Consider the following 117,250-nt stretch of genomic DNA (forward strand, 5'->3'; position numbering starts at 1 on the left):
ATTTCATTTGGAAACCAAGGTCCTAGAGTCTGGAGGAAGGGTGGAGAAGCTCATAGCCCAAGCTGCTTGAAGTCCAGTGTTAAGTTTCCACAGTCTGATGATTTGGGGTGCAATGTCATCTGCTGGTGTTGGTCCATTGTGTTTTTTGAAAACCAAAGTCACTGCACCCGTTTACCAAGAAATTTTGGAGCACTTCATGCTTCCTTCTGCTGACCAGCTTTTTAAAGATGCTGATTTCATTTTCCAGCAGGATTTAGCACCTGCCCACACTGCCAAAAGTTGGTTAAATGACCATGGTGTTGGTGTGCTTGACTGGCCAGCAAACTCACCAGACCTGAACCCCATAGAGAATCTATGGGGTATTGTCAAGAGGAAAATGAGAAACAAGAGACCAAAAAATGCAGATGAGCTGAAGGCCACTGTCAAAGAAACCTGGGCTTCCATGCCACCTCAGCAGTGCCACAAACTGATCACCTCCATGCCACGCCGAATTGAGGCAGTAATTAAAGCAAAAGGAGCCCCTACCAAGTATTGAGTACATATACAGTAAATGAACATACTTTCCAGAAGGCCAACAATTCACTAAAAATGTTTTTTTTATTGGTCTTATGTATTCTAATTTGAGATAGTGAATTGGTGGGTTTTTGTTAAATGTGAGCCAAAATCATCACAATTAAAAGAACCAAAGACTTAAACTACCTCAGTCTGTGTGCATTGAATTTATTTAATACACGAGTTTCACAATTTGAGTTGAATTACTGAAATAAATGAACTTTTCCACGACATTCTAATTTATTGAGATGCACCTGTACATACCTTTAAGTCTTGACTACAAAAAAGTGATTTAACATTTACAGTTTTTGCTAAGGAAAAAGGACACAGTTCAAACACGTGTTGACCTTGTGTGACAACATGCCCCAATAGCAGTTTATAGCATTGGTTTCATGTGAATATTTAATGCAAAACATTAGTTACGGAGACATGGCCATTGTGACGATTTCCCTGTGCGGTCACCCTCAATAAATACAGCTATATAAAATGATCACATAGCCTAAACAAAATGGACATATTATGTACCTTTCAAAATAAAGTGAAAAAAGAATATCCATTTCTTTTTTTAATATAATATTTACATATATTATCATTTTTATTAAGTGAAGCAAACAAAAGGAAGCATTTTGATGGCATAGAATTTATTTCTGTAGAAAACTGTCACACTTTCAAAAAACACTTCCACACGCACAAAATTACATTAAAAACAAACCAGAACCAAGATAATTAAAAGCTGTGTTTTTCCATTGGCCCCAGGAAAAAAATAAAAATACTCTTTGGTACTGCTGTAACCACATAACCCGTCACTGTGGTGTTTGGTTCTCGGGGATCTGTCTGAAGTAACATTTTTGGTCTTAAGAGGTCAGTCTTAAGGCCATCTTGAAACAAGTTCTGCATGTTTTCCGTAACAATGACATTAACTGTCGGTCTCAAACTGTCTGGTTTCTGGAGTGTTCAGTGGTTAATTTAAGGATTTGACCAACCTTTCTAAAAAAACATCTGTTTGTTGGAGTTTAAAGAGAAGAAAGTGCAAAAGCAAAATATGGAGTTAAAAATCAACCTTAAATAACCTAAAAACATTTTTGATAGGTTCTGCATGTTCATGGTGCCTATTGTAGGGATAAAAGGACTTCACAACATTTCTGGGTTCATTAAAAGGTTCAAAATAAAAAAAAGATATGAAGATGGTTGATCATTAACTCCCTATTACTGACACGCATCCCAAACTGAGCAAAATTAAAACCATGAGGCTAAACCGGAGGAAGAGGAGAGAAAGAGGGATCATTCAATCTCAGTCAGACCACAGGGCCGCCTGAATTCTTGACCTCGTTCATGTATCCATTTGTTTGATACTGGGGGAAAGATAAGAGGGAAAGGAGGAATAATTATCAGAGCTGGTGTTTTTAATAGTACATTTTTTTATAACAATACATAATATAATGTATTTTTTGTATATTGTAATTGTTATTAGATAATAGCAGGCACGAGAGGAATGTAAACTGTCCTCTCAATGATCAGTAAAAAACTAATAAGTAGAATAATAAATAAATGCAAAATTTACTATGGTGTTTTATCTTAAAATGCAAAATATTTTCAGAGGATTATAAAGAACACCCTTTGTTTATGAAGTGCCTGAGGTTTGCCCCTGATGAAGGGGTTTGGGGACATAGAATACTCACCCCACTTATTGCCTACTAATACTGGACAGGCAGCATGCCTTGTGCTGTAGTCTCCTTCTCCACTGGCAAAAAGGTTATACCAGAATACTGCTGTACCCTGGCAGGATAAACACCAGATAGACTGAAAATTATTGACTGAACCCATTTATTGATGAGGAATAAAATAGAATAGTTGTTGCATGTGGTGTTTCACCTTTTTGGGCCACACTGCTGCTCCTACACCAGGGAAGACAGTAGCGCCCCCTGCTGACACGTCACTCATCTGCAGCACAGAGAGACCAGGATAAGTCAAGACCACACTGAAACTAAAGAGTCATGCTTATACAACAACACATCTATAACGAAGTTACTGTACATTTTACTTCAAGCGTTTAATTCAAGTTAAAACATAGCATAAAATGGACCCACAACTGAATGAAGGCGAAAGTAAAGATTGACAAATTGTGTGGGAGGTGCTTCTAGCCAAGGAACTTACATAAAAGAGCCAAGTGGCAATTCTGTTTCCTGTACCCAGTTCTTTAAAGGCATCTGGTTCATCTTTCTGTATGTCCAAAAACAAAACACATACAAAGTATATAAAGTGCACCTCAATAAGCAAACTATGCAGCTATTTTTGATTTAATACACTGATATCGAGAGAACATGCATTTTCCTTTTATCTGTGCAAAAAGGGAAGACAAACTCACCCTTCCAAAGTCAAAGTGAGGTTCATATTGACCTCCAACTCCATAATTTGCAACCTGAGAAAAAAAAAAAAAAAAAAAAAAAAAAAAATGGATTTATCTATTCTGTAAAGTGAGTAGACATTTGTAATGGATCATTTTCACACTTCTGGGTTTTGGAACGTGGAAGTAAACGATTTCAGGGTAAACTTTGATAGAGATGAATGGGAGAACACTGCAAATATATTTTTTGCTCACACATTTGCTTCAACATCAAAAGAATAAATGCCACAATTACATTTCCACAACTTTCAAAATGAAGAAAAACAGAGAACGATGGAGTGAAGATGGCAAATATACTTTCACTCTCTTAGCAGCTGAATTGGAAACCTCACATTTGTGGTAACTATTTTTTCAAAACAAATTCCAGGGTAATACAATACAAAGTATAATGTTATAAATTTACACTTAATTTAAAAACTGCAAATACAAAAACGTTAGCCAGACTTTCGCTGCTAAATAAGGCAGAAATGCGTCACAGTATATTAGGAGTCTTCAGCCTAAAAGCACCTAATTGTCCAGCTGAGTGTAAAAGCCCCAACCTCTTACCTGCAGCTCCTCTGCTGTGTCCACTTCTAGGCCTGTGATGTCCTCGATACGCTGGTTAATCTTTTCAATCGTAGAATGCTCATATGCAGACAGCCAAGCACTAAAATGGAAACGAGTAGATGTATATTATTTATTTATTTATTTCACAGAAATACACAATACATAATAAACAGACCATATGTCACCAAATGCAAACAAAGTCTGAAAATCATCATTCACATAATGTTTACTGTAAAAATGGAACAAATCTGTTCTATTTGGTCCATTTCTCGAATATAAAATATATTTTTTTAATTAACTGATTATGAAAAAAAATCTGATTATGATAGAACATTCAGACATGCAGGTGAAGCAATGACTGATGGACAGAGGAAGCAAAAATAGAGGAGAAAGAGAAGGCAGTGAGCAAACAGAGGTTCACTACCTCATTTCCTGCTTTTTCTGCAAATGTTCTGATACAGAGTATCAGAGAGTTTAGGAATTCACCAATACTGATCTCATTCAGATTCAGTAGTATAAGAGAGTGCATGTGAGTGTGTGTGGAAGAGATGGGCCCATCAAAGCCACTCCAAATAAGCTATAGCATAAATCTAGTGATTCAGAACACTGACTTTTTTTTTAACTGTCACGTTTTCCTCAAGATATAGCTGCTATAAAAACACCACTATCTACAATGAACGAAATTCTTATAACCATTGCTAACTGACCCCTACAATATCAGAAATCAATATGACTGATATCTTTCATAAACCTTAATGTGACCAAATGGACAGTAAATGTGGAGTCATCCTAACTGCAGAGAAGATTAAAGTCCTCTGCGTCCATGTTCTCTCTTATTTTCCCTCTTGCAACTTTCTCCATCTCTAAAGTTTAAAAATGATGAATTGCTATTAACATGCTGCTTTGAATATGCCGTTTAAGGAACATTAGTGGCCATACACTCACAAACTGACAAATTCACAGCTTTTGGTGTGACATGAAACCCTCAGAATGAAGCTGACGCATTCCCAGTCTGGCCATACTGAGACGTGCACTCTCAAACACACACACACTCGTAATAACTAAGAGAAGTTAAACCACTCTGGTGTGGGTGGAAATATGACTGAGACAACTGAACCATGTATAGTTCTATTAAAGGTTATTTTAGTGCACAGACTCAAACAGCTGGTAATGCTGAGATTAAGGCAACAAACACACACAAATCATTGATTTGCACACACAGTGCGTTTGTGTGTATGTGTGCAATTTATCTATTTTCAAACATTTCAAAATATCAAGAGAACTGTAGGAGGAGAGACACTTTAACATCTGCTGCCTGTGTAAATATGTCAAACCTTTTATGGCCAATTTATGGTTGAAGCTGTCTGCACTCAAATATTTCCTGCTTTAAAACTGCTAGAATTAAAATGAAAGGGCTTAAGAAATTAGAAATAGAAGCACACAGTATTAATCTACATTTGCTCTCTGGAGATGATGTTTTTGGACAGATTGTTTGGACCTTTTGACCTCTTACCTCTTCGAGACTCTGTACTGGGCAGTGGTGAGTTTTCCCGTAGTGGGATCGTGCACTGTGGCTCGCTTTAGCTATTCCCCATTATTCATAACAAGGAGGACAGAGAAAGGAGACAAAGAGAGAGGAATGACACACAAAAACATGAACAGAGAAAGTGTAGAGAAATGAACGAAGGAAGGAGAAAAGGGGAAGAGAGAGAGAGAAAAAAGACAGAAAGAGACAGGTCACTTCAGTGTTATTTTCTGAACTGAAACCAAAAGAACAGGGACAGATCTGTACACCAGTAGTGATGCGAGATATTAACTAAACTTCAAATACTCCAGTTCAAAGTTGTTGTTTTTTTTCCACCATGAACCTTAAAGTCACAAAATTGCAAATGGGCACAACTAATCACCACATTATATACAACTGATATATGATGCTCCACTTTCAGAGAGCACTACAAGTGAAAATACAGCACTTCAACAAGGGCAACTCCTCAGCATGAAAGCAAAATTTAAACAGTCAGCTTCCACAACTAGTCACAACAAATGACCATCAACATACTTGCATTTGCAATATGATATCACAATACAGTATATCAGAAACATTTATTTTATTACATTAAAATAAAATTTATGTCAGGGTAACAGGATCAACAACTTGCATTTCAACTGCTTGCTGCATTTTACATTGTTTCTGCCAAGGAGTTTCAGATTCTAAACAAGGACGCATTCTACACTAGTATGCCTTACCTCCTATTAATCATGTAGGGGGCAGTCTCAAGCACGCCCGTGATTGGATTGGATATAGTTGCCCAGGGCCAAGGAACCAGACAAGGGTTCCACGCTGCTCTATTTGTCCCTCACAGGCTCCTGTACAACCCTCGTTAATATTTACATAATTTATGTAGGAACACCACCTTCATGTGCAATCAGAATTATCCAACTTCCCACTTCTGAAGTCGTCGTTACGAGCACGTCACCTTCAAGTGCTTTGTTGTCGGAAACATGGTGGATGCCAGGTTCATTCATGCATACATTTGAGGAACTCATATTTTAACACTGTAATACATGCTAGCCAACTAGATTACGATAATCAAGCGTAACGTCAGTTCAGGCAGGTCATGTTAGTCAGCTTGCAATCAGCTGGCGCTCAGCTGATTATGACGTCTACCAATACAATTCAAGACTTCAATCAAAGTGGTCCTTTATAAGTCCTCCCTTCATCATTTGGATGCAAGCTGCACTTAACACCCTCCTCCATCCCCAGCTTCACCTCTCAAGACAGCTTTGCCTTTTAGTTCTCTAAAGCTGTCTTGTTGTTCTGTGCTCTCAGACTACAATCGATTGCCAGTTTGGAAATCCTATTTTCCATGTGTATTGCACCTTGTTCTTGATTTACCAACTGATTTACAGTATTTGCAGTTCTATTAAGTGTTCATTTAATCTATTATACAAATGAACAATTGTACCATGTTGTACTGTCAGAAACGTTGTGTATAATGTTGTAATAATTCTGCTGGATCTGTTCTGTTCTGTTACCCCTGGGGAGGTTTTATTTGCTGCTCTCCCTGCTCCATCATGCATGGCTGCATGGATGGGCAGGGAGTTTGCCCAGAACAGAACCATACCGCCAACACCAACAGATTGCTTAAATTCTATAAAATCAATAAAGCATTCAAGTTAGTATTAATTTGATGGAAGTCCTGACTGAAATTGAATTTGTCAAATGCATGCTATTTTCACTGTGTAAAAATGTACAATAATCAAACAGTTACTTATATCTAAATGTACATGACTGAAACGGCAAGCAATAACATTGCAGCTATATTTAGAAAAATTACTTAAACCATCACTCACTTTTGAAACTGTTCTCTCCTCCACCATGTTGAATGTTTACATCTGCTCCAACTCGAAAACTCAGGTATCAAAATAATCTGAGTTTCCCAGTTGTAATTATGACTTGAGTGGGTGTTCATGTGCAACACCCAAGAAGGAAACTCATATTTACGATATTTCCGATAGCACATGAAGGCAGAATTAAGAGCTGTTCAGCTGTTTTGTCAATTTGTAGGTGTACCCAGAAGTCTAATTCCCCATGGGTTCCCTCTGGATTTTTATAATGACAGTTTTGGATTTATGAATAAATACAATTCTGTGGTACACATTACTTGAAGATACTTGGACGGTTTGTTCTACAACAGAAATTGCACACAGTCATACCTCAATTGTGAATTTTGAAGCCACTGTGTTTTCAAAAAATGTATGTTGCTAACAAGTTGCTAAATAAGGAATACAACTACCACAAGCATATGAGTGAATATGCCTGATGAAACAGAAAACCGTTGTAGTCCTTATTTAGCAACTTGTTAGCAACAACCTTTTAAAACACAATGGCTTCAAAATTTGAAGCGGCTTCACGTTTGGGGTATGACTGTGTGTAATTTATGTTGTAGGGCAAAACATCAAATTATCTTCAAGAAATATTTACCACAGACCTTATTTTACTCATATTCAAAACTGCCATTATAAAAACCTATAGGAAAATCCAGAGGGAACCCATGGCTGGAAAATGTTAATTCTCTTCCAGGTTTTTGGACTATAACCTGAACAGCTCCATTTGAGGAACTTTTAATTACAGAATGGAACTAAAAGACTTCTAAATTCCCTTTAGCAGTAGAACACAGAATACAACTAATGTGTATCATTCTACTAGCCTACCATTGATAAAACTTGATGCCAACAGACAAGCCTAATTATTCACTAATAATAAGTTCTGAGTGAAGAAGAATCTATCGTTTAGATTTGTATTATTCGTAATTGAAATCCGGTAATATCAGCAAATATCAGGTGCAATATTCTGTAAACTCTGTATAGTACACCATACTGATGCAAAACATTATTGTACACTGTGGTGGTAAGCAAGTAACAGGATGCTACCATGCGTGTTACTAAATTAAACTATAATGTATAAATCATCATTAACTTGACTTCACACATAGCCAATTACAGCACATTTTCAGAAAGCATAACTCACTCTGGGTTTTGCCATCTCCTTCACGGTCATGATTTCACTGTCAGAGATGATGTCATGATAACGAACAATGTGTGGGCGGTCCCACTCGTCTTCCTGTTTCACTGGAGCTATTAGCAAGCGTGGATTACGGCCGTTGTCAAAATAACGGCAGAACAGACGGCTCTCTCTGCGGGGTGTCTGCAGGACAAAAGAGGATGAGACAGTGAGAGAATTTCAAAGGAAACAATAAAAAGGTACAGATAAAGTGAATCTTTCTGCCCACCAGTTTCACCCCCTCTCCTCTGCACAGCATTTCATACTTCTTCCTCTCTGGCAGAGGGTCTTTGGAGCGTTTATTCTGAGCATCCCGTTTGTCTAACACTTTCTTTTCTGTTTTTTTACCCTCCTTCTCGGCCTCTGTCTTTCTCTGCTTCTCCAACTGGAACTCAAAGTACTTTAGGTTCCCATTGGCCCTGTGGTGATTCGGGTCTGTGATTCACACACACAAAAGACATTTATCACTTTAATCAAGGTATTATAATAATTAATCTTAGTGTCATCATTTAATTCATTTCTCTGTCTTGTAAGTTAATTGGTTCCACCTTTGTCCATTCTGGGCCCTTGTCAATTCATTCATTATTATAATCCAACATTCTCTGTCTGTATGTCTTTCATTCAGTCTACTATGTTGACAATGGTTCACAATGCAGAGCTTCCCCAAGTCCACCCACTTCACAAATCTAGATGTGTACATTGCTGTAAATGGGTATGACAACTACTTTCAAACTCAACCATAAAAATAACTTATTGCTTTCTTCAATCTTACCCAGCTTCAGCATCCGCTTGGTCAGCTCGAGAGCCTGCTCTAGCTCTCCCTGCTGGTAGATGGCGTAACTGAGGTAGTCCATGACTGTGACCTTGTCGATGGTGGATTCCTCGCCCTCATCTAGCTGTGTGAGAGCCTGAGCCATCCAGAGTTCTGTGTGATAATAATCTGCCTCAGAGTACGCGATCTTCCCCAGCTCGTAGCAGTCTTCCACAGTCATTCGGCTCTTGTGAACAACACCTGAGGTCAGGCCAGTGAGAAGACACAAATGCCACAAATCACACACACACACACACACACACACACACACTTTATAATTAAATGTAGCTAATCTATTCAGCTGAGAATTATTTTTTTATTTTGTAGGGTTAATACAGGTAAAGTGGGACATTTTCTTATCATTTGATCCTAATGGCTCTGTTTTTGTCATTCCATACTAGTTTTGGCAGACACTTATCTAAAGCAACTTACAGTGTATTCAAGGTTTACATTTTATCAGTTCGAATCAAACCCATGACCATGGCATTGCTAGTGCCACGGTATACCAGCTGAGCTACAGCAACACAGTCAGACATTATCACTCTCTCAGCCATGGGAATATTTGAAAGAATCTCCAACAATTTCCAAAGAACTACAGATAGTTTTAAGGAATAGCTCAGGAGACGCAGCATGATGCTTTTCAAAGAGTTCCTTCAGAGTGTGGTAACACATTGTACTTGATTAAGAACTGCAAGCAGGACTGGAATGTATGAACACACACATACTGTACAAAGTCACTCACCAGGCAGGTCTCCATTAGAGATTGTGTTGGCTGACAGCTGGTATGTGTCCTGTAATCTAAGCAAAGCTTTGGCTGCTCCTGTCTGGTCCTCGTCTGTTGGGAAAAACTGTCTCTGAACAGTCAGATTAGAGATAAACCCTAAAAAATGAGAGCAAATAGGGAAGAGAAAAAGAGAGGTGATCTAGACCTTATGTATTACACCACATACAAAAAGCTGCACAAATCACATAAATTACATATTTTGGACTAAAAACAGCTAATTTTGCCATAAAGCTACAAGTTTGCAGCACTGACACCAGAATCTATTTAATGCTCAGAGCAATGCTGAAGACTATAAGCTGATATTTATAGATTTTCTGATATAGAGGAATATTCCAGGTTCTAAACATGTTAAGCTCATGGAAAATAATTGTACTTGTCCCTCAGTTTGTAAAATAAATAATAAAAATGACGTGTTTACAGTAATGCACTTGGAATGGAAGTTTACGAGAGTTTAAAAGCAAAAGTGCGCTGCTTGATTTTTTTGTTAAAGGAATATTCCGGGTTTAGTACAAGTTAAGTTCAATCAACAGCATTTGTGGCATAATATTGATTACCACAAAAATGTATTTAGACTCTAAAAAAAAAAAAAAAAAAGCTAAAATCGAGGTTACAGTGAGGCACTAACAATGGAAGTGAATGTGGCCAATTTTTAAATGTTAAAATACTCACTGTTTCAAAAGTATAGCCACAAAACAAAGGATATGCTTGTAAACATTATTTTAGTGTGAATATTTAAATTGCTTACTAACCTTTTCTGTATAAAGTTATGACCAATTTTACAACTTCATTACCATGAAGATGTAATGTCAAAAACCCTAAAAGTACTGTAAAAATGGCAATTTAAATAACTTTACAGCTCAAATAATACCAAAGTTTTAACAGAAGAATCCATGTAAGTGCTTTTATAAAATTATATGCTTCACATTTCTGTCTTTAAACCCTCCAAAATTTGGCCACATTCACTTCCATTGTAAATGCCTCACTGTAATCTCGATTTTATACTTTTTTTTTTTTTTTTTTTTATAAAGAAAAGGAGGGACAAGTCTAAATAAATTTTTGTGGTAATCAACATTATGCCACAAATACTTCCGATTGAGCTTAACTTGTATTGAACCTGGAACATTCCTTTAAGCCAATGTATTAATTCTTCTGTACAAAAATGTGTGTTATTTGAACTGCAAAGTTGTCTAAATCATCCTTTTTGCTTTGGAACTACTGTTCTAGGCAGATGAACTACTGGTTACTGAGGTAATTCCTGTGAGTTGATGTTTCTCTATGTAAACGGTCTCTTTGGTATCCTTGAAACACTCCAGTATTTGCAAATATATATTGAGAAATACTCAAATGTGATTCTTTGACAATTAGTTACCATGTATAGGAAACTTCATGTTAATAGTACAATTAAATCACTTACAATTGGTAGTGTCTTTCAACACAAGGCTCTCCAGGTCAGCCCATTCACTGTTGAGTCTCTTCATCAGCTTGAAGGCATTGACAGGGTGTCCCAGGAATCCCTCAGGGTCCTGGGTGGCTGTGTTCGTCAGCGAATCCAGCTTGTCTGCCCACCTAATGCAGACAAAGATCACAAAACAGCAGAGTTAAACTACCAGAATTTTCACCTGCCAATTATGAGCCAGCAAAAGACGACAAATTATTTCGCTTCCTGGGCGCAGGTTTACACAGTGGAGCATATCTAGGCCAGGCAGAAGAAAATATTGCAAGGATGTATATGTTCTTAAACTTGTGTGTATGTGCATTTACTCACTCTTTGACCTGCTCTATTCTGTTCTCCTCTTGTTTGATGTATTCTTTCAGTGATGTCACCAGGTCCTTTTCTGTGTACAGTAGGTCTGTCATCTGACCTAAAAATTAAGTCAAACATCAAATCTGGAATCAAAAATGGAACATCTCACACTCTTAGTAAATAAAGGTGGGAGAAAGATTAAACATTACACAAAGTGAATCTATAAAACAAATTTGATCAGTCCTTCATTTAATAATTTTCTCTGGACTTTGGGCAAACATATATCCCATCTGAATCATATGCATCACATTCCATTGCAATGCACTGTTTTATAGGCCATGCACTCTTCAGTAATATTTAAAAGTACACTGGTCATGTTCCTGATTATTCAGGAGGGATTTGGATAGTCACACATGCATCCTGCATGTTTTGAATGTCAGGAAAGGTGAATCACCAAATAAGGAATGGCTACAGCACAGAAAAATAAGAAAACAATAGAAGATCATCTGTATCTCATACCAATCGAGGTGAAGAAGTCATTGTGGGCATTCAGGATGTTGAAGAGGAAACTCAACAGGAACCAACACAGCACCATCCTGAGAGAAAGACAGAGTGTCATATGTGAGACCTACAAACCCATTTAAGCTGTATAACCCTTAAACACATACCTCGGGGCTCAGGTCTTTAGTGACCCGGGACCTCATTTCACCTCCTGGGGGGCGGGGGGGGGGGGGGGGTTTGCAATGTGTGTCTTCTGCAGATCATATCCCCTTCGGCATAACGTTTTTGATATACTGTTTTGCTGCCCCCTTCCTCTTATCGTGGACCATTCAACATATCGTGGTCTACTTTGGCATATCGTGGCCACGTGGAAAAAGTCCCGGTTTTCCCGATGGCCAGTGCAACCTCTGATTATCAGAGCATCTGATAAGCATGTACAGATACATATTATACATGTAATTTGTTACACAAGGTGGCATTGTGGTTGCAGTGATTGAGTTGATTTACATCTGACATTGCTATTTGATGAATAAACATGAAAGTAAACTATAGCAAGTATAACAAATGTGTATCTATTTTGACTCAATTAGTGTCTGAGAAAATACTTATGTAGCTTATTGCATGAAAGTAATGAATCCTGTTCCAGATTTGTTGCATTTTCTCTTTTATATATCAAAAATAAAACAAATATTTTATTCTACTTGTCTATTCTAATTGTCTTGAAAATATTTTCCTTTTTTACACTATCTGGACATTTTGTAGATCCATTTGTGATAGATATACGTGCTGGGTCTCTCAAGACCTGGATATGTAAGAGTGTTTGGTGAAATTCCCATGCATTTAAGGCTTAAAAATATTAAAATACAGTGAAAATTAGGTTTTGGTTAGTCCCTCTGCACACCCATGTGGGTAAGCGTCGCTGTTTGGATGCAGAGTGTTCACTGCCGGCTCTGAATTTCGGAACAAATGTGACACAGAATGGACAGAACCCCAAAGAGCATCATGCCAGCCCTGTGGGAAAATCTCTTCTGTGAGTTTGTGCATAAGTATCAGCATGTTTAAACAAGAGGTCATGCTTGCTTGGTGAAAAGGGCAACTCTGGCCACCCACAGGAATTCTTGGGGCAAAGGCAAAGACTCACTAGGCAAAAACAAGCCCAACAAACAGAGAGATCCACAATCTCTTTGTGAATCTTTTGGTGCGTCTCTAGTTGATGTTACTGACTTGCCAGATCTGTGCAGACAATGCAGCCTTAACCTTTAGGAAGCAGATTCAAATGTCCACAGAATCTCTACAAACCAATTCCTTGGATTTTGGAGTGTGTGTGTGTGTACAAATTATACAATATGAATTACTCTATTGAGATTTCTTGCTCTTAAATACAAGAGTAAAAAAAAAAAAAAAAAAAAGAGCAAAAACACGTGAGCACATGCCTACAGACAGGTGTGTGAATGGCACTCTGGAAAAAATGCCTAATGATTTGAGAGATGAGGCCAGTGTTGTTACACACACACAAACATTAGTGCTTCACATCAATGGTTTACACAGTTTTGTCTAAATGCAGTTGTGCTGCACAAACATCATCATAAGGTGTTGCCATGTGAAGGTGCATCTGACGCCCAAGATAAGCAAAACAGCAATGCTCTACTTTGCTTCTATGTATGATCTGCAGACAGAATCGACCTGTGCCAGCATGCAAGCTATACAAATGCTTCTTTCGTGATTAGATGTCAATGCCATCAGTATATCCCAGAATAAGATAATTGGTATGTCAGTCACTCACATACATGTATAATAAATATTAAAAAGAAAAACCTCACAGAAACACTGCAGACAAAAATACAAGGTCATAACAGATGCAAGCAAATATGTGAATTGCATGTCTCAAATTGGAGCATTGGCCTAATAGAGATATACAATTACTTTGTGTATATTGCCTTTTGATATTTATCTTAATTTATGTATGTTGTTCCACACTATTTTTGTTTTGCATTATTCTCTTTGTGTGCAGCTCAGCTCGCATTGCTTTGGCAATATGAATGAACTAACCTAACTTGTCAAACCAATAAAGCTCCTTAAACTGAAAAACAGAAATACAGAAAAGTCTGGACCCTTACACAATTTTGGTAACTTTTCGCCAAAACATCAAGGTTACTACAGTTAGTAATGATAGAAACAGTTAAAACTAATAATGACAAAATAATAATAATAATAATAATAATAATAATAATAATAAAATATAGGAGTAAAAATAAATAAACAAAATAGCTTCTTTAAGTGTCTTATTATATCATAATGTTTATGGTTTTTAAAAGTATAAATAATAACTGTAGTGGCTATGGAGGAAAATATGGTTATTTCTAGAGTTTAGGCGTAAACTATTTTGAAAGTGGCGTTCGTGAGCTCGTGAGTGTCCAGTATGGAAGCCGCGCGCATAGATTTCATTGGGTCCAGCGCAGCGGAACTGCCACGTCCTCCTCTCTCCTCCTCTCTGGCCACGCGAGTTGCAGATTAGTTACCTGAGCAGTCCATACTGTCCACTTAGTTAGCAGATAACAGATGCCAAAGGAAGAAGAGAGAGAGAGAGAGAGAGAAAGCCGGAAAGTAGGACAAGTGGGACATTTTAAGAATTTTAAGATACAGGAGTGTACCAGCCTAAGAGGCGCGCGCTGCGTTGTGGTGTTTGTTTACCACATAAAAACACTATCACTGCAAAATTATTACAGCACTGCAAATAATTTAACACTCAAAATGCCCTTGTGCAGATCGGTTTTAGAGAGCACACATTTATCATTGTAAAAAATAAATAAATAAACGAAATCAATATCAACTTTGAGAGACAGCTCTGCACAGGTCATGCTTCTACCCACGTTGTTTCAATCATAGGAAATTCCTGCCAGCAACTTAAACTCTGCAAACTTATGGATCCAGGGTTTTTAAAGCCAATTGTGTTCACTTGTATAGCTGGTATAGTGCGCACAATAACCCTATTGCAACGCCAAAGACTTGAACACAACTAAACACGTGATTAAACAAATCAAACTTAACATGTTACAGTATGGAAAGCAAATACCATTTCTCTGTAAAGCTCTTACCTGTATACTCTCAAGCTGTCACCATGCACAAAGAAACAGCAAGTCAATCCAGATGTTCCTCTCCTTGTGTTGATGAGCAACTGTTTGTGGATGGGAGACTTTATGCTTGTGGTCTGCAGCTGGGCTTTATCTGAGGGCTTGCACCGGCTGCCTTCCCTTCGCCATCTGGCGGCGAGAATTCCGCTGTGCTACGTGCAGAGTCTCACACACCCTGTGGCTCAAATAGCTCCCTAGCTCCTTATGTCGTGAATCAGTATATTGGGAACACGAACTCGGGCACTGGTAAGTGTACTGATCCACTGAACATTGGAACACTTGTGATTCAATCACCTGAGACACTTTAATGAGCTCGCGGCCTCGCGCATTGAAGCGCAACTGTTATTAATCAGCACCATCCCTGACACATCATTTATTTTCGTTGAAGATATTCAAACGTACAGTGTTATTATAACAGATAAATGGCATAAAGAAATAAAAATATATTGGAGTGTATTTTAAAACTTTTAACAACTCAAATATTTAAAGGATTGTTTCATTTTCATGGTAATTATGAATGAAAGACATTACAAACAGTATCTCTTTAAAGAGAAAATAAGGTTTGAACTTCATAGTTTTACATTTGTGCTCATCATCTAACGATTTGAGAGACTTCAGAAGACATGACGACGTTTCCGGTAAGGGAACATATGGGCATTGCACTTCGGGAAGGGGACGCCACTCAAAGAGTCGTTCCAAACAAAAGTAAGAAAGTTTATTTTTTCACAAAGAACCCTTTTACAAGACTTTTAGCAAGGGGTACATTCAAACTGTAATGCCATGCTCTCTTTAGAGAGCCCACATCAAGAGCTTTTTCCTTTGTAGTGAGTAGGGCATAGGAATGATCACTATCGATTGGAATTCTCCCATAGTGAGCAACGATGCTCCCTGGTTTTAATGGTGCATTCAACGATTTTGCAAATGAGACATCCCTAAAAATGGCCGTCAGACTGATAAATGCCCCCCCCTGACTACTGAACTAGGGAACTGATTGAGACGCCCATGAAAAAACCCATGAAGTCAGGCAATTTGAGGTGGAATTGTGAACTGTGCATGTGCCCGCTATATTGCAATTCCTACATCTCATTGCAAAGGGACCATACTTTTGATATATTGCTTGATCCAGCTGTGGTTCTGGAGGTTATTCTATAGAGTTTTGGATACGTCTTTGGAGCAGTTCACTCAACCTTGATATCTAATGAAAACACATTTTCACAAAGTATAGGTCTTGTTGTGTCTTTGGTCAGTTTGATCAGTGGCGGATTTAGGCATGGGCGATATGGGCAGTTGCGGGGGGGCGGCACGAGGCACCCACACAGACACCCCACCCCCGTCAACAACTTTGAGGGCATGTTGAAGTGGGTTTTGCCCAAGGCGCCATACAATACCACCCAATTAAAAACATTTCCTCTCTGAATCAACACTGAGCTGTAAAAGAGACACATTCGATATAATATTTCACTTTTATGGTTCTGGGCCTCCTTTCCCAAAAGCATCGTAAGCCCATGTAGATTGTAGAATCCATTTTAGGATTCATCTTAGTTTTGCGGCCCATAATTTAACAAGAAGGCCTACTTGAAAATGTTCGTAGATTAACGAGTGCTCTGGAGTTAAGAAGTTAAGAACACCTGCAGGTCAAACGTGAAATTACACCGGATACAATTTAAACACCTAGGCTACAGTTACACTTTATGCTCATTTAATATCAGTATAAATAGGCTACGTTTTATTTTATTTACTTTTAACCGAAAAGGCTAATAATAATAATAATAATGAATGCATAAAATGGTTAGTCAATATTGGATGAAGAGATAAATTAATAAATAGGCTAAACAAATAAGTTATTTGTGAAGTTGGTAACAACAAAGTGGTGGCATGACTGTTGCAGAGAACTGTAAAAATTACAATCAGAGAGAGAAGATAAAAAGTCAATAACATGCTGCCATACATGAAAATTGTCTGTACAGTATATTGGCTCCTCATCCTCGTCTCCTCTTCCTCTCTGACGCCTAAGGGCGCTCTGGCCCGCACTAGTCATTGTGAAGTACTGCACATATTGTGTAGCATTGCTGTTAACTTTATCACTGTTGGGAATAAAGAGCAGATCTCCCTTTGATTGGTGAATGTCCCATAAGCTCAGCTTCCATGCGTCTCCTCAATTTGCGTTCTGCAAAAACATGGTGAACCTCGTTATATTCAATTAATGCTTGTTGTCATTAGCAGGACCATACACAGAGTTGTCTCCGCTGTCTTCACTGATCCTGGAAGCTTTAATCTCGACCCACAGAGCAATTTTTAAAACTAAATATTATTATTTGATGAACGAAGCAGTGATTGTGTAAAAGAAATATATGGTTCTGCACAAAATGATTGCAAAACAAAATGCAATTATGTGGTGAATTAAGTTGTGCATAATATTGGTAAATATTTCTAGTAAGGTAAATTACAAACTTTTTTAAAGTTACGCAACAAATATAATGAAGTTGCAATGACGAGCAGCACGTGTATGGACAGCGTTTCTCTTAAGTAGCACTTAAAGCGCATCCTCGCAGTTCATGTTAAGTGCAGTTTTGGGAAACGCACGCAAAAAATAACGAATGTTAGTAAAAATCGCTGGTAGAAAACGCTCTTAATCGCTAAGATCAATCGTTATTGGGAAACAAGGCCCTGGTCAGTACTGAATGTTGTACACCATATTGGAAATTTCCTGAATTCATGGTTATTTGCTCTTCCAAATGGACATATTTCATGGGAGAAAATAGTGGACAAGTACATAAGTCTTTCTTTCTTCACTTCCACCATCTCTCCCTTTCATTGTCTCATATGTCTTATTTTGATTTATAATAACTTCATAAGGCTTTCTGGGCTAAATTAAAGTGATTGTTGCTCAACTATCTTCAGAATTTTCTATGGAAGAAAATTGTGGATGAGTACATAATTTTATTTTTCTTTCTTTTTTTTTATTCCTTGAATTTGTATAGAATGAAACTTTTTTTCTTCAGTTGTTTCTCAATTATCTTCACAGCTATTCTTGTTGGTTTTGATTCTGAGTTAAACGTTTGCTCTCCAAATCAACACTGAGCTGTAAAAGAGGCACATGATGGTGAAGCGTAAAATGCAGATGTTTGTATCACATAGCCTAAAGGAATCTGTGTGTGTTCTTCTGCTTGTTTGTGAATCCATATAAGAGGCACAATGGCTGGAACTTGTGTTGTTATAAATTAACAATTTATTGCAATCTGTGTACTGTATAATGGATGTACAGTAAGATGGTTATTATACATTGAGCAATGCGAGGGAATCGAATGAAGATGTTGTTCCATATTGACCTTTTTATTTAAATGCTCAATTATAAAATAAAAAGGAAATAAATCCTTTCTGGAGCATGATCCTTTGTTGATTATCTTTAATGTTTTGTCCCCAATGTTTAGTCTTTAATGTTTTTGGCCTGTGTGCCGAAACACGTTGGCAAATAAAGTTATCTTTCTGACTTTTTTTCCATTTTACAAGTGTTTCTGGTTTTGTTTTTCACCAGTGTTTTGTCCCCAAGAAATGATCATTGAAATAACCATGCTTTCTTCTCTGTGAGTAAATTCCTGCCTGTATGTGCCAAACATCTGACACATACTACTGTAACTTTGGAGCACTGCCAAAAGACTATTCTCTTCATCCCAGTTCTCAGTGTAAATCATTAAGGGCAGCAAAAGATCAAACACTGTGTATGTTCTGTGCACTTTGTATTTATTCAGCTGATTCAAACTTGTTTTCGGCATGATGTGTTTTAGCGACTTCACTACCTCTATTGGCCAATAGATCCCTCTCTTATTGGAAGAAAACAAAACATTTATTTCTTAACAGATAAAACCTAAGTTAGACACAAATTCATTTTGACACCTTTATTCCCCCTGCCCACAACATCTTAACAGAAAACTAGAAAGCAACAATAAAATAAGTAATCCATGAAAAATATTGGCAGAATCATGGCCGGGACTAGCGTTGGGGTAGGGGGGTGCTAGGAGGGGCACTGCCCCCTTGATTTTCCTTGTGTCCCTCCAGAAGCTTCTGACACCTCTTTCCCGGTCCAATGAAAAGATAACCACATTTCCAACCAAAGATCGCATCTTAGTACAGGTCCTGGGCAGAATATCAAACTATATTCTTAGAAACTTGTCCCAACCTTCAACATCTCTCAGAGACAGATGTCATCCAGTGAGGTGAGACGTTGACCAAACAGCTGTTCCTCATGGTCAGATAGTTGCCGTAGAAATCCAGCATTTGGGGTGGCACAACCTCGTCTTTCCTTTAGCCAACGAAAAGCGTGTAACAGAGACCAACGACGATGCTCCATCAGGAAGCCTAACGTCAGCACCGAGCTACGACTCCGGCCGAGACTGCAGTGCACCAACACCCGGCCACCCGGTGACCCCGCTGCCCCCCGCAAGGCCTCAGCTATGAATCGAGAGGCTTCTGGAAGGGCCTGCCGAAGATCCTGCTGTGCGTCGTCACTTAGCCGTAGTCGAAGGTAATGTAAAACACTCGGGAAGGCATCAGAGATTTCGGCCGTCGCGTTGACAACATGGGTGATGTGGAGGTTTTTGATGATGCGGTAGTCATGTGCTTGCAAAGCAGAGCCCTGGTACAGCGCCTCCTCCAGGATTTCAGAGGGATAGATGGTGAGGGATTGACGCTCTGACTCTAGGAGGACCATGCGAGGAGTGCACAGGAAGGGATACAGAGAGTGAAAAGCAGAATATCCCCCCTGGAGGATTACAGGGTCCATTCCCAGGGCACTTAGCTGGAAGAAACACTGCTGGAGAGTGGGAGAGTCAGCGCGTGCTTCCTGACTGCCAACTAAACCACAAAGCCACATATACATACATAATACGTTATAACCTCTGCTAGAGAAAACACTCATTTGCACAATTTGACTCCAAATCTTAAAGTAACTGAGATTTAGCTTTTGTGACAACTACCCTGATCTCCCCTAATTAGTGGTCAACCGATATTTGGCATTTTGGAATTATCAGCATTAGCTGATAACTGTGCTTGGTTTGTCATTAGTGTTACCTCACTCTTGTGTCAGTTCCAAAATCTACCAACAGTCTGTAATCTTCACAATAAATAACATGGAGGAGTACAGATTTTCTGTCCAGACTTTTTCCGCTTTAAAATATTTTTGAGCAGATTTTGATTAAACTTTGTGTAAAATTAATTTTAATTTAGTTTCAGAGTACAGTTTTCAGCACATATCGTTTGCTGTCATTAAATTGTGTTATGTATATACAGTATTATATTGGTAATCTGCCATCTTTCTCGTTAAAACCATTATCGGTTGACCACTTATTATAATAGACTTATCTTTGCCAAGAACAGTATTTGGTTGCATTATTATGATATTAATTACAATATTATTAGTTATATGAAACTATGAGAATGTTGTACCAGGACTTTGTCCTTCTTCAGCATAAAGCAGTATTATGGAGAACTCTTGAAGCTGAACACAGCTTATCAAGCAGCCAAGTTCTGGATGCATCACTGTCACACTGGCACGGGCAGTCACCAGGTGACTCTGCTTATATCTGCACACATGCATACACACAAAGTAGTTAGAATCTGAAATACTACTTTTAAATACTGTGAAAGTGACACGTGTATTTGTGGGACACATAACATGATCAATTTAGATATGTTTACATTTTAAATTCTGTCATCATTTATTCATCCTCAGGTTGTTCAAAACCTGTATGACTTTCTTTGTTTGATGGAATATAAGAGAACGTGTAAGGCTGAATGTTAGCCTCAGTCACCATTCACTTTCATTGCACCTTTTTTTCCCACACAATGAAATCGAATTTTTGTTTGATGGGGGGTTCATTAATAAGTCATTTACAAATGTATTATAAATATTTTATATGCAGTTATAGCGGCATCCATAAAAGGGGCAACTTTCATCCAATACTTGCCATATAGTAAACATTTTAACTTGCATATTCAAAAAGTTTAAATAAAACACATATTCAAACTTATAATAATTAAAAACATAAACTGCTCTAATTCATGATTTATGTCACAATGTAGGAAAATAGATTTTTATAGTGAGAATAAAGAAGGGATTGTGTTATTTTGCTAGACTTTGTGTTTATATTAATGACTTTGTCTTGACTTGTGTTGTCACTTGTCACGCTGATGTAAAAAAGTCCTGTATCATATAATAAATCCTGATGACCATACTGAACATTTATGTACAGGTTTCTATTGTTGGCAAATCCTTAACAAAGGCTTCACTTGTGTACACTTTACATTAAGGTACATTTGCATAGGTTAAGAATGTTGTATAAGTGTTATTAAGCATTTATAACATGTGAGGGAAACTACTATTTGGCAGGTATTGCATGAAAGTCGTTATAACCGCCTTTCAATGATTTATTATGCATTTGTAAATTAATGAAAATTCATTAATGAATCCTTTCATAATCCTTCAACAAAGGGAAAGGGAACACAAAGGTGTTACCTTTAATTTTTAGGTGAACTATCCCTTTAAATATGCACTCAGTAAAAAAAATTCTCATTTAAAAAATGTTTTAACATATGTATAAAATCATGACCACAGATGAAGACACCAGTCATATCAGTAACCTTATAAAAGCAGTTTTAATCTACATGAGAGGGTCCCCTCATGGGGGCTGCCATGTCAGGATCACATGACCAGCTGAATACTACTTGTTTAATCTCAGTAACTGCTCGGTTATTGGACACTTTCACTCACTGATTAAATTAATAATGGCCGACTGTGAATAATTAATTATTACAACTCAGGGAATTTCCAGGGAACTCAAAACAGATACAAAAATGTATACCTTGAATGCACTGTAAGTCACTTTGGATAAAAGCGTCTGCCAAATGCATACATGTAAATGTACAATGGTTGTATGTATCAATGTTACCTCTCTGCAGAGCGGCAATCCAGAATAAGTATGTAGTATGGATCATGCAGTGAAGGTTGGCCTGCTTCAGCATTTAGAAGGTTGTATACCTGCTGTGGGGTCACATAACCTCTCTCTATATTTGCCTTTTCTGGAAGAGCAGGAATCAGAAGCGCTTTCACACAGAGACACACATACACATAGAAAAACACAAAAACATAGAAATTATTTCCACATTGACTATTCATACAATCAACAGTTCCCAGATACAAACAGGGAAAAGCATTTCAAATACGGACTAAACAGACTGATCTCACAGTGAAATCAGAAAAACTAGGTTGACTTTTCTTTAGCTGAAATTGGTCTGTGCTTACCAAAATGCAAAACACTGCCCCCAGTGTGGACTCAAGGCATTTTTAAAATGAATAAGTCGCTAATCCACAATAATTTCTCAAAAATTTCACAACTCCTGAAAAACAATGGAACAATCTTCAGCATACCTTCAGTGTTTGTCTGAGATGATTCAGTGACTTCATTTTGGGAAAGTTTGACTGTGCCATTAATTTCTTTGCAAGAAGCGCTACTCTGGACATTCAGTGAACCCCGTAAGCCAGTGGAGCAAACCAAACGACATTTATCAACTCTGTGGGGAGGGGGGAGAATTGCAGTAATTGTTGTGAATACTTTGTATATTGTAGCTAATGTAATTAGCAGTTTCAAACAGACCCTTTCAGCCACAACAGTTGATTTATTTTCACATATTTTCACAATTATTTTTAAAAAGAGCACATCTTGAATATATTTCTTGATTATTTGCTATGTTCACAATAGTGAAGAATTTTAATATATATATAATTTTAAACTTGTCAGAGGTACTCACCTAGACACCACAATGCCCATGGTTTTGGATGGGAGTCATTCGGGACTTGTAGTCGTAGCACTCTCTCTCTCTCTCTCTCCTATGGGCCAAAAGGCAAGAGAGAGAATACAACCATCCTGACACGCACACACACACTCAGTCCGACACAATGAAAAACACAAACTCCCTATAGCATTTCTCTGCTCAGATACATCCAAATCTACCAAAAATAATCAGAATAAAAATACAAGTTAACATCCTTGTGGTTGTTAAATCCTTCTTCTCATGTCACTGTGTAAAAAACAACTGCTTTTTTTTTTTTTTTTTTTGCAATCGACTCTCTCCCACCCTACTTGTCAGGTCCTTATTTTAGAGGGTTGCCGGGGTAATGCGGTACAGTGAAGTGTTCTACATAAGCAGGGGCGAGCTGGCCATGACAGCTCAGAATGTCACACGCAGACACAGGCACACACTTTTGAATGAGAATGAAAACATAATGCATCTGCAAAGTAATATAAACATTAAAGTGCCAACTTTAATACCAAATACTGTTCTTGGCAAAGATAAGGCAAGATAATAACAAGTGGTCAACCGATAACGGTTTTAAGACTAATGTCAATGAAAATGGGAAAGATGGCAGATTACAAATATAATACTGACTTTTAATCTTGAATGTACTATACTTTTATACAAAATAAAAAATCAAGAGCATTTTTACAAATATGCTTAAAATTATGTTCACTAACATGACATGAAGACTGGTTTCTGCCACAGATAAATATAAATTTAAAAAATGATTCTTTAAGTCATAATAATGACATATTAAGTCATTATTATAAGATACTAATTCATTATTATGAGATGCCAAGTCATTATGAGAAAATGTCTCATTATTATGAATAACTAAGTCATTATTATGAAAATTTTATTCTCAGTATTTTGACTCATAATTACAAGAAAGTGAGATACTGCGCACTATTTTAAGAGCGTTAAGAGCAGTGCCATGCAATACGTCATTTGCTTAAAGTCATTTGGCATGACCATGAAGTTTTGGTATTTTTGTGCAAGTATGTGCTAAGTCTAGGCGAAAATGGGTCTGGCAAAATTGCGTGCGCAAAGTGATAATGGGCTGGGTCAAGTGCAATTTAATTCTGAGGTTCTTCTCCGATTATTGCACCGCCAGCATCCTTTTAGATAGTCCATTCCCTATCAGTCTCCAGCGATATAAACAAAGACAACACATTCATACAAATTTGGCCAAGTGTAAATGGGCTGAATGCAATTATTTAGAAGAGCAGAAATTATAACCACCTCCCCAAATCCAAATATTTTACCCTCTCCAACTTCTTCCACCGGCCTCTTTAAAACAACAGGTGGAAAAATATCAATTTAAATTATATTATAAATACAATTGTAAAAATAGCCTAAACATAATAACAATAACAGCTATAAAAATAAAACATAACCTCTAGAAAGTTTAACACAAATCTCTTACATTTTTATTTCATAAAATGGCTATAACAATGATTGTCAGGGGTATAATTTGATACTATATTTTCAGAATTTGAACATTAACATTAGAAATGCTCCTGAAATTAACCCACAGTTTGCGTGCATACACCCACAGATAGCGCAAACACTACCACCCATGCTCACTTGCGCTTTCGCTGGCATAAAGATTGCTCATAAAAATGTTATAAGACGGTGTGCACAGTCACTGTGCGTAGCGTTGTTCTCAGTGCGGTCACGGAAATACAGCCCATTAAGTCATAAGTATGATAATTTTTTTCATTATTATGAGATACTAAGCACATTATTATGAGACTGTTTCTCATTGACTTAAAAATTTCATTCTGTTAGTCATAATAATGAGATATTATTTAACTCTGGAAGAAACCAGCTTCCATATAATAAATCTATGGCACTATCAATAAAAACGCTATAAGAACAATCTTTTCTAATTCAAAGAAGAATTAGAAAAGTGTTGTTTATAGCATTTCTAAAAATGATGTAATGCTTTGGATTAGGAAATGTGAAGTAATTCAACCATTCTGTATCAGGGCTGTGTCAATAAATTAAACACAACCTTAAATGTGTTCTTTAAGGATATGTTTAATTTAAGCTGGCACTCATTGTATTGCTGAGTTCACATAGATATTTGATACCTGATTTATTAATGTTGAGTTGTCATGGTACTGCATTGACTCTCTGTTCTAGCATTTACACCAACCTGTCACAGATAATGTGCTTGTTTGCCTACAGTACATTTCACCATTTATTTTGTGGATCTGGCTGCTAGCCACATAAATACAGGCCATCTGTTTTGCATGTACACACAGATCCAGACAGAAATGTTTTTCTCATTACGAATGATAATTCTTCTATGTTTTAATAGAGAAATTAAAATAATGGCACACATGTGTGGGGTAATGTTGTTGTCTTCTCTACAACATCTACACATTTTTACCATACATTTTATTTTAGGTAGAACTGGAAGACACATTATGAAATACTGAAACTTCACATGACATCCCTACTTACCCAAAATACACAGCAGTTGTGCCATCTGATTTTTGAGTTGAGTCACCATCATTTAGGCAAACTTTGTGTAATTCTGTCATTTCTATCCTGCCCTGAGAGAAACAGACAGACACAGACATGTCTGTATAACATAAATGGACAAGCTGTGGACAAATGGACAATGGTACTTCAGTATCTTGCATCACATTGTCATGATATTTGGTTACTCTTCTTATTTTGTAGAGTGTAGAGAATTACGCTTCTTCACCTCATGCCCTAACAACGTACAAATTGATTAGTGACACTTTTTTTTTTTTTTTTTTTTCATTTTGCAAACCACAAAAAAAAAATCCTGCATAAATCTGTTCAAACTTCTACACCTATGAGGTAAAAACTCCAAGAATTGCAAAAAGCTACGTGTAAATCTAATGTTTCTGCCACCAAAACATCACAATGGTTTTCATTTAATAACACTGCAACTAGTTTTATATATAGAGTGTATTTCTCCTTCTTGAAATATTGCATTTGGTTTTTGACTGCACCTCATATTTAGTTAGTTTGAATACCTTTTTCTTTTTGTGTGCACCTTATACTATTAGAAAAGGGAAACCATTTAAACAGTAAGCTGAAAGTGGCCTGGAAACTTTGCTCATAAGGAAAATTAAATGAATAGCAATAACCTGATATTCAAAATAGTAGCCTAAATCTTTATTGTCTATATAGCCTATGAGTGTGTCAAATCAATAAACCAATAAAGCTTCTTTTAATCATGAACCATGGCTTCTTTCAATCATTATTCTGTCTGTTTTATATGCAACTAAGTATAACAACATAGGAAAAAAGACCATCTTATAAAGGGATGAGTTGAAACTATAAAACTCATAAAACTCTATGAGTTTATATATATATATATATATATATATATATATATATATAATGCTATAGCCTATATTCATTATAATAATAAATATATAATATATACAGTAGCCAACTGTAGCCTATATGAAATGCTATAAAAGACAGACAGACAGACAGATAGATAGATTGTGAGTCACCTGTTGGATTAATTATCTGTAGCCAGATGAAGCACCATGAGCACGGTGTGGGTGTCAAGGGGACTGTTTACGTAGAGACCCAATGCGCGAACACGTGTTTCATTTGCCTTTAACTGCTGTGAGGTGACGTATTCAATCATTAACTCCGCGTGTCCCCTGGTACGCAAACACCAGCCATTCATGTTCTATAGATTCAAAATAAAGAGGAGAAACAGAAAGGCAAAGATTAAATCCAGGATATGAGAGATTTTCAACGGCAACAAATCAGTCAAACGGGGGCGGACAAGAAAACGTCTCGTCAGCAACAGCAGAAGTCCAGCAAACTTTTTATTTTTCTCACTCCCAAGGTGAGAACAGACCAAAGTCCAGTCGTGATCGGTTCCACATTACAGACACCGACAAAGCTGAATTTTTTTTTTATTTTTTTTTATTTTATTTTTTTTTGTCAGTCCGTGGTTGAAATACATTCATCTCACGCTGCTCTATTGTTTCGGACGCATTGCGGCGGTGGAGAGAATTAACACTGAATTTGAGAATTACACGGTGGGTTATGAATATTCACTGTATTTGATCGAGACAGCGCTAGAGGAACTGCATAACGGAATAGCAAGATCTCAGATGACAACCAAGTAATGTGAGTTGCCACTCTGCTGACAATTTTTTTTCCTCTTAAAGCGTTTATTTTATTTTATTTTTATTTTATTCACTCAAAATTATGTTCTATTTTTTGCATATTGTCTTTTGTTTTCTTTTATTTATTTTAATTACTTTCTTTTCTCAACATATTTTTATATTATTTATGTTATGGTTATTATCACTGATTTATATATCAGGTGTTATTATATTTTCTTGCTTATTTAATTTAGTTGTCTTTTCTTAACATTTTATAATATTTTAATATGATATATTTTATGAACTTTTCATTACATATATATTTTATATATTTTTTTCTTAAATTATTATATTTTCTTACATTATTCATTATATTATTTTATTTATTATGCTGTATGACGTTTGTGTTTTAAGCCTGGTACTTGTGACTGAGCTGTATTGATTATTACATGGCAATAAATAAATAAATAAATACAAAATACATGGGGTAAAAGTCCATTATTTATAACGAATTTAAAAAAAAAAAAAATCGGTCTGAAATCTGTATAAGTGGTTATCCTCTGTTACTGTTAATGATGATGATGATAAATTACCTTTCCTTTAGATTTTAATTTTTTTATATATTTCTTAAATATTTTTCTCAACTTAAAAGATGTTTGGTAACTCACAGTGTCTCTGTTTGCAGGTAATTTTAAAACTATTCTCCAACCCCTGATCCTATAAAGGGGTAAGAAATCAAAACCGAATTCCATCCTGCCTGTCCTGAGGTGGCTGGACCACCAGTATGGACCCCTGGCAAACACTGGTGTCCAGATGGTGAGAACAAATTTACATCTGACTGATAGCTTTAATGAGCTCTTTGCAATTCTAGTTTGTGATTGCAATATTTTAAAATAAAGAAGTAGATATAGAACTTACAAGTTGTAAATTAAAGAAGAGAAATGAACTGTATGTATAAATGGATATATGGGTTATAATGTATATATAAGCATTTATTGTCTATTCGATGCTTTTTGGTTTATGCAAATCATGGACATCTACCACAAATGAATGCTTTTGAGACAATGCCATATTATTACATTATCAGTACTGCTGATGTGATTTTCACAGCTAAATGTTGCAAAATTAATTGCACTCTTTAGGTAGAATAATTGTAATTGCCTGTCTGTTCATGTCTATTTCAGTTCTGCATGGTGGCAGATGCATACTCCACACACACTGAGAGCTTGTATATATGATGTGTGTAAACCCCTGGTGCCACTTCTGCTCTGCATCACCACCCTAGTGGCTCTGATTCTGTACGCTTTGGCAGATAATCTACAGAGCTTTGTATGCAGGATCTTCATTCCCCAGTATCATTACCCTTATGCAGTGCCACTTGCATTCATACAGGTACTTTTACCACATAGCTACATCTTTATCAAACCATTAGTTATATGAACTTGAATACACCAAACTTTAAAGTTGCTTTTTGTAAACTAGTAAGTCAATGTCAGAAAGTTTCAAAAGAGGCATTCGGGGTCAGTGTGCAAGTCAGTGTAAGTGTCAGGTTTGTAGACCTTTTGAGGCTAATCTTAAAGGAATAGTTTACTTAAAAGTAAATATTCTGTTATGATTAACTCACAATCATGTTATTCCAAACCCACATTTTTTTCTTTCCACTGTACAAAACAAACGAATATATTACATTTGAAAAATATCTTAGCAAATCGACTATAGGGCTTTCAAGCACCAAAATTGACAAAAAAGGACCATAAAAGTACCATAAGAGTAGTCATGACTCTTCAAGTCTTCTTAAGCCATACAATGGCTTTGAGTGGGGAACAGATAGAAATTTATGTAGTGAAAATCCCCCCCCCCCACCCCCCACTACCTCTCAAATCTCATTTGCGCTAGCATACATTCAAACATGACATGATGCCAGGGCAGTGGCGTAACTACAGGCAGTGCAGGGTGTGCAGCCGCACTGGGGCCTGGATAGAGAGGGGGCCTGCGCCAGCCGCCCGCCCGCCCGAAAGTGTGTGGAAGGCGAAATGTCCGAGAGGGACTACTTTCATTAGGGCCCTTCAAATCCAAGTTACGCAACTGTGTCAGGGACTATACATAATTTCCATCGTCATCAGTGTCAACTGTCAAGTTGTATCTAAATGTGTACATATTGTTGTGATTTTAAGGGTGTAAAATAGCAAGACTGGGCAGCTCTCAGATTAGTCATTAGGTGTGTTCCATGTGATCATTGGATTAGTGCTCTAAACTGGTGGAGTCCTTAAGTGTGTTTGCATATTATGGCTGGCTATATAAGACTCAGACAATAAGTACATGACAAATAACATGGACACAAACTAATTTTTACTCAACATCAAGATTTTAGGTTGATATAGACAGTGAATCCAAAAAGTATTTTGACACTTAAGTCACATATAAAATGTCTGAATGTCACATTTATTAAAAAAAAAAAAAAAAAAAAAAAAAAAGATAGCACATGCACTTTTCAAGGACAACATTTTAAAAAATGAAGTTTGTTAGGTTTGAAATAATAAAGCAATTGCTATTTTGTTCAAAGTGAAGACAAAAAGTATTTTGACAATTTCTGCTTTTGGTCATTGTATATGTGCACATGTACATTGTACATTTTAGGTGTTGTGACTGGTCAAGTCAAGTCATTTTTATTTGTATAGCACTTTTCACAACACACATCGTTTCAAAGAAGCTTTACAGGAAATCGTGCATTAACAAAAAATGAAACCGTAATATCTTTAAAGTCTTAGAGTTATCATTGTGTAGTTTGATTAAATATGATTGTAACATGTGTATAGAAATTAAATAATTAAATAATAATTGTATTTAGAACCCCTGTGAGCAAGCTTAACCAAGATGTTGGTTAATGGAGAAAAATAACCTTGGGAGAAACCAGGCTCACTGTGAGGGCCAGTTCCCCTCTGGTTAAACAACATGAATATAATGCCAATATTAGTTATCGATGTGCAGTGCAAGTCATGGTTTAAAATTAGTAAATTAAGTAACCGTTAAGGTCCATTGTTTTGTTTTTTTAAATAAAAGTTTTTTGTTTTTTTTTACTTTAAGATTAATGACTAATGTCTTTGAAGTCCATCCTGGATTAACTGCAGAAGTTCACATAGATGCATTGTCCTTTGTTAGTCGGTTGATGAAGGCTTTTGTTGGCAATTAAATGATAGTCTATGCATTCCATTTCAAGAATACATAGACTATCATTAGACAAAGGTGATGCAGGCAGAGATTAATGAGATGCATCACAGTTCAACCTGCAGGTCATTTCGGTGAGGTTCAGTGGGGTCCATCCTAAGTCCAAGGTTCAGGCAGTGGCATATGAAGTATCCCATATCTTACAGTTGGAGTTGGCATCAGTTCATCCTCTGAAGCCAAAAGACTGAATGTCTGGCTGGCACCGGCTGTAGTTTGTCATCATCTCAGTGGAGTCCGACACCAAGCAGGAACGGAGCTTGATCTGGCTGGCTCTGGTAACCTCAAGATATGAATCCCAAGGTTGAGACATGGAAACAAACAAATTAATATTAGCGTAGATGCCATTCAATGTTATGCAGATTTATAGATCATGATGGATGTTTCTGGTTCCGGCAGACCTAACTATAGCAGCCTAATTGTGAGTTGAAGGATAAATTAGATGCATGCCTGGCTAAATAGATGAGTCTTTAGTCTGGACTTAAACTGAGTGAGTGTGTCTGCATCCCGAACAGTGTTAGGGAGATTATTCCATAGTTTATGAGCCAAGTATGAAAAGGATCTACCTCCTTTTGTGGATTTTGATATTCTTGGAATTATTAACAAGCCAGAATTTTGTGATCATAATGAACGTGATGGAATATAGCATGTCAGAAGGACATTTAATTACTGTGGAGCTAGACCATTCAAAGCTTTGTATGTAGTTAACAGAATTTTAAAATTAATATGAAATTTAACAGGTAGCCAATATAACGACGATAGAATTGGGCTAATATGATCATATTTCTTGGTTCTAGTCAGCACTATGGCAGCTGCATTTTGAACCAATTGAAGTTTGTTTATTGAACTTGCCAGACATCCTCCCAGTAATGCATTACAATAATCTAGTCTTGAGATCATGAACACATGAATTAGTTTTTCAGCATAGGCAATAGACAGCATGTGTTGTAATTTAGCAGTATTTCTCAGGTGGAAGAATATTGAAAATTTGATTTTCAAAGGACATATTTGTATCAAATATAACACCTAAGTTCATTGCTGTAGAAGACAACGTAACAGTACATCCATAGAGAGTTAAATTATATTTTAGCTGCTTATTTTTAGAGGTTTTTGGTCCAATCATTAGTACCTCTGTTTTTTCGGAATTGAGTAGAAGGAAATTTCTGGCCATCCAATCTTTGATTTCATTGATACACTCTGCTAATTTGGAGAATTGTGAATTTTCGTTGGGTTTAGAAGAAATATAAAGTTGGGTATTGTCGGCATTACAGTGGAAACTTATTCCATGATTCCTGATAATATCTCCCAGGGAAGCATGTATAAGAGAAAAGCAGAGGTCCTAAAACTGATCCCTGTGGCACTCCATACTTAACTTTTGTTTAATTTGACAATTCCTCTTTTACACATACAAAGTGGTAGCAGTTTGATAAATAGGACCTAAAACATGCTAATGCAAGTCTACCAGTGCCAACATAATTCTCCAGTCTATGCCATGATCTATAGTGTCGAAAGCAGCACTAAGATCTAAAAGCATTAGAAGAGAAATGTAGCCGTGATCAGATGATAAGAGCAAGTCATTTGTAACTCTAATATGTGCAGTCTCTGTAATGTGATGGGGCCTAAATCCTGACTGAAATTCTTCATATATCCATTTCTCTGTAGAAATGAACATAGTTGGGAGGACACTACCTTTTCTAGTGATCATGTCTAGTGCCGACATGAATAACAATTTTAGAAAATCTACATTTAGCATTAGCCAGCACTTGTAAATTTGATCTGATGTCAGACGCTCTGGCACCCAAAAAGCATTTAACAATAGTGGCTGGAGACTCTATTTCCACATTCCTTACAATAGATTAACCAGTTATTAGGGCTCTTTCAACATGATTCTCAGTGGGTGCATCACTGAATGGGGAGAATTGATTGGAAACCCTAACAGGAACGGGAGAGTGGTGTCGCTTTGCTGAGCGAGTATGCCGCAGAGACATTACCCAATCGTCCTGCTGCAGGGGCTCTTCAGCTGGAACCAAAGTGTTGCTTGCTGTACTACCAGCACCCGAAACAGAAACCGGGTTCTCTTTCTCACTGACCTACACTAGTGTTCAGATGCGTATCTCTAACTCATTAATCTTCTCCGTCAGCTTGACTAATTCCTTACATTTATCACATGAAAACCCCTCACTGCTGATGGAAGAAGCTATAGTAAACATGTGGCATGTAATGCAGGAAGCAATAACATGAGTGGATGCCATGACTTACCGCAATTTTTTGTTGTTGCTGTTGTTGTTGTTGTTGATCTTGAGTGGCGAGGGTTTGAGATCAATGAGGTTCCTAATCAGCAGATGTTTGAAATTGATGCAATAATCCATGTAAAACACAGTGGAGAAAACGAATGCACGCAGTCGAGACGCGAGATGTAGGGACAAGCGAAAAAGAACGAAAAAAAACGTGAGAAACGGGTGCGCGCGGTAAAATACACACAGATGAAACAGTAGAAAAGCGGAAAAACCCGAAGCACACGAAAAAATGGCAAAGGATAAAACGATGAACATATAAGAATAAGAATAAGCAATGCTAAGCAGGCTAGCAAGCTACAAACACTCGTGCAGCGTACCATCAGCCAATAATCAATTTTTACAAGCCAATTTTTAGTTACTTGTTATCTGGTTTGCACTTAACTTTTGCAGTTCAAATAGTATTGTGGTGTTAATTGACTTTTCAGTGCAAATATTCCACGTAGTCTCTCAATTAAAGGAATATTCCGAGTTAAATACAAGTTAAGCTTATACAAGTTATGCATAACTGCATGCATTGCAAAAAAATGTTTAGTTTTAAATTAAGTATGCAGTTCACTGCTGTCACTTGCCTTTTTATGTCAATTACTTGTGTTTAGTTTATTTATAAATTTCCCTTGAAAGTGGGTTTGGTTTTCCTTAAGTGCATAAGGAAAAGTCAACTGTATGGACCATATGACTCTCCAGGCTTTTACGGCACTGCATGTCATGTGTTTATCTCCAGTGTTATTTAGGGGAATTTAACTTTTTGAATTTTTAACTTGTTTCCACAGTGTATTCATACAGTATTTGATTTTCCAGGTGTTTCTAAATCTCCTGGCATTGCTGGCCTTGCATGGTATAGGTCTGATTCATCTGAAGCCTGTTTCACTGAAGCTGGCCGAGCGTTTGTTGGTGCCTGCAGTCTGTGGGAGCATCCAGTGTGTTCTGGCCCTTTGGGCTGAGGCCAGTGCCCACTCTGGTCTGTACCCACTCATCGCCCGCTTCCTCCCACTGGTCAGTCTGAGCTTGGGTCATTTGTTTGCGCTGAGTATGCCTGGATCCATCCATGTTTCCTGTCTGCTAACAGCTGTCACTGTCGCCTCTGTCAGCGTAACAGGTATGAAAACTTCCATGGTGAGGAATGGAATGCCCAAAAAAGAAAATCTACAATTATCTACTAACCCTGTATATTTGTTTTCATACACAAAAGACGATATTTAGCAGAATGTCCAAATTGCTCTTTTCTATAAAATGAATGTCGACAATGGTCAGTGGCTTTCAAGCTACAAAAATCTAATTTAATTAAATTACATTTTATTTGTAGCATTAATTTTTTTTTTTTTTTTTAACAATATATGGGTGATTCTTCAACATCTAACACTTTCAGCCCTGTAATTTCTACTAAATTACCTTTTAAAGCACTATTTCATGCTCTCACTAGTTTATTTAATTTGTCTACAGACGATGTCCAACAGTGTATGTACTGTACTGTGATGAGGAGGAGGGCAGGGCGGGGCCGGGCTGTGACTACACACGCCCGGCCCCCAATCGGGCTAATCAGCCGAGGAGAGGGATAAGTGCAGCGTAATGCGGCAGTATAGTTTAATATTGAATGTCTGGGACAACATTTAACAATAAGGAAAACGTTAAAATATGTTAGTTATCTGTTAGTTAATCTGTTGTTAAAAAAAATTAAAAATTTATAAAAAATCAACCCAATGGACATTAAATCACTTGAGTTATAGAAACGACAAGATATTGTTACAAGTCAGCTTTTCAGAAAATAGAAACCAAAATTGGCTTGTAATCTGAAGTCTTTTCCAAATCATAGTCTTTAAAGCAATACGGCTCTTTTGTATGAGGAAGAGATGGAAAATTAAAGTTGCTATGCCTTTAAATGTTACAAGGGTGAGAGAAGATGATGACATAATTTTCATTTTTGGATGAACTATCCCTTTAATTAGTTTTCAATACCTCTCTTTTCAGCTTGTCAAGGACTGCATACGATGGAGCCTTTGGAATACATTTACTCTCCTCTCAGCCTGGTCCTCCACAGCCTGTCTCTAGTTTGGCTAGCTAAAGTTGCCCAAACAGAGCGAGGCCATACCTCAGTCTTCGATCTTTACTACACTCTCACAGTTACACGTTGTCTGTTATTAGGGTTCCTGTGTGTTTTGCACCCTGATGGCCCAGAGGCACTGGTTCAGGGCAGCTGGCACAGTCTGCTGTTTTTTGGATACATGCTTGGGTTGTTGCTGCTGGGTGCTGTGCAGCTTCTCTTTGTGGACATAACAGCACTGTATTTCTCTGCTCTCCCAGCAGCTGTGCTGCATGCTACCAGAGGGCTGATGCTCCCCCTGTTCAGTCTGTTATAGGACATACTGACTGAACAATCAGAGTGTAGACCATTCTGAGAAGCAACCAATCAGTAAACAAATAATAGCCACTCATAAGCAATACAGTGTAGCAACCTTTAAAGGAAGATTCCGGGTTCAGTACAAGTTGAGTACCATCGACAGCATTTACGGCATAATATTAATCACCAAAAAATAATTTCGACTTATCATCGTTCCTTTAAAAAAAAAAAAAAAAAATTTGGGTTATAGTGAGGCACTTACAGTGGAAGTGAATTGAGCCAATCTGTAAATGTTCAAATACTCATTATTTCAAAAATACAGCCACAACAATATGTGTACATGATTTTATTGTGATAAAATCGCTTACTAACCTTTTCTTTGTAAATTTATATCCATTAAACAACTTTAAAGCTCAAATTATACACACATTTTAACAGCAGAATTAATGTAAGTGCTTTTATAAAATTATAAGCTTCACATCTGCCTTTAAACCCTCCAAAAAATGGACCCCATTCACTTTCATTGTAAGTGCCTTATTGTAACCTCGATTTTTGCTTTTTAAAGAAAAGGTAGGATGAGTCAAAGTTATTTTTTGTGATAATCAACACTATGCCACAAATGCTGTTTATTGAGCTTAACTTGTATTAAACCCGGAACATTCCCCTGAGAATAACTAATCAAAGACCACATTAGGAGGTCAATACAACTCTAGAAAATTGTCATTGATGACGATAACAGTATTAAAACTGAATTCAGAGGTACGACAACTTCGGAGCCAAGGTGATTATAATGCATTCATGTATATGGTCATGCCACCTGCAAGCATTTAATGTGTGACACCGCCTGTGTGTGGCAGCTCTCTTGGCTTGCAAAGAAACTATGAAGCCTATTTTTGAAACCATTTAGATTTTTTTTTTTTTATTGTGTATTTTTTATGACAGTTAAGCATATGTCCCCCAATTCTCATAAAAGTAATTAGTATTTTTTTATTTAAATTGTATTTTTAAAAGTATTTATACATTATGGTAGTACTTGTTGTACTGCCTTTAATGCTGTAAAGTAAAATGCTTGGTAAGATTACAGTGTTCTTAATTGTCATGAAAATCATCTCATGGTGCAAGAAAATAAAAAACATGCATATTTTTCTTTTGCAAAATATAATGTACTTTCTTTTTTCCTTGGAATTGTAGGTGAAATATGAACTCGATATGTTCTTGACAGGCTCTGTGAGATTCACCCAAGTAGGCTATGCCATTACACAGTGAGATATATATATATATACACACTGTATATAATTATTTAAAATGCAGAAAACCTATGACTCATGTACAAGTTTAGCTCCTGTCATACAGTACAAAAATTACAGTATTTTTGTTCAAATGTGGAGCAAATAAAACATATTGATGAGGTTTTCTAATTACCTCAACATTCTTAACAGTTTCCAGTGTCTTTGTTGACATTTTTGTTTTCTGTTAAGTAATAATTCCATTTTCATTGCATTTTTCTCTACAATATACTGTATCAATTCTGGTGCTCATTTGAATTGGAGTGTACCAGTCACAAGTGCATACAAAAGTCTTTCTGAGCAAAAATCAAGAGGTTAAAAAAGGTTATCACCATGAGAGCTGCAGTGAGGCTTCTAATCAAGCAGAATGGATTTATCAGTATCAACTTGGTTAATGTTACACCAGCAAGCAATGTGTTTAGTTTATCAGTAATGCAAGTATAGATAAGCACAGGAAAACATTTCTCCTCCTCTTCACTTTGAGGGATATGTGTAGCTGGAACTGATATTTCCTGTTGTAGTGGAATAAAAATAAACAGACAATAATGGCAATTAATGAAACATCTCAGAAAATATTACCTTTATTTGAAAAGATAGGAAAATACAAATTCAATTGAGAACAACCTGATATAATGTTTTCTAAACAGCTACTCAGACTTTCCTCTGGCAGAAATTCCCAAAGAACAAGTCGGAATTTAATGGAAGTGCTTTGTGTTATAGGAATGTTAAATTAATATTAATATTCCATTCAAATTCAGTACTGGGTTTGGTAAGGCGTTGTCATGAAGTACCATAAAATCAAATGTGGCATTTTATGATTGGGAACAGCTGATTTGTGGTAGGTGGGGGAACACTGAGTGTGTCGTAAGTGTGTGATAAGTCTCAGGACTGACTCAGGATTGATCTGTATTAGGGGGAATGTGAATGCCTAGACTCTGTAGCAGGTATAGAGGCAGGCCCAGCAAGGCCAGCCTGAGAAGCCAGGGACTCAAGTAGATTTGTGACTAGATTGATGTCCACATCAAGTGGTTGGATCTCTTCCTCTACAGGCTCAGAACCTGAAGTAACTGATGAACTTGTAGAAGCATCTGATTTATTACTGACCTATAAGGAAACAGCAGGATAAAAAAATCAAATGAAGGTTTTCAGCACATTAGGTTAGATAGATCAGAATATTACACATACTGTATACCTATGCATACTCACTTTATTAGGCTGTGTGAAGCTTTTCCAATATTTGTGCTTTGCAGCTCCTGGTCCATTTCATCCATGTATTTCCTCAGATCGCCCAATGCCTCTGCACCTGACTGCTTTTGGGAGCCGGCATTCAGCAATTCCTCATCATCCTCATTTTCCTCCTCCTCTTCATCATCCTCTTCATCAAAGTCATCAGAGTCTAACTCATCATCCTTACTTCCTATAAAACAGAAATACTAATTATCAGTGCTTTAACTTTTTGGAGGCTTTTACTTTGTATTGAATAGTATAGAGGAAAATAACGTGATGATTAAATAACGTGAATCGTCATCGCACTACATGTCATGGCCAGTGATGGGTAGTAATGGACTACATGTAATTTATGGATTATGCATTCAGATTACAAAAATCAAGTACTTGTAATAAAATCACATTACCGGTTTAAATGTGTATAATCTGATTAGTTACTTTTCATGGATTACATAATTACATATTGATTACATTACCTATCAGCCTTAAAAAACATTGTGATGGTGGGGGTGGGGTCGGGAATTGTTGTTTGATAGCAAACAACAATTTACTATCAAACAACAACAATAGAAAATTGTTTCTTGATTAAATGTTTACATATTTTTGTAAAGGAGTGTAAATTGGCACTTACTGTATTACACTTAAAATTAGTAATACAATAAGTAATCAGATTATATTCACTAAAATGGCTAATCTACAAGATTACATTACAATTTTAATTGTGTAATTTGTGATCAGTACCAGATTACATTTCGGTAGTATCCACCCACTGCATGCCATTGCAAATGCGCTACAATGCAAGTTCTACTGCCTGTTTAAAGTCTTAAAAACATGTTTGCTAAATTAACACAATTTTACAAACTTAACAGATAGTCAACAAATTTAACAGATCTATTAATACACTTAAACCTATTTATAAATTTAGCAGACAGTTTACAAACTTAACAGACCTATTAATACACTCAACCAACCTATTTATAAACATAGCAGATAGTTTACAAACTTAACAGACCTATTAATACACTCAACAAACCTATTTATAAATTTAGCAGATAGTTTACAAAACTTAATAGACCAATTAATACACTTAGCAGACAGTTTACAAACTTAACAGACCTATTAATATATTTAACAAACCTATTTATAAACTTAACAGACAGTTTACAAATTTAACAGATCAATTAATACACTTAAACCTATTTATAAACTTAACAGACAGTTTACAAACTTAACAGATCAATTAATACACTTAAACCTATTTCTAAACTTAACAGTTTACAAACTTAACAGACCTATTAATACACTTAACAAACCTATTTCTAAACTTAACAGACAGTTTACAAACTTAACAGATCAATTAATACACTTAAACCTATTTATAAACTTAACAGTTTACAAACTTAACAGACCTATTAATACACTTAAACCTATTTATAAACTTACCAGATAGTTTACAAACTTAAAGGTGCACTCAGTATTGTTTTCCTCATTAATAAAGTTGTACTTTGAATTGTAATGTTGAAACACACACACACACACACACACACACACACACACACACATATATATATATATAAGCACTCACATGAGATAAAGACTCAAATCATATCAGTAACCTTATAAAAGCTGTTTTATTTTAGTGGGTTCCCTCATGGGGGCTGCCATGTTACAATAACATGACCAGTAGAATACTGCTCACTTAATGTCAGTAACCACACTGTTATCGGACACTTTCACTCACACTTTCACTTGAATTAAATTAATAATGAATGACTGTGAATAGTGGATTTCTACAATGGCATCTGTAACTGAAAACTATTGATTTTGAATGATGCTGCATCCAAGCCGCTAGGTGTCACTGTAAGTTCAAGATGACACATATTGTACAAAAACATTACTGAGTGCACCTTTAACAGACCTATTAATACACTTAAACATATTAACAAACTTAACACACCTGCTTACAAGCTGAACAGACATTTGACACATAAGACAGTCTAATATCATTGAAATTCAAACTCAATAGCACTGGTTAATGCATCAGGATCAAAACTGAAGGGCTCAGCCAAGCAAGACCTTAAACACAATTTGGGAAATGGTAGGGCATATATATAGTGGTGAAACTGAAAATAATAATAAGTAATGTATTGACAAGTATTTACATTACCTTGGAATTTCAGCTCCTTCATGAGAGGACACGGCATTGATAAAGTTCTTCATGCCTTGTGTGACAGCTACCAGAATGTAGCCAGCTTCTTCCTCCGGCTCCTCTTCCTCAGGTCTTATTGTCTTGCTGGTGCCATCACTCACCTCGCAGCCCCCTCTCTCCTCAAGCAGCCTCTCCAGCTCCTTAGGTGAGATGTCTAATCATACATCACCTACAGGGAGCGAGAAAGAGGGGAACCCTATGATTCCTACTGACAAATTTGGCTCATAATGTCATCTGATCTGAATATGGATATGAGATTTGTGTTGAATCACTGGATAGGTTCACTTTGTTACTAGACCCAACTTTTGAAGTCAGTATATGTAGAATAAAACAATGTTGTATTCTTTTAGACAAGAAATAAAATGGTACATACTGTCCTCTGGTGGTAGATGTGCCTCTTGTTTTCTTAGGTCTTCCAAACTGTAGGAGGTGCCCTGCAAGACATGCAACACTTCATCACCAGGATCATGAATATCAGGGCTTGAGAAAGAGAGTAAAATTAGATTATAGACATGATTATAGATAATGGTACATTTCTGCACTGTTTAAGTCAGATGAACTGGACTTTGAACTAGAAATAAAAAGTCCCTCACTGGTGTTTGCTGGTTACTGACTGTTTGAAGAAGTTCTCTGCTGATATCATTAGGTCTTTGTATAAGACAGACCCTTCTAGTTCCCCCTAGGTACACAAAAAAAACGTGATAACATAAGCAGGAACCCAATAATAAAGAGAAAAAAATGAAAGAGAAGTTTAAGTTTATTAAACCTTTATGGCAAAGAACTATTTTTGAACCAAAACTCGCACTTCACCTTAAAATATCCATTCTTTTTAAGGCTATCTACAAAGCCTCTCCATAATGGGTTACTGCTGACTGGAGGCTCCTTCTCTAAAGAAGACTGCCCACTGTTGGAGCACAGGATTTCAAACCCATGGGCCTTAGGCATAAACAGAAAGCATAATATATTAATTAGAAACACACCACTTTTAGTAATATTTGATATTCGAATAAAGATATATGACAAAATATATATATTTTTTTAATGCATGTTCAATTTACTTAAGCAACACAATTCTAGAACATTTTGTCACAACTTGATTTCATTGTGTTCTATCTATTTAAATTTGTTAAATGGAAGTTTACTTAATACATTTGAGTTTGGACTACATAAATACTTTTTGTGGCAGTGATGAAACTGGGCATGGTGATTTCCATTTCCCAGCATGCTTTGCATGGGCTCGATAGGAAGAAAAAGTGTTGAAATTAAAGGTGCTGTAAGCGATATTAGCGTTCTGAAGCTTTCACATGACTGTGCTGTTGAATTAGCCACGTCCCCAATTCCAAAACCCCACCCTCCAAAGATAATTTTGAGACCAAAACCAAGCAGCATTATTTGTTCCTGTGGCTGTCAAATTCAACAGTGGCACAATAGCGCCCTCAACTGATAAACATTATGAATCATAGCTTCGATGATCCACTCCAAATGAAAACGAGCAAAATGATTGACAGGTGAAAAGCGTCAATGTCTGTGGTCCGTGGACACATTTTTGTTTTCCGTTTACAAAGTCTACAGCTGTCGCAGAGACCGGAGAGATATCTCAGGTCACTTATTTTATTAATATCTTTAAGGGAGTAGAATTTTTTTTTGCATACTTTTCCATAAAAATATAAAAAAATCACCTTTAAGTGTTATTTTATGCATTTTGTATTTTTTTTTTGCAAAATGAAAATAAGGGGATATTTGTTAATGTTTAATGTTCTGTTATATTGGTATTCAAAAAGAGTGTCTGTTATGCTGGAGTTTTGGGGGTTACCACTGTGGTAAAGAATGGCACTTATGCTTAGGTTGAGGATGGACTTTTACTTTCAGGTGATACTTGGTTCAACTGCTGCTTAGCTTAGTTGAAAGTTTCACTGTCCTTACACTTGCTCATCTGGCATATACTAAAGATTAAAAAAATTATTAAGTTTGTCCAACTTAAGAAAATGTATTAAATAAACCTTAGTAAATCAAGTTTGACGAACCAAATGAAGACAAGTTAAAACTACTATGGTATATTAATTTGACCTAAATTAACTTAATTATGTTGGTTAATGAAACTGACTTCAGTAAGGGTAATGAATTCATTTTTTCAGTGTACTTGTCTTCCGTGCTTGATCAAATCGCTCAGTGATTCAACACAGATGTCAATTTCTATGTTTAAGATGCCTGAAAATCTGCTTTTACTGCATGTATCTGCGTTTTAATAGCCACCATTATCAGTAGGCAAGAGTCAAATCAGGTACCTCAATGCACTTACCAGTTTCATGCCCAGCTCATGAGCTCTGTAGTGGGGATGAGAGCGAGGGGGAAGGGTAAAACCACTCCTCCGATCTGGAACAAAACTATGTTGCTGTAGCTTTGCGTACAAGCAGCGGGTAAACTTGACCTTAAGCAGAGGGGCAAAAGGGCCAGCAGGACTTACAGTTGCTGAAGGAGTATTTTTAAAAAAGCATCATTTTATATGCATGTACAATATGTGACAGAATTCATAAAATTGTACAGTAGGGTAAAATGCTGTGCTTTAGTGTCATTATCTCCTCATCCTACTAAATGACTAAATGAACAAACAGTTTCCTCCACAAAGGTCATTTTAGAATGAAATGTCGACTTCTTACTGATGCCATAACTCTGGTGTCAGGAGGAAAGGTGTGGAAAGTTCGGCAGTCCTGGAGGTCAATGGGGTCACGCAGGTAAAATGCAGACACAGCAGGGGCTATGAGGTCAGGCCTCCTAGACAACACAACAGCAATGCCTGCAGGAAGGTAAGAGTAGGCGTGGTGGAAATTCTGCTGGATATTATCTGGGTATCTAGGCAACCCATAAAAACAAAAGATCAATTGAGACTTTAAAATAAGGAATTAGATTATTTGCTTTTCAGATAAAAACTGAATAAAATATTGAACGTCAAAGATTATGACTGTGAGAACCTCAACACTAACAATATTTCCCACCCTTTTAATACCAATCCATTGATCTCTAATAACGTCACTCTTACCCATCCAGCCTCCTGGCCAGAGTTGAGCGCATGGGCTGTTTGGCTGGACAGCTCTGTGTGTGTGTGTATGCAGCACTTCCAGAGCCTAACCCACAGTGGGCATGGAGTCTCTGGGCCACCCAACCTCTCCAGCATGTATACGGTTGGGTAATATGTGCAGTTCTTCTTGATCCAGAAACACCTGACCGAAAGATAGACAAAAAAAGTATAGTTATTTTTCCCTCTGGCTGAACAGCATGAATATTATGTCAATATTAGTTATCTATGTGTAATACAAGTCATGTATTATTATGAGATATTGGCTGGCAATGTTTAAAACTAAAGGATATTGACTGAATTGTTAGATTAAAGAATAAGTGTCTTTGAAGTTCATCACAAATTAATTGCAGAAATGCATGTAGATGAAGTGTCCTTTTTTATTTGGCTGAAGAAGGCTTTACTTGGCATTAATTTATTGTCTATATATTCAATTTTAAGAGAGAGTAGTCCACCCTTAAAAATAACTGAATTATATTATTGAGAGTATTCAGTAGTAGAATTGTAATATATTTTTAAACTATAATTATAAAAGAGTCTAATTACTGAGTCTATCCCTAAAGAACTGAATTTTGAATGATTCATGTACCACGGTTTTTATATAGTACTCCAACGTACTTCAGAGAATACCATGGGTTTACTATGATAGCATGTCCAAAACCCATAGTAATACTTTAATGTTTATTTTAGAGTTACCATTTCAATTTCAAATACTAACCCTGTTTTCACCGCTGTCAGTGTCCAGCCACTTTGGCAGGTGTTCAGCTGCTTCAATAAGGAGAAACTGTCCATCATTATCACGGACGACAGCAGCTATTCCGTTAAAGATGCGTGTGATGTGTTTGAGCAGATAAACAATGAACCATTCATCCTCCACATTATCACCAAACTCAGAAACACCCCCCAAGTGTGCTGGCACATCCCCTAAAAAAAAGGAGCAAAAACGAGAATTTTGGCTTCTTAGAAAATGTATGATTTCTTGACAGTGTACATGTGAACTCCCATAATATTCAGGAAAAGCATCCAAATGTAGGACTGTCCAGTTAGGTCATATATGTAGTGAAGCTTATTTAGGATCAGACAGTATGATGCCTAAGATGCTGTCTAGGTAGGTAGCTCATCAGGTTATGAGACACAGCTAATATTCATCATAATAACATTAGCCACCCACACCAAAACTTTCTGTAGAGCCTTCATGCTCGTACCTTTCTCAGGATGATATCTTAGATTGAAGGGCTGGTGTTGCTAGATGTACTACACCAGAAGAGTGGCAACCTCTGCCAGGATGTTCTCTAGGAGCTGCTGTAGAGATCTCTCATTCACTTCTGTGTCTGACTGAACCAGAAACAGCCGTGTCCTCAGGAATAGTAGGTCTTCTTAAAGCATCCAGGTTCATGGTGTCTTATAAATATAATCCTGAAAGCTGTTAGGAAGCAAAAGAAATATCAGTGGATTTGGATGGAGATTCCAGAAACTTGCCAGGCTAGCGCTAAAAATCATTCGGACTAACTATTTCTGCATGTAGATGCCAGTTTGATAATTACCTGTGAAATTGTACTTGTAGTTATGTGATAAATTGTTCAATAAACGCATTCACTCATATGGACAGGTTGACATGTTTTCATATCACTTGAGCTCCATGGATTTTCCTTTCACGTCCGGAAGTGATATCTTTCAAAATAAAGGACCTCGCTTCAAGATAAAGGTCCTCTCAAATCGGTCCATGTGAACATTGTAAAACCCTCACAAATAAATGAATACATTTTAAATTATTTGGGAAAATAGAATTACAAAATATATGAAATAGAACAATATTACAAGCTGAGCATTAAAGGACGGCTCAGACGAATGTGTTCATACCCTCCAAAAGCTAAGACTAGCACAATGACTAGAGATGTACAGCCATAACAACAATTTGTTGGCAAACCCCGAAAGTTAATTCACCACGGGTTCCCTTGGGAATTTCCTATTCGTTTTTATAATGGTGTTTTTCAATTTCTTAGTAAAATAAGGTCTGTGGAAAACATTACTTACACACAGTCAAACCTAAAATTTTAAAGTTGCCTTCTGTTGCTAACAGGTTACTGGATATAAGGACTACAAATACCATAAGAATGTGAATGAATATCCCTGATGAAATGGAAAACCATAGTAGTTTTTATTTAACATTTTGTTAGCAACATAGGCCTACTTTTAATATATATATGGCAGCTTCAGAATTCACATTTGGGGTATTACTGTGTGTAATTTATGTTGTCAAACAAACGTCCAAGTACCATAGTGTAATATTTACCACAACTTTATTTTATTCATAAACCCAAACCAGTCTTAACAAAACCCCATAGATAATCAAGAAGTAACCCAGGACTTGAAAATACTTATCTCTTCTGTGTTTTTGGACTACAACCTGAAGAGCTCAATAAAACAGAACTTGAGTATCTCAAGACACGTTTTTAACAGCTGACGTTCTGATGGCAGCAACTAAAAAATGCAGCACTCCTCAATGTGTGAGATGCTGAAAAAACAATTAAATAGTCAAAGACTTCCTTCTAAGGGGGCCTGGGTAGCTTAGCGAGTATTGACGCTGACTACCACCCCTGGAGTCGCGAGTTCGAATCCAGGGTGTGCTGAGTGACTCCAGGGAGGGTAAAGTCACATGGGGTAACCTCCTCGTGGTCACGATTAGTGGTTCTCGCTCTCAATGGGGCACGTGGTAGGTTGTGCATGGATCACAAAGAGTAGCATGAGCCTCCACATGCTGGGAGTCTCCACGGTGTCATGCACAACAAGCCACGTGATAAGATGCGTGGACTGACTGTCTCAGAAGCAGAGGCAACTGAGACTTGTCCTCCGCCACCCGGATTGAGGTGAGTAACCGCGCCACCATGAGTACCTACTAATTAGTGGGAATTTGGCATTCCAAATTGGGAGAAAGGGGGATTAAAAAAAAAGACTTCTGTCTAGCTTATGTTTACCAAGAAAACGTGTTAAAACAGTGCAAAATGGGTTATTTTAAAATAATAAATTACTTAAAAAAGAGCTTAATGTACTTATAAGATATACTTTTATTTAGTATAAAATAAGATATACAAAAAAATAATAAAAAATAAATTGTTGCTTAGTATATTGAATCTGTCCCTGAGATTACTTTACACTATGACGGTCATGAAGTATACTTAGGGACGGATTCATACGCAACAATTGTATTTTTATTATTTAAAGTATAGTATTTATAGTTTAATCAATAGTGATTTAATAATAAATACAAGTTGTTGAGTTTAATATGCAGAGCTATCTATCTCTGTCTATCCATCTATTTATTTAGTTATTTGATTTTATTTAATTTTCATTTAACAGAATAAGCCTATATAATATGAAGTTGAAGTTGAACGATTCAGTCTTTTGTTTTGGCCTAAAATGGCTGATCTGTTCCCAAGTGTGTTGATTTAACCATTAGAGAACCTGCTTTGACCATTTAAATGCATCATTATTGAACATATCTCAGGATTTAAACCATGTCCATTAGCCAGGTCCCCTTGACTATTCTTTATTATTATTTTTTTTAAACAGCCCCAGGTGTGCATTAGAGCCTGCATTTTAGAGTGAAGTCTGCACCTGCTCTAGGGTCACAAGTCTCCTGATGACGGAATGGCATTACAAATAATTTTTGAGGACTGTATAAAAGACACCATGCACATCTCACTCCATCTTTTCCAAAGACCACAGGTAAGACATTCAAGACACTCATAATTTTATTGTAGGCTTTATTTTGACAGCTTGTGACATAAATCTACCAATTCACCTTCAAAATGTGTTAGGTGGTGTTGAATTTCATTTTATTTTTTGGTGGCTTTGTCTCATATAAGTACAAACTATAATCAGTTAGTGTAAGCTGCATTTAATGGACTTCTATAATGAACAACATAAGCCCTGAACTAGCTTGTACTGTATAGAATTTGATCTGATAATATTCTCTTTTTTTCTTATGAACTAGATCAGCTGAAAACATTAGGTTAAATAAAAGTCATTCTTTAAACTAAAGTCCTCATGAGAGTACAATGATATATCAAATGTCTCTCAGATCTAGAATGGAGTGGAAAGGAAGGATCCTGGTTCAGTTCTTAATGCTAGTGTGTGTGTTGGAGGTTAGTCTTTGTCAGCACTGGTCATACGGTTGGCTTCCTGGAGGAAAGAGAAGTGTTGGTGAAGTGGAGGCAACAATCAGGGTGAGATTATACTCATGTCTTCCACTGTCTGCTATTTACTTTTAAAAACCTTTGTCCACTGAACAGCATGTCTACTTTGATATATATAGGGCTATATTTTTTTATTAGCAGTAGTAGCCTAAAAAAAAGTTACTGAGCAAACAATACTCAGATAAAACAACACAGAAAAAACAGAATGATAGCTAAAACAGTAAAACATATTTTTAAAATTTTTTTTTTTTAATTAGACTGAGATTGAGATGTGGAGTACCAAATAAAAAGCTGTCTTTGTTATTGTCTCAGATGATGGATGCTGGTAACACAGTTCTGACTATTCCTGCAAACTCTCCTATGGATCAGCTTTCACCAATACACATAGTGAGAACACGGCTGTTTCACTTTCTTATTGGAAAAACCTCAGCAACTGAATTTCACAGTGTCCTCAAAATTGTTTTTATTGATCAGTGACATCTCTCTATAATTATTCAATCTGTCTGCATTCAGGTGAATGAGGTGGAGACTGAAGGTTTGCCTCTGAGAGGACAGAGATTTCCCAACAGACGAGGAAGAGTATGAATGATGAAGATGAATCCTTGGAACCAATGAGAATACAATTCTGTCCATGGGAATACAAAGTCTTATTGAGTCCTAATAAAATATCCTCATCTGATTTTAATAAATATATTGTGTTGGAAGTACATTCTGTAAATACAGTGTAGGTCCAGTATGTTCAAAATCAACCCACACTCATTTATTATTATTAGATATGTAGATATATAAACCAAGAGTTGCATGCTCATAAACTAACTGAAAGCCATTTTCCTGAATACAAATGAAACGTACACTAATATCTGTAACTTCTCTTCCACATGGTGGCACTCTTGTATCTGGAAATATCTCAATATGTCTCCATTGATTTCATTGAAACTGGAAGCACTTCCAGCAAAAACATGTTTATTTTTGTGTATTCTGGAGATTAGGCTGTAATGTACGTTAATGTTTAAGACTATAGCTGTTTAAACGTGTCTACTGTGGCCAATAAATATATCATGATCAGTGTTTACAAATTAATGCATTTGTGAGGATTAGATTTCAGTGTTTTAAAGAACAAATAAGACCTGATTGATATTAAAACAGCAATTTCTTCACATTCAATTGAATTAATAGACTATACTCTGAATAAAAGGGAATTCAAACCAGAGAAATACCTATGTAGGTGTGCCATTTGACTGATTCTGAGTTTAGCGTTGAGTTAACTTTCAATAGACTGATTAAACACTCTACTGTTCAGTGCAAGTGTGGCTCCAAGGAATTGTCAATACACTTTGTCAGGGCTGAGCAAGATTTCAAATAGCTGAGCTGGCTGACCCAACACTTACACATGTACCTTCAACAGGTAGTTCTATTGGATTTTGATTGAGAAGAGTTTGCTCAACACATCTGATACTGATGACTTCGCTCATTAGTGAAGTAAACTGGACTCAATATAAAGTATCGATTGTGAAGAGATATATTAATCATATTTAAGTCTGAACCATATCTTTTAAGTAACCCATACATGTGCATGAATGATTTGTTCTGACATCCTTTGAAAATTAAGACACAACGTGGGGCTAATGCAGAGGAGGGATCACATTCTAAATCACCATCGTTTTGTCAATCAAACACTCTAAAAAATGCCCAAATTGGGTTATATAAAAAATAATTAAATAAAAAAATATATTTAAAAAAAACTTAAATATTGATGTTTCTGTTGCCAACTACTTTCAATGGTAGCTAAAGCCTGCTCGAAAAGTCGCTAAATGACGTCATGCGCTAATTACCATATTCATGACGTCATTGCGTCCTATTTGCATTCTGCCTTGTGTCAGCCAGTGTCAGCCATTTACAACTGTTTACTTCTCTCCTACTCTCTGTACTCACATACTGTATTTTCATACAGCCGAATTCCCAATAAAGCTGTTCTCATTTACATATTCTGTTTCTGTTGTCAGAAAAAGGAACGAGTATGAAATAGTGACTGAAACGCATCCCATTAAGACTACATGTTAACAAGCAGTCAATTCCAAGCTGCTGCTCTGCACTGCTAAAATCCTCATTTTATAACTGCAACGTCGTCTGACAAAATCACTATACACATGAGTTAAAGAGGCCCTATTATACTTTTTGGGATTTTACCTTTAGTGTGTAACATAGCTCTTTGTGCATGTGAAAGGTCTGCAAAGTTAAAAAGCACAAAGTCTACGCAAAAGGGTGTTATTCTCTCCCACAGACAACACTGCTCAAGAACTACACAAAACGGCTGGATTGTAGTCCAGCCATTTCTGCTGTAAAGTATCTACATCACTATGTAAGACTTTTGTATGATGCCCGACTAAGGGCTACTTTGGCCCGCCCTCAAACAAACGTAGTTATAGCCAAGGCCAGGCTGAGTTGGGTTAGTGTTGTCGCCATGTCGAGAGGATGCTGGTTTCTTCACTGCAAATCAAAACCTCTTTGTTTGGACTTCCAAAGGCAGACGAATTGAAGTATCAGTGGTTAAAATTTATTTTTACCACCATTCTTCAGCAGTACAACCACAACCAATGCCGGATTTTCAAGTCGGTTACCCCTGAAAGATGGTGCAGTTCCCACTTTGTTGGGACAATCTGACAATTATAGTGACCACAAGGAGGTTACCCCATGTAACTCTACCCTCCCTAGCAACCGGGCCAATTTGGTTGCTTAGGAGACCTGGCTGGAGTCACTCAGCACACCCTGGATTTGAACTCGCGACTCCAGTGGTGGTAGTCGGCGTCAATACTCACTGAGCTACCCAGGCCCCCCTAGCTATGAGCTATTTGATGTAATTACAGTTACTTAATTACTGTAAGAAATTTAGTTGTTAGTTACATAGATGTATGTGCCTATGTGGAGAATCTGTAATATTTTACAACAGGAGAAATACTTTTACGTAATGGGGGGATGTGGTGTCCTGTTTTTATGTGCTATTCCTACTGAGACCGCTAGAGGGGAGTATGACTTAACTGCATAGAGTAAGAAAGAGAGTAGAGTAGAATAAAAAGAATGAGACCTCATGTACCTGTGTTGTATGTTAAGTCGTTTTATTAAAAGTATCACATTCATTTTACCTGGCCTAACAGCGTCTTTCTAGCAAGATGCAACTTTTGAGCAGCTTCAGGAGTTGATCTTGCTAGAAGCCTTTAAAAGTTGCATTGCGGAGAATGCCGTCATCCACCTAAATGAGCAAAAAGGAGCTTTGCTTACCGATGCAGCGGTTTTGGTTGATGAATTTGTGCTAACGCACCGAAATGTTTTTCCCTCCATAGATCAGAACAGTGTTTTGTCAGCAGTTGCTGACGATTCGGTTAGAGAGGCAGCTCGTGTTTTCTCGCGATTCCCCAAAAGTGAGACTCAGTGAATTTCGGATCGTAAATCCGCCTCTAGACAAACGGGTGACCGACGAGTTTGATTTGTACTGCTTCGATCCTGGTTACCTGATTTCAGACTGTAAGCTGAAAAATTTGGCTTCAGAGTTTAAAAGTGTTGCTCTCGTTCAGTCAGTGCCTAATTTGAATGTTGCTGAGATTCTGACTTTCCAGCCTTTTCTCATGACTTGTTCAGTGTCTCTCTCTACTGAATCCGAATCTAGACCCGTCCTGATTTTGAGAGACCAGCTGGATCAGCTCAGTCGTTCATTTTGGAGAATGTTTTACCTTTCTCTGCTGATTCTTACACTGGTGTTGACACATTGATACGTGGTATTGAAATGGGCTCTGTCAATGTTCCCCTTCACACTGTTCATCTGAAGCCTGACCTTGTCATAGGATCTGTTAAGCTGGGTGTACTCTCACAGTTACCTGTTAACAATATCAGCCTTATACTCGGGCATGACCATGTAGGTGGTAAAGATTTTCCCCAGCCAGTCGTTGTACCTAACCTTAGTGCTAGTGAGCAGTCTGACCATCCTAGACAGTTTCCCTCTGCATTCCCGGCCTGCGTTGTGATGCATGCTCAGTCGCAGAAGTTCAGAGATGATGTTGATTTCTTTGACTCAGTCCCAATTTCCCTGTCACATCCTGTAGAATGTAAACTGTCTGTTGACCCCAAAATCCCTAAACCTGTACCCATTGTTTCTGTTGCTGTTACACTGACCATTTATAGTCATGAAGTGGATTGGCTGGTCAAAAATGCTCAGATCTCCTGTATGTGTTTGCAGAAGACAGCTAATCACTTCTCTGCCGGCATTGGTTGGTGGGGAGAAGGAAATAGGATTTAATGCTGGCAGAACCTCAGTGCAACGATTATTTCCCCTTTCCTATTTCAGACCTGTTGCGGCTGCTTGTTGCGGCTGCTTGTTGCAGCTGCTTGTTGCGGGTAAGTGTTGTTAATGTTGGACTGAGGTTGACCTAGCCCTTCATTGTTCTTGTTAATTACTTTTTTATATATATTGAAACTGTTGTAAATAGTGAATTTAATATACAGAAATAGTAGTGAGGTGGGTGCTATTTTTGTTTAATCTGTTTTTCTCTTGTTTTTGATAGGTTTTCCCTGACTCCCTCTCTGTTGTTTATCTTTTGTTTTAGGTAAGTTTGACTCCCCTTTACGAAGCTGAACAATTTGTTTGTTGTTTTGGCCTTGTCCCCTCAAGTCTTTTGATACTTCCATTTTCTGTTTATGATTAAATACTTCTGAGTTAACTTTTTAAAATGGACTTTTTGAGAGCTGGGATGGGAGAAGGTAAAAACCCAACCTTATTTTCTTTTCTTTTTTGTTACTCCTCCCCAACCCTGGACTGGGGAAGGTTATAACAATTGAAACCATTAACAACAGCTAGAGGCTGTAACAAAAAGCATACAAACCTATAGATTAACACATCTCCCATTTATACGCATAGCCAAGGTGCGATTTATTGGGGCTCTCTTAGGGGTCTCAGACCTCCTAAATGCATCAGGAATCCTCCTGGAGGGCTAAGTTGGAAGTTTTTGGGGGGTCTCCTTTGAAATCATGTGATTAGTTAAATACGACAATTAACTAACCACAGTTTTTTAACACTTGTAATGCATAGGCTATTTTCAGTATGTTTAGTGAATTTAATAATCATCAAAGCTCAACAAGAGAAGCATCACCCACGAGTGCTACAATGGCATGAAATGCAAACACCAGAAGTGGTAGGTCTGCTTTAGTCAATTGCATCTAAACAAAATTTGTGTGAAAATTTGCAAAGAGTGTAGAGATGTAAGCATGAAAGAGAAAACCAATTAGTTTTAATGTTATCATTGGAGTCTTTACATTATTTTTTTTTTTTTTTTTTTTGCACGAAAACTGCATATGTTTTCCTGGCTTTGTTTCTCCTTCACTCACAAATACAAATTGCGCCTAATGGGAATACCTGAACAAATACATATATATATATATATATATATTATTTATTTATTTTTTATTAATATAGGCAGTTATAATGTTGCCTACGTTTCCGAAATCAGTTACTGTAGGTAAGGGTCAACTCACCACTTCCCCTCTTCCCATCCACCCGAGGAAAAATATGGAGACCTCACTCGGAAGTCAATGTGTTATTTGCACCCTGCACATAGCTGTATAACACTAACAGCCCACACAGGTATGATGCCTATGCAGACACAGGTATGACAGCTACTCCCTTACTTATTTGAATGGCTCAAATTACAGGGAGGGTTACACTCACTGAGTACGATCCAACAGTTTTACTCTGGCAGGCACAAATTGTAAGGTGAAATGAAGCCACATGTGAAGGCTTAGTGAAGCTGCTTGAGAGATCAGCACAGCCTGAGGCAGTGGGAGCAACGCATGTCACATATGATCAAACACAATATAAGGCAGTATTGCACGACTGACTGTGGAGATCTCCCCAGGGACACCCGTCTTTCATCCAGCCATTAGGGAGATTATGACTGTGTGTGTGTATGTGTCTGAGATCCAGAATAACTATCATATATACATATACTATCAGAATATACATCATGATGGCGCCGCGGGTGGCCGCCCCGGTGTGGAGCGCTTCTATTGTTTTGTTATTTTTGTTTGTTTGTCCTGTGTTTAGTAGTCTTTTTTCAGTCAGTTTTACCAGAGACGAACTGCTGAACATTCGACAGCATACACCAGTCAATCTTTTCCAGGATTTTGAATATTCAGACGTTTTGTTTGACATTTTAGTCGGAGGCACGGCTGTGTTGTTTAAACGTGCTATGAGACCCAGGCGAGGGAGACGAGCTGGCGCGCTGGTCAAACTCCGTCGGCGGGGCTTTCGAACAACACTCTCCCTAATAAAATGGACGAACTACATCTCCTCATTCAGGTTCCTGGGCACTACCATCTCACAGGATCTGAAGTGGAAGACCCACATTGACTCCATTGTGAAAAAGGCCCAGCAGAGGTTGTACTTCCTTCGCCAGCTGAGGAAATTCAACCTGCCACAGGAGCTGCTGATACAGTTTTACTCCGCAGTCATTGAGTCTGTCCTCTGCACTTCAGTAACTGTCTGGTTTGGTTCAGCTACGAAATCAGACATCAGAAGACTATAAAGGACAGTTCGGACTGCTGAGAGGATTATTGGTTGCCCCCTGCCCCCCTTCAAGAACTATATACTTCCAGAGTGAGGAAAAAGACTGGAAAAATCACTCTGGACCCCACTCACCCTGCCCACTATCTTTTTGAACTGTTGCCTTCTGGCCGATGCTTCAGACCTCTGAGCACCAGAACCGTCAGGCACAGGAACAGTTTTTTCCCTCAGGCTATCCATCTCATGAACCAATAAATTGCCCCATTGAGCAATAACTATGTGCAATACACAGCTTAGTCTTTCTTATATTTATCCAACACATCCAACTTCTTCTGCCATTTCATTCCTCTGGAAAAAAACAAAAACATTTGCACTGTACATAACAGATTTGTATTTACACTGTACATAACATATTGTATTAGATTTACACTACCCGTATGTATGTATGTATTTTTGTAGTTATTTTTTATTTTTTATTATTATCTATGTCTTGCTGCTGTTTTTGTATTGTACGCTGGAATCTCCTGTCACCAAGACAAATTCCTTGTATGTGTAAGCATACTTGGCAATAAAGCTCATTATGATTCTGATAACTGGGAATTTTAAGTAGGCCTACAAGTGTTCAAGTGGCAGCTGAATGGTGTAAATTGGACTAAAGATGATCTGTCAGACTATTTGACACTTGGCCTGCTCGGCAATCACCAATATATAAACATTTGTGAAGCTATTTATTGGATAAAAATACCTGGAATAAATGCGTTGTTTTTTATTAAACCTCTACACATTCAAAATGACAGACGAGTGATTCCCAACAGTGATTTATTTTTAGCTGGTCCATGGTTACATGTCTCTTCAAGTCTATTAAACTCTTATTATTTTGAGACTTGTTCATGTGTTAAGGCAGCTCTGATCGTTCCCTTTAAGTATTTATTTAAATTCCAAAGTTTCATGAACTGTCAAGTTTATGAGTAAAAAAAAAAACGTTTGTCTCACATAAATCTGAATGCATAAATCATCCCTCTTTATGAGAGGCTGCACACTGACTGAACAGCACTGTGATCATACAATTGTGTTATTACCATTTTATCATGATACCATATTAATTTAAATGCTAAAATAAATTCTGTGCTGGCTTCAATTAAACATACACAAAAAGAGTGATTTAGATGTTTCAATGACTGTTTGTTAATGGAAGAGAATAATATAAACAGGACAAAACAAAAACAAAAATTGTTAATGTAATTTCTACCTCTTGTGGTACAGAGTAAAAGAACCAACTATCGTTTTATAGCATATTTTTTTGTTGTTTGCATTAATGTAGGGACTTAGCAACTATGTTATACACATTAAGAACATCACAATAAGGTCACAATAAAAGCATAGTAATTTCATTTCTGCTGTAAATTATTGGAATCTACTTTTACAAAACTTTGACAAGTCATGTGCTGGTCAAAATCAATAAGGCGGACCGAAAGTGGTACTGTCCAATCACAGCGATCAGCGCAAATGTGCTCTCCTTTGATTGGTCATTTGTCCTGTCATCTGTTAGCATGATTTGAAGGCAGGAAGTGAACTTCCAACACGTTTAATCATTTCCCAAAGAATTTAGAAATGTTGCAGATCTTGCTACCGTGTCTGGTAATTTTTTAACTTTTACTGCTTTTTAATGCTCTGAAAAAGTAACATTGTTTTGAGTTGTCGTGTTTGTGTATGTATTTGTGCATGTGTGTAATTATATCCGACAGCTGTGTGTGCAGATATGTATGGTCATTGATGTGTTTGTGCACATGTGGATTTGTATAATGTGTGACAGCTGCATATTTACAGATTGTTGTCTTTGTGGAAATTTGACTTTTGTGCATAAGTTTGTTCATCAGATTGCATGCAAGTGTTCCTATGGCAAGCCGAATTTACTTTTATTAATTCACATGATATTAATTGTTTATATCAACAATTAAATTTTTACTAGTTAAAATTCTAATTCTTGATATCAAGAATGTAATTTTCACTAGTGGAAATGCCAATTTTTATATATATATAAATAATTACATTTCCACTAGTAAAAACATGAATTCTTGATATCAAAAATGACATTATCACTCGCAGTAATCACATTCTTGATTTCAAAAATGGAATTTCAACTAGTAAATTTTTTATATCTATAACTGAATTTTTACTAGTAACGTTTCACACCGATATGTCATTCACTCCTATTCAAAATGCAACTATTGATATCAAAAATTAGTTTCTTACTAGTCCAATTTCACATCAACAATTCTTTTCTTACTAGTAAAAAAATATAATTTTTGATATCAAGAATGTAATTTCTACTAGTGGAAATGCCAATTTTTGATATCAACAATTTAATTCCAACTAGTAAAAATGCTAATTTCTGATATCAGGTATTCATTTTTCACTAGTGACAATTTTAATTTCAGATATTTGTGATGTAATTGTTACTAGTAAGAAAGTCTTTTTAGATATAATTAATTACATCAAATTATTGATATCTGAAATCCATTTCCAGATATCAGAAATACCAATTGTAACATGTTGAAATAAATTTACAGATATCAAGAATTACCATTTTCACTAGTGTAATTGATATTTTTACTAACAATGTAATTGTTGATATCAAAAATGATATTTTTACTAGTAAGAAGTACATTCTTGATATCAAGAATTAGAATTTTAACTAGTGAAAATTGAATTGTTGATATCTGTAATTACCTTTGCATAGTTTTGGTGCCCTTTTAACTTTTAATCACATGTAGGATATGAATTGTTGATATCAATAATTCAATTTTCACAAGTTAATATGCTACTTCTTGATATCAGGAATGTAATTTCTACTAGTGGAAATGCCCGTTTTTTATATCAGTAATTACATTTCCACAAGTAAAAATGTGAATCCTTGATATTATCAATGAAGTCATCACTCGCGGAAATACATTCTTGATATCAAAAATGGTAATTCTTGATATCTGTAACTGAATTCTTACATGTAAAAAAGGAATGTAATTTTTACTAGTTAAAATGGTCATTTCAGATATCATAAATTCCTTTTTGGAAATGTGCATAATAATGAGTGCTTCCGAGTTCCTTACGTACCTTATGAATTTTAAAAAAAGAAAGGTATGGAACCTCACAGGGGATACGCAAGGAGAAAAGAGAACCGCTAATTCATCCCCACGATCCGTTTTCTCTGTCATTTATAAACCACACTTTTATTTTTCATATCAACACCACAAGGTGTATATTATTTTTATATTTAATAACTGTGGAGGTGGGGGCGTGGTTGAGCACCAGCTTGTGAATGGAGAGCGAGGTCAGGAGATGAGAACGGTGAGGATCATCACCTGTCATTGCTTATCTCTAACAGCTGTTTTTCATTGCAGTGAGAGTTGGAGATGGATTTAAGAGCGAGCCAGACTCCAGAGAGGGAGAGATGGACACTGAGAGTTAATAATTCTGCTGAAAAGCAAGTTTTTTTTCTGTTGTAGTAATAAAGTACCTTCTGTGTTGGATCTCGCTGTCTCCTGTTTCCTCCTTACGTCATAACGATGAACCTGTTACAATAACATTGTATGATTTTGTAATGTGAATCGAGATATGTCCATCTGCAGAGTCACAGCAGTTTCAGGACCACAGCGCCAGGCCCGCAGTCTCAGGCTGGATGCGGTGTTAGTAGATTAGCACCATCTACTGTTTGGAGCATAATTTCTTTTTTTGCTTTTTTAGATTTAAAATGTGCTGTTTTTACATTGATTTTGATTTGATTACTATCTAAAACATTTAATGGTAGCCTTTTCAGGTTATCAAAGATACACTGACATTGTTCAAATGTTATTAATTAATTAGTATTGTAGGTGCTTGTGTATAACCAGAGACTATTTAGCAGAGACGGGTCACTTCTATTAAAGTGAATGGGAGTATTTGGAATGCCCAACGGTCAACGGATGTTGAAAGGAAATCCCACCTTACAGGTAAAAGAGCCAATCACCTTTTAGATACAGACATCACCTGTCAATCATCTCGAGAACATGCAAGTGCATTAGCTATACAAGCTGGGAAAATTGTGTTTTTAATGTAACTGTGGTCAAGAAGCACAGTTTATGATACCAGCATTGTCAGATTTTACTGCTGTTTTGAAATATGTTCTTTGATCGTAATCTTGACCAACCATATTTGAGATGTCATTTTGTTCCCCCATTAAAGTAGATAGGAGCTGCTGTTTGTTTGAGTAATCCCCTATGGATTTTGGAAAATTATGCAAATTGTATATTCTTGTATAGACATTGTAGTGATTTGAATTAAACTGCACAGGTGAATTTAATATAACTATCAGTTTATTCGTATCTTGTAACTTACATCTCTTTTACATGCTATACCCATCATGTGAACTTGTATTCCCCTCCTCCTTTTTTTTAATTCTCTCCCACCCAGCTTCCCTATACTTATGCACGCCTGCCCCCTAGTGCCCAAAGTGAACATTACAAAGAACATTACAGACATTTATTTTTTTCCTTTGAAAATGTTGGGCCTCATGTACTTTGTTATGAGACAAAGACAGGCCTACATACAGTCATAAAGCCTGACTGAAGCTTACATAGAGCCTGATAACAACCGCGCCAAAATCAAACAAAGGGAGTCAAAACAGACTACAGATCCCATGAAGCCTTGTTCACTTTACACCTATGTGTGAAATTCTGAAGGATCGAACTCTCAACTCCTTTTGGATGAGGTGCAGACAAATTTGCATTCCCTCTACCATGATGTCATTGGGATAAAAAAACCTCAGAGATCTTTCTGGACGTTGCTTCCAGTGACAGTATGTGCCACATCTAGATGCAGCTCTGCTGCTCCCAGGTGTAGCCTCGTTGCCCAAGGAAGTAACGTACGTACCTGAAACTTTGGCCATACTATCTCCATCTTGCTGGACGAGTTGAGATTTCTTAAGTGTTCCACTGAGCACGCTAACGGATCCGAAAGGGACCGCCGAGCAATCCACGTCTTCACCCTTTTGCCTGCAGAAGTGAAGAAGATCTTCCTTCTTCAACCGAGTCGACTTTGCTGTTTTCTCTGCCGACCCACCAAGAATCAGCTGCCATACCACCCGCCGACAGAGCGAGGAAACAGCCTTCCGTCATCACCTGAGCTTCGAGGAACTGACGAACGCACATTCTACCCACGTCCTCACGCGACTCAAGTAAGAGGTTTACGTCTGGGCAGAGATAGATTATTAAAGTGTGTTATTCTTGTGTATCAAGGTTATTGCTTGTACAGTTTACGGACCGTCGAGTCCATTCATCGCTGCTAATAATACCCATTACTGTAACTTACTGTTACCACGAATGAGATTTGTTGTGTTGTTGTCCAACCACGTTGGACTGTTGTGTATTTCCGCCATTGCGGGTGAGACCGGCACACTGAGTTTATCCATTAAAGAACCAATGACCGCGACAGACGGATTACGAGCCGTTCACAGCATCGCTGATTAATAAACTAACAGTTGCCTTCTCTCCCACGATCGCGCAAACCAGCTTCGGTGCCGTCACTCTGTTCTCTCTCTCTCATACTAACCACACACACTCATGCGACCCCTCACAAACATACCCGAATCACAAATATATAAATACAAAAAAATGCAAAAATCACAAATACACTAATCACAGAGAGATGCACATATTTGAGACACAGTACAAAGTAAATAAAATGCATAAATACACAAATAAATAAATAATTTTGCATTATCATAATAAATCACTCCTTGATTCTTAACTTTAAACATTACCCAAACATTATATATGTACAATATATTTCCTTGTTTTTGTATTGCTTGCGAAATAGTTGCCATCATTCCCTGAACATATAAAGCAAGATACATCGGTTCTGAATGGAGTTTGTCTATGTGTGGGAGAGTACAAGGGTGACAGAATGGTGTCACTAGTCCATGCAAGGCTGTAAAAGACAAATAGAGACATGGGTATATCATATGTTTACTCTCCACTAATTTTCATTTGCATCCATTTTACACTCCCCAAAGCAACATGTATGTAGCAGCTGATATGTACATGCATCTTAGACTACAAATAAAGGGATTGAAGAAGAGGGTTTGAAAGACAATGAAAAATCACCAACATATTCATTTGTCCTCGGTAGGCATGTAAATATTTGTTTTGACAATGATCCAATTATGATTGTTTGCAAAATAATTTTGGTTTGATTCAGCATATTCTTTAAATAAATCTGAAGACACATATGTTAACAAACAGTAAATGCGTCCACATTAGATTGGGGATCTGAATTTGGTGGATTTTTACAGCTGAAAATGAATGTTGTGAATTGGGTATTATCATAGTAATTATAATTTATTATTAAAGTCCATAATTGATGCATTTCATTTTCATTGTCAAATTGATGCACCCTGATCAATGCATTTTTTTAGTGTTTTTGTACACTTGAAGAGGGCACAAATGTAATAATTGGTCTTAAATGTAAAAAAGGCCAAGTATTGCTTCTCAGTAGATTTTGGTCCTTAATGTATACCAGTGCGCCAGAAGGGTGGTTAAGGTAGTTTGTGTTTGCATATATTAGCATCATGGTTGGGGAGTAACAAAATACATGTAACGGGATTACGTATTTAAAATACAAAACATAAGTAACTGAATTCCACTACAGTTACAATTGAAATCATTGGTAGTTAGAATACAGTTACATTCAAAAAGTATTTTGATTACTGAGGAGATTACTTTGCATTTTATTGTCATTTGTTTCATTTAATATTTAGTCCTTTCAGATGGAAAACATTTATACATATAAATGATGTGATCCAAAGTGCATTTGAACAGCGGTGAAACACTTTCTTATGATGTGTTACATTCATACGAGCAGACAGAGAAGTCAGGAGCAGAAGAAATAGAAATAAAACTTGTGTAAATTGTCAGCTTTACGTGAAGCTAAAATGCTATTTCTAGAGATTTTACATGCACATGTTACCAGGCACAATCATATTTTTTTATCAAGAAAATTCATTTCTTTTTTCTAGTAAGCACTTTGATATTAGGGCAAAAATCGCATTCTTGATAAAAATAATTTTTGTATTGTTTTCCTGTAAATAAAATCTACAAATCCTTAAAACAAGATTAATTAGTTTTAATTGATAAAAATTTAGTTTTAGAAACAACATTGCATAAGATACAGTATTTAGGTTTTTCAGAGAATGTATTTTTAACATGTGTATTTTGTCTTACTGTACAGTTTTTATAGTCAAAATAAGTGAATAAAATTTACCAGTGCTGAAGAAGTAATCCAAAGTATTTAGAATACATTACTGACCTTGAGTAAACTAACAGAATATGTTACAAATTACATTTTACAGCATGTATTCTGTAATCTGTAGTGGAATACATTTCAAAAGTAACCCTTCCAACCCTGATTAGCATGTATATAGATATAATGTTAATGAACTAATTTTTGATAGCTGATGATAGTATCATGACATTAAGTTATTATCTAGGTTATATAAAGGAAATTATATTTATTACTACATATAGGACCATTTATTACATTTGTGCCCTAGAAACAAATTGTCCCCAAAAAAAAAAAAAAAAAATGATGGTTAGACATACAGTATGAGGTGGTCTTACTGATGTAGTGTTGCATGTCGGATGTGGAACTGTCAAAGAACCTCTGTGTGGCAGCCAGGGAATAGTTCAGCATGTAGAGATGTGCACTTGGTTGTGTGTGCCCATGCATGGACGGGCATGTGCTTAGGTGTGTGTGTCCTTTCATGCCCATGTTGCTATTGTTGAAGTCAGACTGGGATGGATGTACTGCCTGAAATGATGCCACTGTTTAAAGTCCAACTGAAACTCACTGAAAGAGACATTCCCTCATTAAAACATTGTTGTGGATTAAATTTTCCTATACATGCTTACATACAGCATACCTCTTTCCACGTCCTTTGAAACCTCACTGTTCACTGGTAACTGTCCATCAAAGGAGTTAACTCCCATAACACCATGTGAGTTCGAGTGAGATGAGTTTGGGTTTTGTGGGTTGCCAAGGAGGGCCTCTGCTATGACAGACGTACGTTTTGGAATCATCTCCTATAGACAGACACACCCACACATGTATGGCTGTGACATCACTTCCCACATGGGATTTCAGAGCTGATCAAGCAGTTTATCTCATCATGACTGAAGCAATAAAGCAGACAGAAGCAAAGAAGTCAGGTTGGGGAATCGATTTTACAGTAAATCAAAATGCCACGTTTACCTGGTTGTGAGGTGTTCCATAAAGCATCTCAATGAGGTCAGCAGCTCTCTTCAGCAACACCTCCTGTCGATCACAAAATATTTACAGCTATTTGTGCATTACTAAATTGTTACAACTCCCTCTGTTGTGTTGGTGGTAGTAATGTGTGTGTGCACTTGGTTGGTTAACTGGTGGCCAAGTTCAGTGTGCCATCATTTTCATAGTATTGGAATTGAAATAAAGCAGGACACTGTAAGGAAATGCAGTCTGCCTCGATGTGAATTCCACCCAGCCCAATTTGTGTAGATACAACACTTTAACCCAGATGGCTTCATTATCATAGAGACGAGTAAGCATCCATACTTTTGTGTGACAACACATGGGGTATCACTTCTCAACAATTATAGTATGGGAGCGGCAATGGGCCATCGAGAACCATCCCAGAAAAATGGGCGCCACATTTTGATTCTTTCTGCTGATCTAAGACGCTGTTTGTTTGAAGTAGTGCTGGTAAACAACTTCTACTTCTTTACTGTTTTATGGTGGTTGGCAAACCAGCAATTGGTGCATTTTCCACCACCTACTGGTATGGATTGTGGAGCATTGATGTTATGGTAAATAAAAAATAATAAAAAAATAAAATAAACTATTCTTAAATCCTGTTTTTCAAATTTGTGTCCTTCAAATATATTAGTAAAAATGTACTCCTTATTTAGTAGGCTCTTCAGTGAAAGCTGAGTAATATCTATAGATTTCATTGCTTCTATAAGTTGTGATCTTTCATTCTTATATGACAAACATTTTATTAGGACATGTTCAACTGTTTCAGGAAGACCACATCTTGCGCAACGACCAGATTCATGTTTGCCAATACTGAAAAGTGATTGATTTAACGAGGAATGCCCAATTCTGAGTTGAGATATTATGGCATATTCTCTTCTGTTTCCATAACTATTCCACTCAGCTCCAACAGCTCTTTGGATATTATATAAATGACGCCCCTTCATCTCTCAATCCCATTGACCTTGCCACATCCTTATTACAGCTGTTTTGATTATACCTTTTACTTCCATTTTATTCAATGATACACTAAAGTCTATATCATGATGTCTTACAGTTTGTTTAGCTATCTGATCAACTTCCTCATTTCCTTCTACCCCCACGTGAGCAGGTACCCATAACAAGGAAATATATCCTATACAGACTTTGAAGTATATCTAATAAAATATCCTGCCTTGAAGATAATTTTCCACTTTTTAAACTTGATAGAGCTGAGTATGAGTTAGAACATACCACCACTTCAGCTGGATGGACCTCTTCAACCCAATGAAGAGCCATTATGATAGCAAGCATTTCCGTAGTGTAAACTGATTGATGATTTGATGTCCTTTTTGCTATTTTGTACTTGAAATATGGTATGTACACTGCTGCAGCTGTATTGCCTGAATCAGAAACTTTAGATCCATCTGTGTATATTTGAATTGTTGAGAACATTTCTGGTCCAGATACTGACGCACTATTGTATCTTTTGAAACTCGTCTGTTTTTGTCATTTATTTTGTCTAGCACCTGAAAGTCAATTGTTGGCATTTGGAAAAGCCATGGAGGTGTTACTGACATGACAACAGTTGGGCTAACATTGATATAACTTATTCCTATTTGTTCAGCCTCCTTATTTGCTTTCCATCCAAAGCTATTCAAGTTCATATATTCATATTCCCAGTAGTTCTCAAGAACTGTTTTGACTGGATGTGATTCTAACTGTCCTTTTATAGAAATCCAATATGCCATTTCCAACTTGATTCTTATAATTTCCAGTGGCATCTCACCTATTTCCACTTGTATTGCTGATATTGGACATGTTTTAAATGCACCACAGCAAATTCTCAATGCTTGGGATTGTATAACATTTACCTTATTAATCAATGATTTGCATTCTGAGCCATACACCATACTTCCATAATCTATTGTAGACCTTATTATTGCACAATATACTCTTTTCAGAGACTATCCCTGCCAAACATTTTAACACATTTATACCTTTCTTGTTTTTGTCGATTAATCTTTGGAAGTGTGTGGCAAATGTTAACTTAGAATCCATCCAAATCCCTAGAAATCTGATAACTGATGTTTGCTCTAACTCTTGTTCATATAGCTTCAATTTAACAGAGGGAGTTTTCTTCTTTTTTGAGAAACACACCAGTTTGGTCTTTTCCACTGTTAGCTTAAAACAGGCACTGGTAAACTGCACATGCCAAGTGACCTTGTGAATAAACCACGCCCTGCCTGATGGTACATCTGTAAAATGAGACTGCAATCGAGTGGTAGCTGCTTTTATTACACAAAGCTACGTGTGGATCATGCAAGTCAAAACCATTGGAAAGTAAGTCTCAAAATTCTGATGAATGAAACAGAAAACACACAAAAAGATGTCAATGAATGCATGCGTCACTTGATCCACAAATGCACATTCAATATTTCACAAGACCATTTTGTTTTTCATTTGGAACATCTTCATTTGGTTGCATCCACAAACTGTGATTTATTTGTACAAAAGGGAACATTTATATTCACAAATATGTCTCTATTTGTACAAATAGCTGCACATTTATTTAATAATAAATTACACAGACATAAGTAAAAAGAAATTTGTTTAAGGCTAATAACATGCATTTGTGAATTTTTCCCAAATTGGTGGGTAGATGTGCCCACACTGGACTTATTCATTGGTAGTTGTTTGTGTGTGGGTTGGCCTTGGTAAAAACAGCTAAACAAAAGTCTCAAAATTCAAATATATAAAACAGAATAGACACAAAAACATGTCAATGAATGCATGCGTGTCTCTTGATCCACAAATGCACATTCAATGCTTCACAAGGCCATTTTGTGTTTAATTTGTGTCCTTTGGTTAGACACACAAATTGTGTTACATTTATACAAAAGGGAACATTTGTATTCACAAATATGTCTCTATTTGTACAAATCGATACACAATCATTTAATTCAGAAATCACAGACACAAGTTGAAAGGCATTTGTGTGTGGATAGTGTATGTGTATGACATTTATCAAATTGTTGGATAAGTGTTTACACATTTGTGAATCATTTTGATACTATATTCATCCCATACCAACCTGTCTAGATAAGGTCTCACAACTGAAAATGTATATCAGAGCAAAAACCAAGCTATGAGGTCAAAGGAACTACCTGCAGAGCACAGAGACAGGATTGTGTCGAGGCACAGATATGGGAAAGGCTACAAAAAAATTTCAGCTGCATTGAAGGTTCCCAAGAGCACAGTGGCCTCCATAATTCTGAAATGGAAGAAGTTTGGAACAACGAGGACTCTTCCTAGAGCTGGCCACCTGGCCAAACTGAGCAATCGGGGGAGAAGGGACTTGGTAAGAGAGGTGACCAAGAACCCAATGGTCACTTTGGTTGAGCTCCAGAGATCATGTGTGGAGATGGGAGAAACTTGCAGAAGGACAACCATCACTGCAACACTCCACCGATCTGGGCTTTATGGCAGAGTGGCCAGACCGAAACCTCTCCTCAATGCAAGACAAATGAAAGTCCACTTGGAATTTGCAAAAAAGCACCTAAAGGACTCTCAGACTGTGAGAAACAAGATTCTCTGGTCCAATTAAATGAAGATTGAACTGTTTGGCCTAAATTCCAAGTGGCATGTCTGGAGGAAACCAGGCACCGCTCAATACCATCCCAACGGTGAAGCATGGTGGTGGTAGCATCATGCTGTGGGAGTGTTTTTCAGCGGCAGGGACTGGGGGACTGGTCAGGGTTGAAGGAAAGCTGAAAGCAGCAAAATACAGAGATATCCTTAATGAAAACCTGGTCCAGAGTGCTCAGGACCTTCAGACTGGGCCGAAGGTTCACCTTCCAACAGAACAACGACCCTAAGCACACAGCCAAGACAACGCACGAGCGGCTTAGGGACAACTCTGTGAATGTCCTTGAGTGGCCCAGCCAGAGCCCGGACTTGAACCCAATTGAACATCTCTGTAGAGACCTAAAAAAGGCTGTCCATCGACAGTCCCCATCCAACCTGACAGAGCTTGAGAAAAATGGCAGAAAATCCCCAAATCCAGGTGTGCAAAGCTTGTTGCATCATACCCAAAAAGACTTTAGGCTGTTATCGCTGCCAAAGGTGCTTCAACTAAGTGCTGAGTTAAGGGTCTAAATACTTATGTCAATGTGATATTTCATTTTTTTCTTTTTAATAAATTTGCAAAGTTATAAAAAATCTGGTTTTTGCTTTCTCATTATGGGGTATGTAGTGTAGATTGATGTGAAAAAAGAAATAATTTAAAGCATTTTAGCATAAGGCAACATACAGTTGTGCTAAAAAGTTTGCATACCCTTGGAGAATTGGTAATATATGTACCATTTTTAAAGAAAACATGAGTGAGCAGGCAAAACACATTTATTTCTTATGGGATTCATATTCGACTGTAGGTTATAACAGAATGGCACAATCATAAAACAAAACATGGCAACAATGAAAAAAATTAAATGACCCGTTCAAAAGTCTGCATACCCTTAGTTCTTAATACTGTGTATTGCCCCCTTTAGCATCAATGACAGCGTGCAGTCTTTTGCAATAGTTGTCTATGAGGCCCCAAATTCTTGCAGGTGGTATAGCTGCCCATTCGTCTTGGCAAAATGCCTCCAGGTCATGCAAAATCTTTGGTCGTCTTGCAAGAACAGCACGTTTGAGATCTCCCCAGAGTGGCTCGATGATATTAAGGTCAGGAGACTGTGATGGCCACTCCAGAAACTTCACCTTTTTCTGCTGTAACCACTGGAGGGTCAACTTGGCCTTGTGCTTAGGGTCATTGTCATGCTGGAAAGTCCAAGAGCGTCCCATGCGCAGCTTTCGTGCAGAAGAATGCAAATTGTCTGCCAGTATTTTCTGATAACATGCTGCATTCATCTTGCCATCAATTTTCACAAGATTCCCCGTGCCTTTAGAGCTCACACACCCCCAAAACATCAGTGAGCCACCACCATGCTTCACAGTGGGGATGGTATTCTTTTCACTACCTGTGGGTTTTTCTTTGTATCCCGAACAATTCTTCTGGTAGTTGTGGCTGAAATCTTTCTTGGTCTACCTAACCTTGGCTTGGTATCAAGAGATCCCCGAATTTTTCACTTCTTAATAAGTGATTGAACAGTACTGACTGGCATTTTCAAGGCTTTGGATATCTTTTTATATCCTTTTCCATCTTTATAAAGTTCCATTTCCTTGTTACGCAGGTCATTTGACAGTTCTTTTCTGCTCCCCATGGTTCAGTATCTAGCCTGCTCAGTGCATCCACGTGAGAGCTAACAAACTCATTGACTATTTATACACAGACACTAATTGCAATTTAAAAAGCCACAGGTGTGGGAAATTAACCTTTAATTGCCATTTAAACCTGTGTGTGTCACCTTGTTTGTCTGTAACAAGGCCAAACATTAAAGGGTATGTAAACTTTTGATCAGGGACATTTGGGTGATTTCTGTTATCATTATGATTTAAAAAGGAGCCAAACAACTATGTGATGATAAATGGCTTCATATGATCACTATCCTTAAATAAAAGACTTTTTATTTTGCATGATCAGTCATATTTTCAAAATCAAAGCCAAAATTTCACAATTTCTGCTAGGGTATGCAAACTTTTGAGCACAACTGAAACAAAATGTGAAAAAAAATGAAGGGGTCTGAATACTTTCTGAATGCACTGTGTTGTGTTATATTTAATTTAAATAATAAAGTACAGTATCAGCATGTGATAATGTCCTACATGATGATAATGACTGGATCTGATGGCATCTCATTTCTGTTTCCGCAAATATTCTTATTACATCATCGACTGTAAAATCCACACATACAGACATACTGTACTGGTACACAAATTTCATTGAGTCAACTGTAAAATGACATGATGTATTAAACATAGCAATGAAAGCAAATAAACACTGATCACACTTTTAAACCTATTGTTAAGAGGTTTTTATTTAGACAGTTGTTTAGACAATTTTGTGTGTTTGTCTTAGTGTACATGTGATTGTGCCTATCAGTGTGTATTTTAATTTCATTTCACACAAGACATGTGGATCAAAGTTTCCTGCACATTGTCTTGTGTATAAGAACACAACACATTTCAGCATTTTTACCTTGACCTTCAAACACAATTGCCTGAGAGAGTAGAGATAAAAATGAGGAATTGTAATATAAATTCCAGGTTAATGTGGAAAAAAACACACACAAAAAAACACAAATATAATAAAATTACCCAATATGGCATGCCCAATTCCCAGTGTGCTCTAGGTCCTCGTGGTGGCGTAGTGACTCGCCTCAATCCGGGTGGCGGAGGAAGAATCTCAGTTGCCTCCACATCTGAGACCGTCAATCCGTGCATCTTATCACATGGCTTGTTGAGCCCTTTACTGCGGAGATGTAGCGCGTGTGGATACTCACTCTATTTTCCACGGCATCCACGCACAACCCACCATGCTCCCCACCAAGAGCAAGAACCAAATTATAGCGACCACGAGGAGGTTAACCCAGCGTGACTCTACCCACCCAAGCAACCGGGCCAATTGGTTGCTTAGGAAGCCTGACTGGAGTCACTTAGCATGCCCTGGATTCAAACTTATGACTCCAGGTGTGGTAGTCAGCATCTTTACTTGCTGAGCAACCCAGGCCCCACATTATTATTAGTAGTAGTAGTAGGAGGAGGAGGAGGAGGAGGAGGAATGGACATATTTATAAAAGATGTTACAGACTTTCTACATCTCACACAATACATATTATATAAGCAGGGGCGTAGATTCCAGGGGAGGATGGGGGTATTTCAAACTACCAAAAACTACCAACACCTTCAGAAAATATCCAAAGTAATGCACAACAATATTGATAAAAATAGAATTTTTATGATTTAGTAATAGCCATATAAACAATTATAGGTTACAATCACTGCCATTTAACCATGTTTTTAGACATGATAACAAGGTTTTGGTATAGGTTCCATGGTAATATGGTATTCTTCAAAGTTGCTTAGAACATCATATTTACTGATTTATTTGGTGTATAACATTTGTGACATTTTGCATTTGACTTCTATGTACGTGCATTTAAAAAAAATAAAAAAAATTCATAGGTTCATATTAACTGAAAAATTGTAGTCTAGTCAAATGTACCAGGAGATTGCAGCTGCAGTGAGCCCATAATATCTTTATTATACTTTAATGTTATGATGCTTTTTTCTTTCATTTTTAGAGCTCAACAGCACCCATGCCCATTTACAATTGCTGTATGGAGAACTATTCCTAAACTCAGACCTCTGGTAGTTGCTGAGAGAAAGCCCTTAAATGAAGCTAATGATCTGGTACTAGATTCCTCAACTCAGTTATCAGAACTAATAACACTTACTAACAGAGGTGCTATCAAAATTGTTCATAAAAAAAAAAGATAGATGGATGCAAAACTGGTTTAAAAGATTTGCATGTGTGCGTGTGTGTAAATGGACTTTGGCAGCATGGTTTATTCATTTTCCATGAAATATCATATTAAGAATATGCTGATTTAATTATTTAGACTGCTCTGATTTCCATTTTTCATTACATGTTAAGAACAATGCCTTAACACAAAACAATTTAAATGATGAAAATATTGTAAAAGCAGATCAGATGGAGTACTACAATGCGACCTGGTTACTAAAATAATGATGCAATGTTTGTGTGTTTATATGTTAACAAAACATCAAGTATTTCTCATGGACTAAAATTAACTCAAAGCAAAAGGCTGAAATCGATTAGGCAAACTTCCTGGTTTATCTTATCTAAGGCTCAGAAATCTGGTCCCCAGACAAAACTGGGCTAATCTATACAAATTCTGTGCCATAAAAGTCCCTGCTGGAAAACCAAAGAAAACGTTATTGCTGAGAGTTTCTACTTCTATCATATTTTCATAGTGTCCTCTTACATAGTTCTACATTTCTCCTGGAGGACAACAATGGGGATTCCAGCAATAGTTTGTCAGGTTCTCTAGTTTAAACAGAGATTATCCCAGAGAGATCCTGACGCACAGCATCCCAACACACTCATATGCTATGCCTCAGATAACAGAACACTGAGCAGAGAGGCGTCGTCCAATACAGATCCTGGAGAGAGAGATTAAAAATAGTCAAACAGTGAACAAAAGAGTGGGAAACAGAAAGTCAGATTTTGAACATGGGTGGTTGACATTAATAATGTTGTAAAGTTAAGCAGTATGATAATCTAAAACTTTTTTAAAAAGCATTTTGGCATTTGTTAAAATAATTATGATGCATGTAGTTTTAGGAACTTTATTAATTGAAAAACTACATGAAATTTTTACTTCTAAAAATGTACTTGTCAAAGGACATCAGGACCATTTAAAATGAACTAAAGAAGGTAAAAAAGTAAATAAAAATGGTGAGAACTTGCAAAAGAAATGCCTAATCACAGCACCTAAGATATGCACATTCCCTAATACAGCCAAACAAATTTTAACTTAAATCTTGAAAGGGTAATTCCTTACCCCAACCCAAGCATGATGATGTGTGTAAAGATTAGGGAGGGTAGTAGTAGTTTCAGCAAGTGTGTGTTAATTTCTTCATCATTTTTGATCATATTTCTGCTGCACACTCGGTTCCGCTTTGGCCGTTTAATGATGAATGCTGCACGTGGGAGATTCTCCGGCCGGCTGGGCCAGTCACAGATCCTCATGACAGCCTCAGTTTCCTGTTTGCTCTCTGCTACAACTTCCTCCTGGAACAGACAGAGTATCACTGATCTTTAGTCATGCAAGTTCAGTAAACACAGCATGTTTCTAATGGTGCTAATAGCAAAAATTGCAGTGTATTCTATCTATAAGTCCTCAGATATGACCTGCATTTAAAGTTGTTAGAAAATAGAGGTTTTGATAGATGCAAACCCATGCAGTAAAGCTGTGCAATGATGTGCTGTCTTTCACCTGTGCATTGGTGTGTGAGTTCAAGGAGACTGCACTGATGAGTGGAGGTTCCTGGATGCATCGAGGACTATGAAGAAACATATCACATCAGCCATCATAATCAGAACTGACATACAATTTCTTCTAAAATTTTCTACAAACCTGCTACAGTGAGAACTTGTCCGTGAACTGCTGCTGGACTCGCACTGTGCTTCCAGAAGCATTTTCTCCAGGTCTGTGATATCACACAGTGCTGGTGTGTCTTCACTAGGCTCACTACATGAATCAAAGTGAAGCTCAATCCATGAGTCTGGTGGAGAAAAGTAGATCAGAATAGTAAGAGTGCTTGATTTGGCCTTTCAGATGCACCTTTCCAACAATCCCACATGCTCTACCACACTTGGTCTAACAGACACTGAAACCAACAAACATTGTACACAATTAAATGTAATTGTGTGCTTACTATTACATGTGTATTTATTAAATCCCAACATAATCCGTTTGAAAATATTGGCCATGTAAATGTCACTCATCACCGATCATATTTGCCGTCCTTTTACAAAATTGTATACCAACAAAAACAAAATAAACGTTTGCTTTATGAAACAAGAAGTTGCTGACTTAGCAATATGACCGGATTTGAAGTTTTGCGTTGTCGAGATTCACAAAAGAAACAAGGAAGCACATTTGTTGACAAGAATGTGAATATACATTTAATTGTTACTATTATATTCTTATTGTTGTAAACTGTCGATGCTGCTACGTTTTCTGACTGAGCCCGTTTGTACAGCTTACCATGTAGAATCTCTTCCTGAGTTATACGTTTTTGCGTTGACATCGTTGTTCAAAGTTTACTTTACGCTTCTAAAATATAGTGTGACCAATATTTCGTTTGATCGTGAATAAAAGATTAAGAAGCAAAAAAGGTGCTCGCCCCTTCAGAAAAAAACACGGGACAATAATATCGGTCTCCTGAAAAACACTGACGAAATCTTTTGTTTGCAGACAGAATCAGCGCGTTGATTGGTCAGTCGGCTGGCCAATCATGTCACCTTATACGTGAGCCTTTGAGAGTGTACTGGCGCGAACATGGGTTGAGTTAAATAAAATAAAATAAAATAAATATTTCATGATCTTCATCAAACAATTAATTTAGGATCAATTAAATGTACACAGAAAATAATTTACTCATAACATCACATCAGGCAGTAGCTGACGTTTAGCTGGACGACAGAAGAAAATAGTACCTGCTGTAACACAAAACGAGGAATTACAACAGAGTGGATAACAAGTAATAATAATAATAATAATAGTAATAATAAATAATAATGAAAGTTGTATTATTTAATTCCCAGGGCTCAAGGTCAAGGTTTACAACAGAATGAACAAATTAGAAAACAGCCAAAGAAAGCTTATCACATAAAATAAATAAATAAACACTGGGCCTTATTCATGAACCATGAATTATTTATTTATTTTGTGTGTGTGTGTGTGTGTGTGTGTGTGTGTGTGTAAATCGTTAAATTCTAAATGTATTTAATTTTATGGAACAATTTACATAATGAATTCATACACAATTTGTTCTGCTTGTATTTCATGAATAAGGCCAAAATTAAGAGTAGGGCCTACATTAAACATTAGTAGTAGACTGTTAGCTGCAAATATACATTTTATATATATATATATATATATATATATATATATATATATATATATATATATATATATATATATATATATATACATACAGGGTTGGGGAGTAACAGAATACATGTAATGGGATTACGTATTTAAAATACAAAATATAAGTAACTGTATTCCACTACAGTTCCAATTTAAATCGTAGGTAAACAGAATACAGTTACATTCAAAAAGTATTTTGATTACTGAAGAGATTACTTTGCATTTTATTGTCATTTTTTTCATTTAATATTTAGTCTATTGAGTTGGAAAACATTTATCCATATAGGAGGAGCTTTTGAACAGCAGTGACCAGCCTTGTCAATGTTTTTTTATGCGGTTAGTGTATTTTTACAAGAAATGCTAACCAATGTAGTCTTTATTATCGTATAGAAAGTAATATATTTTCTGCCTCATTCTATGAACAGAATCCACATACGATCAGAAAAAGATGTGGGTTGTGAACACTCTGTGGGGATTTGACGTTTGGAGCAGCAACAATAGATAACCTTGTGTAAATTGTCATGTGAACATTTAGCTTTATGCTAAGCTAAAATGCTATTTCTTGCCTTTACATACATCTGTTATCAGGTGCGATTATATTTTATAATGAATTCTATGATGAAAATGTTGGAGCATAACTTTTTTCTCTAGTAAGACCTTTGATATAAAGGCAAAGATCTTACTCTTAATGCAAATTTAAATGTTGTTTTCCTGTAAAAGTATCTACAAATCCTTAAAACAAGATACATTTACTTGAGTAGCAAAACTGCATGGGATATTTTGGCTTTTTTCAGCGAATATATTTTTACAGTGAAGTGTATTTTCTTACTTTATTTACTTTTTTATAGTCAAAAGTAGTGAAAAGAATCTGCCAGTGCTGAAGAAGTAATCTAAAGTATTTATATTACATTACTGACCTTGAGTAATCTAATAGAATACGTTACAAATTACATTTTACAGCATGTATTCTGTAATCTGTAGTTTTTAAAAGTAAGCTTCCAAACCCTGTATATATATATATATACACACACTACCAGTCAAAAGTTTTGAAACACTTGACTGAAATGTTTCTCATGATCTTAAAAATCTTTTGATCTGAAGGCGTATGCTTAAATGTTTGAAATTAGTTTTGTAGACAAAAATATAATTGTGCCACCATATTAATTTATTTCATTACAAAACTAAAAAAAAAAAAAAAAAAAAAACGTTTTTGAAATTGATGACTTGGACCAAATAATAAAGAAAAGCAGCCAGTAAGTGCCCAACATAGATGGGAACTCCTTCAACACTGTTTAAAAAGCATCCCAGGGTGATACCTCAAGAAGTTGGTTGAGAAAATGTCAAGAGTACATGACTGCAAATTCTAGGCAAAAGGTGACTACTTTGAAGATGCTAAAATATAACACAGTTTTGATTTATTTTGGATTTTGTTTAGTCACAACATAATTCCCATAGTTCCATTTATGTTATTCCATAGTTTTGATGACTTTACTATTATTCTAAATGTGAAATAATAATAATAATATTAATAATAGTAATAATAATAATAATAATAATAATAATAAAGAATGAGTAAGTGTTTCAAAACTTTGACCGGTAGTGTGTGTGTGTGTGTATATATATATATATATATATATATATATATATATATATATATATATATATATATAATGTTGATATGTTAAGTAATGAGAAAGCCAGAAAGCCTAGCAGGTAGAATGATGATGGTCGACAATTATGTAGTCCAACTGAGAGTCAGCACTTCTTGAATCTGGTATTGTTAAGGTCTCTGATGAAGGGCACGTTGAATAATCTTTTCAGAGTTTCATCCTGAGTAGTGTTTAAACCAAAGAAGTTCAAAGATACAGCCTAACAACAACAATCATACTTTCATGAGGACATTTGTAGAGCATGTGTGCTTGTTTTAGTTAAATAAATTTGAGATCTAATGTAGATGAGTCTCACACCTTCGTTTGGAAACAGATTCCTGCTGATATTTATTCTGGCTCAATGCAATGGTGAGCTGTTCAGTTTAGTAAAAGTATGCAATTACTGCAAAACTTGGGCCTTGCATTGAACACTTGCAGTACTTAATACCATTTCTGCAGACGTTCTTAGTTAAGACACACACTGCATATCCAAAATTTGTAAAGGGTTTGTGAAAGTGAGTTCTTCTTCTTCATCGTCTTCTTCTTCTTCTTCTTCTACTTCTTGTTCTTTTTCTTCTTCTTCCTCTGAGGTTTTATGGTGGTCGGCATACAATGAAAGGAGCATTAATGCCACTAACGAGTATTTCACATGAACTAAACTATATTCTCTTATTTAACTCTGTTGCTTTCAAATATTGGATTAAAAATGTAAAACATTATCCTTTGAGTTTCTTTTCAGAATGCTTGTCAACTCATAATTCATGTTAAATTTATTTATTTATTTTTCTCCCCTTTTTCTCCCCAATTTGGAATGCCCAATTCCCAATGCGCTCTAAATCCTTGTGGTGACATAGTGACTCGCCTCAATCCGGGTGGCAGAGGACGAATCTCAGTTGCCTCCGCTTCTGAGAACGTCAATCTGTGCATCTTATCATGTGGCTTGTTGAGCGCGTTACCGTGGAGACGTAGCACATGTGGAGGCTTCAAGCTATTCTCTGCGGCATCCACGCACAACTCACCACGCACCCCACCGAGAGCGAACCACATTATAGCAACAACAAGGAGGTTACCCCATGCATAGGGTACCCTCCCTAGCAACCTTGTCAATTTGGTTGCTTAGGAGACCTGGCTGGAGTCACTCAGCACACCCTGGATTTGATCTTGCAACTCCAGGGGTGGTAGTCAGTGTATTTACTCGCTGAGCTACCCAGCCCCCGTTAATTTTCTTAAGGTTAGAAATCTATATCATTCTTTCATAACGATATTTAGGACAGGTCATCATAACATGCTCTACTTTTTGTTCCTGATTACAAAATGCACATTTTCCTACATGTCATCTTTCCGCGTTATATGCAATGAACTATTAGGTGCTGTATGTCTGAACCCAAGTCTAGAAATTATGGTTTCTTCTCTTCTATTTCTCCCTGTGATTCTACCTACAACAACATCTCTTTGAATGTTATAAAAGCATCTTCCTGCTCTGTCCTCCTCCCATTGTTTTTGCCATCTTGTCCTCATTTGTTCTTTAATTACATTTTTAATTTCAGTCTTGCTATGTTTTACATTTCTATATTCTTTGTGGCTTCTTTTGCAATCCTGTCAGCTAACTCATTTCTTTTTACAACTATACAGTATATGCGCTGGTGGTACCTATAAAAATACTACAATGAATCCCATCTTCTGAATCCTATACAATGTTTGTAGTATTTCAATCAAAATGTCTGTTCTACTTTCAGCATGACACGTTTGTAATGTTGTTAATAACGAAGTTGAATCATAAGAGCCCTCAATGGCCACTGCAATGCCAATAAGTTTGCAAAATAATAAATAAATAAATAAATAAATAAATAATCGTATTAACCCAATATAAATACTTTTCGTGAAGGTGAGTACATTGCAGGGAAATAAGTGAAGGACTGCAAATGCAATGCCTGAAGATTGAAGCATCGCGAGATTAAACGAGACTCTGGCGTCATATCCAGCAAGAGGTCTACACGGTGAAGGTAAGAGAAAATATAAACGCTTGGCGAAAATACTTTCTTTTCAATAAAATACAGTCGTACATGGGACACTTAAACACGTCAATTCTCCAAAATCGCATATAAACATTTACTAAGAATCAGCAGAGGTAAGAAGCATGTTAATGGAATAAGTCAAATGTGTATTTAATATAAACATGCTAAACACGAGGCCTCGCGCTCTGCTTCTGAGCACGAGCCGCAGATGTGCGTTTAATTTGAGTTAAAAGAAACCTTTCAGATTCACCAGATGTAGATTATATAATCTCTTTTATGAGTGTACAAAATTTGGTCTATGCGGCTGTTTACATTTTTCCTCTCGAGAGTTGTGCTAGTGGCTGTTGCTAACAGTGCAGGGAAGGTTCAATGTGTAAACACTTCATGTTTTGGTTAGATAACGTGTTTATTATGTTCCAGACAGACATTTTAATAAAAATGTTACCGTAATTTTTGATAAAAGAAAGTAACCGTAGTGTTATCGACGTATTTATAATAAGGCTATAGTAACTATATGTAAAAACATGGATGGGTTCTCAATATAACGGTATGGTAAACAAAAGTGGTTAAATAATATGTATATCATAGAATTCCTCACTCCCCGCATAGATTTAGTATGAATGTAGAGAATGTGTGCTTAAGTATGCTAAATTTTCTTAATGAGTGGAGACAATTGGATTATTGTTTGCCCCTTGCCCTGCCTTCAAGAGCTGTACACTTCCAGAGTGAGGAAAAGGGCTGGTAAAATCACTCTGGACCCCACTCACCCAGCCCACTACCTTTTTGAACTGTTGCCTTCTGGCCGACACAACAGAGCACTGAGCACCAGAACCTTCAGGCACAAGAACAGTTTTTTCCCTCAGGCTATACATCTCATGAATAGTTAAAATTATACTATAATTGCATGGAATAAACAGCCAGTAGTCAATTATATTTAACATATCCTACATCTTCTGCATTACATTCTCTTGAATTGTATATAACCGATTTCTATTTTTACATACTATATGTATATTTTTGTCTTATTGCGTATTTCTGTATATACTTATATTTCTATTCAATTTTTATTCTTTCTTTTTATTATTATTATTATTATTATTATTATCTCTGTCTTGTATTATTTGTGCACTGGAAGCTTCTATCACCAAGAACAATTACTTGTATGTGGAAGTATTCTTGGCAATAAAGCTCTTTCTGATTCTGATCATTTTGGTTTGAGGGATGCAAGTCATGCTTGAAAAATAGATCAGTGGCTGTATGTTTTATTTTATTTTTCTTAATGATTTAGACACAGAATAATAGAAGCTTTCTGTGAAGTCTGAGTTTGGAGCTGATCTAACTGTTCAACTGTTTTTTCTGTTTTTTTCTCAGATGTCGGACGAATTGGTGAAGCAGTTGAGCAATTATAAGGCTCAGCTGCAGCAGGTGGAAGCTGCGCTCTCTACAGATCCAGAAAATGAAGATCTGCTTAAACTGCAGAAGGACCTCCAGGTTTGCGGCAGGACTGTCCGATGTTTTTAGCCTTTATTGGAGCTTAAAGGAATAGTTTACCCAAAAATGAAAATTCTCTCATTATTTACTCACCCTCATCAAATCAAATCACTTTATTGTCACACAGCCATATACACAAGTGCAATGGTGTGTGAAATTCTTGGGTGCAGTTCCGATCAACATAGCAGTCGTGACAGTGATGAGACATATACCAATTTACAATAAACATCAGATTAACACAACACAATTTAAACATCTGTTATACACATAATTACACTCAACAGTATACAAATAATAACATACACTGTACAGTATACAGTACGCACTATATAGATACACATTATTCAATAAAAATAAAAATATATAAAAAAGTATATATATATATATATATATATATTGGCTGTATATTTAAAATATATTATATATATACTAATATATTTTAAATATTAGTATATATAAAAGTATATTATATAGAATGTACAGTAGGTTGTATTGTACTGTATTGACATTCAGGCTGTCGGTTGATAGTAAGTTGTTAAGAGAGAATCTAATATAATAATAATATAATTTATGACAGTCCGGTGTGAGATATAAGAGTAAGGGTAATAAAGTGCAGTGCTGATGTATTTTGATCGTGGGAGATCAAGAGTTCAAATGTCTGATTGCTTGGGGGAAGAAGCTATCATGGAGTCGGCTGGTGCGGGTCCTGATGCTGCGATACCGCCTACCTGATGGTAGCAGTGAGAACAGCCCATGGCTCGGGTGGCTGGAGTCTCTGATGATCCTCCGAGCTTTTTTCACACACCGCCTTGTATATATTTCCTGGAGGGAGGGAAGCTCACCTCCGATGATGTGTCTGGCAGTTCGCACCACCCTTTGCAGTGCTTTGCGGTTGTGGGCGGTGCTATTGCCGTACCAGGCGGAGATGCAGCCAGTCAGGATGCTCTCTACAGTGCAGTTGTAGAACCGTGTGAGGATGTGGCGGTTCATTCCAAATTTTCATGCCATCCCAGATGTGTATGACTTTTTTTAAAACAAAGATTTTTAGAAGAATATCTCAGCTCTGTAGGCCCTCACAATGCAAGTGGATGGTGGACAGAACTCTGAAGGTCCAAATATCACAAAGGCAGCGTAAAAGTTATCCAGTTGAATCAGTGCAATGTCTTCTGAAGAGATCCAATTGGTTTTGGGTGAGAACAAATAAAAACTTTCACTGCACATCTTGCCATTGCACTCTCTAAGCACGATCATGATTTTAAGCTTGATTACACTTCCTATCGCGCCAGCTAGTGCTCTGTGCATGCGTCAAGGACTAGAAAGTGTAATAACTTAAACTCACAATATTCAAGGAGCCTACTGTCAAGTGTGATTATGAAAAAGGAGTTACATTTTGGTCTGTTTTCACCCAAAACCGATTGGATCGCTTCAGAAGACATTCCACTGGATTCGTATGGATTATTTTTACGCTGCCTTTATGTGATATTTGGACCTTCAGAGTTCTGGCTACCATTCACTTGCAATGTATGGACCTACAGAGCTGAGATATTCTTCTAAAAAATTTCATTTGTGTTCTTCTGAAGAAAGTCATACACATCTGGGATGGCATGAGGGTGAGTAAATGATGAGAGAATTTTCATTTTTGGGTGAACTATTCCTTTAATGGAATGGAATGAATGAATGAATTTGCTAACAAATAGTATGCTTGTATTAACAGAACTAGTGGTCTGCCATGTTTTTCAGGGGGCCAGTTTTTGTCACATAAGTTGAAGTCTGATGGCCTCTATTTGCAACACGATAGAGCTGACAAGACAAGAAGTCACTAAGTAAGTACATTTATCAAATCATTGCTGTTATGTGTTACTATAGGAGGTGATTGAGTTGACAAAAGACCTGTTGACATCACAGCCAGTGGAGGGTGTGGCCAGCGACAAAAGCTCAGAGGCAGCCGTGCCCACTCACAACTGGAGAGTTGGAGACCGCTGTATGGCCGTCTGGAATCAGGATGGACAGTGAGTATCACACACACACACACACACACACAGTGCTGGGTAAATGCCTGTAAATGGATGGTGGGTGGGGTGTGGTCAACAGCATTTGGGGGAGGGATTTGTGTATATATCTCTACTCACCTGCTTACAGTGCTGTGTGATTGACAGGGTGTATGAGGCAGAGATTGAGGAGATTGACGGCGAGAACGGTACAGCAGCCATCACCTTCTCTGGCTATGGAAACGCAGAGGTGGTGCCACTTCATGCTCTCAAAGCCGCAGAGGAGGGTGGGAGCAGGGATGAGGAGGGAAAGCCCAAATCCAAGTGAGTAGATGTGAGAATGAGGGTGTTATTTTTATGTTGTTTTTATATTTGCCATTTATTTTTGGCAGCGCATCCATAATTTTTAAGAGTTGCTGCATGATAGATTTAAAAGAGCTAAATTGTCTCAGTTTCTAAAATAAATATTTATGTGAATGAAGAGCTACTTTGAAAAATACCGCTTTACTTTTCTAGAGAGTGTTATTCTTAAACAGATTACCTAAAAAAATTTTTTTTTTTAGAAAAAGCACCAATCTGAACAGATTAGTACAATTTTTTTGGTCTTTTCTAAGACTTGTCCTACTTCAACTTTAAAGTGTATTTTTTAATTGTTTATTTGATATTATTATTTTTACTATTATTATTACTACTATTATTATTCATTTGTTTTTAATTACTTCCCAGTTTCAAAAACAGAGACAACTGTAAGCCTTTAGTAGGTTGACTTTCCTTGATTGTAAACACTGTGGTTCAATTATAACATTTTAATAACGTGAAACCACAGCTATTTTCCACAAGTGATGCAGATATTACACCCTTCACATTTAAAGTTAAATGTCTTTGTATGTAGATGTCTGAGTACTTGGCAGTGTACTTGTATGTGTTTTTTTTATTTTATTTCAATCTGTGTCTGTCCTCAGGAAAGAGCTGCTGGCTGAGCAGAGGGAATACAAGAAGAAGAAGGCCCAGAAAAAAGTGCAGCGCATGAAGGAGCTTGAACAGGAAAGAGAAGATCAGAAATCCAAATGGCAGCAGTTTAACAATAAAGCCTATTCAAAGAATAAAAAAGGACAGGTGTGTATGAGAAAGACTTGCTGACTAATCCTTAAGTGGCTGTTTACAATGCAAACCAGTGGTATCCACAATAGAAACTCCTTAAAAAGTAAACTAGATGCTTGTTGGATTTCAGTTCTTTTTTCTTTTCTTTTTTTTTCGTACACGATTATTTTCACCATATGAACAGAAGTCATTATACAGTTATTTTTACCCTTTCATAATGATGTTTTATGATCTCCCTCTGCAGGTAAAGAGGAGTATATTTGCATCTCCAGAGAGCGTGAATGGAAAGGTTGGCGTCGGCACATGTGGGATCGCAGATAAACCCATGACTCAGTACAACGACACTTCAAAGTATAATGTCAGGCATCTAATGCCCCAGTGATTTATCTTGTGTCTTGTCTGTGTCCATCTGATACCACCCACCGATAAAATAAACAAGATCCCACTCATAGCCAAATTCTAAACAGTTTTGATTGGACATGAAATTATATAGTAGCACATTTCCAGAGTAGGAATCCCTCCCCCCCTTATTTTTTTATTACCAGTAATTGTGGGTGTTTTGTCTTGGGATGTTGGAGCTGTTCTGTACTGAAGAGTCTCTGGACATTGTAACTAATAAAACATCAGAGTCTACAGAGTCGTTAGTTAAAGACCGCTCCCACAGTTCCTGTTTAGTTTTACAGGGTCTCATCATTCTCCCAGCACTGACTCTCTGGACATTCAGAGGTACTGAAGATGGAGAAATCTGCTCTGTAGTTTTTTTTTTTATGTGTTAAACATATATAAAATGCATACATGATTTTGAAGTCTGGGAAAACTGGTGTTGTGGAACTTAAGCCGTTTTCTCTCGTGCTCTTCACGTCTATGTGTAATAAGCGTTCTGCTGCGGCCCATTTTTTGTCAAGTTACTTTTCAGTTTTGTATATTTACATATTTTAGAGGAATAAACATTGATTTGTTGACATTTTTATTTTATTCTAAGAATTTGTGTTTTTACTTTTTTGTTGGTGATTTTGTGGTACACTTAACAGATATAGAAATTTGTCACATCAGTAAATTGTTGTACACATTTATAGTCTTTATTGGAAAAAGTGAAACATAAGTCAAAACATTTTCACACACAACCCTGTGACACACTGCAAATTACAAAAGCAGTATTTGACCATGAAAGACAAACAATGCCTTTGTGAGCACAAGGATACATCACTATTAACATAATTACAATACAGCATTAGATTTAGTTTAAAACAGTGTAATGTGCTTGATAGTTTAAGACCATAGGCTAAACAACACTCAGTCAATAAAACAGAATATATATATATATATATATATATATATATAATATACAGTTGTGCTCAAAAGTTTGCATACCCAGGCAGAAATTGTGAAATTTTGGCATTGATTATGAAAATATGACTGATCATGCAAAAAAAAAAAAAAAAAAAAGTCTTTTATTTAGGGATAGTGATCATATGAAGCCATTTATTATCACATAGTTGTTTGGCTCCTTTTTAAAATCATAATAACAGAAATCACCCAAATGGCCCTGATCAAAAGTTTACATACCCTTGAATCTTTGGCCTTGTTACAGACACACAAGGTGACACACACAGGTTTAAATGGCAATTAAAAGTTAATTTCCCACACCTGCAGCTTTTTAAATTGCAATTAGTGTCTGTGTATAAATAGTCAATGAGTTTGTTATCTCTCATGTGGATGCACTGAGCAGGCTAGATACTGAGCCATGGGGAGCAGAAAAAAAAAAAAAAAAAAAAAAAAAAACGCGTAACGGGAGGTAATGGAACTTTATAAAGATGGAAAAGGATATAAAAAAATATCCAAAGCCTTGAAAATGCCAGTCAGTACTGTTCAATCACTTATTAAGAAGTGGAAAATTCAGGGATCTCTTGATACCAAGCCAAGATCAGGTAGACCAAGAAAGATTTCAGCCAAAACTGCCAGAAGAATTGTTCGGGATACAAAGAAAAACCCACAGGTTACCTCAGGAGAAATACAGGCTGCTCTGGAAAAAGACAGTGTGGTTGTTTCAAAGAGCACAATACTTGTTGACCCCTCTCCAAACATAGCGCTCATGGTTGTGACCATAAAGCTCTATTTTGGTCTCATCACTCAATTACAGTGGGCCAGAAGCTGCGAGGCGTGTCAAGGTGTTGTCGGGCATATTGTAACCGGGCTTTTTTTGTGGCATTGGCTTCTTTCTGGCAACTCGACCATGCAGCTAATTTGAGGAAGTATCGTCGTATTGTGCTCCTTGAAACAACCACACCATCTTTTTCCAGAGCAGCCTGTATTTCTCCTGAGGTTTCCTGTGGGTTTTTCTTTGTATCCTGAACAATTCCACTGGCAGTTGTGGCTGAAATCTTTCTTGGTCTACCTGACCCTGGCTTGGTATCAAGAGATCCCTGAGTTTTCCGCAAGTGATTGAACAGTACTGACTGGCATTTTCAAGGCTTAGGATATTTTTTTTTATATCCTCTTCCATCTTTATAAAGTTCCATTACCTTGTTACGCAGGTCTTTTGACAGTTCTTTTCTGCTCCCCATGGTTCAGTATCTAGCCTGCTCAGTGCATCCACGTGAGAGCTAACAAACTCATTGACTATTTATACACAGACACTAATTGCAATTTAAAAAGCCACAGGTGTGGGGAAATTAACCTTTAATTGCCATTTAAACCTGTGTGTGTCACCTTGTGTGTCTGTAACAAGGCCAAACATTCAAGGGTATGTAAACTTTTGATCAGGGCTATTTTGGGTGATTTCTGTTATCATTATGATTTAAAAAGGAGCCAAACAACTATGTGATGATAAATGGCTTCATATGATCACTATCCTTAAATAAAAGACAGTGTTTTTTTTTTTTTTTTTGCATGATCAGTCATATTTTCAAAATCAATGCCAAAATTTCACAATTTCTGCCAGGGTATGCACACTTTTGAGCACAACTGTATATATATATAAGAATAACAAGATCAACCACTTCTCCATCTATAGACCAAGCAAAATAAAAGCTTTATATCACACTGTATGGCTATCTTCCACTATCAAACACATTTGTAATACTTTAATACTCCTGACATGCAGGAATGCACAGTCACACACACAGTTCTTGTCCTTAATGCAATTTAAGAAAAAACAGTTCATCTGCACAACACATACAGCACCATCAAAATGTTTCTGATTCTACTCAAATTCAGTATATAGAGTTGCGGATAAGAATTAAACGTTTTTTATTAAAAAAAAGTATAATTTTGTCTGCTGATAATATTTTGTATACGGGTGCATTTATATACACAGTTTATAAAGTGTTGGATTTTGTCATTAATTAGGTATTAGTCCATTTAGACACCCATTATACTATACTATAGTAATAATATAGCAGAAACAAAAAGTGTGTTGAAAATACATATTCTTCAGACAAGCGATTGTTTTAATGCTTATGTGCACACATCCCTACTTAGTCATCACATTTAACATGGGGCCCTCCTGAAACTACATTTTCTATATCATTACCTTTGTATTTTAGTCCTTATTGCATTCTTTTTCTTCCTCTATTTCCTTGTTCTCCTTTTCTTTCTCCTTCTCTTTGTCTTTTCCTTTCTCTTTCTCTCTTTCTTTCTTTTTACTCATCCTCAGGAAGGAAGGAGTACGAAATTTCTTTTTCTTCTTTTTGGGTAATTTTGGTTGACTTTCAGATGAGCTGGTGACTGAAATATTGTTGGCGACAGTGGTTGTTATGGAGACCTGCATCTCTTTAGTGATGCTCAGCTCTGTGACCTGCAGAGTGAGGTCATCATCCTGGGTCAGCTCATCACTACTCAGCAACAGAGCTGACAGGCAGTCTGAGAGCGAAAAAAGAGACTTTTCAGCATGAATGGAAATAAACTCAATTTCCTATTAATTCAATTAAACCAAACAACTTAAATGAGACAGACAGAACGAGACTCTTTACCTCCTCTTTCTGGGCTCATGAGAGGAGAGATAGAAAGGGAGACAGTGGAGCCGTCATATGTAGTCATTTCTCCATCTGTGAATTCCTCATCAGCCTCTGACTGAAGAGCTTATACATCAAGAAAACACATGAGATTATCATTTTTACATTTTATCAGTTACATGCTTAAGTTTAATGCTTAAAGTTACTGGTCCCTAACCCCTTAATTTACAAATATAATATAGTATGTGTTTGTGTGTAAGTGGGAATGAGTAAGAATGTGTGTGCACCTGATTGGCTGCACTTGTTCTCCACAGTTTGTGTGTATTCTTGTAGCTCTGCCTCTGATTGGTCGAATGGATTTGGTGGTAGGGAATCTGTCTGCTCCTCATCCTCATAGATGAATGCCTGCAGAATGAATACGATATAGCAATTTGACTGGCTGAGAATTGTGTGTTAGTTTTGCTGCATTTGTTTTTTCAAAGGTTCATTTAAGAATTTTTTGTTTGTTTTGGTCGACTTATACTGAGACCTATCGACATGGATGCAGTTACAACAACCAAATATTTTTGGTGACCAATGCTATTAAAAGTGTCCTTTTCATATTTCCAGGTTTGGAACATGGTAAGCTATAAACATTCTATAGAGGTACATGGGAGACTAGCAAATATTATTTTGTGTTGCCATTTGCTCCAACAGCAAAAAAAAAACTCCATTATTAGATTTCCACAACTTCCCCAAAGAGGAAACTATTAAGTGAGAAGTACTTATTTGTCATGGGATCTCAACATGACCCAGCCCATGTAGAATAAAACAGCTTTTTCTAGGTCACCTGTTATGACTGGAGTCTTCATCTCATTTAAAGTTGCACTCAGTAATATTTTTTATGTCGTCTTGGACACTGACACCTAGTGGTGTGGATGCAGTGTCATTCAAACTCAATAGTTTATAGATACCAATGCCACTGTAGAAATTCACTATTAACAGTCTGCAATGACTGATGTAAATAATGAGTAAAAGTGTCCAATAACAGAGTGGTTACTGAGATTAAGGGAGTAGTATTCGGCTGGTCATGTGATCCTAACATGGCTGCCCCCATGAGTGGACCCTCTACATGTAGAAGAAAACAGCTTTTATAAGGTTACTGATATGACTGGAGTCATCTCATGTGAGTGCTTATGATTTTATACATATATTTCAAAATTACAATTCATTTTTTACTATTCAAGGAGTAAAACTTTTTTAATGAGAAAAAAATGACTGAGTGCACCTTTAAGTTTCATTTAAAAATATTTGTCAAAAGTCCTATAACATTTTTTATGGGTTACATTTTTTAATGTATATAAAGTTATCTGGTGCACCTTTAAAAGATATTCAATTGGTAGTTTTGTTTGCGCATATTTTATTTGCTTAGTTACGTACTGGTCCGGGAGGCTTGTCGATGACAATGTCTGCCAGGAGCTGAGATTTCGGTCCAGCCGTCATCAGATCTACTCTGTTCTGCTCCCGAATCTAAACCATAAACAAAGAATCGCTTTAGTGTAGGGAACACAATCTGTGGATGCATTCTGTTCAGTCTGTTCTCTCTTTCTGTCTCTCACACTCAAAAGCACCTTATTTCTTTTTTCCAGGACTTCATTGGGGTTGGTATTAAGTGGGACAAACTGATTTGGGTCCTCAATTCTAATAGGGGTGTCCTTGCAGCTGCCTGACTCCTCCGACTTCATCCACTAAAAAGAAAAAGACAAACGTGAAGGTAACACTTTAAAATAAGGTTTCATTTATTAACAACATTAGTTAACATGAACGAACAATTAACAATACTTTTACACAATTTATTAATCTTAGTTTATTTCAGCATACAGCATAAAGCATTTTTTAAATCAAAAGTTGTATATGTAAACATTAGTTAATGCACTACGAACTAAAGTGAGCAAACAATGAACAATTGTATTTTTATTAACTAACATGAGCAAAGATTAATAAATGCTGTGAAAAATATATGTGAATTGTTTGTTCATGATACCTAATGCATAAATTAATGTTAACGAAGGGAACCATATTGTAAAGTGTTACCAACATTGAATATTAAATAAAGTGCAACAAGTGAGATGGTGAAATGCACCCAATGATTTTCAATTCTGCTTCCAAAGATTATAGGAAAATTTAGAACTGTTTTGCTCTTCTGGTCTGATTTTTGATTAAATACATAGAACTATCCGGCTTTGTGCTGTAACAGTAAAAACCCCTTTGTTGCTGAGATGTCAGCTTCCAAACAAGAGAATTTCTGGTCATCAAGTTCATAAAGCATTGTAAAAGATAATGAATGAATATTTGCGACTCGAGTGTATGAGTAATGACATTTTTATTTGTGTATACCACAGTTTTGGAACAGGGGCTGCAGGTCCCATTGATTGACTCCTCAGGTACATTGACCTTTAAGTAACTATTTGGTGAATTCAGCCATCGTATCCTCTCTCTGTCCCGCTTCTGTGCTGCGAAGTGCAGTGGACTCTGTGGAAAGAAGTCCTTTTCCTCTAGTCCCATCCCGGTAACAGTTGCAGGGATCTCCACGTTGTTATGGTGTCGAGGCTTCTCTTTAACTATGGGATGGCGGTAAGTGTAACCTGTCCTGTAACCCTGGAAACATACATGACAGCTTTTTGATGATTTACATGACTAATATGCTGACAGTATTGACTCTTATTTTTGAATACTTTGCAGGCTCAACTTGCAACTTGCCGGGGGCCAGTGTGAGACTGTTTCTGGGAAGTTGATGGAACTGCCACTTGTCCTATCGAGCCAGTGCTGTGTTTTCACTAAATATTACATTTGTAGATCTTGTAAATGTGTTTTAATGCTTTGCCAAAGGAAACATTTGGATTTCTGAGATGTATTGAATGTTGTTGTGAATTCTGCTGATTTAAACTTATCACCAAGGTAACATTATCTAGCTGGCTAACAACTGATAGAATAATTTATAATTTTAGAGAATAACTCAAATTATAAACCAATCAGTAATGTTCAATTTTGGGTAAGTTACTCAATAAAAGTAAACCATTACAAATTACTAATTACTGCTCTAAAATTGTAACCAGGTTACTTCACTAATTACTTCAGAGAAAAGGTAATCACATTTCTAATTACTTTACTTTTAGCTACTTTCTAAAACACATTTTAAAACTAATATCTCTAATAAAAATGTCTACACATGCCCTTTAGCTGTCAAATAAAAGCAAACAGATGTTTGTATGAACATAAAATGTATTTTACATTTTAAATGTATTCAACACAAAAAATATTATTTAGAAATATATGCAACCCAAGTAATTTATTTAAAAGTAAATAACTTGATTGAAAGACAGTAATTGTAATCTGATTACAAGAATTTTAAATGTATCTAAAAAGTAATTACAGTAACTTCTTACTTTGTAATCATATTACATCCAACACTAGCAATGTTTTGCATCATATGCCATCGTTTTCCTCCTAGGGTAATTTTTTTGTAAAGAAAATGTAACATTTAATGAAAAATGTTTCCTGCCACATACATTATACATAAAAAAAAAAAAATACATTGCAAAGAATAAAATTTACCTTTTTTTGGTGGCAGGGTAAAAATGTTGGTAAGTAAATACTGGGCCAGCAGAGAAAATCCTTACCGTTGAGCCCTAACTTTACACTACATGATCCAATCAGTACAAAGGACAGTATTTACACATTCACAATCAGTTATATTTCATTCTAGGTTATTTCAAAGGGCACTCACTAAGTTATCCAGCATCCTCATAAGCGACTCAAATTCTGCTTCTCCAACCCTCCATCTGATCTGTCCTTCTGGCATTTCTCCACCGGCATGAATTGAAGGAGTTGGAGAAACTTTAAGATTTGTTCTGTTTAATATGCACAGGTTTTCAATGCCACCTGCGCACAAGAGAGCGCTAACCTTCAGAGAGACAAAGACACAGGGAGATAATGTGGATGAGAGTTGCACCACAGCACAATATGTTTTTTCTTTTGTGTGTGTGTGTGTGCATTTGTGTGTACCTGTATCTCACAGGCTTGGTGGCTGTGGTATAGATAATGAAAAGCTTCCTCTGTTGTTTCTCCAAATGCTAATAAACCTTGATTCCTGAGCACCAAAACCTAAAAATCAGCACAAACATCAGTGTTGCAATTCCGCTGTAACACAACCTATTAATCCACAAAACAGGAACACTAATAAATATAAACAAAAATTGCTAAAGCACCATGCACCGTTAACTTGCCAAGAACCAGTAATTTTCCCTGCTTAGGCTTTCCTGTAGTGTGCTACTAATGGTTGTCATGCCAATGACAATTCGTCCCAGAATTCACAAACTGTCACCTTGGCAGTGGGGCCCAGAGCTTTTTGAAGATCCATCCTCTCCTGCTCGTCATCAATATCACCATGGTAGCTAAAATAAGACACCTCTCCCAACAGCAAAGCTTCATGGGATATAGGTAAAATGCCACATTTCATACAGGAGACCTACAGGATATACAGAAGGTTAGTAATATATATGTGTTAGCCCATAAAAAGTAGGTTGAATACAGGTAAAGTGAGACACTTAAGTTTTTATAATTAAAGGTGAACTCAGTAATATTCAGGTTTATGTTGCGTTGACACCCAGCGGCATAAATTCAGCAACTGAGCAAAAGTTTTTGTTGTGCTATTCGCAGCCAGCAGTGATTCAGGTGAAAGTATCCAATTACAGGGGATTACAGGGAGATAAAGCGAGTAATATTCAGCTGGTCACATGATCTCAACATGGCACTGCTTTTGAATGTACGTCCAGCACCATGTAGAATACTGCAGCTTTTACTCTGAAACTGAAATGACTATGAGTCTTTACCTTAATCATTTTAAACATATTTTTAAAAATACCTCCGTTTAGAAGTTCAGCAAGTCTCAAAGAACCACTTAGTGCACCTTTAATATTTTACTCCTTTCCCCCTTTCTACAGAGAAGTGGAGATCTTCAGCTGTTTCACATACCTGTAGTAATGTGTGAGGAGCTAAGCCATTTGTAATCATATTTTAAAACAACTCCAAAGTCTTATTATCAGAAAGTGTCTGTATACACTGGCGGCCAAAAGTTTGGAATAATATACAGATTTTGCTCTTATGGCAAGAAATTGTTACTTTTATTCACTAAAGTGGCATTCAACTGATCACAATGTATAGTCAGGACATTAATAATGTGAAAAATTACTATTACAATTTGAAAAGAATGTTCAGAACTTCTTAAACTACTTCAAAGAGCTTTCATCAAAAAATCCTCCACATGCAGCAATAACAGCTTTGCAGATCCTTAGCATTCTAGCTGTCGGTTTGTCCAGATACTCAGGTGACATTTCACCCCATGCTTCCTGTAGCACTTGCAATAGATGTGGCTGTCTTGTCGGGCACTTCTCACGCACCTTACAGTCTAGCTGATCCCACAAAAGCTCAGTGGGATTAAGATCCATAACACTCTTTTCCAATTATCTGTTGTCCAATGTCTGTTTCTTTGCCCACTCTAACCTTTTCTTTTTGTTTTTCTGTTTTGTTTCAAAAGTGGCTTTTTCTTTGCAATTCTTCCCATAAGGCCTGCACCCCTGAATCTTCTCTTTACTGTTGTACATGAAAATGGTGTTGAGCGGGTAGAAAAATGAAGCTGTCAGCTGAGGACATGTGAGGCGTCTATTTCTCAAACTAGAGACTCTGATGTACTTATCCTCTTGTTTAGTTGTACATCTGGCCTGCCACATCTCTTTCTGTCCTTGTTAGAGCCAGCAAGTGATTTTCTAGTACCAAATTAGCGGTTTTAGCATGATTACTCAAGGATAAGGTGTTGGAGTGATGGCTGCTGGAAATGGGGCCTGTCTAGATTTGATCAAAATTGAATTTTTTCAAATAGTGATGGTGCTGTTTTTTTACATCAGTAATGTCTTGACTATACTTAGTGATCAGTTGAATGCCACTTTGGTGAATTAAAGTACCAATTTCCTTCCGAAACAGCAAAATCTGTACATTATTCCAAACTTTTGGCCGCCAGTACATCCCTACCCAACACTGCCATAACTGGAGTTTGTGTGTGTGAGTTTATTCACTGCAGCAGTGGTTGGTGTGTGTGTATGAATAACACATTTGGCATCGGGTCGAGCAGAGTACACTGCTGCATGTGGTTTGAAACCCAAAACATCCACAGGAAGTAAAGTTGCTCCCTGATCAACAACCTCACCAATCAGATTCACCTTCACCTGTAAACAACAAACAGTTAAAAAAAAAAAAAAGAAGTAGAAAAAAAAAGAGAAGACATTCTTTACCGTACTTAAAGGAATATTCCAGGTTCAATACAAGTTAAGCTCAATCTACAGCATTTGTGGCATAACGTTGATTACCACAAAAAATTATTTCGACTCATCCCACCTTTTCTTTAAAAAAAGCAAAAATCGAGGTTACAGTGAGGCACTTACAGTGGAAGTGAATGGGGACAATGGAAGTGAATGGGGCCAAAGGCATAAAGGTTTAAAGGAGGGTATCAAGGAGCCGTTATAATTTTATAAAAGCACTTACACTAATTCTTCTGTAAAAATTTTCCTTTTTAACATAAATTTTTGGGTTTTTGGGATTTGTTGACATTACATCGTCATGGCAACGAAGTTGTAAAATTGGCTACAACGTTACACAGAAAAGGTTAGTAAGCAATTTTATCACACTAAAATCATGTTTACATGCATATTGTTTATGTCTTGTGGCTATATTTTGAAAACGTTTTTTTTTTTTTTTTTAAAGAAAAGGAGGGCAAGGGGGCCTGGGTAGCTCAGTGGTAAACTACGCTGGCTACCACCCCTAGAGTTTGCTAGCTCGCCAGTTTGAATCCCAGGGTGTGCCGAGTGACTCCAGCCAGGTCTTCTAAGCAACCAAATTGGCCCGGTTGCTAGGGAGGGTAGAGTCACATGGGGTAAACTCCTTGTGGTCACTATAATGTGGTCCATTCTCGGTGGGGCACGAGTTGAGCACAGATGCCGCAGTGGATGGTGTGAAGCCTCCACACGCGCTACGTGTCCGTGGCAATGCGCTCAACAAGCCACATGTTAAGATGCACAGATTGACAATCACAGAGGCAACTGGGATTCGTCTTCCACCACCCAGACTGAGGTGAATCACTATGCAACCACAAGGACTTAAAAGCACATTGGGAATTGGGCATTCCAAAGGAGAAAAAGGGGAACAATCCAGAAAAAGAAAAGGAGGGCAAGTCAAAATATATTTTGTGGTAATCAATATTATGCCACAAATGCTGTCGATTGAGCTGAATTTGTATTGAATCCAGAATATTCCTTTAAACTGAGATATTCTTCCACATATTACCCAATATTTTATGTAACAATGAATATATAATAGATTTATGATATATGTGCTATTGTAATGTTGTGTCATCTAATTAATATTCATAAGCCAAGTTGAAAAGGTTTATAATGTGTCCTCCCACTTTTCAGATCATTCTTACGCCCTTGTATATATACCAAATGTGTACCGGTAAATGTACAGTACATGATTCCCAACTTCACAGGTCATGTTCAGTTTACTATAAAGTAGCAGGATGTATGAGGGTGTGTGTTTACCAGACTAGCTGCTGTTGCCTCAGAGAAGGACAGTCCTTTAGGAAGAATAAGAATATGATCCTGCTCTTTGCTCACACGAAGCTGAAGAAGAAAATGACAGAGAAATAGTAAAAGAGAATGAAAGAGACCAAGACAAAGAGAGAAATGTATTTTCAAATTAATAATGGTATCCATTATGGACAAGAAAAGAGTCTTACATTTTAGATGCAATGTTAAAATCAAAAGCCTTGTTTAGACAGGCAGCACATTTTTGGGGGGGGGCGGCATTTCCGACTCAAATCTTTTTATTTCTTTGTAGTCTGAACAGCAAACTTTTGTGTTTTTTAAACCGGATCCGAATCTCATCCATAAGTAGTTTGAAATCTGATATTTGGGAAAGAGTTTTAGTGTAAAAAGTCAGTTAATTTCAAGTCTGGGTTTTTTTTCCCCGCCATGTCATCGTTTACTTCACTGCATGAACAGAACAGATCCAATTTCATTACTTGCAAAATGACAGTCAGTCCAACAGATTACTGTACACTTGAAAATAAATTTGGGTGCAGTCTGAACAAGGCAAAGTGTGTGGTGAATGTGTGTACTCACAGTAATATACGTGTTTGGGAAGTGAGTATGTCCATACAGGTCCAGCAGACGATACAGGCAGGCCAGTTTACAGCGGCCCTGCCTCTCAGCTTTAGAACAATTAAACCACTCCACACCACATAGATCATTAACCGGACTTACTGACCCCACATCTGGAAACACACAAATAATCATTCAGAATTCTATGCCTGGCATCTGTTGACCATAGCAACAACAAATCATCTTTAATGTGGCTGTATACCACATGTCAATAACAGTGTGTGTGTGTGTGTGTGACTGTGTGCACTCACTGGCAGGACTGTAGACTCCAGTGTTGTTCAGAGTGTTACTGATGATAATGTTTGCGATGTGACCCAGTAGACCACCAGAGTTACTGCTTTTGGAGTACTGCTCCTTTACCATACACTCCAGCTCCTCCTTAAAGTCCTGCAACAAACAGCCATCCACACACATAACACTTTAACACACTTCTTGGGACTAAATGTGCTCAAATATAGTGGCCCCAAAAAGTTGGGCCCCCAAATTTGGTCAACTAAGCCACATTTAAGGTATGTGATTACAATATACACTATATTGCCAAAAGTATTCGCTCACCCATCCAAATAATTGAATTCAGGTGTTCCAATCACTTCCATGGCCACAGGTGTATAAAATGAAGCACCTAGGCAAGCAGACTGCTTCTACAAACATTTGTGAAAGAATGGGCCGCTCTCAGGAGCTCAGTGTGGGGTTGTTTTTCAGGAGCTGGGCTTGGCCCCTTAGTTCCAGTGAAAGGAACTCTGAATGCTTCAGCATACCAAGAGATTTTGGACAATTCCATGCTCCCAAATTTGTGGGAACAGTTTGGGGATGGCCCCTTCCTGTTCCAACATGACTACGCACCAGTGCACAAAGCAAGGTCCATAAAGACATGGATGAGCAAGTTTGGTGTGGAAGAACTTGACTGGCCTGCACAGAGTCCTGACCTCAACCCGATAGAGCACCTTTGGGATGAATTAGAGCGAAGACTGCGAGCCAGGCCTTCTCATCCAACATCAGTGTCTGACCTCACAAATGCGCTTCTGGAAGAATGGTCAAAAATTCACATAAACACACTCCTAAACCTTGTGGAAAGCCTTCCCAGAAGAGTTGAAGCTGTTATAGCAGCAAAGGGTGGGCCGACGTCATATTAAACACTATGGATTAAGAATGGGATAACTTAAGTTCATATGTGTCTAAAGGCAGATGAGCGAATACTTTTGGCAATATAGTGTATATTTGGCAAAGGTTTTTTTGTAACTTTTTTAAAAACAAAAAGCATCTTCTTTGCATGAAGTACAAATAGTGTTAGATACTATTTGCACCTCTCAAAATTACTGTGACCAAATTACTGTGAGGAAATCATTACACCTCATGCCACTGCAGTGACACTAGAGGTGAACGTTGTCTTTAATTTCTGTGTTGTCTCCAGACTATTAAGTGCAAATAGCCGTGCTGTGTGGCGGGTGCTATTTACACCTAGTGCAAACAGTCACTCTGTATATACTGTATAAAGTTTGAAAAGTTAGTTGAGAGTAAAAGTCTTGCATCATTTGTTGCAAATGCATTTGGTTTGATTATCAAAAACAACAGAAATGAATATGTTTTTAAGCATGGTTTAAGTGTCCAAACACTCATTGGGCCCACTGTATCTCAAATGTAGGGCATTTCTGATTTGCTCATAGCCAATGCATTCATGGTACTAAATAAGTGCAGAAAACAAAACAAGCTTTAAGAGAAAAAGTTTAGCAGACAGAAGGTCTGGTCATATTTGTTACTTTAACGTCATTCATAAAGCCTCAGGGCTGCAGACTGTGAAATTTTATGCTCTGTGCATTTAGTAAAAAACCAGAGCATTAACGTCACAGTTGTTGATTATGCAACACTGAATTTAGCAAATTACATGGACATAAAAATAAGAGTTTGACTAGTCTTATCTGGTTAAAGGCAGCAGGGGCAAATTAGGCCTTATTTAGACCTGGTATTAAAGGAGTATTCTGGGTTCAATGCTAGTTAAGCGCAATCAACATCATTGGGGGCGTAGTTGCTTGCATACCATGAAATATACTTTCAATTTATCCTTTATTTAAAAAAGCAAAAATTGCAGTTACAATGGAAGCGAATGAGGCCAGTCCATAAAACAAAAATACACAATGTTTTAAAAGTATAGCCACAAAATGTTAACACTATACTTGTTAAGATGATTTTAGTGTGATTAGATTGCTTATTAACCTTATCAGAGTAAAATTCTATCCAATATTACAACTTTGTGGCCATGACAATGCAAAGCCGTAAACCTTATAACAAAGTTTATCACACTAAAAATATTTTCGCAAATATTTTCTGTGGTAATCAACATTATGCTACAAATGATGTAGATTGAGCTTAACTTGAATTGAACCCGGAATATATCTTTAACCGGTGACCTGATCACAAGTGGACAGTGCTATACAGGTGTAAACAGGGTCCAAATGTTTAGTGATCCGGTCAATCAAACCACATTCGAAGGCAAAGAAGTATGAAGTGTGTCTTTCAGTGTCAGAAAATAACTTTTCCATAAAGGGGCAATACTTGCCCCCTGGATTAAATTTTCAGAGGCATTCCTTTTTACACTTAAGAGGGCATTTTTTCTAAACATATAAAAAAATATTCTGTCAATCTTATTTCAAGAACTTTAATTTAATCAATTAATTTAATTCATACATAAGTTCTCAATCTGAATAATTATATTGTGAATATTCAGTATATTACCTCCTATCCGTAAAATTAGGTTAAATCAACATCAATTCATATTTTATGTGATAATGTGTACTACTAAGCTTAAAATAGAATATTAAGAATAATATGAGATGTTCATTTTTGTCACTTTTGGGTGCATTTTTGCCAGAAGCCCTCCTTAATTTCTGACCCTGGTGTCTATATAGTTTCTACCCCAAAAATACTGCAACAGCATGATACACACAACCACAGAAATCACTTTTGGGTTCTTTATTATATTAATTCCCAGCAATTCTGACAATCTATGCATGGTAACTAAGGGCAACGAACCTCCACTTGTTGGTTGTTATGCAATCAAACACAAGCGTGGGCACCTCTTAAAAATGCAGAGAGAGAGAGAGAGAGAGAGAGAGAGAGAGAGAGTGTGTGTGGGAGTGATCTTACTGGACTCTGCAGAATCTGTGTGACTCTCTTTCTCTGCTCCATCATACTAAAGTCCTGCCTGAGGTCAGGTGACATACTGCTGATCCTCAGTGACTCTGGGGAGTGCAGTTCTTCAGTACCATCTCCATACACCTTCTTCACATTTAGACTGCACGGGGGGCGGATGCGAGAACTTCTCTCTTCATCACCCACACTCATCTCAAGGCGCTCACCCTCACTAATACATAAACACAACACACAACCCTCTGCTTCAGCTCTGAAAGAGAGAGAGGGAGAGAGAATAGAGGGGTAGGCTGAGTGGTTTTCTAATCCACTTGAAACTGCATTCACAATTGCTGTTTGAATGCAAAAAGGTCCACTTTGCACTTTGGATTACAGCAAATTAATTGTCTTAACACACATACAAATAAACAGCCTTTCTCCCCTCTCTCTCTCACACACACACACATTGGTGCAGCTATCATTATGAGGACTCTCCACAGACATAATGATTTTTATACTGTACAGACTATAGATTCTATCCCCTACCCCTAAACCTAACCCTCACAAAAAACTTTCTGCATTTTTACATTTTCAATAAAACATCGTTTAGTATGTTTTTTAAGCGATTTCAATTATGGGTACACTAGAAATGTCCCCATAAACCACATTTATAGCATAACCTGCACCAAATCCCCCCCCCCCCCCAACACACACCTGTGTGTCTGCTCTCCAGCTGATAGCCTATATAGTTATGCATATTTGCACCCCACAGAGACCAATTCACACCTTTAAACCCCTTTCATCCCCAAAATCACCCCAACACCACCTCCAAAGTTGACTATTTCTTCAACAGCTACAGCTCTTTTGAATCTACATCTACTGTATGTCTAAGCTCAAACAAACTTATGTAACTGAACCATCCCTTCTAAGACATGATAAGTCATTTGCATGGAAAAAATCGAATCCTGTATCTTCCCCATCATATGATGCTCGTCTCGCGGCCACCGCCTTCGCGCGATACACTATTGTCTGTGTCTCAAAACACAGTGAACTGCATACATATGCAGCATTTTAAGCCATCACATGCGCATGTAATATTTTGGGCATAGGCTCATCCAAAATTTTGGGGCATCATAGACGCATACATCAATTTTGGGCATCACCTATGCAACATTATAGGGCATCATATGCGCGTGCAACGTCTTTGGGCATAGGCTCATCCAACATTTTGGGTATCATAAAGGTATATGCAGCTTTTTGGGAAATCATAGACCCATGCAATATTTTAGGTCATCGCATGCGCGTGCAACATCTTTGGACATCAAAGGAGCATGCAACATTTTTTGGGAGGCATTATAAGCGTATGCGACATTTTGGCCATCATAAGCGCATATAGCAAGTTTGGACATCATACAGTCACGCAACACAGAGCATCATATGCTCGTGCAACATCTTTGGGCATCACAAGCGCATGCAGAATTATTGGGCATCAGAAGCGCGCAAAGTTGATGCCTAAACACGCTGTTTAGATAGGGAGCTCAGGCTTTGAGACGCAGCCATTGTGTCATTGCTGCGTTATATAACTGAGAAAAAGATTAAACTCCACTTACTTCACATAGCATTTCTTTGAGCTATGATATAAACCCACAAACTCAACTGTTTTTGTTTTTAACGTATTTAAGCTTACGCAGAGAGCTTTCAAATATTTTATCAACCATTTTGCAAGTAAACAAGCAAACACAAAACATTCACAAAACTTTATGGTTCTTGTTTGGTTATATTTTTGTAACCAGTTCTTAACGTTCTAGGAACGTTCTCTTTAGGTTCTCTCCTATTGTAACCATAAAACAAGGTTCTCAGAACGTTCTGGGAACCAAACATTTTTTTTTGGGTAACCAGTATAAACGCATATGATGCTCACCTTTCCCGTCCTCAGGTTCTCTCCAAGTTTATTCCCAGAATTACAACAGGAAACATTTTAATTCTATAAATCAGCTTCACCTAAGTGGAGAACTAAAGCTTGCTTCAAACAGCACATTAAATATACCCAAGCCTGTAGTTTCTTCTCTCCTAAGTAGAACCCTGGGACTCTGTTGCAAGTATCAGCGCCGTGAGCGCGCGATGACTGGAAGCGCGTGCGCGCGAGGACGTGTGAGTGTTTTGCGTGAGAACTTGGTGAGAGGATCACGTGACCAGCCCTGCTCGCCCCCACCGCTGCCTGCGTTTTGGCAGGACCACCACGACCTTATCTTTCAAACACAGGCATTTTATAGGAGAGTAAAGATACGAGCCAGATGTTACACATCAAATACACACACACACACACACACACACACACACACACACACACACACACACACACACACACACACACACACACACACACATTTAGACCGTCCTGCTGATGTTGTGCTGCTTGGCCAGTTTATAGTCTAATTTTTTATTTTGTTGTTGTTGTTTTTTCTATGTATAATGCATATGTTTATAGGCCTATATAATATTGCTCACATTGCCCATACTACATTTTACTTATGCTGCCCATGCATATACAGACCCTTAGGCTTTTGGCTTTATGTTTAGCCAGTTTAGGTGTGAAACATTATAATGCTAATAAAGTCCAATTAGTAGATAAATGAAACAGTTGTTTATGTACACAACTGTTTTCACACATTTATGAAACAGTTGTTTCATCCATCTATTGTCTTTTTAAGCTTCCTAAGTATCTGCAGAGCTAATATTTTTATTTTTTTTACTGCATCTCATAAAATGAACTGGGAATTTATCCCACACTAACACACACTGTTCTGCAACCAGCTGGTTTGGCTCCAAACTCTCAGCCAACAGATTGGGCTTAAAAGTGCACAAAGTGTCATAAATATAATAATAGAATAAAAACCTGATCACTTGTTTTTTCATGCTTGTTCTCTTTTGAGCACACACAGAGATGCACATATAGGCTACATACAGTATCTATGTCAAAACTGCTCTGAACTTGAGATTAGCCTCCTGGATCTGACATCACTCATATTTGTTCTGTTTTTTTTTCTCACCCATGAAATCCTTAACCCCATACCTTCAAGCGTTTTGTGATAATCCATCCCCTCTCTCTCTTTTTGGATATGAATCAAACTAATTGAGTACCTGAGCAAATAAATGGCTAACAATGATTCATTGTTCTTCAAACTGACTCTCACCCACACATGTGCACACCTGCTTATGTTTGGCTGACAGAGCCAATGGGAATTTCCTCCACTGAAAATTTTAATTTGTTCATTTTTAGATAAACTTTGAATTTTAAAATGTATGTGATTGTTTATGTAATCATTACATGACTATTCCATACATAAGATTATGTATTAGAATAGAGTAGAACAAAACAGACTTTGTTTGTTGAGTTTGTTTTAAGAGTTATATTTTAAGTTTGCTATTTGTGGAGAGTGAAAAATAATAGTTTTTGTATTCTTTTAGTATTATACAGTATATACTATAATACAATAACAATAATAATAATAATATACAGTAAAAGTTTAAGGCAGTTGTGAGAAATGTTGTATAGTAAGGATGTTTAAATGCCATGTCCCCTTAGAGCAACACTGACGCTTCACAGGATGTGTAAAAATTTTTTTACAGATATTTGGAGACTTTTGAACCCCCATCTGGCAGGGACTATATATTTTTTTCATCAGTCCATAAGATTTATTCTAGAATAGATCTAAGTCCCTCATTTCATCTGTTGTTGATTGCTCAATTGGAAACATTTTAGTCTCACATCACGTTCTGGTGTGTTTAGAGGTGTTGCCACATATGGAGAAAAGGAAATCATATAGTTGGCACTTTAATGTATCCCTTTTACAAAATCCTGAATTCCAACCAATGTTAAAGGCTGAAATCAATGTTTATATGGAGACCAACCGGTCCTCAGTATCCTCTGTGGGCATGGCTTGGGAGGCATTTAAGGCGGTTCTTAGGGGCCGGATCATAGAGTATGCCTCATTCACCAAAAAATTAAAAGCGGAAGAACTTGTGTAGTTGGAAAGTAATACTAAAAGTGCTGAGACAGAGCTGAATCGTCAAATGTCGTTTGATGGCCTCAGAGAACTGACTCGATTGAAATACAGATATAATACTATTTTGTCACAGAAGGTGGAGTTTTGGCTATTCAAGGTAAAACAGTCATACTTTGAGTCGGGGGACAAGGCAGGGAAACTCCTGGCTAGATATATAAAACAGAGAGAGTCTTTTTCTACCATTCCCTCAGTGAAATCTGCTTATGGTGAAATATTTACCTCAGCCATTGATATTAATAATGCTTTTAAAGAATTCTATCTTGATCTCTATAGTTCCATGTCTTTGTCTACTGATAAGGATATTAGAAACTTTGTGGAACCATTAGAACTTCCTAAACTGACGACTGAGCAGAAAAATTCTCTTGATTCTGAGGTAACCTTGGAGGAGCTTGGCGAGGTAATTAAGGCCTTGCCTACAGGCAAGGTCTCCGGGGCCAGATGGCTGTGCCACTGAGTTTTTTAGATCTTATGTTACAGAATTGGCTCCACTTTTCCTAGAAGTTTATACAGAATCATTAAAGAATGGAAAGGTTCCGCCAACTATGACACAAGTCCGGATCAGTCTGATTCTTAAAAAGGACAAAGATCCAAGTGAGTGTAAGAGTTATTGTCCAATTTCCCTGATCCAGCTAGACGTTAAAATATTGTCAAAAATTATAAATTAATAAAAACTGATTAAGTAAGTTTATAACATCTCTTATACATATAGATCATAGATCATTGGGGGCAGTGGTGGCTCAGCGACTAAGGCTCTGGGTTACTGATCAGAAGGTTGGGGGTTCAAGCCCCAGCACTGCCAAGTTGCCACTGTTGGGCCCTTGAGCAAGGCCCTTGACCCTATCTGCTCCAGGGGCGCCATATCATGGCTGACCCTGCACTCTGACCCCAGCTTGGCTGGGATATGTGAAAAAAAGAATTTCACTGTATATATGTATATATGTATAATGTGTGATAAATAAATATAATTAATTAATTAATTAATTAAAAAAATTAATTAGATCAGGTGGGGTTTATTTGGGGCTGCATAACATTAGGTGTTTCATCAATATCATGTGGCCAGTGGTGAATGATCAGTCTCTGGTCGCTGCCAACTCACTTGATGCCAGAAAGGTGTTTGATATGGTAGAATGGGATTATCTTTTTAAGATTTTGGAAATGTACAGGTTTGGGAACACTTTTATTGGTTGGATTAAGTTACTTTATAGACACCCGGTAGCGGCGGTACAAACAAATGGATTAATTTCAGATTATTTTACTCTGGATAGAGGCACCTGGCAGGGTTGCCCTCTTTCCCCATTATTGTTCTGTCTTGCCCTGGAACCATTAGCAGCTGCGATAAGAAAGGAGGATGATTTTCCAGGGGTGGTGGCGGGAGGTGTGGCGCATAAGCTTTTGCTTTACGCAGATGATATTTTATTATTAATCTCCGACCCTACTAGATCTATTCCTTGCCTCCACAGAATTATTAATTCCTTTTCCAAGTTCTCAGGATACAGAGTTAATTGGTCTAAATCCGAAGCTTTGGCTCTAACAGTGTACTGCCCGGTAATGGATTTTCATCTGGGTGCCTTCCAGTGGTCCAAACAGGGCATTAAGTATTTGGGTATTTTATTCCCAGCAAATTTGGATGATTTAGTTAGAGCTAATTTTGACCCTTTAATAAAAAGGTTTTTGAGCGATGCGGGCAGGTGGGCTTTATTACATTTATCTATGATTGGGAAGGTTAATGTTATTAAAATGAATTATATTCCTATTACTATATACAGGTGCATCTCAATAAATTAGAATGTCGTGGAAAAGTTCATTTATTTCAGTAATTCAACTCAAATTGTGAAACTCGTGTATTAAATAAATTCAATGCACACAGACTGAAGTAGTTTAAGTCTTTGGTTCTTTTAATTGTGATGATTTTGGCTCACATTTAACAAAAACCCACCAATTCACTATCTCAAAAAATTAGAATATGGTGACATGCCAATCAGCTAATCAACTCAAAACACCTGCAAAGGTTTCCTGAGCCTTCAAAATGGTCTCTCAGTTTGGTTCACTAGGCTACACAATCATGGGGAAGACTGCTGATCTGACAGTTGTCCAGAAGACAATCATTGACAAAGTGGCAGGGAGTGGTGATTACTGCTTTTGGAAAAGGTCACGAGGCATCAGTGTATTACTCCCTGCTGATTCAGAGTCTGGGGGATGGAGTTTTAACTTCTATCAAGAGATTATGGGAGATTAATTAAACTTGGTATTGGAGGAGGGAGTGTGGGCTAGGATTCTAAAAAATGTCTACATCTAGAGATGCAAGGGTGCGCCTTATGCAATTTAAGATTTTACATAGATTCTATTGGACCCCCCTCTAGATTGTATAGGCTTGGTCTTAAAGACACATGTTCGGAGTGAAGGGTTTTAAGTTCATATAATTTGATTCCATATTTTCTGTCATGTTTATTTAATCTGTGACTGGAATCAATAAAGATTGTTAATTAAATAATAATAATAATAATAATAATAATAACAATAATAATAATGCCATGAATAATTTTTATTTATCAATAAACTTCATACAAAGTGCAATAGACAAAAAAATAAAAATAAATAAATAAATAAAAACAATATGCAGTATTTGGTGACCCCCCCTGCCTTTAAAACAGCACCAATTCTTCTAGGTACACTTGTGCACAGTTTTTCAGTTGTTGGCAGATAGGTTGTTCCAAGCATCTTGAAAAACTTGTCACAGTTCAACTGCTTCTGTCTCTTCATGTAATCCCAGACTGATTCAATGATGTTGAGATCTGGGCTCTGTGGGGGCCATACCATTTGTTGTAGGTCTCCTTGTTCTTCTTCTATTCTTTACTATTTGCAAAAGTAATGTTTGCAAATCTAAAATGGATACTTCCTATTGACAAACTAAAGCAGATTATATAATATAACCATCTTAAGACAAAGGTTTTTGTGACACATCAAAGACTTTTGAACAGTATTGTGTAATAAGATGATATATTTATGAAGTTCCAAATGTAAGTTCGGTAGGAGCTTGCTCATCTAGGCCTGGCAATCATACCTAAATTATATACAAGTGGCTACTTCCCTTGCACCTGTGACGATTCTTCCAGCATCCCTCCTCCTCCCCATCTCCACATTTATATTTCATAATGCCTATACCAATTATTCCAAAATTGTCTTTCCATTTCTTGCTTTAGTCTGATAGTCAGGGAGGCATCTCAGAGCTCAAGTCCATTCCCGTGCTTGAGCCCATCCACTATGGACAGCACACCAAATACGTTTACCTTAATATGCTCCAGGAGGACTATATGTTCCAGTGAACTTGTGAATTGTATTATAATGGCTTAGTTTTTTGCATCTGTAATTTCTTTTATATGATGATGATGATAAGGATGAAATAAATGTTTGACCGACATTACAGACAGTCCCTTATGCATATTGTTCCATCTTTGAGAGTTCAAGTGAATGCATGTGAATACATTTTTGTCACAACAATGCTGTGTTCCTTAACACTTATACTTCTTTTATTAACTCTAGTCATAAAGGCAAGTTGGGATGCCTGTCCATAGAAAGAGAGAGAGAGAGAGAGAGAGAGAGAGAGAGAGAGAGAGAGAGAGAGAGAGAGATAAAAAGTCTCTTGTTTCAATTTATGCACATCTGGTCAATTTCCCATGAGGATCTTGCATAACCGCCGCTGGGCTGTTTATTCTTGAGACATACACATACACTCGCAAACTGTTGGAGATATTGGTCTTTCCATTCATCTCTTTTAAATTCAGAAGATCTGCTCTGGAGATGGTTTTGTGTCATCATGACATCTCATGACTGTGATTAACCTATCTTTGAACTGAAAATGACACACAAATACTTTCTAATGTTGTTTCTGAGCAGTAGTGGGCTAATTCAAGTCTCATGTATTAAAAGTCTTTGCATGTGTTTTCAGACTGTGGTGTTGTGGCTGGTGCTGTGCTAGCTGATGAAGTGATTGCTGGTGTTTTTGATGATTTGGTGGTTGTGTAGCTGTGGTTGGTGTCAAGCTATATTGATCATACACTTGTGATACATTCAAAGTAGGTTTTTCCACTGTGGCAGCTGTCATGGTTGGTGTTGCAAAATGCCACTCTTGCATATGAGCAGTCCGTGACACATCATATTTTTTTACTCACCCCTTTAGTTCAACTCATATAGATCTCACCATAAAGAAGATACAGACACTGATGTACAAACATACAATTGTAAGTTAATGCAAACACCTTTTGATGCTTCATGTAGCACTGTTGTGCTATTGCTTTAGTAGTATCATAACCATGCTACATTTTTACTGAATATTGTGTGCATGCTGCATAATGTACAGCCAGATTCTGCAGTGTCTCTCTCTTTACAACCTGCTCTCACCTACGCCTACACATACTCCATACAGCCTGTGATTCACTGTATTCATCTGAGAGACAGAACGAGGAGAGAAAAAAAATAGAAAAGGGACAAAAGAGTGAGGAAAATGCTTCAAAGGATGTCTTTTTTTTTTTTTTTTTTTTTTTTTTTGAGAGCAATTGTTATGGTTTTAATCAAGATTGTTGTATGTGCAATAGTGTAAGAAAGAGTATTAAAATAATGCTACGTTCTCTCTCTTTTTATCTCTCCTAGTCAAGTAATTCACTTTGGTCTGACAGTAATTAAAGAACTGGAGTAGTAGTTTCACATGTGTTAAAAATGCTGATCTGAGAACAGCTCCCCCTGTTTACCAAATTGCTTTTTATCAGAACATAAACCTGTTCTTTGATCAGCATGGACCCATGCTGTACTCTGGTGGATATTTTTTGAACTACAGGAAAAGAATCTTTAAAATTCTGACATTTTAGAACCAGAAGACAAACTTATCGTCAGTGGACGCATTGCGCAGGAGGGCCGGTCCCGCTTGGCACTTGCGCCGCATGCGGCCAGTGGATGAGTTACTGGCCCAATGCTCAACCGGCCCACCTGAAAAAGTCCCAGTGCACCAGATGGCCAGTCCATCACTGCTGTAGCTACAAGATGTAAACATTATACTGCACGTGTTAACGTTATTTTTGTGTCATAAAATCATGGATAAAATCTGGGATTAACTAGCATTAAAGTGTTTACCTGCATTACATCAAGTCCAGTCAAGTCAAGTTATATTTATTTATATACAACAGTTAGTTCTGGTCCTCGAATCTGACTGGACGAGAGACGTTCCATGAGTACTGATGGTCTCACACCATCAGCACTCGGACGCTTCACTGTGTGTATCACTCCGCTTGTGTTGTGCCATAAATTAAACTAAAGTGCAGAGGAGTGCAGATGCGTTAACAGATATGTCTTTTTACATTTAATATTGTGACATTACATATTTTAGCTAGCAGGTGGAGGCAAAAGGCCATTTTTGTGTGTAATATGAGCCAGTTGGTGACGTGAAGTGATTCAGCATCACACAGTGTTTATATTCAACAGCACTCCATGATCCCTCTTATTACTACTACACTACTAAAGCTAGAAAATATCTTTAAATGGCTTTAAACTAACAACTTCAGCATTAGGGCTCATCACAGCTGAGAGACAAAACAGACTTATTAATTACACAAACTCAAGGCGCTTACCTCTTACCGAACTTTCCACATTGGAGAGGACAAAATGGCCGAGGAGACTGCGGTTTCTCTTGCGCACCGGGTACAGCGAAATAGGGAGGAATACCCCCGCTTGGACGGCTAGTTTTCCACTGAGAAAATAGGATGCATTTCACCAAAATGACTTTATCTTCAGAAAGCTGACTAACAGACTACAGCATCATCAACAGGTGATCACACACACTCCATCTCTCTCTCTCTCCAAGCTGTGATTTTAGATCTAAAGTGAAATTTTTGAATTACTAATGAAGGCTTGGACGCATCATTTGGTTTGAACTAGCAAAGGCAGATTCTGATCCGTCGCATAAGAAAGTAGTTCCATGCACAAATGCGTTTTTTGTGACCATACTGTTCCTGTACAACAGCTGTACAGGAAATAATTCTATAACACAAATATTAGCCAGTATTAGTTATTTATGTGTAGAAAAAGTAATGGTTTAATTGAGTAAACTAAGTAAATGTTAGGGGCCATTGTTTAAATAAAATTATTTTGTATGAACTGTAAGATTAGTGACAAAGTCTTTGAAGTTCATCTTGTGTTAACTGTGGAGGTGCATGTAAATACACTGAGTGTAGTCCATCCTTTGACCTAGACGATACAGTAAATTAAGTATATGTTAGGGCCAATTTTAAAATGTGATATGATTTCTTGGTTCGTCAGCACTCTAGCTGCTGCATTTTGAATGAACTGAAGTTTATTTATCCTCCCAGCAGTGCATTATAAAAATCTAGTCTTGAGGTCATGAATGCATGAATTAGTTTTTTGGCATCAGAAACAAACAGAATGTGTCATAACTCAGCAATATTTCTGTTTATTTTTTTGTATTAACGTCGTCGTAATGAGTTTTAATTTATGGATCAATTCTACACATAAGTTTAGTGCAATTTTATCACACTAAAATCATGCTAAAATGTGTAATGTTTACATCTTGTTTGTACTTTTGAAACAGAGTGTATTTTAAAGTTTATGGATGGACAAGTCCAATTATGTTTTATTTTTTTGGTAATCAATGGCTCAAATGCTGTCGATTGAATATACTTGTTTTACTTAAAGGGATAGTTCACCCAAAAAATGAAAATCAATTACTCACCCTCATGCCATCCCAGATGTGTATGACTTTATTTCTTTTGAAAAACATAAACAAAGATTTTTAAAAGAATATTTCAGCTCTGTTGGTTCTCACAATGCAAGTGAACAGTGACCAGAACTTTGAAGGCCTAAAAGGCAGCATAAAAGTAATCCATTCAACACCAGTGGTTAAATATATGTCTTTTTAAGTGATATGGTAGGTGTGGGTGAGAACCAGATCAATATTTAAGTCCTTTTTTAACTGTAAATCTACACATTCACTTCCACATTCTGGTGTGGAAATAACATGGTCAAAGGTGAAGATTACAGTAAATTACAGTAAATTACTTAAATATTTAATTATAAGTTATTAAATAATTTTGTATTATATTATTTATTTAATTATTTAATTAAAATATTTATTAACCACTGGAGTCAAATGGATTACTTTTATGCATCCTTCATGCCATTTTTGGAACTTCTGAGTTCTAATCACCATTCACTTGCATTGTATGGATCCACAGAGCTGAGATATTCTTCAAAATATCTTCATTTGTGTTCTGCAGAAGAAAGAAAGTCATACATATGAGGGTGAGTAAATGATGAGAGAATTTTCATTTTTGGGTGAACCATCTCTTTAATGTGCATATAAATCATTTTTTAAACACAAGGTGGCAGTAGAGATTTAATCAACGATACATGCAATAATGAAACCATTATCAATCAAGTGTAATACATTCACATTTTATTACTTTCTTTTAGTTAAACTAGTGTGAATGGATGTTCATTAATACAATCAGTTTTTAGTAGAATGTATTATTATCATTCCAATGCTCAACCCAAGAACCTGGCCAGAATTAGACATGTAAAGATTTAATGATTAACACTTAGAGAGGTGGGAGATTTCAGCGTGTGCAATTACAATCATGCCCCAGCAGCCACCGGCCTACTCTTTTTATGTGAATCTTTAGAACCCTGAAACCAACAAATAAAAGGAGGACAATGCCTGGTGCATCAAATCAATCTTTCCCACTCTCTCTGTCTTGTTGTGAGAGATACCTGTACAGTATTAGTTGCAGCATGTGACCTTTTCTTCATTGCACCACTCACTGCCCTGTTTTAGTATAAAATGCATTGTGTGCAAATACATATATTTATGTGTCTGATCTCATATCTCATAATAATTCAAGGCTTCTCTCCAACACAAGAACAAAAAGAATAAAACATCCTCCATTCTGCACCCATATATTATGTCTCGCCCGATTCCTCTTCAGATTGATGTGACAGGTGCCCTCTGATTGTTTGGAGCAGATTATTTACACCCTCCTTTTCAACTCCAAGCCTACGTGCACTGCAAGGTGTAAATGTGGTTCTTTGCTTGCCCATGATATCTTCGACACATATACGATTGGATAGATAGGGTCAGCCGTCAGATTCACAGGCCTATCTGTCTAACTGTTTATTTACAATAAAATATAATTAAAAACACTCTAATCAGAACTCACCTGTGTGCATTTCAGTGGCAGAGAAACATCCAAACATCCCAAGTCATTGAAAGGCAGCACACATTGAATTTATCAAAATAAGTACACCATGCATAAAGTGTAGGGTATAATTAAATAAATTAACATCTGCTCCAAACAGATTTATTTTTTTATTTTTTTTCACACTACAGCACAGGTTCTTCTTGCTGTATGCAGCTGGGTAGCTTGTATGTAATTCATCAAGCATTCAGATTTAAATAGGTTGGTAGTTGGTAACTTCCACGACCTTACTGTATTTCTCATTCCCTAGGAAACAGCAATTTTTCATTTGCACTCACTATATCCACTGCCCTCAGCTGCTCTGTCTTTAAACTAACATTTTTTCACTTGTGAGTGTTTATGGATAACAGGGTTTACAGTGTTTGGCAGCTCATTACTCAACACTACACTCATGACCTGTAGTGTATAAGTCATACCAATTGCAGCCAATCAGACTGGGGAAAAAGATGCCCGATAGCGATGGACTTAGTAAACAGTAAGGCCGTTGACAACATGTGTACCAAGCTGGCTCTGCAGTATTGTAGTTTGAGTCCAGAAGTGGTAAATGACCTCACCCAAGGCTGTGATTTTGAATATGTAAATGGAGAATGATTGGTAAGCTAACTACAGCAGGTCAGCATATATCAACATTTTACTATGCACTTTAGTTTCTGATTTTGTCAACATCAAGCTATGACCTAAGGGAGTCTTTGAGTATCTAAGTGTGAGTTACAACTGTTTTTTTCCATTTGGACTTTAGGTTCACAGGAATTACAAAGATATCTGTAAATCATGCTGTTGGTATCACTAGATGTCACTGCATGTTCATACAATACCCTAAAAGTTGGATAGGACTCAGTCAAACATAATGAAATGTGATTAAGTTTGTAGTACACATTTAGTTAAACACTATTAAAATCCATTAGACAGATGAAAACACAAGCATCGACAACCTCAGAAAATGTACAAAATATAAATATAAAAGGCACATCTTCAGATCCAACAAAGTTGAAAAGCCTTTTTATCCCATTTAGGTTGACCACAAAAGGACATTTAAAAATTAAAAAACATAGACTGACAAACTAATGCATTTCAGCAATTGAGCCTTAAAAAAAGTGTGTCAGAGGAGGATTGAATCCTGATGAACTTGTACATGTATAAATACAGTATATATATATATATATATATATATATATATACACACACCACGGGTCTGTTGAATGCTTAATTCTGATTGGTTGATGGACGTTCTAAGGTGTGAAATTATTTTCAAGTAAATGCACAGCTATGAAGTAGTTCCAGGTCTTCACCGCATAATGGTTCCATATCACTTCGCCAAATTATTTCAGTTATTTCAAAGAGCCCTACAGGCTACCACAACAAAATAACCAAACAAAACAAAGACATAGGTTAAGTACATCGGATAATAATGACAAACAATGTCTACAATATCCTACATTTATTTCAATTTCGATTGAAAAGTGTCCTTGGGCTTCCTCTCTTTCTCTTTAGCTCTAGTCTCACCCAACACACACACAAACATGTTTTTATATAATTGTGGGGACTCTCCATAGGCTTCCATGCATTTTATGGATTTTATACAGATCTAACGAAAATGTATATCCCCTAAACCTAACCCTCACAGAAACCTTTTTGCATTTTAAAAAAAACCATTGTTTAGTATGTTAAATAAGCTATTTCCCTCATGGGGACCACTGGCTGGGCCCCACAAGGTAGGTGATCTCAGGTTTTACTATCCTTGTGGGGACATTTGGTACCCACAATGTAGTATAAACATGTATACCACACACACACACACACACACACACACACACACATGCACACATGTGTTGGTGTGGCTATCCTTATGAGGACTCTCCATAGACATAATGATTTTTATATCCCCTAACCCTAGCCCTACCCCTACCCCTAAACCTAACCCTCACAAAAAACATTCTGCATTTTTACATTTTCAAAAAAACATAGTTTAGTATGTTTTTTAAGCAATCTGAATTATGGGGACATAATGTCATCATAAATAGCGTTTTAGGGACGAAAACCAGAAAATGTCTTGAGTTAAAACCCTGAACGATGTATTAAGGTGTGGTAACCACGGTATAAGTGGAATAAGACTCCGGCCCATTAAATTATTTTAAAATAATGCACACGCATTGTGACCGCATTACCACCTGTGTGCATTATTTTCAATTATTCCTTATATATACTGTATACATATATATACATACACCATACTACATTTAAACTCAGTTTTTCACAATTCCTGACATTTAATCGTAAAAAACTTTCCCTGTCTTAGGTCAGTTAGGAGCAGTACTTTATTTTAAGAATGTGAAATGTCAGAATAATAGTAGAGAGAATGATTTATTTCAGCTTTTATTTCTTTCATCACATTCCCAGTGGGTCAGAGGTTTACATGCACTTTGTTAATATTTGGTGGCATTGTCTTTAAATTGTTTAACTTGGGTCAAAAGTTTTGGGTCGCCTTCCACAAGCTTCTCACAATAAGTTGCTGGAAGTTTGGCCCATTCATCCAGATAGAACTGGTGTAACTGAGTCAGGTTTGTAGGCCTCTTTGTCTCGCACACACTTTTTCAGTTCTGCCCACAAATTTTCTATCAGACTGAGGTCAGGGCTTTGTGATGGATACTCCATTACCTTGACTTTGTTGTCCTTAAGGCATTTTGTCACAACTTTTGAGGTATTCTTGGGGTCATTGTCCATTTGGAAGACCCATTTGCGACCGAGCTTTAACTTTAACTTTAAATTTCTTGAGATGTTGCTTTAATATATACACATACACTACCGGTCAAAAGTTTTGAAACACTCATTCTTTATTATAATTTTTTTCTTCACATTTTACAATAATAGTAAAGTCATCAAAACTATGGAATAACATAAATGGAACTATGGGATTAAAATCCTAAATAAATCAAAACCGTGTTATATTTTAGCATCTTCAAAGTAGTCACCCTTTACCAAGAATTTGCAGACATGTACTCTTGACATTTTCTCAACCAACTTCTTGAGGTATCACCCTGGGATGCTTTTTAAACAGTATTGAAGGAGTTCCCATCTATGTTGGGCACTTATTGGCTGCTTTTCTTTATTATTTGGTCCAAGTCATCAATTTCAAAAACTTTTTTTTTTAAATTAAATTTTAGTTTTATAATGAAATAAATTAATATGGTGGCACAATTATATTTTTGTCTACAAAACTAACTTCAAACATTTAAGCATACGCCTTCAGATAAAAAGATTTTTAAGATCATGAGAAACATTTCAGTCAAGTGTTTCAAAACTTTTGACCGGTAGTGTAATTTCCTTCCTCATGATGTCATCTATTTTGTGAAGTGCACCAGTCCCTCCTGAAGCAAAGCACCCCCACAACATGATTCTGCCACCCCCATGCTTCACGGTTGGGATGGTGTTCTTCGGCTTGCAAGCCTCACCTTTTTTCCTCCAAACATAGCGATGGTTATTATGGCCAAACAGTTCAATTTTCATCAGACCAGAGGACAGTTTTTCAAAAGGTAAGATCTTTGTCCCCATGTGCACTTTCAAACTGTAGTCTGGCTTTTTTATGGCGGTTTTGGAGCAGTGGCTTCTTCCTTGCTGAGCAGCCTTTCAGGTTATGTCGATATAAGACTCGTTTTACTGTGGATATAGATACTTGTCTACCTGTTTCCTCCAGCATCTTCACAAGGTCCTTTGTTGTTGTACTGGGATTGATTTGCTCTTTTCACACCAAACTATGTTCATCTCTAGGAGACAGAATGCGTCTCCTTCCTGAGCGGTATGATGGCTGCATGGTCCCATGGGGTTTATACTTGAGTACTATAGTTTGTACAGATGAACGTGGTACCTTCAGGCATTTGGAAATTGCTCCCAAGGATGAACCAGACTTGTGGAGGTCCACAATTTAATTTCTGAGGTCTTGGCTGATTTCTTTTGATTTTATCATGATATCAAGCAAAGAGGCACTGAGTTTGAAGGTAGGCCTTAAAATACATCCACAGGTACACCTCCAATTCAGTACACCTCCTATCAGAAGCTAATTGGCTAACTGTCTAAAGGCTTGACATCATTTTCTGGAATTTTCCAAGTAGCTTAAAGGCACAGTTAACTTAGTGTATGTGAACATTTGACCCACTGGAATTGTGATATAGTCAATTAAAAGTGAAACAATCTGTCTGTAAACAGTTGTTGGAAAAATTACTCCTGTCATGTACAAAGTAGATGTCCTAAACGACTTGCCAAAACTATAGTTTGCTAATATTAAATCTGTGGAGTGGTTAAAAAATGAGTTTTAGTGTATGTAAACTTCTGACTTCAACTATGGTATCTAGCCTCCCATTTCAAATGTCTTTGTAATCTGTCCCCATTTTTAATAGATTAAGCACTGGTAACTAAAATTAGTTTGTAAAACAAAATAGATGAAATTTCTACATTTCAAACTAGTTTGCTATGACAGTTTGATTTCTGCAGATTTCAGAGCATCTTGTTTTATATAGAATGGATGCATCATACAGAAGGCCGTGTGTTTGTACAACTCTTGTTTTGCTTAAACTAAAAGTTAAATCACACCACTTTGGAAACTACTGTGGTACGAATACACGCAATGATGCAGTGCAAAAATGTCAAACACAGAGCGGTTTCAGTGTGTAGATTAAAATTGTGCACAGTAAATTAAATGTAACTGTACTTCATTTTTCAGCACTAATTAAATATTATATGCAGCGGTATATTAAACAATGAGCAGATGTTAGTTTACAGTTTGATGGCAGTGAAGCTACTGTATTTAGGAAGGTAGAATGTCAGTATAATTCAGTATAATTCCTTTCATACTGTAGTGTGAGAATCTGTAAAATCTCAGTGAAGCGTAATGTCTCTCACTCACTCACTCACTCACTCACTCACTCACTCACTCTCTCTCACACACACACACACACACATACACACACACACGCACAGACACGCATGTAATATATCATTGCTGACAAGCTGAGAGAGATGTGTCTGCTTCTTTATTAGAATGTGTAATTGATTTACTGACCCTGTATAAGACACTATCATTAGTCACAGAGTAGGAGTTAACACGAGTGTGTGAGGATATGTGTCTGCATTGGCACTTGGAGTGTGTACGTGTGTGTGTTTGTAACTGATGCCTGTATAGGCCGTTGAAGACAGTCATTAGTCAGATCAGATCCCTCCCCAGCACTGAGACAATGGGTAGTCAGCAGAGAACTTTGGCCCTAGCAAGGATGCATTCAGCCCTATGAGCATGTGTCTCTGTGTGTAAGTGCACTTGTGTATCAACCCAGTTTAGTCCACAGATCTTAAACAGTGTTTCACTGCAATGATCATTCAGCAGACTCTCAACACTAAACAGAGGCTTAATAAAAACATTGATGAAAACGAGCTGCTTGATGTAATGAATAAAGAGCGTGATGTGCCTGAGTTTATTTCCCAGGGTTCCTGGACGTCCCTAATCACTCTTAAGCACCTGTTTTAGTTGCTGCTCAGATCAGTTCAAAACTGCTTCCAATTCAGTAAATACAGCTGGAGACACTGGACATCAAGCTCAACTATTATTATTATTATTATTATTATTATTATTATTATTGCTCATACTTAGGGTTTGGGATTTGAAAATCCCTAACCTTAAGTATTAAAATTCAGTGTATAACACGTCCCCCAACGTATGGAGATGAATAATACCTTAAACTGTGTAGCTTGTTGAGGAGAGTGTGATATATCTTTTTAAGTGATCAGACTTTTTTTGTGGTGTACCATAAAAAAGGCAAAGGCAAAATTCCTATCATACAGACTTTCAGTGAATTGGGGCGATAGCAACCACCTGGCAACCACCCAGAACTGGTTAGTAATTGCATGACAATGTCCTGGCAACAACCCACAGCCAGTGTTGGGTAAGTTATACAAAAAAGCAATTAATGACAATTTACTAATTACTACTGAAAAATTGTAATCGGATTACTGAGTTATTACTTAATAAAAAAAGTTTCACATTACTAATTACTTTTAAGTTACTTTCAAAAATGATTTTACAGAAAACATTTTGTTTTTCCACTCAACGAAAACAATGTCTATTTCGTCCTTGTTCATTGATTCCTTGTTAGGGGGCAGACACCCTTCAAAAACAAATAGCAAACAGATGCACTGTACATATTAACAGTATTTTACATATATAATATTATTTTAGAAATATGTGTATTCCAAGTAATTAAAAGTAATTAATTGAAAGTCAGAAACTGTTATCTGATTACAAGAATTTGAAATGTAATGCACAACACTTCTGGTACTACTAAAGTAATTTTTAGATTACAACAACACTGCCCATGACACCCTTACCATCACGTTAGCGAGTTTTGCATGATAATGTACAAATCTAGTTTTTTCTTAAAGTATTATTTAAGTATTTCCTCAGGATATGCAGTGGACAAGTGTTAAATTAAGGATCTATTACAAAAAATGTTTGCAATATTACTGATTGATTGTATGTGTACTAATGAATGTTCATTTGTGTCTACTGGAGGGAAAACTTGTTAGTCACAGTGACTCAATTCCTTTGATGCAGCTGGCTGTACCTCTGCCAGTACTGTCTTTATCATTTTCAAACACAATGCATAAATCAATGCATAATTTACAATGATGACAAATACAATCTTTTTTATTATAAACAACTCTGATTATCTGTGATTGTAAGATCAATCCAGCACAGTATATCTAATACAAGCTGTACTCTGGATATGAATATGAATTATAGGCTGTTTGCACACATTACAGCATCTCTTAGTACTGAAAGTCAATATTTTTAATCTCACCATTATCTATTTTGGATGAGAATGAAGCAGGGATTACAAGAAAGTATAAATTAGAAGGGGGAAAAAACCACATAAACTGCTTGTTGGTCAAATAGGTTAAGCAATGGTGAGCACCGCTAGAGAATTAAACTTAGGCACGTAACTCATTCCACATGTTTGTGCTGTGGACATGAATCAAACCTCAAACTGAGATGCTTCTCAAGGAGAGGTGTGCTATTACTTTTTTAATCAATTGGACTAATGATTTTCACGTAGCAGGCGAAAAAATAGGGCAAAAAAAGAACATAGATTTACATTAAAGTAGGGACCTGAGCCAAATCTAGGGTCCAGGGATGGGCTCTTTTGACATGGGCCAGTAAACAACCACCCAAGCAACCACACAGAACACCCTAGAAACCACTCAGAAAACACTAGCAACCGCATAACAACATGTTAACAAGCACATTAGAACACCACATTAGTAACCTCATAAAGCAAAGCCCTGGCAAACAACTTACACAGGAATGCACCACTTATATTTACTTCAGATAATGTCTTGTTAACGTTTGCTGGTACATTCAGAATTGGTTCAACATCAGAAACGTTTCTAATCGTTCGTCTAGAAAGTCTAACAAGATCTAAATATAACAATTAAGCAAAAACTTGCTGTTATGAATAGTTTCGTGTTTTCTGTTCATTTGCATACTTTACAGAGGTACTGTATCTCTCTCAACTTAAGCCTAATGCATACTAACAAATCTTACAGATTCTCAAGTATATGATGCAAAAATGTGAAATTATACTTCTTAGTCCATTTTAAATAGACATTAGTTTGGAATCTTAATGCACCAACAGTTGTATGCTTAGCAGTAAAAAGAAATATATCAAATCACTCAACAGCGCTCCCTGGATACACAGATTAACGTGCAATAAACATAAAACATGGTCTAAGTGCCCCATGCTGATGAGTACAGAACAAATCAAATGTCTGAGGGGAGAGGATGTTCCTGCTAATATAAACATAACCATTAGTTTGACAATATCACTAAGGACAACCATCTAATTGAATATCCTTTAATGAAGCACGTAAAACAGAATGGTGTTTCATAAAGTCACTCTAATGAAAGGTCACCATGGAAAAAGATAGTTTCCTATATCGGTTTCTTGCTTGGGTATATACTTGTTGGGAGCTGAGTTGGTGTCCAGAGACTTGAAGCCTGGCTGTTGTATTTGGGCTGAGTACAGCTGACTTTAAATATTAATGCATAGTAAAGATAGATATAGAATATGAAAAGTTACATTTTCAACAACCTGGTAATGCAAAGTCTCCAGATGAATGATTTGTTTTGACAATTTGGTGACAACATCTCACTTCTTTTTATTTCAGTTTAATTTTTTTTTATAAAGGTCATGAATAATACTCGAGCATGAAAAAATCCCTGAAAAAATGGCACTGAAGTGAAACGGGCCTGATGAATGTGTCATGTGTGAGGTGAACTCCGTATGTAATGACAGGCAGAGGAGACTGCAGTACTCCAACCAAAACAGGCCTTTTTAATAATTCATCAGACATTAAATAATCCCTCTGACTTTATCAATGTTTCTCCATCTCTGAAAGCTCAGGATGACCTTTGGAAAATGTTAAATCTTTTTCACACGCACCCGTGATGTGTCTGGCAAAAAAGGTTGAAACCTTAGCAGCCCGTCAGCAACTATAAGCACACACACACACACACACACACACACACACACACACACACACACACACACTGACAGCGAAAGCTCAAATTCATTTTTCAGACATTATAAAGTGACAGCTGTCTGTCATTTTTCCAAAATAAAATGTCTTAGACAGAACATAATAATTTGGAGAAATGTTACAGGTGATTTTAAAGTGTATTAGCTGCAGAAAGTCTCCAACAGGGAGTCTAAAACAACATTTGCCTGAATGTATTTTATTATTATTAGCTTTTTTCTTCTTTTTTTTCTATTTATCTCCACAAACAGATCTATAAACACACAAATTGGGATAATGACATTAGTAAAATATATAATATATATATATATATTTCTATTTAAGTTGATGTTGAGCAGCTTCAGAGCAGGGGCATTTTCAAAACTGGTTTGTTTTTAACAAAACATTTCAAAACAAGTTTGTGCAGAACAATACTGCAGACTGAGTCATGGGACATATAGTTAAATCCAAATTTTGTA

At 36.9% G+C, this 117,250-nt stretch overlaps 7 protein-coding genes and 1 pseudogene across 12 annotated transcripts; 3 read left to right on the forward strand and 5 right to left on the reverse strand.

Moving 5' to 3' along the window:
- Nucleotides 1-1,176: 1,176 nt before the first annotated feature.
- Nucleotides 1,177-15,147, reverse strand: LOC127411389 (prolyl 4-hydroxylase subunit alpha-1-like). 2 transcript variants are annotated; one of them, XM_051646917.1, is made up of 15 exons: nucleotides 15,002-15,147; nucleotides 11,925-12,001; nucleotides 11,427-11,523; nucleotides 11,076-11,227; nucleotides 9,619-9,757; nucleotides 8,839-9,089; nucleotides 8,296-8,501; nucleotides 8,034-8,210; nucleotides 5,016-5,086; nucleotides 3,503-3,602; nucleotides 2,918-2,971; nucleotides 2,707-2,772; nucleotides 2,425-2,493; nucleotides 2,232-2,328; nucleotides 1,177-1,904 (listed from the first exon to the last, which is right to left on the reverse strand). In XM_051646917.1, the coding sequence occupies exons 2-15, from the start codon at nucleotides 11,998-12,000 to the stop codon at nucleotides 1,834-1,836; spliced, it is 1,626 nt and encodes a 541-aa protein (XP_051502877.1). In that variant the 5' UTR covers nucleotide 12,001; nucleotides 15,002-15,147; the 3' UTR covers nucleotides 1,177-1,833. The 2 variants fall into 2 exon arrangements, with proteins under 2 accessions (XP_051502877.1, XP_051502876.1); XM_051646916.1 differs by lacking the exon at nucleotides 15,002-15,147 and having other exon boundaries at nucleotides 8,839-9,078; nucleotides 9,620-9,757; nucleotides 11,925-13,285.
- Nucleotides 15,148-18,314: 3,167 nt separating this feature from the next.
- Nucleotides 18,315-26,500, reverse strand: LOC127411399 (serine/threonine/tyrosine-interacting-like protein 1). 3 transcript variants are annotated; one of them, XM_051646933.1, is made up of 7 exons: nucleotides 26,395-26,500; nucleotides 25,361-25,452; nucleotides 22,841-22,919; nucleotides 22,461-22,603; nucleotides 21,982-22,135; nucleotides 20,480-20,616; nucleotides 18,315-19,888 (listed from the first exon to the last, which is right to left on the reverse strand). In XM_051646933.1, exons 3-7 carry the CDS (start codon nucleotides 22,858-22,860, stop codon nucleotides 19,227-19,229), a joined length of 1,116 nt encoding a protein of 371 aa, XP_051502893.1. In that variant the 5' UTR covers nucleotides 22,861-22,919; nucleotides 25,361-25,452; nucleotides 26,395-26,500; the 3' UTR covers nucleotides 18,315-19,226. The 3 variants fall into 3 exon arrangements, with proteins under 3 accessions (XP_051502893.1, XP_051502892.1, XP_051502891.1); XM_051646932.1 differs by having other exon boundaries at nucleotides 22,841-22,956; XM_051646931.1 differs by having other exon boundaries at nucleotides 22,841-23,039.
- Nucleotides 26,501-26,548: 48 nt separating this feature from the next.
- LOC127411401 (uncharacterized) lies at nucleotides 26,549-36,290 on the forward strand. The gene is made up of 5 exons (XM_051646937.1): nucleotides 26,549-27,028; nucleotides 27,692-27,822; nucleotides 28,191-28,398; nucleotides 33,324-33,621; nucleotides 34,491-36,290. The coding sequence occupies exons 2-5, from the start codon at nucleotides 27,791-27,793 to the stop codon at nucleotides 34,877-34,879; spliced, it is 927 nt and encodes a 308-aa protein (XP_051502897.1). The 5' UTR covers nucleotides 26,549-27,028; nucleotides 27,692-27,790; the 3' UTR covers nucleotides 34,880-36,290.
- A 414-nt stretch (nucleotides 36,291-36,704) lies between these two features.
- On the reverse strand, nucleotides 36,705-44,051 carry LOC127410805 (protein ecdysoneless homolog; annotated as a pseudogene).
- Nucleotides 44,052-46,249: 2,198 nt separating this feature from the next.
- LOC127411407 (progonadoliberin-3) lies at nucleotides 46,250-47,436 on the forward strand. Its single transcript, XM_051646944.1, has 4 exons — nucleotides 46,250-46,381; nucleotides 46,737-46,881; nucleotides 47,164-47,238; nucleotides 47,365-47,436. Exons 2-4 carry the CDS (start codon nucleotides 46,744-46,746, stop codon nucleotides 47,434-47,436), a joined length of 285 nt encoding a protein of 94 aa, XP_051502904.1. The 5' UTR covers nucleotides 46,250-46,381; nucleotides 46,737-46,743.
- A 19,920-nt stretch (nucleotides 47,437-67,356) lies between these two features.
- LOC127411405 (BCL2/adenovirus E1B 19 kDa protein-interacting protein 3-like) lies at nucleotides 67,357-71,648 on the reverse strand. Its single transcript, XM_051646941.1, has 5 exons — nucleotides 71,434-71,648; nucleotides 70,801-70,948; nucleotides 70,660-70,726; nucleotides 70,225-70,454; nucleotides 67,357-69,823 (listed from the first exon to the last, which is right to left on the reverse strand). The coding sequence occupies exons 1-5, from the start codon at nucleotides 71,474-71,476 to the stop codon at nucleotides 69,778-69,780; spliced, it is 534 nt and encodes a 177-aa protein (XP_051502901.1). The 5' UTR covers nucleotides 71,477-71,648; the 3' UTR covers nucleotides 67,357-69,777.
- Nucleotides 71,649-75,832: 4,184 nt separating this feature from the next.
- Nucleotides 75,833-81,540, forward strand: LOC127411403 (survival of motor neuron-related-splicing factor 30-like). Of its 2 annotated transcripts, none has more exons than XM_051646939.1 (6): nucleotides 75,833-75,973; nucleotides 77,357-77,476; nucleotides 79,343-79,485; nucleotides 79,633-79,788; nucleotides 80,427-80,580; nucleotides 80,810-81,540. In XM_051646939.1, exons 2-6 carry the CDS (start codon nucleotides 77,357-77,359, stop codon nucleotides 80,945-80,947), a joined length of 711 nt encoding a protein of 236 aa, XP_051502899.1. In that variant the 5' UTR covers nucleotides 75,833-75,973; the 3' UTR covers nucleotides 80,948-81,540. The 2 variants fall into 2 exon arrangements, with proteins under 2 accessions (XP_051502899.1, XP_051502900.1); XM_051646940.1 differs by having other exon boundaries at nucleotides 75,971-76,098.
- A 1,940-nt stretch (nucleotides 81,541-83,480) lies between these two features.
- On the reverse strand, nucleotides 83,481-98,028 carry LOC127411387 (gamma-adducin-like). Of its 2 annotated transcripts, none has more exons than XM_051646915.1 (15): nucleotides 97,812-98,028; nucleotides 95,909-96,125; nucleotides 93,019-93,154; nucleotides 92,729-92,880; nucleotides 92,147-92,227; nucleotides 90,629-90,778; nucleotides 88,882-89,025; nucleotides 88,563-88,661; nucleotides 88,285-88,461; nucleotides 86,895-87,155; nucleotides 86,129-86,245; nucleotides 85,938-86,027; nucleotides 84,806-84,923; nucleotides 84,537-84,644; nucleotides 83,481-84,426 (listed from the first exon to the last, which is right to left on the reverse strand). In XM_051646915.1, the coding sequence occupies exons 2-15, from the start codon at nucleotides 96,104-96,106 to the stop codon at nucleotides 84,107-84,109; spliced, it is 2,151 nt and encodes a 716-aa protein (XP_051502875.1). In that variant the 5' UTR covers nucleotides 96,107-96,125; nucleotides 97,812-98,028; the 3' UTR covers nucleotides 83,481-84,106. The 2 variants fall into 2 exon arrangements, with proteins under 2 accessions (XP_051502875.1, XP_051502874.1); XM_051646914.1 differs by having other exon boundaries at nucleotides 95,909-96,164.
- Nucleotides 98,029-117,250: the final 19,222 nt, after the last annotated feature.

This window comes from Myxocyprinus asiaticus, chromosome 20, assembly GCF_019703515.2.
Source record: "Myxocyprinus asiaticus isolate MX2 ecotype Aquarium Trade chromosome 20, UBuf_Myxa_2, whole genome shotgun sequence".
NCBI lineage: Eukaryota > Metazoa > Chordata > Actinopteri > Cypriniformes > Catostomidae > Myxocyprinus > Myxocyprinus asiaticus.

Coding starts and splice junctions, on each gene's coding strand:
- LOC127411389 (XM_051646916.1), bottom strand. CDS start 12,024: ATGACACTCTGTCTTTCTCTCAGGATGGTGCTGTGTTGGTTCCTGTTG. Junction 11,228..11,426: donor AGAATAGAGCAGGTCAAAGA/GTGAGTAAATGC, acceptor TGTCTGCATTAG/GTGGGCAGACAAGCTGGATT. Junction 1,905..2,231: donor ATTAGTAGGCAATAAGTGGG/GTGAGTATTCTA, acceptor TCTTTCCCCCAG/TATCAAACAAATGGATACAT.
- LOC127411399 (XM_051646933.1), bottom strand. CDS start 22,860: ATGGGCATTGTGGTGTCTAG. Junction 22,136..22,460: donor ATCTCAGACAAACACTGAAG/GTATGCTGAAGA, acceptor TCTGTGTGAAAG/CGCTTCTGATTCCTGCTCTT. Junction 19,889..20,479: donor TGAAGAAGGACAAAGTCCTG/GTACAACATTCT, acceptor TTTGTGGTTTAG/TTGGCAGTCAGGAAGCACGC.
- LOC127411401 (XM_051646937.1), top strand. CDS start 27,791: ATGGACCCCTGGCAAACACTGGTGTCCAGATG. Junction 27,823..28,190: donor CAAACACTGGTGTCCAGATG/GTGAGAACAAAT, acceptor TGTCTATTTCAG/TTCTGCATGGTGGCAGATGC. Junction 28,399..33,323: donor TGCCACTTGCATTCATACAG/GTACTTTTACCA, acceptor TTGATTTTCCAG/GTGTTTCTAAATCTCCTGGC.
- LOC127411407 (XM_051646944.1), top strand. CDS start 46,744: ATGGAGTGGAAAGGAAGGATCCTGGTTCAGTTCTTAATGCTAGTGTGT. Junction 46,882..47,163: donor AAGTGGAGGCAACAATCAGG/GTGAGATTATAC, acceptor TTATTGTCTCAG/ATGATGGATGCTGGTAACAC. Junction 47,239..47,364: donor AGCTTTCACCAATACACATA/GTGAGAACACGG, acceptor GTCTGCATTCAG/GTGAATGAGGTGGAGACTGA.
- LOC127411405 (XM_051646941.1), bottom strand. CDS start 71,476: ATGTCAACGCAAAAACGTATAACTCAGGAAGAGATTCTACATG. Junction 70,727..70,800: donor ACAAGTTCTCACTGTAGCAG/GTTTGTAGAAAA, acceptor GTTTCTTCATAG/TCCTCGATGCATCCAGGAAC. Junction 69,824..70,224: donor ATCATCATGCTTGGGTTGGG/GTAAGGAATTAC, acceptor CTCTCTCTCCAG/GATCTGTATTGGACGACGCC.
- LOC127411403 (XM_051646939.1), top strand. CDS start 77,357: ATGTCGGACGAATTGGTGAAGCAGTTGAGCAATTATAAGGCTCAGCTG. Junction 77,477..79,342: donor AACTGCAGAAGGACCTCCAG/GTTTGCGGCAGG, acceptor GTGTTACTATAG/GAGGTGATTGAGTTGACAAA. Junction 80,581..80,809: donor CAAAGAATAAAAAAGGACAG/GTGTGTATGAGA, acceptor CTCCCTCTGCAG/GTAAAGAGGAGTATATTTGC.
- LOC127411387 (XM_051646915.1), bottom strand. CDS start 96,106: ATGAGTGTGGGTGATGAAGAGAGAAGTTCTCGCATCCGCCCCCCGTGC. Junction 88,662..88,881: donor CTCTGGGCCCCACTGCCAAG/GTGACAGTTTGT, acceptor GCTGATTTTTAG/GTTTTGGTGCTCAGGAATCA. Junction 87,156..88,284: donor TGAGGATGCTGGATAACTTA/GTGAGTGCCCTT, acceptor GTATGTTTCCAG/GGTTACAGGACAGGTTACAC.